The sequence below is a fragment of the Strongylocentrotus purpuratus genome, unplaced genomic scaffold (genome assembly GCF_000002235.5).
Source record: "Strongylocentrotus purpuratus isolate Spur 01 unplaced genomic scaffold, Spur_5.0 spur5_scaffold_6, whole genome shotgun sequence".
Taxonomy (NCBI): Eukaryota; Metazoa; Echinodermata; class Echinoidea; order Camarodonta; family Strongylocentrotidae; genus Strongylocentrotus; species Strongylocentrotus purpuratus.
The window spans coordinates 12363725-12468996 of record NW_022145612.1 but is presented as its reverse complement, the minus strand read 5'-3'; the positions used below and the strand labels follow the sequence as shown (position 1 = coordinate 12468996).

The following is a 105272-nucleotide window of genomic DNA, read 5'->3' as shown; positions in this document are numbered from 1 at the left end:
GTTTGGGGCTAAATGCTTGATTTCATGCAATACATTTCACATTCAGATCTGACATTCAAGTTGTCATATCTGGAACACATCCTTATTTCAGTAAAGAATTATTGTGCTTTGGGCATAAATGAATTATTAGACGTGTCATATTTCATGTTCTGTCTAATGAGGCATCACTACAAACTCAGTCTGGACCCCCCCCCCCCCCCCTCTCCCAAATAAAATAGTCTCAATAATTCAGGTAGCTGTATATAGCCATTAACTAGGCAGCAACATCTTTGTCAACCTGATAAAATTCAACGAGTAGATCATTATTGGGTAATAAGTGCCCATCCTTATTACTTCCCTGCTCACTTTCATAAAACATCTTTGCTGTTAGCTACATCCTCTCTGGCCTGACATTTAAAGATGGTTCATAAATCATTTGCAGCTCAATAGATTAGTTGCTGCGTGATGTTTTGAATGCGGTATAAGCTCTTCGCATCTAATTCAGTCAATACAGGACTTTAGCTTGGGGAATACATTTCAGAACATATTACACGCGCTTGTAGTTTTAAAAATACATTTCATTTAATTAAACATTACATTTTCAAGAATCTCTTAATAATCTATTAAATTACATTTTAATCTAGATTGAAAATAGCCTACAACATGCATGTCCACCTCAAATGGGTAACCGGTATGGCTAAGAAGGAACTCATCATTTCCCTTAGACAGAATCTAATACCCTTTTACACTGCTCCTAAATTTAGTTTGCTTCTGAAATACATGTACACGGTTCGCGCTTGTTTCCATAATCATTCAAGTTTATCACAAAATTGCACATGTATGTATTATGTGCCTATTTTCCTAATCTGATGCAATCTTTTTTTAAATGCAAATGACCTTAATTACCAAATACTAATCACCTTTGGGTAATACCTAGGTCGACATAACAGGGGAGTGGGGGGGGGGGGTGTCATCTCCTAAACTATGAAGAGCAGTAAAACACATGATTTTTTCTTGGTTTCAAAGAACTGACCACCTCTGATAAATTAGTATGAGTTTTACAAGACCGCTTGTTTGCTTTTTTCACCACTGTACAAGGAATGGCAAAGGACTTGCTTGAAATATCGTCTTAGGCTTGACAACCTTGATATACATGTAAAGACTTGGTTACATTAAGATGAGAAATATCAAATGAATTAAGTGATAATTAAAGACTTCCACTGCAAGGTCAATGATGTACATGTCAGATCATATTTGCGGAGGAAATCCTACAAGCAAATTTTCATAGTGATTATCATTTAATTCATCTTTCCTCCTACTCTGGCTCATATTGGTCTACATGTAGATTAATAAATTGATACTAGGAGGATTTATAGGATACAACATGTTCACCCAGAGGTCAGGGGTCAAAATGCAGTTATGAAGTGAAGGCTCTTGGCTTTTACTTTTCCTTCAATGCACGGGAGACAAATACCTATCATTCATCTGAAATTAATTTATAACACACATTATGGCAAGATTTCTGATGAATTTTTCTAAAACTAATTAGTAATTGAATCCTTCAAATTGAAACTTCAAATGTGGACCCACACTACACTTTACTCTTGTTCTTATCCCCATCAAAAACCCAGACGCAAACCTATCCCTGAAATAGAGCCTCAAGTTTCAACCTCCATCATTTATCTTTCCCACCCATCCCTACTAGACTCCACACTTTCTCCTTCTGTCCTCACACTCTCCTCCTAAATCCCCATCTTTCGTTCTTGATTTTCTCTTTCCCAGTCTGTCATTGAAATAGTTCTACAAGGTGATGACATCGTCCCATTCAGACCCCAGAAAGTGACACAGGAATGTAGCTCTTCCTTCTTCTATGAGCCACAGAAGAGAAAGACAAAGAGACTTTTAGTTCAAGTCCATCATCATTGTTGAAAGTCTGACGATGGCTATTAAAGGTGATTTCCTCTTTCAATGAGAAGTAGCAACCCTTGTAGCTTAAAATTTGTAAATAGCAGGTAAAATCATGCCTACATGTAGGTGAACTGCTTAACGACTGCACAGCAGCTGCACTGTAAATGTTTCAGATTGCAGGAATTTAGGGGACTAAGCTGAGCGTCAATCCCTCTTTCTTCAATTTTTTTAAACTTCAAACACTTCATCATTTGAACTTCATCTCTCTGAGTTATTCCCATTGAGTTATTCCCATTTCTTTTTTCTCCAGGATTCAATTTCTAGGCAAACACCTACTGACCTGCTTGTGTGGACATGTACGCACTGACCGCCAGATAACCTTTTACAAGGAGAGCGAGCGAGAGCGGACTACCTTGCCATCTCGCTCAATGCATCTTTCCCCAAGTGCATGTTGTATCAGGGTCAGGTCAAGTGCCACCAATGCAAAAAATGACTGAGGCTCAACTATCTAAATGTAGGCCTACATACATGTATGCAATGCGAGGTAGAATTTTAGGATGAAATATCTGACATGACATGACATGACATGACATACTACACTATTAATGCGCTGTCATCATTCTAGTACTTTGGATTCTCTTTGTGGATTTTACAATAATCACATCAAATTCAATTTCCTTAAAAAGTTTGGTGTGCAGCTGATTTTATATTCAGCATTCACAAACTTTTGTTCATCGCTTTCATCCATGTCGTACCTGAATTTAATTTTTAAAATTATTCAAAATGTGTCAATTGTAAGAATTTCAATTACTATTATAGTATGCAAGTAGGATGTTTCATACTAATGCAAAACATTCTTGAATCAGTAGCAAAATATAAATAGGAGCACTTTATATGTAAGTACCCTGTGGGTCAAGAAAGCCGAGACAAAGTTTATCACCTTTGTGGTAACCGAGAAGAAATCACATAGCAATCTTGTTAACCCTTCCTGAAATAAGAAGTCTCCCTGGATTCCAAAAACTAGGTCAGAATGCTAAATACCACCTCAAAGTGACGGGATATCTAGGCCAAATTCTACATTGAAAATCTCAACAGAGAATGATGCCATGCTTTATCTCACCTAATGTTTTTGTTTTCAAATTTCTATATTATACTTTACATGTAGAAGTATTTTTAAAATTCTCCCCTAAAACTGAATTCTTTGAAACAGTTTTTCTTAGCATGTTGACAATGATGTCTGAACTATCTTGCACTGGGGTCTACAGGAAACTGTGAGATAAAACAATTCAACACAATCAACAGGTGAAGGAATGATATAAAAAGTTGTTTTCTTTAAAGTAATTTTCTATACCCACATTTACACTGCCCAAAATTATGAAAAGAGGAATTTAATTACCATTTCTTTAGCAACTTGGTCAGGTTCATCTTTATTCAAATCAATCTCAAACTGGAGAGCTTCATTGTCTCTGTGCCTCTCTCTTCTCTTCTTGGGGTCTTCCACACGCAGCTGGAGCTGTATCTGATCTTTGTTGTCATCATGGACGATGTCCACGCGGAAAGCAGTATCCTCAAAGAATGTGTGCTTCAGAAGCTCCTGGATAAGATACCTGGAAAGGAGACATAATAAAGAGGAGACCATTAATTAGTCATGTGACCTTCAGCATTGAAATTAAAATATAGGCAAGGTGGTAGCCATAGCTAGCTGCGACGAAGTTATTTTTGTGCCAACAATTCACAAGAAATTGGCTTGGAGTGGTCTGAAAAAGATTGCACCACTATGCAAAGGAAAAGAGAATCTATTAACAGCTTATTTCACTTGGTATGCAGAAATATATACTTCTCAGTAGATCCAGTTACAAAATATCTCTTCAGTAGACACACTGGAAATGACAGAAAATATGAAAGAATAGGAAATAGACGGTGAAAAAACAACATAAAATTTATATTAAGAAGTTCAAAATCATAGTGATATCAAGCAAAATGTCTACAACACGTTAAGAACTTGAGCCTTGAGCACAGTGAAACAAATCTATTGAACAAAATGGACAAGGAAGCAAAACCTGCATCAAAACAAAGTATTTGTAGAGAAGTTCAAAGTATGTTTCACCATAGGTTACTGTTACTGATCACAATTAAGATTTTAGTCAATATCAGATGATTGTAAAATTTTATTAACAAGCTCAAATAGAACTTAAATCAAACCAAATATCAAGTAAAATTACACTTTTGAAGTCAATTCATATTCTTTCCTGACAACACATAGGAACGAAAATGACCAAATATCTTGGACTCGCCCAATTATAGTTTAGATATTAGATTGTGCATGCGATGGATGTGCATCAATCTTAAATGAGCCCCATGAATCCTGTCGAGACTAGAGGAGTTAATGATTGGATGACCATAAGCAGGTGTCTCTTGGAATGGAGATCATCACTTACTCTTCTACTTTCACAAAGCTGTGATATTAATAATTCAGAGAGATGAGCTCCCATAAATCTTGTCCTTGGGGAAAGGAAAGAATGGACAGGAGGCTGGGAATAAGGAAGCTAATCAAACTACTACATTTTCATTGCAGACATGGGATTCTTTTATATGTCCAGTAACTCACTTTCACCCTGGGAATATTTGTACACAAAGATTGTCTAGTCTGTTCACCTATTGATCATCTTTGTTAATATTTTAAGAATACATGACAAACTAAAATAATCACAATTCTGTACAGTCTTCATGTCATTGCGTTAATCGAAACAAATTCAATCAAATTCAAAATTTAAAACAAATTAGTTACTAAAGGTTCAAATTGGAGAATAAATTCAGGTGTATCAATAAAACTGTAAAAACTGTACATACATGTACATGTACATAGAGTAACATTGAACAGTATACACTGTCCATGATTTAGCAACTCATCTGTCTATCTTATAAAACCCCACTTGAAAGTTGATGCTGCCAAAAGATATGTGGGGAGAAAGAATAATCTTACTTTCTTCTTGAAGTTTCTTTTCTTTTTCTTCTTTCTTGCTTATTCCTTTTTTTAAAGTAATAATTCAATTCAAACTTTCTATAAATTGGAGCAGGTAGGTGACTAAATTACAAGTGCGGAGACCAGGAAGCATTAACAAATTTGTGGCCACAAATGGAATTAGTTCGTCAGTTTTTCCACAAACTTTCCATTAACATTAATGGCTAGTACTGTACATGTAACTAGTAAGTCTGAACATAATGTACCACGCGCACTATTTCACCACAAGTTATCACCACAAGTTATCACAATAGAGATAAGCCTGCACAGGAAAGGGGGGGGGGGAGGGGGGAATCAAGTAGATTGTGGTTTATTTCCGGAAAATAAACACATCCAGTCAATGGATGTGTGCCAATGTACATATGATGATAAAGAGTAGAACTACATGCAAGCCTACACATTGTGTCATATACTATATTTGGAAACAGCATTATCAACACTTGTGAAAACATACAAACCTGTTCTTTGTATTTCTGTTTTATAAAACATGTACAGTAATTCGTAATAAATGTATCCCACTCACATCCCACATTTTGTCATGTGTAAAGGATGGCTTTCACTTAAGAAATTGATTAATGGTTTCATGATTATTATTTTGCGCAATTGTCACTAAAAAAACATAAATAGAGAGCTGGCACAACTTTTGTAAAGGTAAAGGCATGAAAAGACTTCATATGCATGCACTAAAGCATAAACATTCATGATGTGTTTAAATTTTAGTTTTATTCTGGGATTCTCCTTCGAAAATACCGAAAAATATTGTATACACATCATTACTTTAGGAGGTATTCACAATCAGAGAAGGATTAATGTGTCTCATTGAATGCAAAGGACTGCATGAATGGAGCACAGAGAGATTCTTTTCTTATGATAAACATGGCAAGGTATGTGCATCATCAGTTACCTAGGAAACATACATGAGTTCTAGGGCGTTTTTAGAAATGTCTTTCTTGACTCCTCTAGTCTGAAAGAATATCAAAAGATGTGAACTTTGCTTTCAAATGAATAGTAAGTCAATATCCTGGTCTGAGCAATACACATCAATGAAAGAGGATAAATGCCTTATAAAGATTTCCTTCTTTTCTATAAATGTCATTGCTGTTCTTGCAAAAGAACAGGGTTTCCATATTTCAAAGATGACATAATCTATCAATAGTCGGGAAAGCACGATAAATTCCATTTCAAGTAGCCTTGCAATACCTCAATACAGATAATCTAGCAGATTTCTCATTTCTGTTTAATCTGCATTTCTTGGAATATCTTCTCATATTGTTAACAAACATTATTAAATTGAAACACCAAAAGACATTTTTAATCTCCTTCACTAACTTCGCATTTACACAAAAAATACAAATAATAAAGTAGTGTTGTTGATACCATGTACATGTAATTTATGACATTTATGATCCACATTTCTCAAAATGAACAGGACACACTCTTTTTAATATCTACATGTATATATGAGACGAAAGTGCAAACCTGTACAAGAATCACATAAAGAATGCAAAGAAAACATACAAGTGTAATTTGCATCAAGAGCAACCTTTCGGAGCGTAAGAATATCCAAATGTTGCCTCTAGGGGACAGTCCAATGACTACTTCATGAAAACTGTGACCACTGACATAGTGTATAAGATGCATAATCGAACTCCTGGTGCCATCAAAATTGAAAATTGTTACCCGTCATATCAGAATAGGTAGGTCAGAATAGAGACCTATGTTTCAAAATTGGATCAAATAAAAGGGAAAACTAGTTTTTCTCCTTTCATTCTAAGTAACTACAAGTTAACTAAAAAGAAGGGGGCTACTCCAGGAACACACAAGAGTGCTTCTTTAAACATACAGATTTAAAATAGTTAAGTAATTCTTTGAAGATCAATAAAATGTTGCATTTATTCAGGAATGCAATGACGAAGTATTTATTATATTTATATTTAATTTTTTTTTTATTTAAAGAAAACACATAATATCAAACCAACTGGAAATCAATGCAGACGAGGATAGGGAAAGCTCTATCTTAAATGGAATCATCTGCAAGACGGGTGCATATTAAAGCAGAGAAGTTGGGAAGACGGATCACGTTTAATGATGAGCTCAGGATGGGATGTATCGCCTCCCACTCTCTCTCTCTCTCTCTCTCTCTCTCTCTCTTATTCTCTTTTTCTCTCCAAAATGAACAGACTGCGGCATGTAGACTGCATTGATTGCCCAAATGCATGTGACCTGCATTGCCAAAATGCATTGCCTCTCATCCATAACTTGGCCTGACACCTTCTCCATTCTCTCTGACACTTTGCTTCATGCCATCTGCAATTTGCATTATTGAATGTGCTGCAGACATTGGTACATGTGAGAATCTATCATGAATCAAATGAATCAAATCAGATTTCTATTTTCCAACCATCCCAAGACATGAGGAAACAATATTCTTCATAAGTATAAACATCATTTTGTTTCTCAACATAGTAAACACTTATAGTAATACAAACATTACCCATGCCTGTATATTGCATGCAAAAATATTTCTCCTCATGATCATTTACACTTTCCGAGATGAATTAACGAGCTTCAACGCTCCCAACAAAAATAATTGGAATGAATAAAAGATGCAATAGTGCAGATCGCATATGGTATATGGGCCCCCAGAATGTTGCTCTTGTAGAAATGTCCATAATAAATGCATGAGGCAGACCTGGGTTATAAATCAAAGCTAGGCTTGCTTTCATGAAATAAATTTGCGGGGACCAGTCTGCCGTGCAGCTGAAGTGAAAGGGGTCATGTCAGTGTCTTCACTCAACAAGAGACTGTGAGGTGACGCCTCTCTCATTTCGAGAGAAGGAAGGATCATAGGTAAACCACATCTCAAATGAGGATCTCACGTGATTTTTTTTTTAAGCTGGGATCTGACCTTCGTGGGGCTTCTTCATGCCATTAATAAACTGGACTGATCTAAGACTCATTTTCCTTCTATAACTAATAAGCAATTTAAGCTTACTTTGAAATATATTCTTCCTCAATGTTTATATAGTGCATAGTGAAGCTTTGATTAATTACGGGTGACATAAACATAATTTCTGATATCATTGAATAATGAAAGATAAAAACATGTTTGTTTGTTTTTTCATTTAATGTACAGTGTAAGCAATTGTGTGAATGACAAGGAAATAACCCTAATGGTAAGAAGAAAAAAAAGTTAATTCATTCAATGCAATGATACTCCAATTATTGTCTACTGGTATTATTATACAGGGTCTCTTTAACCACATTGAGTTGACCTAGCTGTACCATCTGATAGCCTCCCCGCCACTGAATAATGGTCATACTCTCACGCTTGGTGTTCATGACATATTCTGCAACATAAAACCAACCCAGACAAAAGGTAGATGCATCATTTGGCAGGCCAGGGCAATTGGAATGTCTATAGAGTGACAAAGACCCCACCACAATGATCTTTCATCTGTGTCCAGAGTATCACCGCTTGATGATAAAATCTATAATATTGAAGGTATTGAGGGTATTCTCATTCGTGGGGTGTATTAATAGCAGGGTCATGAGGATTGTAATCATGGATGGATGGATGGTTGGGGAGGGGGGGGGGACTTAACTCTTGGCACTGTGGGAGACACTTCAGTATAATTGCACCTTACTTGTTCAAGTCCATATCATTCTCCTGCTTATTTCATGCCTGAACAATTCATAGCCCTCCATGAATTAATATTGTAATATGATCAGCACAACAGCCTTCATCCAATTGTGTTGTGTATCAGAGCTGAATTGAACTTAGCGGTACAACATTTAGGGGGCTTCCGCTTACAATCCATTATGTGGCAGATATTAACAGCAAGATTGAAGATTTTTCTTTTTAAAGTATACCAAGTGAAATATCTCTTTAAATATTAAATTTGCAGATTATTGGGGTCATTTTCTATCTGTGATGTGCATTATCCAACCATACAAAAAAATGGGCATCTTTCATCCAACCCAGAAATTTATATCACCCCCCCCCCCCTCTCTACATAGATAATATTGATTTTTGAACAACTCTGCTACCTGGATTTTCACTTGAAAACGTTGAACAGTAGTTTTAAGCTATAAACCATTTAATTGAGGTTTATATGGAGGTTATTGTTAATAATACTACTACATGCATCCATACAAATCTCCTCTTGGGGCAGACAATGTGTTAGATTGTTGGAGTGAGTCAGTCCAAGAATGCCTCTATCTCTTCTATTCATCTCAAGGTCTTTGTGAGAAGTAAACAATTCATTAAGTCAATAAGTCTACACCTCAGCTCACAGGAACCATCCAAAACAATCACAAAACAATAACCACAACATACAGACCACTATGCACTTATGCAGGTACATGTAGAAATAATGCCTGTTGGATTCAATTGTACATGTTTAGGCCCACACGTCTACTTCTATTTTTCTGGAAGTCTTTGATCGATGTTAGAAAAGACATAAACTATTTTCTGTGCAAATAATTGAAAAATTTGAAAGTAGTGATAGAGCCTGTCAGATAAATGTACTGTTTTCTGAGTATTTTATAAATGTTGGAAAATACATTAGAAACTACAAATATCACATGTGGCATACTGTGAATATTAATTTGTAAAATATTTGTTCAGTAGATGTAGGCCTACATAAAATTATAGAGAAAAGGTGTGACAGCTTTGTCAGAATCAAACCTATGTACAAATTCAGGTTTTATTTAAAAGGAATGCTCCACCTATAAATGCTTTGAATTAGGGCTGCGACGACTAGTTGAATGGTCGAGTACTCGCACTGTTGACAACTACTCGAGTACGATTTCTCGTAAAAAAATTCCCGATCACCTGGCACTGTCCAGGCCGACGCTTACCCGTGCCAGCGAGAGCGCCGGGCGCTGGCATGGTACCGTCTGTAAAAATGTTTCCCAGCTCAATCACAGTCAAACTCACCACTCAGAAACTGGGACCAAATGTCCGGATTTCTGTTTGGACTTGGAGGAAAATGGATTATTCTGCCATTTTGGGTTGTTAAAACAGCATTGCTAACTGTTATTATTATTATTAAATCGGCGCCTTCAACTGCAACTCAAAGTAAAACTGAGTTTTCCGAGACGGACCTGGGAGACTGCTCCCGTGGTATGGTGGTGGCAAAAAAATAATAAAAAAACATAAAGAACAAAAAATAATAATTAAAAAAAACAAAAAACATGGCGTCCAAATATTCAAGTATTCGCTTGTAAGCCTGGGAGTGTACTCGGCTACCTCATTACACGGTTGTGCACAGCCTTACTTTGAATCTTTCTGCATGATATCCCTTTAATTGTCAATAAGTGCACTCTATATTAAATGTACGTGTCTACTTAACTATCAAATGATATTCTGCATTTTGCACTGCATTCAACACGATACATTTTGTTCTGGGCACTTTCTACCAACATTTTGTGGGGGAACATTTCAAGTTAATTATTTCCGTATCCATGGCTATCTAAATGGAGTCCCAAGGTAAAGTCAGTAAATTAGTAATTATGCTCTACTCTATCTCCAATTATAAGTCTGGTGTGGCAGTAACTTGCTGAAGAGAGAGAGAGACTAGAAATAATTGACTTTACACCCACATCATACTAACAAAAATATAACCACCATGTACATCAAATGACCTTGAATGCTAAAAGGGCAATTTCATTTCACACACAGAGTGATATTTTTTAAACTAACAACTGCATCAGTGCACAGAAGTGAATGTGACACAAATTGGGCACTGTATGTGACAGAATAATAATTATAAATAAGTACATGAAGTGAGTCAGGCCCATACAATATACAGTGTAGGGTAATTTGAAAACCGGTAGGCCTACTTTTCAAAGAATACTGTAAAAGTAGAAATATTTGTGGAACATTAATTTTTGCGGATTTCGCACTAGAACTCACAAAAAATATGAGCATTATTTTGTCTGCGTGTTTTGGATGAGCTAAACTGCGTGCAACGCGAATTTAAGAACCAGCGAATATGTTTGGGGTCGCTCAGCGCGAAAAATAATCATGCGGAAAATAACAGCGTTTTAATACAGTAGAGCGTTATTTACTTCATTTTACATGTAGAATATCACTTTGCAACACTTCCAAAAACAAATGTGACATAACATGTGGTTTTCTGCAAAATTTCATTTCTTTTGTGCATTGATTGCAGTAAGGACATTGATTTCTCTTGTGATGAGAGGGGGGACGTTAAGGGATTTGCCGTCAAACAGTCGTCAATAACCAATGTGTTTGGCATACAACCAGCAGGATTATCAGATAGACTGTGTTGTCAAATAAGCTGGACAAGGCACACTAGAGTAGGATGCTACTTTTGTATTTCAATTTTTTTAAATTTGTTTATTAATATTTATATATACATGTATAATTAAATTTGAATGACAACACCCCGGGTTTTTAAATTAAAGTTCCCATTATGCTTGGTCTTTGGGTGGTCCAATTTCTTTTTCAATAGGAGGTTAATGACTCATAACAGAAACTACAGATTGCTGGAAATGAGCAGTAACATTTTTAACATAGTATGTTGACTAGATATTATCATGTTTTGTAGCTCTTGACTGATTTATAGCAGACTTTGTTCAAGTTCTATCAAATGGGGACTTTCCCTGAAGTCTTTGGTTATAATCTAACAAGGCTGCTTACTGGTCAGTTTTAATTACGGGGCAAATTGAATATTATGGGTTTTCCTGCAGCATTTTCAGATGATGAGTACGAAGGGGAAACCCTGCTTAGATTCTTCACTGATTGTATGCAAATGCAATAAGACATGTAGATGTATTAATAACTTACATGAGTATGATATACATATTTTCATCAGGAGAGTTGTTTTGCTACAACATCTCTGGACTCATCTCTTAGATATCAACGCCTCTTTGAGAGTGATATATTCCCTGTCGGAAACTGGACAGGAAGGTCGGAAAGGGGATTTATAGGGCAATCTTGACTTGGCCCATTGATACTGCCTACAAACAACCCTTGAACGAGCATGCAGCCCATCGCTGGCAATTGCAGCAGACAGTTTATTAAGACATTTCCTAATTAGCTGGTCCTTTCCTGCCTAATTTGAGCTACCATATTGGAAAGATACTTGTAGAAATGCCATAAACATGGAAGGGGTTTGTGAATCTTCCGTTATGGTCTTGAGGGAGATCGGGAGGGGCAAGTTGTCTGCATGAGACGTAATGACCTTACAAAGTCACCTTGTCATGGGAACTTCTATACTGTCAGACCCTTGTTTTAATAAGTTGACTCACAAGATCCAGTAATTTTACAAGGCAATATTCTGGCTTCTTCTTTAAATGGGTAGATCTTCCATTGAAAAGTGTGATTAGGGATTAACTTTCAAGAAATAAAATCCTCATGAAAAGTGTATTTTTTTTCTTCAGTTTTAGCACCAATGCATGGACATGTATGCTTGTTAAATTGCCAATATTCTCAGTTGCAATGACAAATATTCTTTACAACCAAAACAAACATGCAATAATCAGATTCACATAAGAATAAACAAAATTCATATCCAGATCATATTGGTAATTCATCAGATTGCTGGCAACAATGATCATGCTTGGTTTACGGTAGCATTTCTGCTTCTCAGCCTAAAACCTGAAGAAAAGCAATTTGTTAGGCCTTGTAATTTCATTCTATAGATTGCGTGTACAGAAGTAATTACACTTTCACTCTTCATTTTGATTTCAACATTTTTTTGAAGTTTCCACTTCCCTGAACTTTCATGTTCGGACGTATACTTTGTAGATCCACATTCATATTAGTATCAGAATCATAGTACATTGACATGATAGGTGACATCGTAAGAAATATTCTTAGAGCTTATTTAGTTTCGATTTTCATGAACAATGTATGCATGTTAACCCGAACTTAACCTGATTCGATTTGTCACAGATGCAGTTACCAAGTAACAAACCCTGCTGTTTTTCAGGGGAATATTACATGTCACTTGAGTGACTTCACACAGCAATATCAGTGGGCTCTGTAACATCCCTAGCTTAGAGTTAACATCTTCCTGACAAACAAAAGCTTACTCATATTCTTAACCTGCCTTTCTATGTTCCAATATATTGTATTTCAATACACAATAATGTGAATTTTATGTTCTTTTTTAATTACAACAAGGCCAACTCATACAGAAAACCTTTAACAAGAAAGCTCCCTTCTTTATTCTCTCATGTAAACATTTCCACATTCTCCCTTTTTTCTCTCTCTCTTTCTTTTTTTTCTCTATTTCTTTTTTGGTTATCTCTTTCTTTTCTCTCTCTCTCTCTTTCTCACACACACATACACACTCAAACAGACTCCCCAATCCGATCTTTGAAGTGTGTAGAATGTTTCAAGCAAGCGTTTTCGACCCTTCATTGCAGTAATCTACTGAACAAAGACCAATGTTTGATTCTGAAATGAATGGTCTGCTCCTCCCACACATCTTTCCATTATGATAAAGAGTTTCTGAGAATCATACACAATATTCCTCTGGATATCAATGGAGCATTCCTTTAGGTTACTGACTCAAATGACCTGGACTGGAGTCCATGATTCTACATCTGTTCAGTGCTCTCTGTATTAAACCACTGAGGGTGCCAAGATACAAACCACAGGGTTCATTAAATCTCTTTGCACTCGCCTAGTTACTCATAGTTTCTTGCTGGCAGAGTAACGAGGCTCGGAAGTGTTCTTACATTATCAAGCTATGAGCCACCCACAGACTGTAAGACAACATGAACTTTGCAATGTCTCCGAGCCATTTCATGTGAACGTGTTGTAGACCAGCAAATGTACAAGTCCACTATGTGTGTACAGTACATTAAAAATTCATTGCAAGTATAAGTAAATGGCTTGATGATTTGATGGCTGAAATAAGAAAGGTTCGTTTTCCAAAATCAAATTAACATAACTTATATGTATTGAAATAATATAAGGTTCAAAGTAATTGTATAGCCTACATGTATAGGACAAGAGAGGCAGAGAGTATGTGTATGTGTGGTCTGGTAAAATAGCATGTAAGATCCCTACACAGCTTCATATTTTTTAAAGGAACTGCATAGGGATCATACATTAAAAACAGTTTGGAAAACATGTATTCCTATGTTTGCATGAATATCTTAACATGGCAAGGCATAAAGCTGTAAATACACGTTGGCATGGTCTCCTTGACTGATGTGTTGGGTTACACCTGTGTATGGTTGGTTGGATATATTATATATTTCATATCTATAAATACTCCTGCACATAATCCAAACAGACTGACATCTTGACACGACACCACTGTGATTGATACAGTGATGTGGGTCAACATGGGGTTAACAAGGGGTCATGTCAAAATCATCTGTTATCCAGTTTTTCAAGATTCAATTTGCACTTGCCATCCTCCATAATGACTATCATGTAACTGACTGAAGGGGATACCTGTCTACAAGCATCAACATGTAAGAGATGATGGATCTCACAGCAATAGTTTTGTGTCTTGGTTGGAGACTGTTTCCTCTTGTCATTGGATACATGCACATGTACTTGTCCTCCAGGCAAAGACTGTTAACACAACACCGATGGTGGTAGAGAAATAGTCTTAACACAGGCTTTAATGGGCAGTGAGAGACGTCCTTGCCAGTAACTTTAAACAAAGTGATGGTAAGAAGAAACACTGCTGACAGATATGACGTACATGTAGCATGTTACACCATGTACACAATCAAAACAAACAATATCTATCCCCTACTTTTGTTATCATTTCTATTCGGGCCGGGTCAAAATGGATTATGGCTGCTTTACGTGAATGTACGCATTAGATAGATGGCAGTGCCTTTCAGCCTTTTTATTCTTCTCTCTAAACACTTCATAATGGCGGCCATTTCTTAAAATTGTAATAAAGAAACTTCCCAACTGCTTAAATAAGCATCCATGTAAAGAATGAAATATACAGGAGCTGCATATCTAAAACTTTGCCACCCGCCTCTTCCTTCCTCTACTCTAGCTTTCTTTGGAACACACCTGCCATAGAACCTTCCCAAGTTATTCTGTCTTTTTTTCTCTATAAAAATGCTAATGTGGCAATTACAGGATCATCTAATTATAATCGGGATTTGACATGTCACAAAACCCACCCTCAGTTTTTGCATTCTAAGAAAACATGTGATCAAGAATCACAGGAAATACTACTTGTCCTGTGGAGATATTCATGACATGAAAATTGTTAATGTTTACATCCTTTTTTCGAGGTTGATTATAACCGTAAATTTGTTTGATCCTTGTTCTTAATGTATTAGCCGGAAGAGGGTATTGACCACTTGCCAATATTTACTTTTAATCACACTGCCTCAACTTTGCAAAGTTTGGGACATACGTGTACCCATTACTATAAACTCACCACAGAGAGAGAGAGAGAGAAAGAGAGAGAAAAGAGAAAGAGAGAGAAAGAGAGAGAGAGAGAGAGAGAGAGAGAAAGAGAGGGAGAGAGAGAGAGAAAGAGAGAGAGAAAGAGAGAGGGAGAGAAAGACAAAAACATAAAGACGAAAAGAGAGAGAGAGAAATGGGGGTACAAATTAAGGCTGTGCACAACAGTGTAATGAGGTACCCGAGTAAACTCCCAGGCTTACAAGCGAATACTCGAATATTCGGACGCCATGTTTTTTTTGAATTTTTTTTAAATTGTTTTGAATTTTTAGATTTTTAAATTTTTTTCTTTTTTTGCCACCACCATACCTCTGGTGCAGTATCCCAGTATCACCGAAAACGCATGCAGTTTTACTTCGAGTTGCAGTTGAAGGCGCCGATTTAATAATAATAATAACAGTGAACAATGCTGTTTTAAAAACCAAAGATGGCAGAATAATCCATTGTCCCCCGAGTCTAAACAAAAATCTGGACATTTGGTCCCAGTTTCTGAGTGGTGAGTTTGACAGTGTTTGAGTTGAGAAACATTTTTACTGATGGTACCATGCCAGCGGCCGCCGCTCTCTCTGGCACGGGTAAGGGTTTTTTTTTTTTCTTACCCGAGTAGTTGTCAACCATGCGGGTACTCGAGCATTCGACTACTCGTCACAGCCTTAGTACAAATCGATGAGAGGTATCAAACAGAGCCATAATTATTTGGGTGAAAATTACATGTAGTACCAATAACAGCATCAATGCATGGTATTGACAATAAGTCCTGAAGTTATCCATGTCCTAGTTCTCCTCACATATTACACTTTTTCACCTGTCTGCATGTGAAATCCTGCTTAGTACATTCACACACATACCCCAAAATGTGTTTATCATTACATTATAAAATTTACAGACTTGTGGAAATGAGCTCACACATGCAGCATGCAAATTGTTTTAATGCACTGATGGAAAAATACTGAGAGATAAAATCCAGCAGCGTAGCTACATTGTACATTGTATCTGTATGCAACTAACCATAGGAAGTTGGCAATCACGATTTCTCAACACCCATCCTCTTGCACGGATATCCGAGTATTTATTAACCCTTGCATCCACATTTTGGTGAAACTAATCAAATCTTTGTCACATGGTGAAAGGGGAGGACTGGAATTTACCCTATAGATATTTCACGTTCATGAAAATGAAGGTTTATGTATTTCTTAATACAGTAATTACAGTAGAAAATTGGGAATGGATTGCAAATAAAATCAATTGATTTGGGTAAACTAAACACAAGAACACTTCTAATGTTCTAATGTTTACAGACAGAAAAGGGAAACAGTCAATGATAAATATTGCAGAATTAAGCAAACTGAGTGCAACATTTGAAAAAACTGACATCATTAGGAAAAAGAATCTGCTGGATCCATTTCTTAATGACAGTAAAGATAGCACCACTTTATTAATTGATAATTAGCTCCTTCTAAGACTTGAAACAAACATGAACAGACAATATCTTTTGTTGCCTAATGCCGGTAATTAATGCTTCAGATTATTAATGTTCAATTAATGTAGAAGGTAACATTATCTCAATTTGTCTAAACCTGCTAATGGTTTAATCAGCTAGTTCCTGGTGAAACATAATCTCTTTCTCATTTGTTTTTGTTTTTTCTTTAAAAGTACAATGGTATCGTGTTATCCCAATAAGTGTTGTTTGAGGGAAACATGTTTGTACCGATAGCACAAGGGGGGGGGGGGTTAAAAGTCACTTGATAATTTCTATTTCCTTTTAACTTTTAATGCAGGTTAGGATTTACCCATATATCAAAACCGCATACAAAAAAGGAGACTTAGATCATATTACAAACTGGTTCCAACCCAAAATTTGACAGGATTGTTATTAAGTGATCATACATGAAATTTACATTTTCAACTGGCCGAATTAACATGCCAAGAACGTGCACATTTTAGATTTCGCAGATATGTCACGTTCCATTCTGAAATTGCTTTCAAGAGAAGCTGAAGCTTTTTGCTTGGTTTTGAGGTAAGCTATTTCCAACCATTCACCTCATGATAGAGCTAAGATTGTTAACATCTCTTCCGTTTCTTTTTGCTAGCAGCAAATCCAATAATATCTACTACTGATTTACTGTTTGACAGCCCTTTCGCAAATCTTACATTCCAATCATAAAAGACGTATCCAAATTTCTACTTTGAAAAAGATACATACCACTTTCAAACCTTGTATATTTGACAATGAAATTAATCGTCATAGCTAAGATATTCCCCCCAAAAGTATTGAAATACAAATGCAAAGGAAATGTAAATAATGATATTGCAAGCTCCTAAGCACTGGGAGAGAGTTGCATATTTGAAATTCCATGACTTGGCAGGTATGAAAGTACCCTGCTGAAAATCACTAAGCGTATTATAGTCTAATAGCAACACTCAAATTAGAATCATGAAGCATCGCAATATGATGACCTACATCAGCAGGAATAAACAAGATATTTTCCACATGACTGCAACAACAGCGAATCGGCAAGAGGAAATAATACAAATTTGTATTTTTAGGATCAACTGTAGTATCAAAAGAGATTTCAGGCATTACACAGTGGACAGAATCCAAGGGGCAAAAGCCGCAAAACAATCCTCAGTTCATGATTATTTTATTTTTATGCTGATACATGTACATGTATCAATCTTTGGCATACACCATTCTTGAGAATTTGTGATGACTAAATATATACTCTTTCGACTATCAGCAGAAAAATGTTGTCAGTTTTTAGTTTGTTCCCAGTTCTGTTTATTCCCAGAAATACTCACAGTGGGGTGAATCTGTACTATTATGTAGTTACCTATTAAAGTTCTAATTTGTAAGATTTGTTACCTAAAACTTCTGAGGATGGTTTATGCGGCTTTTGCCCCTTGGATTCTGTCCATTGTGTTAATGCACCTTCATGCTAGATGAGCATGTCGTTAATTATAACTACAACTGTTAATAGACCATGATGCGTGAGACATGTCACTTCATCCATGTTGATTTATCATTGGCCTACACTGTAGACAGCAAGAGATTTACCATCAAGCTATAATTATAACGGTTTCATATGAAACTTAATTAGTCCCTCGGTTAATGCTATGCTTTTAACATACATTCTCTGTAGACTTCTCGATGCAATTTAACCCTATTTCAGGAACAAAAGAAAGATTAACTGTAGCCTTTCTTAAGGTTCAACAGCAAATTTGTTTAACCTTTCTACATGTAAACACAAGCAGTGGTGCAATGTACTGAGGAGAATGTAGAAAATGTGTCAATTGCGCTTAAGTGTAATAAAAATGAACAGGATTGAACAAATATATGACATTATTCATGGTGGAAGTATGGAAGGATTTAATCTTGACCCGATATCTACTTTAATGTTCAATATAAATTTTTGTAGACATTACAACATCAAGTTCAAAAACAAAAGATGAACTGATAAATATCTCAACCACTGACAAGCGATGCTTTAGTCATTAGCGCCTGCAAGAAGTATCACATGCGGGGATTGATTGAATAATCCTGGCTGGATTCCAAAACTTTGGCTCGACCTGAGGCGATAAAAGAGGGCAAGCGAGGGAAGAGGAAACCATGCAAGGTGAGGACCCGAGGAGAGAACAAAGTGACAAGAATGGTGATGAGCAAAACTTGAACTGGGCAAGAGATAGCCCCATATCCTCTCTAGTCTAAGCTATGATGAGAGCCTAGTCTGGTTACGATGCCCAAATTCAGGGCCTGACAATGATAGGAAACCAGTCCACATGAGCCCTCTAACCCCAAACCTTAAAACAGACAGTGCATGCAAAATACAGCCCATAGAAATTGGATCCCTGCAAAAAAATCAGAGAGGATGGCTGCATATAAACTGACAACTACAGGGTCTCCACTCCTAACCTGGCAAATTGCACTCTTTAGACAAATTTATTTTCATTTGCTAAAAACGAAGTTACTGTTGCAAAAAAAAATGAACAAGAATAATTAGTCTGCAGACAAGAATGGAAAATTCAAAAAGATTGTAGAGTAGGCGTAACTCATCCATATCTATCAAACATTCATCTTAACTGAAATTCATGACATTTACTAGTCAAAGGAATTGGCTGAATTCCTTCCTTCGAGCACCTAGAATAATGATTTTGAACAAACCTTTTTTTTCTTCAAACGTTCATTTGTGAAATATCAGCATAATCTACATGTAAACAATCTGGACTCAAAGTTGCAACTTCAGATATTGTGATCAATATATATACGTTTCATTTATTTTACATCTGAAAATGAAACCAAAAAAAAGAGAGACTTTGTTTTCAAAGTATGGAAACATATCAGATTTCTCAACTAGATCACAATCACTTTTATTTTTGTTGTACCATAAAGATGTCTCCTAATTAGATCTGACAGGAAATGGGAAGAAGTTATAAATGTCAAATGCTTTTGAATACTACACCCTGAGCCAAGGAATCAGAGAAAGAGAGTTCATCGGAATGACAAACTCATAATTAAAGGTTAATGCACTCACTAAAATATATTTATATAAAGTTTTGATAAACAGCACTGCCTGTTTTTTCCCACAAAAAAAAGAGAGACAAAATATTTGCAATTGTCAACCAAACATTGAAAGCAATCATGCTCAACTTTTTTGTAATATCTCTATTTTTTAATTCCAAACAACACCAGAAAGAAACTTATAGGCCCTAATTAACAAAGGAGGTTTAAATTTAACCCATGGTTTAGATCTTCAATAACATAACCTGTGGTCTAAAATTAGCCCAAAATAAGCGTGACACAGTCAGAGGTCCAATATTAAACGCACGCAAGGCAAGGTACGCTAAATTTGCGCTTATTTTAAACCATGGGTTATGTAAATGCAGGTTTAAACCATGGGATAAATTTTAACCTCCTTTGTGAATTCAGGCCATAGAGAAACAGAAAAACCAGAAGAAAAAAATTCTCCTTTATTCTGTTTTCAAGACGGATATCAAAACAGATTACATCTATCCCCAGATACATTACCAAAAGGAAGGAAGAGTACCCAACACACATGTATCCAAATCCAAGTCAAGGAAATTGTTTCTACAGTGTTCTTTTATAAATCGCAACAACAACAACAAAAATGAGAGGAAATATACTGTTGGTCAAGGTCATGGACAAGATGGAAATTGTTTTTCACGGTGCGCCTTCCCCAATTGACAAAACTGCATGTTTTGATGAAGATGTGTGCCTTTAAGATGAATTGTTTTTTCCTCCCTATTTCCTCACTGTTATGCCAAAAGGAAACTTGGCAAAATTATAAATGATTGTGTATCTGATTGAAACTGACATTGTATTATCTTGTAATACAAGCAAATAACTTAATCAGATAAAGGTCAAAGTATTTCACACATAGTTACATTCTTTTGATAATTAACAGATTTGGGAGCTATATTACAATAATCCCCTAGCCTTGTCTTCAGACTAAGTGAGTTTTCATCCCTCTACAAAATAAAATTACCCCAAATTTGCATAGGAGTAAGGAGACTATGCCCTATAATTCACAAGAGGGGAGGGGAAGGAGTTAAGAAAATAATATTCTACATTCTGAAGACTCAGTTACTACCTATTTTCAATGAAAGCAAGGGGACAAGATATTGTACATACTCAAAAATAATATAACTCATTTCAATGATAAAGAAGGAAACAAATCATAGCACATGGAAGCCAGGCTACAATTTACTATGGAATGTTGCACATATGGTGTTCTTTCCTGGGAAAGCATCAAATGGAATTCACCACAATATTAACAATCAATCAAATCAGCAGAAAAGTGTGTCATAGGTACCTGTATCATTGTTTTTATGCACAGAAACGTGAATTCATGTAAATCTACATATTTGGAAAACACCAACAGATAAAAACATTCGGAAAGAAGAGAAACTCATAAAGTTGTTACACACATATTCAAAAATACTGCACTGAAATAATACTGAAACATTTTAATAACATCTCAGTCATACAAATGCAAAAAAACATGTGATGCAATGTTTATTCATCCTGATTTATTGATAATGAATTATGGATACATACCTCTCTGTGTTGTTTGTTTTGGTGCAGCCATCAATGATTTCTTTGATCTTGTTGTCATTGACTTTTTCAAAGCTTTGTGGTTTCACTCCCTGCAGCAAAAAGAAACAAAATCATTTTTTTTTAATAGACATGTACAGCACTTTTCTTTTCAACAAAAAATCAACATATATATCTTGATTTAAATTACATTTGTACAAGTTAAATGCAAAAAAGATTCTGGACCTTCTTCTTACCTACGAAGACATCCAAATCATGAAGGATCACCCTCTCCTACATTGTACATGTAGGTTTCAATGAAGGATAATGACTCATTGGTCAAGTATACATCAATGGACAATATTCCCTGGGGCCCTAATCCTTTCTAATACTTAGGATCCTAAAATATCATTAACCTGGCTCCATAAAAGATGACCTAGCAGCGAGGGTGTTCCTCATGGAATTTCAATTTGTCAACTAATACAACTAACTACGTACTCGTACATCATAACATCTAAACAAATCTTTAATATATTCCTACAAAACATGGTGAAATTTTACAACCAATTCATATAACCGTGTAAAAATCAAAGAATAAACAAATTCTCACCTACAGCCCACTGCTTCCACCCACGCTATTTACACGATAAGATTTTAAATGTACTTTTACCCTAAATTTAGACTGAAAATAAAAGCAATTCATAATAAATTCAATCTATAAGAAAGGTTATGTACGTTAGAGAAAAAATAATCATCACCTTGATCACGCAGCTTTCATCTAAACTAGATGTATAAGCACAATAAGATATTTAATTGAATTTCTACCCTTGATTTAGAATGAAATAAATATGAAGTTCATTACAAGCACAGAGAATAGTCATCACTTGGCCTGGAATAATTGATTGAAAATACATTACAAATGCATTAAAGCGAACCAGACAATTAGATTAGAGTCTGCAGTCTCCATCTGCATGGCCAAGGAAGATGCTTGTGCTTACCGTATGCAGTTCAATTTCACTTTATTAGATCCAGACGGAAATGTGAGTAGACAAGCCAGTTCCCCCTGGCCCTGTTTTTCTATTACTGGCCATCTATCCATCCCAAACCCCCACCCCTCCTGATATGCTGCCTTTCTTCCCACAAATGACCTTCTACATACACCTCTCTAATTCAAACAGAATTACATCACATCTTCACAAAATGAATGTTCTCACATCTATAAGTATTATCTAATTTTGTTGTGCTCTACTGTCTCTACATAATTTTTTGCATTTCATACATTAAAAAAAAAAACCAATATCAAAGTTAAGCTATTAAATAGTTTGTATTTTAAGCGAATTTTTCTATGAACCTGTGCTCCCTCTAAAACATGATCATGCAATTTGAGTTGCTTATAAATCTCCAATCTGAAGGACTCAGGCAATCATGTTCTTGTCCCGTATTCTGTTGCAGTCATTTCAAGTGTTATATTGCAGCTATTTTTGTTCCTGCACCAATATTGTGCCAAAAATAAACACAATACCCTACTAGTTATAACCTCAGACAAAAATAAAATCTTCACCCCTCGATAATTCTGCCACCTGATTATCTTACAAGGACTATCAAAATTCACAGTCATGCACATAAAATGTTCAGGGATTAAACAATGTTTTCATCAAACAGAAGTCAAAATAACACCATTGAAATCTACAGTTGCAGTGTATAAACCCACAGACAAGTGACAAGCTATTGCAAGCTGGGATATATGGGAGATAAAGATTAAATAAAAAGCAAAACCATGTTCAATGATTTAAATTGGAATCATTTGCCCTTATAGACAATGAAGTACATTATACAGTGTATGTGCAGTAGTGTATGGATAGTTCCTTGTGAAGTGACTATCATAATGAAAAAGAATTATCCCTCACATTTTTCAATTCAAGGGATCTTAAAGCTTTTGGGTGATTATAAATATGATTTTAAGTCAATTCCTTGAAATCCAATAAAACCATATTGAGAATTAACGCGGCTCTGCATTTATGGACTACAAATTTTCCAAACCAAATCAAACTGTAGTCAGCCACTTGAAAAACTACTTCAAGTTTGTCTCAATAGCAGATGTCTACATGTAGAATGCATCTCTAGAACACCGATCTCAAAAGTGTCATTGTAAAGTCTGAACATGCAGACTATTCACAGCCGTCATAGACTCTCAGGTCCCATGTTGTCATTTACCGAAATGATCTTCATATCTAGCAGGGCACCGTGAGTAAGATCATAAACAACTTGCAATGCAATCAAGCATGCATGTAAAGTACTACTTGAAACCTATGAACTAAGGCCTACTTGTCCAGTCCAGTGTGCTGAGCTTACGTCACATTTCAAATCATGAGGTGACTGCCTGATCCCTTCCCTTATTACCCAATCACCTTGCTCGTTTACTACAATGCCAATGGATGAACAACTCAAGCATCATTGATGATACTTGATAGATGTATAAATGTACATACTGATCATCATAGCATACATCTACATGTAGTATCTTCATAATTCTCACAACATGACATTGCATCTATTTGTCTATACATGTATATGAATCCCTACAAATGAAAAGTGAAAAACATTTCAAGAAGGTGAAAAAGATCAGAATACAATATGTACAAATACTAGAGAGTCAGAGTGAAGACAATCCACCAAGACATATAACTATATGAATAAACCATAGGGACAGTATGGATGAAATGAATGATAGATGGATTAATTTATGATGACAAGTTATTTCAAGCATGATCTCAACATACTATGAATCATTTACACTAGTGAGGGTTCATCCTGTCTATCTGAAATGTGGTTTAGGTGGACCCATGAGGTAATGTAATTTGATGTGCTTGCTAAAATGTAGTGGAGTGTCGATCAGCACTTCTTTCCCCACTGTCTGGCGAATGCATTACAACATCATGACATATTGTTCTACAGCATTGGATTTTAGACTGCTGAGTAGATTTGATCAACAAAACAGCAAATAACTATTTCACTGCCTGTACAGCTATTCTATTATTGGAATGAAAAGTGAAATTACTCAGTTGTACATATTTGGTTTGATCCTAATATAAATAATGTGTGATATGGCACTTCCTCTATGTCCAAATTTGTTGCTTTTGAGACGGTCAATTCAACTCTGAATGACAGATCAAGGTGTTATCTGTTACTTGGAACAGGAACTAGCTATCTTGTCACAAATGCCATCCATTGCGCAGTTCCTTTAATCAACTTCCTGTGACCAAACAAAAGCCAAGACCACAAGAGGAACTGGCTTTGATGATGGCACAGATGACAGAATCTCATAGGTATTGATGAGGCCCCACAAACCTACATTCACATAGCAGACCTGTTCAACACTGTGATACTGACTCCTATGTGAACTAGATTCCATGGTGAGCCATGTCCGATGACAGATGCCACATTAAACTCACAAAGAAACCTTTGATTACTCATCACAGCAGAAACATCAAAGAGATACATAAAGCTAAGGTGCACATCCGGCTATGAAGGTACATTAACAACTATTCAACCACATTGCTTTGTGTGGAGACTCAGGATATCATTAGTGAATTATCCAGCTGGAAAATGAGCTATATGTATGTTTATCTATTTCTCACATAATAATCCATGAATCGATGACAAAACTCTGTGTGAACACTACTGACAGAATCATTTCATAAATTATAAAGAGGAATAACCAAGAGAAAAATTAATTGACATTCACAAAAGTACTAATTACACAATCAAAGGCATTTCAGCAAATTGATATTCAATCTTACCGTGGTAACTCTTCGGTAGATCTGTGCAGCATTGGAGCACTCTGCGTACGGATACTCGGATGTGGCCATCTCCAGCAAGCACATGCCAAACGCATACACATCGACAGCCTCGTCATAGTGCTCCTCGTACATCTCCGGAGCCATAAACTCGGGTGTACCTTGAATGCAAACAGGAGGGAGGGAGGAGTAGAGTTTGAAAACAAACTTTCTAACCTGTTCAAGGGAGAGAAGGGGGAAAAACACCACGGCAAACGAAGATAATCTGTTAGTTATGGTCTTGAAGGGCTCATGTCGGCTTGCTTCAAATGTAAAGGAAACCTGGTAAAAATATTTCAATGAGTATATAAGATAAAAAGAAAATGTACCTAAACATGAAAGTCAAGATCCCATATTCACAGAACAATTCACATATAACTGCAGTACAAATTTGATCAACTATAAGGGAATAAAGTTGAGTCTCACCTCCAAACTGTCTGTCAAAAAAACCTGAATAGAAATTTACTCTAAATTTATAAGGAGAATGTTGAAATAAGATGTATAAACAATGTTAGTACACATAGTGAATCACAAAGCAACTTTTTTTTCCCTTAACAAAACCGCATGAACACTCCTAAACTGAGTTATGGAGAAAAGACAAACAATGTAAACGTTTCCCAGATGTATAGAACACAACAATGAAAATTCCAATTTAACAAACAAGCAAATGAAAGATACATTTTTTTCATTATCCCCATAGAATAGTAATATAAGTAAATACTATTCAATAGCTAAAGTTTAGAACCATTAATAACCATTTTCTGTCACATTGTGGAAATCTAGAAACAAAGTTTTCTTTTTTTTTTCTTTTCTTTTCTTTGTTAAATATGCTTACTGAAACAACATGGATCTAACTTGTCAGTGTACTCTATGGTCGCTCATTAGTTTTAAGCAATATGGTTTCTATTTCCATCAAAGTTTTGATTTTTAAAAACTCAAGTCATGTTCAAATCATGTAACATATCAAATTTCACAATGATTCTTGACTTACCTATTACACTTTTGGCAAAGGAGCTCTTTTTGAGGGTGGCCAGACCCAGATCACCAATCTTGACAGCACCAGAAGTGCCTGTGATGAAGATGTTGTCACATTTGAGATCACGGTGTATGATGGGAGGTTGTCTTGTATGGAGGAAGTGCAGGCCCTTCAGGATCTGACGGCACCAGCTTCGCAGCACACGGTTCTTCACGCCCTTGAAGCGTTTGAGATATCTAAAGGTATGCAAGAAACAAAAGGTGCTCAGAGGTACAGCACTGATACTGCTTTACTGACCCTTAGATGAAAGGGATGAAGATTTGCAACTTCATTGGCAGTGTCTTGCATTGTCTATTTTTTTCTCCGTGTTTTACAACGGTATGCGACTACGCAATATAGATAAGACTGCTAACATTTTACCGTAAATACCATGTATTCCCGAAATGATGTAAAATTATGCACATCCCATAAGATTTGCATCAAAAGCAATCTAATTCAATCAGCCAAAATGGGTCATACATAAATAATTTAGTATCACTAATAAATATACATTTGGTATTATTCAGGCTTCTTAATGACAACTCTGATTTGCGCTTACGTTTTCAAGGTTCCAGATGTCATAAGTTCGGTGACAAGTACTATATGTTTCTTTCCTCTGGGGCTGACTTCTTCCCAGTAGTCATAGAAGCTAACAATATTTGGATGACTGAGTCCCTTCAGCATCTCGGCCTCTTCTTTGAATCTCTGCCGCTCAGAACGACTCAGCTTGCGCTCCTACAGAGGTTGGTTGGAATCAAAGAAGTTTAATTAAATTGTGAGTTCAAACAGTATATTCATGTACTTGATTGAACAAAACTATTGATAAGACTTCTCTTTATACAAAGACAGTTCATACATGTACATGTATATTACATAATTAATTTAACTAATGATGTTCTTATTATTCAATAAACATTTACTTCCTTCTTATAATCAAAATGAACATGCATGTACATGTACCTTGAAATATAAAACCCTAAAAAAAGTTTGGACACTCAAGTTGGATCGATTAGCGCTTTTATCATGACAAAATCATTATTTTGATTATTATCAATAGACAGTGTGATAATTCCTTTTTAAAATGACTGAAAAATAATAAATCGGGTATCATTTTTAAAAGGAATAAATTCACTACATACAGTGTAATAATACTAAACATTGCAATGATTATGCCATGACAAGAGAGATGCAATCGATCTGTACTTGAGTTTCCAAAAAAAATTGAGGGGTTTATTTACAGTGTAGGAAGGAGACAAATTAAAAGGGCCGTCACAGAAGTGCATCAATTCAAAAGTATTAGTTATATTGTCTGGGACTAGACTACCATTTATATTTTCAACCATAAGATTGATCCTACAATACATGTACATGTAGTCAAGTGGTAAACCAAGGACATTTGGTATTGACACACAATGGTAAACATGTACAATGCAAGTGACAAAACTGAGTCACCTACCTAAACCTAATTAATTCTAAAACATGAAAATTACTTTCTAACCCAGAATGCTATTGATTTCAGATGTACCATAATGGCAAGGAAAAAACAATTCCCAAATCATGAATGCAAAATAAAAATGTACCGTCGCATACACTGAACTGTAACTGTAAGCAACGTGTAGCCTACAATGTACATGAACATATTGCATGTACCTGAATAAATTGTATGCAATTTGTACAAGTAAATGAGCATGCTTAGTTAGGAAATTGACATAAAAAAAGCAAAATTGATCAAGGCTGCAAATTGTATTGCAGATGTACATTTATACATGTACATGTAAGTAAGCCGATATTTAGGTGAATATGCATCAATCTGCCTCAAATCAGTACCGATGAGACGTATTATACATGTACATGTACCACTTTTTAATCTGTATGGACACAAAACATGACTGTTCCAGATGGTAATGTATTTGAACTGCTTATGGCTCTTCAGCAGAATCTCAGTTCAAGAGAAACACCAAGATGTTTTCCCCATATGGCACAGAGATGTAATCAATCCCTGCCTGCATGATGCTGACAACGTTTAAGTTTCAGGACATTGGTATTGGTCAGAGACTTTGTGAGACTTATGCTTGGAGCATGTCATTGGTTGAAAATGTTCAAGAATGACAGTTTGGATTTATCTGTCTAGCTGTTTTGAATAAACAAGTACATGTAGTTCACTATTTTAGATCTGTATGCATGCATTCCAGTGCATACAGTTATTTCTTACTTTTGTCAATGCAAAAATGACCCCCACCATAAGGGGGAAAGGGGGGAAGGGGAGGGGGGAACGGTAAATAAGCTTGATGAAAAATCACGTCAATTTAGTCCATTGTCCACAGTTGGGAAAATTGAGAAAGTGCTGTCAAAGTGCATGCACAAGTTACTATGTACAAACACTGTACCTGTACAGTACCACAATGTTTAACTGTACATTTACATTTTAAATGGTACAGTATGTTTTACAAAATATAGTCTCAAAGCTGGTGTAATCAGGGAGATTAGAGATTTTATCCATATCACACCCTGATGTAATACAACGTTGACAAGATCAGTGTGTACATGTACATGTACATGTACTGTATAATGTACTGTAATGTATTCTTGTGAATAGACAGCATTCATTTTTTTTTAGATAAATATGATCTACATGTACATGTAGGCCTACATGTATATCCACTTCATAGAATTTTGTTCACTTCCCATTTGAATCAAAAAGCTATTTTACATTTATGTTCAGTACATTAAACACACTACATGTACAGTGTACACTGTAATTAATATGTACATGTGGGCTGTACATGTATACACATGCACTATTACATGTAGCCTTCATGTAGCCATACTGTACATGACAAGGACATGTATGAATGTATCCATGTACTTGTACGTACAAAAACATACTGGTAATACACATACCGGTACTAAGTATAAATGCAAACACAATTCAATGGCATTTGTCTAGTGGCAAAACACAATCAAATTGGTAATTTCAGTCATTTTTTATAATTAACTTTTAAAATCTTAGCCATAAACAATGAATACTACAGGCCTTCACATGTTTGTATGGGTCATATTTTTACTGAATTCTCTCCAACTCAACCCTTACAGTTACTTCAATAGTTTATAAAGTATGATCAACTGCGCTCCCTCATTATTCCGACTCTGGCAACCACTGGACTCTCTCGATATCCAAATACCTATTCATCAAGCCTACAGTACATAGAATGTAAGGTTCCTGATAAGCCTATTGAATATGATCACATGTAATTCTTTAATGTTCTACTTACATGTACATGTACAGTACATGTAAATGTATATTAAGTTCAGTTTATAAAACCAAATAAAAACAGGAATACTGTGTAAGTTTAAATTATTTGTTCCCTTCTGGAATCATCTTAACTAGATCGGGATCAATGTATCTTTAGCACTATTTAGGAAACGATCGTAAAAATCTCTGAAGACTTAAATTATCTGGCAAATTGCAAGAAAAAGTATTCCAATGACAATACACAATAACTTTATTTTAAGCAGTGGACCATTTACCGCCTACAAACATACTGTTTATTGTAAGTTTGTTCAACAAAGCATGTGATTCCCTCCACTGGTCCTCTTTGAACAGAGAGCTATGCAAACTTACAATAATCTCCACTAATCTCATTGGAATGTGCCAGAATTGTTTAGAAGTGGAAATAAAAAAGTGACTTCATAATAGAATTTATATTCTTCCCACAAGTGCGATAAAAATATATGTAGCACCCATGAATCATACTAAAATTCACATCATTCACAAGTATTCCTGGTGAGTACATCTTTGTTATAAATGGCAAATTAGAGGATCAAGGATTATACCTTTGATATAAAATAACAAATAAACACACCAAAAAAAATCTGCATTATTTTGAAAGTTTAGAAGTACTACATTCTTTTTGACATGTTGCCTATATATGAAAATACATAAAATCATTCTAACATGTTCTGCATACAGTAGTCTCCCATTCAATACACAAGTGTAAACAGCCTTTACAATACAAAGTCAACTGTACAATGTATACTACCAGCGCCATGTTGCTTGTGTCATTTTGTCAGTACTAAATAGTACAAAACATGACAGTTCTAAAAAACTAATTTGTTTAAGTTGTAAAAGGTAATCTGAGTTCTGCGAATGGCAGATATTTTTACAGAATCAAAACAAAATTTTAAATGAATATTCAAGACTACAACAAGACTACAAATATTTAAAAAAAGATGCTTGTCAAATTTCAAATCATTATAATACAAAGTGTTTATTAGCTACACTGTAAGCAAAGGAGAATTGGGCTATGATGTAAAAGTCCCAACATATATAAAAAGAAATCTGAATTGCACTTTTCATTAAACATAATTTCTACTAAGTGTTTGTTTATTTGACATTTCAGAACTGGTAAAAACCCTCTTCTCAAGGATGCAACTCAATTTCAAGAACTCAAAAGTAACTTTCAATCACACTACTGCGGTGTTGCCTTTACTCAAATCACATGTTCTTTATACACAGTAAAATGAACATTAGAAGTTTGTCCCTAATTAACACTAACAAAATAAGTAAGAGGCAAATAGAACACACTACGTGTAATGTATAATGCATACAAGATAAAACTAAGTATTCTTTAAAGCATATACACAGTGTTCATGTATAATAACGTTTTAAAAATAACAGAATTAATGACAAATTAGTCCTGTTACTTTTGTAGAAGACTGATATTAACAAACAAGAAGAAAGGTAAATTAAAAGGTATATGTATGTACATACCTGCAATTCACACCATGCCACTGCAACTCCAGTCTCTGTATCCAACCCTCTGAACACAGTCTTGAAGGAACCTTGTCCTACTGCTACATCATACTTCATGAAGCGGCCATCAGCAGACTTAGCAATGGCTTTTTCTTCCACTGCTTCTGGTTCTGCTTCCTCAGTTTCTATTAGGAGACGTCTTTCAGAATCATGCATTTCATGTATCTGTAAAGGCTCAACCTTCTCTTCTTTGTGTACCTCTATGTGACCATTTTCAGTGATATCCTTTACAGGAGCCATAATTACAACTGACTTTTGTTTCTTTCCATTTCCGGAAGCTATTCTACCCCTTTCTGGCTTCATATTACTGTCTTTTCTGGCGCTCTTCAGAGCAGTTCCATTTGGATGTGAATTTGCTAAGTGAACAGATGTATCAGGCACTTTTTCTTTTAATAGTTCTTTATCACCGATGCTATCTAATCTACTGCTATATCCAGTGGTGCTACTTTCATCACTGATTACTGTGTGTTTTGTATCAGCTGCACTTTCAGAGTTTTCTGTAACCTTGTCGTTGTGGAAGGACTCAACATTCACATCAGTATCAGAAAAGTTAGGAGATCTGCGATTAGAAATCACGACGCTGTTTCCCATACTGGACTCGCCATTTACACCCGAGTGACTCGCATCGGCAGCTTCTGCCTCCTCTGTCTGTGTGTCACCAGACTTGCCTTTGCTGCCTTGCTTAGTCACACTCTCACTGCTATGACTCTTTAGTGGGACGTCCGTGTCTCTTTCCTCCAACGACGCAACTCCGTTTGACAGCGAGCTGCCGCTGTTGTGGCTCTCTGACTTACTCATTGTGATTGGTAACTAAGTTCACCCAAACACAACCGTTACATTAGTCCCAAGCAGGGCTCAGGACAAAGTTACTCACTTGAGAGAATCAAATGTGAGCTAGCCTAGGCTTTAGGTACAAAAACTGGATAAAAATCCAGTTTTATGGACTACCTGGACACTATAGTGTTCCAAATGATACCCCTTTCACTGCCTATTGCACACTTGCACAAGTAGCAAATTGGCTTGCTGCCAGATGCAGCACACTGTTCAATTGGTATTTCCATTGTGTATTCCTCCATGATGAAAAATTGTTGTCCACTTCCCTTGCATTGCAGGATAGGTGGCTGAACAATCTACAAGTACTACAGGTCTACTGTGTTAGTTGGTAAGAGCTGGTCAAGTCAAGCCTGGGAGCCCTCAGTCATTCACTCGACACTTTGTGGAGTGAGAACTGATTCTCCGTCTTTAGTAGATCTTAAGTTATTTTCTTGGTATGATTTTCGTTCCGATTCTGCAAAAAAAAAGAAAAGTGACATCATTTAATTTAAATTTAACAAAGGGTCAAAAGATGAATGAGAGAAGACTTAGGGTCTAACTTGTTTATTTCTTAAGATATCGATCATCGCAAAGGGAACACTGCCGATAAAAATACATAATTATTAGTAGACTAGAGTCTACACAACATAGATCTAATTCTAAATTTGGAAGTCTCAAATTTCTGATCACTGTCCCTCCTTTTGAATCACAAAAAAGACATTTTTTTTCACACCAGTTTAATATTATAATATTAATCTAGCCTAATTTACCATCACAGACAGACACAGTCAACAAATGAACAATGAATGAATCAAAATGTCAAATGAATTGTCTGAGTGAGTGAATAAACAATTGTTTTAAAAATCTTTCTGAGATCTAGATCAAGTCAATCATTACAGAAATTACAAATTGAATGAGTTGGTGAAATTTTATGGTAGAATCTACATGATTTTTTTAAAGTTCGAGTCTACGTTACCGCTTCTGAAGTTTAATCACTTGCGTGGTCTGTGCAAAACCTTCCCATCTTCAATGCATAATTTGCATTGCTTCTCTACGCGATGTCTTTCTTGTGTGGGTTGCATCCATTCGACATGTTCAATGAAACAAGTTGGTGTAAAGTCACACTTCCATATCCATTGCCCAGTAAGTGATCCAGAAGTTCCGAATTTCCTGAATTATTATGAAATGGCTGTCCTATTGAAACTCAAGGCAATTCATGCAAAGTGGGGTACACCAACGTTGCTTACAACCCCTTGCCTTGTGGACACACTTCGGTCATGTTTTGCGTAGGCCCTCCATTTTCCCTATACTTATTACATATTCGATACCGATTCTACACGTTATACGTTATTTTGTATATACGTTAAAGTTGTACGTTAACCGAAGACTATCCACAACGCGGATGGATTATTTGATAGGTCATTTATTTCAAAACAGATATATCTAACATTGGCCTTGTCAGAGAAAATAGCATATCACGAAATAAGCAAAGTATTACATTCAGTTCCGACAGAAAATAAATATTCTCTGATTCTCCAGAACTTATGGATATGGAAAACACTCGATGACCTACTTTATTTCTCTGCGCAATAGTCTGTTCACCTTTCTAACATAAGTGGGCAGGTGTCGATCGCATCTCGTTTGTACTTTGACAATTTTGGGGGCCGTGTGAGGGGGCCTCCTACGGACCAGTGCCCTGACTAACAGTCCCATTTAAATTATATACTTTTTTTTATCACATCATTAGCCCCGGCTAGATCTCCGTTATTGCTATTTCTCTTTCTCCTCATTTTGAAGGCCAGTATGAGAAATTCTTATGTGTATAAAAACTTAATCCTCCACCTCCCCTTCTATCACCTCATCTCCTCCAGCTCAAGAATGGCATCATAATCGCTCCTCCTCTCTCTCTCTCTCATTTTCTTCCACTCCTCCTCCTGCCTTAGATAAATTAAGGCCTATTAGTTATATAATTATGTGTTGACTTGTGAGTCCCACACGCCTTCATTCTTCATTAGCCGTTATATTTTCCTCCTTTTTTTTTCTTTCTTTCTGTATTTCTTTTTCTTTTTTTTCTGTAAATTTTACTATTTTATTTATTTATTTCTACATTTCTTTCATTGTCAGTCTTTTTCTTTAAGTTCTTCTTCCTCCACTTCTTCTTCTGCTTCTTCTTTTGATATGAAATATTTATGATTGATATGATATTTTTAAGACATGGGCATATAATAAGTGCATTTTTGACGATGGTTTGCTAATGTTTTTTGCCCGGATCAGCTCTTCAATTTCTAAATCATTATGCACTCTCGGATCGCTCACGTGAAACATTATTTTTTAACACTCTATGTTTGTATTGGAAATTACATATTCGGGCATTCCCTGAATCCCTGCCCGAACTATGATGTGGTGGCCAGTGCCCAAATATCGGAACTTTAGAAGTTCCTTGGAGCTACAGCCCCAAGCCCTGCGCTTCGGCCTAATTATGTATCTTTCAAGACATTATTCATATTCAATAATCTGTAGTTAATTTTGCATCATTCCCAATTTGCCATTATCATTTCTATAGTACACATTTATTCCTTATACAGGTAGCCTTTGTTTTCGAAGGGTATTCTAAATTTGTGTAGCATGGTCGTTTTCTGTGTCTTTTTGTAATAGAAATTCGAGCTAAGATTGGAAAATAAGAGCAGTTAAATATGGTAATATAAAAAGGCGAAAATAATACCATCCCCTCCAAATTCCAATTGTTTGTTTTTATTCTTTCCCCGAAGGTCTTATTGAAAAGGCTCGGTTATAGTGTGTTCTTGACCTGCAGAACAACAGACATAGCATTTGTCAAAACAGGGATACATTTGACGACATCAAAACAATATACTAGCAGTATGTGATCGATGTTTACCGTGTCACGTTGGCATAGCGTGTGCCCTGAGGTGAGGGGGCGGGGGCACTAGGTGGACGTTCTTTAATTCAACATGGTTTATTAAAATAAAACAACCAAACTCCTTATTTTGCCCCCCCCCCTTATCTCTATCTCTCTCTACCTCTTTCTCTTTCTCTTTTCTCTATAATCTCTTTCCTTTTATCCATTTCGCCTTGAAGGCCTTTATCTCTTTATCATTATAATACCAATTCGACCGTGTCCGCAGACCCAACCCTTATGCAATGGTGTAAAATGGTTTATCGAACTTATATACGATCTGAATGATTTGATTTGACTTCCATTTTATTTCCGAAGACATTTCCTACGGGAGGGGAGGGGCGTCCGCTGGCCTCACTTTATCGCGATTAGATGCGCCACTGATTGTCAAAAGGAAGAGAGAATAAAGCATTTTATACGACCATAACGATGAAGAAAATGTCAAGAAAGGGGGTATACTTGTAAAATGTTTATTTTGATAGATTTGGGCACTAGGTTGTTCCTACTCGCGAGGGAAGAATACACATAGTGAAAATTAAAATTTTCTCAATAAATATTATTAGATGAGCAAAATACGCTATTAGGCCTTTGCCCACTCATGCCCACTCATGTTTCATACGAAAACCACACCCACCCCCTCCTCTATGAGGGCCAACTTTCCTTCCTCGGTACAAGGCACAAAGCATGATGTCATTTTCTATTTTTAACACGTTTATTGCTACGACGTAGATGACGCTATAACTCCAAAATCGTCCCCAATCCTGAACTGGCTAGATCCACTTAGCAGGCAAGCACTTTGTGATCTGAACCGGACACGACTTGTTCGACAGCCTTTTTTTTCTTCATAGTTCTGGTGCTGAAACATATTGGTTAATTAAGTCAAGATTACAAGCTGGCAGGGGTGGCGATTTCTATTCATGATCGGAGGGACGAAATGTGAGATTTTCTACAATATTTACCTGTACAATTTGAAGGATATTATGCGACGGAACGTAGCGACCGAGCTAGAAGATTTTTTTTTACATTTGTATAAGTCTAAACGCAGCACTTTTGGGCCTAAAAGTGTGTTGCAGTCTTTTTTGTCATCAGTATTTGGGACGATCCCCCTGAAAAATTGAGGTGGGGGTGGGGAACGTGTCCACCCGCAATCGCCGCCCCTACAAGCTGTTGCATATTTTATCGAGATATCGATATAATCAAGATAGGCCTGTTCAACTTCAAGTGCCAAATTATCGATACTATTTTTGCAATTATGAATATTGACACGCTTACAAAGACTTTAGACAATTTTTAACGCAGTCAAGGGCAATATGGACATCTAGGTTACAGTATATTCCAGTGGAAAAAGAAGATGGCTTACTAAAGTCTTTTTAATTTTAAAATGTTATTTTTTCAGCCAGCTAAACATTGTTAAATAGACATATCAGCTACGATCGATTCTATGTTTCTCTATGAATAATACGGTCAAACCTGCCTTAGTGACCACCCGTCTACAAAGACCACACTCTTGGTTTACCTTGAAATATGTTTCTCACTGAAACGTGTACTAAAGGAACCTGTCTACCAAGACCTCTTTTTGTGTTTCCATTGGGCGGTCGCTATAGGCAGGTTTAACTGTATATTGATGACTATTCTACTGTTTACCATGGAAAAGGTTAGCCGATAACTAAAGTGATAAAATAAAAGCAGCAAAACATAACAGTGTTTCGCGAAAGAGGTTTACGGTACACCATGTGTAAAGTCCTAGAAGGACTAAGGAAAGTGGATAGAAATAGAAGTGAAATGGAAAGGCGAGAAAGTGGAGGTTGGAAGGAAGAGTATCTTTCGGAAGTGAGTATAGTCCTGAAAAGGACTGTAAACCAGAAAGTTGTAGACAGGATGAGAGGTTTGAGTAGAAGACTGGATTGAGATGGAGAGTTGAGTAGATGAGAGAAGCTGGCTTGAGTCGGCGAGTAGAGTTGCAGAGCAGGAGCAGGAGAGTAGACTCGACGTTTCGGACAGGTTGACTGTCCGTCTTCAGGACGTTTCACTCCTTTTTACTGAAAACAAAATTATAATCGAAGCTAGAGACCTCCCGATCCTGATCCAGGGATAAAAAAAAAAAACATTGTGGTAATGGAAACAATGTCTATATCCCACATAATTATGCCGCTATGTGTGATCCTTCTTCACCATTTTCGCTCACTCTTATATTTCTTCTTTATTATCATTTGTTATGTATATATATATATATATACACACACTGTTGCTCAAAATGTTGGAATATCTTAGTTTTACCCCCAATTTATGGAATTATTTTAAAAATAATTAAAAAATAATAGATCTAGATAATAGTATACATTCTTAGATTTTATTGAATAATAATTTGCCAATGTGTGTTTTGCGGGACTGCTAAAGCATGTGTATGCTACTATGCTTATCAACTAGGGGACCTACGCCCTCAAGTCATAAATGACAGTAATGAGGATTAATGCCCCACAAAATGGCACTAATATAGCACATCGACACGGTTTTGATCCTTGGGCCTCACAGTGACGAGGCCATTGCTTTGTCACTGAACCATGACTGTACGCATGCAGCGGGGGCTAGGGTAGGGGGCAGTTTCCATCTGATCTTTCTAGATGGATAGGCCTGTTCGTTACATCCTCTCCTCAGCCCAGCCCCCCCCCCCCCGGCCCCCCCCCCCCAAAAAAAGAAACCACCCTCTCTCTCTCTCTCTCTCTCTCTCTCTCTCTCTCTCTCTCTCTCTCTCTCTCTCAAATGGGCGAGCCATGCTCCTAATAGTTTCACCGAATCGGGAATATTGATGTTGCCACAAGATGGGGCTATTTAAAAAAAAAAGTTGTGGTAACCAAAGACTTTTATATATGCCCCAAATTTTAATCAATATGTCACCTATCTATCCCTTGAGTCACAGGCCCATAATTTCCTGTCTTCAGCTCTTCTAGCCCAAATGACACGCCCATCCACTGCTTGATGTTATCAGTCCGTGCTTTAGTTGGTATGCCCCCTCCTTCTTTTCCAATTTCTCCTTTCAAGATGGTGTTTGCCAAGCTATTTTTCCATCTAGTTACATGCCCAAACCATGTTCCTTGATAATCAAGTTGATATCCACTCAAATTATGCCCTTCCCCGCCAACGCCCTCGATTATAGCTCCGTTTGTTTAAAAATGTTCCAGTCCAGGCCTATCAAAACAATGGTTCGAATTAGTGTGAGAAAATTTAGTCAGGTCGAGGAAAAGGAGGAAAGGGACTCGGAAAGGGTGGTGCCAAACGTCATCGCAAGGTTCAGTGCCCCAAATTCCCACATTTTTGGCCACTGTTTTTTTTGTTTTCAATGATATTTTATTTTCTTCATTGCTTTTCACAAACAATAACAAAATCAATACATAAAGTAATCTGCATGTTAATATTATTATATAGAATATGATTTTACATTCACATCTAAATAATACAAATGAAATTTTACTATTTACATCAAATAAAGCATGAAACATGCATGCATGAAGAAGGCATGAACATAAAAAGACATTTAAGAGAAGAAAAAAAGAAGAAGAAAAAAAAAAAGAAAAAAAAAAATACTTACATATACACACATACACACACGTGCACAGACACCCACACAAACACCCACTTAAAACATGCCTACATTTTGTGGGAATCTCGACCATTATATCAGCCATGTCCATTTCATTGCTTCTATTCGCCTTCCTTATTTTATTTATTCTGCACGAAGCTATTCTAAATTGTCCCACTTTCTAAAATGATATGTGAGTGTACCTCGGTCCCCAGCTAATTTCTTCTCCTCCTTTCTATTTTCTAATAATCTTTTCTTAATCTCCAAATAAGTTGGTGGTTTTTGTCTATTTTTACTATCTATAAAATTAATATCATATATTTTATCAAAATTATGATATGATTTAATAACTGTTCCTTCCCTATGTTAAACTCAACTATCCCTACATGGATACCTTTCCAATTTATATTTGTAATTTCTACTAAATTAAATGAATTCCCACACTCTTCCCAAATTGGTTTAATTTTCTCACAAAGACAAAATAAATGCTCGTAAGTTTCCTCATATTTACCACAAAAAGAACATAAATTACTATTAACCATTTTAAATTTATATAAATGTAATTTGGTATATATAATATTATAAAGCATTTTAAATTGAAATTCTCTAAGCTTACTATTCAATGTGCACTTTCTAAGTCTTAAAAATATTAATTGTATATCTTTTCCATGAATATTATAAGTCTGTTCTAAATGTCGTTCTGCATATGATTTTTCTACTTTCTTATTTAATAAAAAAGCGTATATAATTTTTGAGGTTATTTGATCTAACATATATACCTTTTCAAACATAATAATATCCATATCCAATTCCCTATCTATATTTGAGTGAGTATTTTTATTTAAAAATTGTTTCCATGAAGACGGGATGCCAAGAAAAATACGTTGTATTTTACTAATTTCTAAACTATTTAAACCTTTTCTTTGAAATTCCTCATTAGATTTTATATTACCTTCCTTATCAACAATATGATGCAACTTATAAACATTTTTGTTAAATAATCCCTCATCGAAATGAACATGACCATCGATAAAAACAAATCTATTATTATAGATAATCTCATTCCTCCTAGAAACACTTTCCTTTAACAAAAATATTCTCGTAGCCATCCAAACATCCAGCATGTCTCTATAAAATGCTGGTAATACTAATTCAGATATACCTACGGTTGCATTATTATAAAATATCAAAATTCCTCCAGCATCTTTAGTTAAATAATTAAAATATTGTTTCCATCCCATGTTTGCATCCCCCGTTAAAAGTCTTTTTACCCACATAATCCTCTGCACTAAAATAAATAAATGAAAGTCCGTTAATCTTAGTCCACCTCTACAATAATCCAAGAACATTACATTTCGCTTAATCTTATCTTTTCCTTTCCACAAAAATTCAAAAACCAGTTTATCCAAATCTTTAAATACCCAATTTGGTACTGGTGTCAGCGCCGATACATAAATCAATTTTGACAAAATAAACGTTTTTATCAATTGAATTTTCCCCATTAAAGTTAAATCTCTTTGTTTCCACCAAGACAACAACTTTTTTATTTTACTCAAAATTTCCTTATAATTTGTCCTTTCCTGAACTTCAACATCTAAAGAAAAATATATACCCAAAATCTTGACCATTTGTACTACTTTACCAAATGGAAGAGCAATATTTTCATTTTGAGAAGGGCCTAACAATAATATAAAAGTTTTTTCTTTATTAATTTTTAATCCAGAATTTCTAGCAAAATTTTCAAACAGTTTTTTTTTGTCCCAGAAAGAAACCACACGTAGAGGGCGTTGTTAACTTTCGAAATGGCGCTCAAGGAATCAGAAGCTGCAAAAATAGCACAGGATTCGGGGTAATTATTTAACTTTTAACATCATAATAAATGTTATGAAATACTTTGCCCACTATGATCATTTGTATTCCTACCATTATCTGTAATATAACGTGGTGTCTTTTTAATTTTAATCTTAAAAATTGACATGTTTACGGACTGTTCTTTTTCCTATTCACAGGATTCTTACAGTCCCACTCGTTGGTTGTATTGTGGGTCTTTATCGGTATCGTAGCCTTTATTTAATTTAAATTTTAATTTGACACAGACTCTATCAAACCGGTTAAAATTAGTGTTCGATATGTATAGGGCCTTTTCGTGAAATAAGCCACTGGTATTTGAATGTGTACACACACACGTGCCTGCATAATCTAGGTCTAGGCCTAGCCCTAGACTGTGGATGTTGAATCTTGATTGAGGTGAAACTGAACTTTCTGAAGTCAAAATTGAAATTGAATTAGATCTGGAGTCTAAGACATTTTCTTATCATTTAATATCGGCTTCAATTGGAGGCAAAACGCGAACATAATTAGTTTAACCCTTGGGTCTTTCCTTCCCGTAAAACTGAATGTGGGTGTGCTGGTGGATCACTAGACTACAATATTATGATTCGTGCAGTGGGTTCTTAAGGACAAGGTGGTGGCTCTAGACACATAGATTATGTAGGTCTAGATCTAGTAGTTTTCTGATCGCACACCAGGTTTTGTGTGCTAAAAGTAAAACCCTTCCCATAGACATTGCACACATCCCTATGCAGTCTAGAAAATCATGCATGTGCATTGCAAAATTGGTCAACTTTGAAAAAATAAATTTAGATTCAAACCTTTATCTGTTGTGATCCTGAAGGTGATACTCAATAAATGAGGTATCATATGAAAGGGCAGATTAATCCCCATATTTTCAAAGGGGGTCATTTCAGATTTCTAAAAATATCTTGTCAAAACAACGATTTAAATGTTGTTTCCATGGCAACTCGGGAGATTTCCCACTTTTGAGAATTGACCTCCCGAGGGATAATTAGTTCAAGTCATAAGGAATATTTTGATGTTCTTTTTTTTTTTTCGCTAGCCCCAAGGGATCACATACGATTTAAGTTTGAAAATACCCTTCCCCCACTTTTTGCATATCACCTAATGCATTAGAATGCAGCTATTTAGCAAAAAATGATAGCTCGGCATGAACCACTTTTTTGTCCATTCTGACCAAAATGCTGTATTGCAGAGTTTTTGAGGGGCTGTATCTTTTGATAGAAACATCGGTCAGTCTTGAAATTTGAAATCTGATTACATTTTTTATTCAAATATCCAACAACAATGGTGAAAAACGATCCCAAATTGAAAATTGAAAAATCGTTCAGACACCTACTGAAGTACACACAGGGCCTCAATTGGCCATTTAACTTCCTATCCGAGAATTTTGCCACTTTTTTCTGATGATTTTTCCACTTCACCTTTAAAGTCAACAACCGCTTGTTCTGTAAGCTCATATTCACAAGTTTTTACACCGTTATGCTTTCAATCCTCGCTCTTTTAGTGTGAAATTTTCCTTTTCACTTGGTATGAATTGATTTTAATAGATTTTAATTTTAAGTTTTTTTGTAGAATATAATAATCAATGATCAAAATGTAATTTCTCAAAACTTAATTACATCTTACTTCTTTATTTTGTTTATTCATTTATTTTTTAATCACAAACAGATCTCGATCTTCAGAATCAAGTGATGAAGCCATTGGGTTGTGTAAAATAAGTCCTCTGACATCCTCAAGTTTTAAGGGGAAAACTGAACCCAAGCTCGAGGATAAAAATGGCAATAAAAATGATGATGATGATGAAGATGATGAAGATGAGCTAGTCATCGATGAGGGAAAATCACCTCCTAAAGAACATCATGAAGACAAGAAGGAGAAGCCAGAGTACAAAAGACAGGTATCAACGCCCTTGAAGAAGAGGAAAGTGTCGCTTGCAGAGGAAGAACCGGTACCTACGCCCGCTCCTGCTGAAGATGAGACACTGGATGTAGAAGAGGAGCCCACGATAGATCCCATTACATTTGGCCTACCCACAGGATGGACGCGGAAGATCACAGAAAGAATGTCTGGGGCATCTGCTGGAAAATTTGATGTGTACCTCACCAGGTAAATGGGACATCTCAAATTGGTATTTTGACACGTGTTCCTGCAATATTCGCTCCACAATCAGTTTTCTTCACTGGTAATGGAATATGTAACTTCAACCCTCAGGTTAACACCTTACAGTACCTAACCCTAACCCTAACCCTATACCCTGGGCAAAGTAAGCCCTGAAGCGTATGTCAAGTCACCCGATATCATGAGCTTTAAAAGAATTTCATTCAAACTTTTAGTGAAACTGGTATTCTAAGCCACAGCACAATTGAGGAATCTTGTTCAATTTTCTGGCTTGTTTACTCTGTTTTAAAATATATAGCAAAGTAGATTATTTAAATTTTCTTGGAAATTTGGAAGTCATTGCACCATATCTGTTTATATACAAACTTGATGATACATGTATATGGACTGGTTCTAGGACAATTACCCCCCCCCCCCCAGAAAAAAAACGTGGACAATTACCCCCCCCCCCCCCCCCCCCTTCCTGGAAAATTAAAATTACCCCCCTGTTTATTACAGGGAAAGTCCACCCTGATAATAAGTTGGTTTTGATAAAAGCAGAGTTTTTTGAGGGAGGGGGGTAATTGTCCTTGGGGTGTGGTTGTCCTTGGGGGGATTTTTCTGGAGGGGGGGGGGGGGAGGGGTGGATTGTCCAGGGGGTAATTTTCCTGATACGATATGGAAAATGCCAATGCCTTACTTGTATTTTTTTGGTTGAGTGTTCAAATCACTTGTCTTAGATAATTCCTATGACTCTAACCCTATAACCTGGGCAAAGTAAGCCCTGAAGCATATGTCAGGTCACCCTGATATCATGAGCTTTAAAAGAATTTCATTCAAACTTTTAGTGAAACTGGTATTCTAAGCCACAGCACAATTGAGGAATCTTGTTAAATCTTCTGGCTTGTTTACTCTGTAAAAAATATATAGCAAAATAGATTATTTAAATTTTCTTGGAAATTTGGAAGTCATTGCACCATGTCTGTTAATATACAAACTTGATGATACATGTATATGGACTGGTTCTAGGACAATTACCCCCCCCCCCCCCCCTCTCCTGGAAAATTAAAATTACCCCCCCCCCCCCTGTTTATTACAGGGAAAGTCCACCCTGATAATAAGTTGGTTTTGATAAAAGCAGAGTTTTTTTTTGAGGGGGGGGGGGGGGTAATTGTCCTGGGGGTGTGGTTGTCCTTGGGGGGATTTTTCTGGAGGGGGGGGGGGGGGAGGGGTGGATTGTCCAGGGGGTAATTTTCCTGATACGATATGGAAAATGCCAATGCCTTACTTGTATTTTTTTGGTTGAGTGTTCAAATCACTTGTCTTAGATAATTCCTATGACTCTAACCCTATAACCTGGGCAAAGTAAGCCCTGAAGCGTATGTCAGGTCACCCTGATATCATGAGCTTTAAAAGAATTTCATTCAAACTTTTAGTGAAACTGGTATTCTAAGCCACAGCACAATTGAGGAATCTTGTTAAATCTTCTGGCTTGTTTACTCTGTAAAAAATATATAGCAAAATAGATTATTTAAATTTTCTTGGAAATTTGGAAGTCATTGCACCATGTCTGTTAATATACAAACTTGATGATACATGTATATGGACTGGTTCTAGGACAATTACCCCCCCCCCCCCCCCCCCCCCCTCCTGGAAAATTAAAATTACCCCCCTGTTTATTACAGGGAAAGTCCACCCTGATAATAAGTTGGTTTTGATAAAAGCAGAGTTTTTTTGAGGGGGGGGGGGTAATTGTCCTGGGGGTGTGGTTGTCCTTGGGGGGATTTTTCTGGAGGGGGGGGGAGGGGTGGATTGTCCAGGGGGTAATTTTCCTGATACGATATGGAAAATGCCAATGCCTTACTTTGTATTTTTTTTGGTTGAGTGTTCAAATCACTTGTCTTAGATGATTCCTATGACTCTTTTATGGACAAATTTTCTCTTAAAGGCATTGTTTAACAATGTTAAATCTGAGATGCATTGCCCTACGTGTTATCAGTGTCTCTGACATGATGTGTAACATTTAGGCCCTTAAAAAATTGCGCTTCTAAATGATCATGAAGTGCCTCAAAAAAGTCAAAATCTTTGAGTGACCGGTTTTACCATACCGGTACACATTTTTTTCCAATAGACTTTAGTGTTACAAAAACTATTAGGAAGATGAAAAATGAAATTTTGATTTCCAATCATAAATATCTTGATAATCAGACAGGCGATCGGCTTGTAAAATTCATGGGATTCCTGACTAACCTAAAGGTTTATGATTATGATTATGATTGCAGCATGAGCTAAATCCAGGATTTTGTTTTAGAATCTGAGGCAATGTTACCGAGTCACTTTAACAGTAATGCCTGTACATGTGCTTCTGTAAAATTTGGCTGATATCCAACTGGTACAATGGGAATGAAACACTCAGGATGTGTCATTTGAACTTTCAACTTCAACTTTGACCTTTGTGAATATACCTAGGAGTCCTGGGATTCTATTTATCAATTTATTATCTTCCGTATTTCCAAATTCCAAGTAGAGGATTTTTAATTAAAAAGACATTCTTTATTGTCATCCAGATTGATATGTAGCCGGCACAACACATGTTATTTATTATTGAGCCATCACTGTGTGTGTTGCGCAGTATGGATATTGCACCATTCTTGGCAATATTTCCTGACTGTATGATGTCAGGAAGAGAGTGCTTAGCCGATGAATCATATAACTGGGAACCAAACGATACAACATGCCATAATGATGTGAGATACTCATATAGTGTATTCTTTCTTGTCACTGATGCATTTCATCCATATTATCTTGTGCAATTGTTTTTCAGCCCGGAGGGAAAGCGATTAAGGTCTATGAAGGAAGTGGCCGATCACCTTGAGAAAACAAATTCAACCTATACAAGCGCAGACTTTATTTTCAAACCTAAGAATCTCAAACCCAGTGCTATACCCGCTGCACTGAGAGTGCCAACTAAATCAGAAACGAGACCGGCCAAGCGTTCGCCTTCCAAGACACCTACAAAGCGACCGAGCTCAGCAGGTAAAAAAGAAATTGCAAAGAAAGCAAAAGTAGAAAAGGTTAAAGCAGTGAAAGAAAAGAAGAAGAGGAGCCCATCAAAAAGTGCCACGCTTCATAAACAGAAAGAGAAAAAGCTGCGGCTTGTGAGAAAACCACCTCCTGAAAAGGCAAGTGTGAAAGCGAGCAAGCAGCAGAAATTTCAGAGACTTCTTGTGAAGATAAACTTCCAGCAGAAAGGTGTTGAGGATAGTGATTTGGACAGTGAAGAGGAGGAAGAGGAAGATTCTTTTGACGAAGGGAGCGAACCAGAGGAGGAGGAGGAAGAGATGGAGGAGAGCCCAAAGACAACACCCAAAAAGAGTCCTAGAGGTTCGAGAAGTAGTCTTTCTGATTGAAAATAGGAGGTGGATATTTTGCACTTTGCTTAGTAATTGAATGTCCTTTCTAAAACCAAAATATAATTTATAAATTTTAAGATTCCAAAAATGAAATATTTGCCTTTATAAAAAATTAATATTCTTGCTTGCAATTCCACTTTAAACATGGAATTATTGACTCTATGTGTTATGAATTTCACTCAGTGCAAATTAACCATCTTCAATTTCTAGAATTTCATGAGCATTTTGACAATTTGAATATGTACCTTTTTAAATATTTCTTGTTGATGCTTTGAAAATGCTTACATGCAATTTCTCAGGAAAATCAAATGAGCGTAAGGTTTCGTAAAAATTCAGTAGCACAAAAATTTAACTGTGAGGTTGAAATGTATGAATGTTATTATGTTGTATTTGTTCATTCATTGAAATCAAGGCATTCAGTTGTATATTCATAGAAATAGGAGAGATAAAAATCAATAAAAAATAAAAATGCAGAGATTTTCTGAATTGAATCTTGTATTTCGTAATGGTTTTTAAACTCTGACTAATGAATGTTTCCTACAGAAAATAAGGTCTTACCATTTTCCCCTTTTATTCTTTTCTGATAGGAAAAAATCAGTTGGCACAAAACAATTTGTCATTTACAATATGTTGCAATATAGATGCAATGCAGTAGCATTTAAAATAGATTGTCTTAATCATGTTTATTCTTTTTAGCTGGGGATACAAAATTTTCAATAACCCCTCGGTCTACAACATGGTATTTCACATTTTCTTGCGTTCTTCTCTGAACATTACACATGATAGCATTTAATAATATTAAAGAACAGTTCAAAAGTTAAGACAAATTATGTTATTTGCACAGCAATCCCAAGATTAACCAATTTCAAATTTGACACAGAAATTTACATAGAATCATGGATACCTAAAACTGCCAATTTGTGTCTACAGAGCATTTAAACTTGTCCACGTCATTTTTACTAAATCAAAAGCAAGTTTGAAATAATTATCAAAAACATGAATACAAACATGGAAATTAATATTTCACCAAATTATGTCCCAAAACACATGAAGCATATATGCCAATACCACATATTTAGGTAGCATATATGAATATATTCAAATTATTTCCTAAGTTTTCAACAAAATAGCCTATACAGAATTCTCTTCTTATTTGAGGGCAATTTGAGGGCAATTAGCACAGATCTTATAGTATGGATTCGTCACAAGTACTTCTACCAAAATGTATCCCACGGATCCCCAGTCTGATGACAAGTTGAAAATAGCCTAAAACAAACAATTGTTATTTGTGTGTGTGTAGATTTCCCTTTTGACCATACCCATACACGTATTGACTTGTCCTAAAGACTTTTCAGATTTTGTGTTTTTTATAAAAAAATAAAAATCAGACAAGTCATTGGTTACTCTCTGTGCAAAGCTGCCTGCGTATGCTTTTAGTTTCAAGAAACATCCATGCAAGCATCAGTAATAAATGTCTATTCCATGCGATTACAGTTTGTTATGAAAATTAACATCTTTTCCCGAAACATAATAAGATAACATACCAGGGTAATTTTCAGAAGCAAAAGGAGAATTCTGGACAGAAATTTAAAAGTAGGAGATGAAGAGGAATGGCAGGACCATCGCTGCATTAAAAATTGTACATTGTTTCACTAGTTGTAAACTAGATCTTGCCTGAGAGATGATACTTTTATCTTAAATTTTCATAGAAAGTGTAAGATAATACGTTTCTAACGATTGAGAAAGGGCAAGTTTGTAAAAAGAATAGGTTGACGGTATTAGGACTGTGTGTCCATAGTTAGAAATTGTGGTCTGTATACAAAGAAATTGTTCACAATGTGTGGGTAAACGAAAGGGCGTTTTAAGTGGTTATTATAAAGTTTTAGGAAATGTGGAATAGGAGGAAAAGATAGATATTAATTCTAAACTGAAACTGGTATTTAAAATGAGCCTGGAAGTGTAATATATTTATTAGATTAAGTAGAGGAGACTTTGGTGATTGAACTGTGTTTTCATCCTGGTTGAAAGGCATGGTGATTGCTTGACTTGTTACCCTTATGATTTGACACCCTTTTCTTCCAACACCCTGTAGTTTCTAGTCTTCAACACACTTTGGTTTTAACAGTTTGTACATGGAGATGTATGTATCAGTATGGGATAGTTTTTGTTGAGACCAGCTCTTAAGGCAATTGTTTTTTCATCTTTTGTTAGCCTGTGTGCTTACTGTAGTAGCCTACTGTATGTCATAAACATACAATAGGTGTGTAGGACGTAGGGATGCTAGGACATAGAAGTATGGGATTAGGAGGTCATTGGAATTTATGAGCATTGGATTAATGACAAAGGTGAGTTCTGGTAAAAAAAAGAAAATGAATACTCACAGAATCAAACGAAACTTACACTGAATGTTCAAGATTACAAATACATGTCATTTGTTAAACAATTTTGGTAGAAAATGTACACTGGCTGAGTAATGAGCATAGAAAGATTAGTAGTTCAAGGTTAGTAGCCCAGACACCATTTGTGTAGTCCCATATACATCTTTCTGTGTAGGCCTACAGTGCTTGTTACTTTACCAAGACTGGGCCAAATTTATTATGATTTTGATGACTCCAGAACTTTGCAGTACACACCAATACTTACATGATCTACTTTTTCTGATTCATTCCACACCTTTTCTTTCACAATGCAATCGGATGACCAGAACTCACCTTTATCTTTAAATGTAACATCATGCACACAGTGAATGAGCCAATTTTTATATTGTATTCTTTTCAGTTATTAGTATCCAAATTTGTTGTAGAAAACTGCATGTTTGTATGATTTTGAATCATTTTTTGTTAAAAGAATTATTTAATGATATTTATAACCCTTAATCTTCAAGTGTCACTTACATGGAGCAGTATAGAACAGCAAGAACAGGATGACATTTTTTTTTCTTTCTTCAAAATCAGAAATTTGAAGACAATTACCTGAGTTTATGTAATATGACAAAATACTCATGGTTTTAGCTTCAGATTTTTTCTGTGTCAGAATTTCAAAATAAAAGTTTTAAAATGTTTAGTTCTGCAAAGTAGAATACTTCAAATATTTAGGAGAAGAAAAAAAATGAATTATAGACTTAAGAGCAAACCTTTATCAGAGATTTTGTCCAAAAAGTCTTGAGTAATTGATTGCATGCTTTTCCCTTATTGATAATGTATGTTTCAGTTCTGCCTTTGGACTGAATGACTATATACTGTGTAAGTAATGTTAATAGATGTATACATGGAGTATTTTTGATAAAGGAGATGTAACATTAATGTTACTTTATCACGCACTTGACGTGGTTTTGATCGAAATCAGTTTCACATTGACCATAACCTAGTCTTTCCTTTATAGTTTGCATGTGTACTTCAAATCTGTTTACTTCATTATTGGCACGAGTGCATGGTGATGGGTATGTACACTCATTTCAAATCACTATGTGTATTGCCTTCAATTCACAGAGAAATTCTTTGATAGAGGAGGGAGGGAGTGGTGTGGATTTTATGCTTTATATTGAATTGTATATATGTAGGAAATGTCTTTCTGAGGTTGGTTTCCAGAATGAGGAGTAGAGAAGAAGTGAAATGTTTTAGAGATTACCAACAAGACCAGAGCACATGTGGCAACTATGATTCTAACCACTTTATAAATGATACAAGTTACCTGAGCCTTATGGGAAGCAAAGTTGATTCTAATTACTTCAATGAATAGGCAGTCTCACTGAGCAAGAATCAGCTAGCTGTAGTGGTAGGGTAGGTATAATAATTTTTTTAAATAAATATGTGGATTGTATTGTATCAAAGGAGTGAAGGGTGTGTACAAGTACTTGTACTTGGACAAAAAAATGATAATGTATGATTCATATAGGAGCAGACAGCACTTGGTGTGCATAATATAGCTGGTCACTTTAAAATTATTGGGTATCTCAGAAAAGAAGTATGTATGGACATGTGATACTGTTTGAATTTTTATTAAAAGGAATATATTTTTCAATTCTTTAATACCATTACTTGTAAAGTTGTTTGTAAATACTGGATAATTTAATATCTTTTATCAAAGTGGTGGGGTTTGTTTTTCATGAGCATTTACAAACTGAAGTTATATAATTCTAGCTATCTGTTAGATCTGTCAATATCTTACTGATTATCTGAATGTACCTGTATGCACATGAATATTGAACGTCACCATTCCTGACTATTTTTCTGTTTAATTTAGACATGGATGAAATTTCAAAAAGGATTTACATCTATTTTTTTGTGCACCATTGCAATCATATAAGATTGTGTTGTTTTATTCAATTAAAATTTCATACAGATTTTGTACTTCCAAATGGATGTTTATTGTATATTCTTTTTGAGTGATTTTGTGTGAAAAGACAAATTCTGTATTTTTTTACATCAAAAATTGTGGACCTTGTACCCCATATAATATAATTTATTCATTCAAGGAAACTGATTATTTACAGCTTCCGGACAGGTATCATTTTAAGTGATACTATTACTGACAAAATTATATAAATGCAAAGAAAAAATCCTGATGTTTGTGAAATATAAAATAGTATGATGAATAATAATTTGAAATGATCAGCAAAATTATAATACCGGTACACATGTAGTCAATCAAATAATATTGTTTTTAAAATGTGATAACACTGAAATAAAAAGCATGTCATAAACATGGATTTATGGAGCAAAAGATGGGCCTTGCCCTGTCTTTGATGTTCATAATTTAAATATATATACATTTAAAAAATTGAAAAATGTGTTCACTAAAATTTATCGCCACCCTTCACTCCTTTCCACCGTCCTCGGCTAGCCAAATGATCGGGGCTAACTCGGCTCAAAGACAACTCGGCCCAGCTGCAAATTTTTTTTTGTCATTTTACCCTAAACCTAACCCTAAACCTGCAAAAACAAAAACTGACCGTTTTTGCAGCTGGGCCGAGTTGTCTTTGAGCCGAGTTAGCCCGACTCTCTATGGATGGATCTAACATCTGCATGTCAATACAGGAAGTGGTTTGCTGTTACAGTCGATCCCCGTTGTAATAAACCCATTTAACCTACAGTAACTAAATTTTATCATGATAAGCAATTTTACACTTTCATGCATTTTATTAGTAAACTAAACTGGTTTTTCTTGTCTAGGAAATACTGCAAACAAAAAAGTTGCTACCTGCATTGTTGTAATGAGACGATTTTTGTGGTCTAAGCACTTATAATATTATTATGAGGTTTAACTCTATTTGCATGTTTAAATACGGGAATTTTCTGTTATAGTGCAACATCGTACTAATTTAAAACGAGGTAATTCTGCTTCGTACTGTTTTGTGTGTTGCTCTTCTTTTTGAGCACCGATGAGTTACCTTGATATAACGAGGTTTCAATAATAATGGAAGTCAAAGCAAAATAGCAAAAGAGAGAGCCTCCGCCCGGGCTCGAACCGGGGACCTTCTGCGTGTAAAGCAGACGTGATAACCACTACACTACAAAGACGTTCATGCAAGCGGAGGGCCTTTTATTGTTCCTAACACAAAAACTAGCGACTTTGCCTATGGTTACGGTATTTACCAAAGAGATACCAGCTGTTGGTATTACGAGATTCCACTGTAGTGTATTCAGTGGTGGTCATTGACACATCTTTTTTCCTTTCCTTTTTTTTTAGGGGGGGGGGGGGGTGATACGTACCCCGGAGAGGGGGAGGAGGGCCTGGGGACAGTGCCTCTAAATTTCATCATTTTATTGGAAATTTTGTTCTTAAAAACTCATGGCTGGATTCTCACCTGCAGGAAAGGGAGATCTAAAGTTGTTCAAATTAATGGATGCCGAACAAGGTGACTTCGTGGCAGCATCCCCAAAGTACTCCTATGGCAATAAATATACTTTTTTGTTTTACTTTCTTTAAAATTCATGAAGAAATTTGACTTAACTCGATAGGAAGCATTCCTAAGGGAAAGGGGGATATGAAATTGTTCTGAAGTGCTACTGATCGACTCCTGCAGAGGGAGAAGCCTTGGGAGTAGCCCCCCCACCCTAAAGGTCCCCTGGATTACATGTTTTACTTCTCAAAAATGAAAGGCCGGATTTTGGCAAGGCAAGGGTGATCTATATTATTGTGTTCAAAAGGAGTACGTAATCCCAAAGGGGCCTGGGGCAACGCCCCCAAAGTTCCTCAGCGGGCAGTAATTTGACAATTTCTTCTTCTCGAAAACCCATGGCTGTATTCCAACCAAAATGTGTATGAATTACCCATGCAGGAAAGGGAGATCTATAGTTGTTCAAATGGGGTATATGCCCCCATGGGGGCTTGGAGTAGCCTCCATCTAAATAGCAATGCGAGCAAACTTTTAAAAATGCGCGCACGCGCGAATCTTGAAAAATGTCGAAAGATGTTTTTTATTAATTTGCATCAAGGATACCTCTTTTAAATAGCTGGCTATCCTCTAAAATGTTCGCGAGGTACATGTCGAAAATGAATGCAAGAACCCCCATGCACACCCCTTCTCCCCCCCCCCCCAAAAAAAAAATATATATATATATATATAAATAAATAAATAAATAAAATAATGATAATGAATAAATACAAAATAAGATGAAATAATAAATAAAAATAAAAATAAAAATAAATAAAAAATAAATAGAAAAATTAAAAAAAATCCCCTATAATACCACTCCTGCTCTTAAGGAGAACCAATCATTCAGATTTTACTGCATACAAAAGTTACCACTTTCAATTAGTTTCATTTTCAATCGTGGATAGTCATAATGAATCATCTGGTAAACCATAAAGCTTATCTGCCGTAGTTTACAGGAGGGATTAGACTGCCCTGCAAGGTCATTGGACAGGTGGTTATCTCATCAACTCAGCTCTCAGTTAACATAAGAAAAAGAGGATCATGGGGACCAATGGTCACCGATTAGGCATTGTTTGTTATATAGAGGGCGCAAGTAGCTACAAGTAGTGCAGTGGGCCTTTAAAGTAAACATGCATTCTCCACAATCAATGAGAAAAATGAACATCACCTGGTAATTTTTTTCTTCTATTTATCCTCTTTCGAGGGACTTTATTATTTTGTTCATATCATAAAATAACAGCTATTTACAACAGCTGTGTATAATAGCAATAGTTTTTCTTGATGATGAAAACAAAATTAACTTCCTGAAGTGACATGAAAGAAAATCGAATAATGGATGCCATTTTTTGTTTGGGGGATGCCATTGGTTGAACGTTATATCCCTTTTATAGATCGCAAAAGATTTACAAGAAGTGAAATCCTATACCATATTGTATTGCCAATATCATTTTTTTATCACGATTGTATATTTCGATATTTTGAAAGTCCCTTCAATCGTCTTGGATAATCTTATGAGAATAAGGTTTTGTTCATTTCAGACCATAATCAATTGTAACTATTGTCAGATTCGGCAAATAACACGGGGAGTATAATAGTTTACGAATATTGACTGCTTTGAGGGGCACGGTTAAAACTATTGCCCAAGGTGATCTCGGAACTGAACTTTACAGTGTGTTCCTGATTCTCAAGTCAATATTTGTTTTGACCAATATCGCAATCAACTTTGCAGTCAATATTGCAGTTTTGATCAATTAGAAGCCTATATAATCTTCATTATGCGGTATATAATTATATCACAGCGTAGCATGGGATATTATAACAAAATTCCATTGCATAACTGATTTCTTTATTTCTATATTATTTTCTATTCTGCACATTTACAGCTCAGAAGACTGAAAACGCTTCTCACCGTGTCACCCGTTCCCGCTCTGCACGATCAGGTACATCGACGGCGAACTCCACCACGACGACCTCCACCACAAGGAAGAGCCCGTACTTCGGTAGAAAGAAGGTCGTGCTACCGTCACCAAACCCTAGCAAATCGTCTACCTCCTCGCAATGGACCCCGCCTCGATCACCATACAACCTGGTCCAGGAAAGCTTGTTCCACGATCCGTGGAAACATCTCGTAGCTACCATCTTCCTCAACAGAACCAAAGGTAATAACTTCTTCAGCTGGGGGCGGATCCAGGATTGTCGGAAAGCTAAGAGGGGAAAGGGTCGGGGAGAGTGGGTGGGGGCGATTTATTTTACTTAAAATAGAACTAATGAATTGACTTAATTTTCAGTGGCGTATTTAGAATTGATAAACACGCCTCGGAATCCTCAGACAGGGAAATGTGTGTCTCGGGGCAACCCGCTGTCGTAAACTCTCTGTAAAGTTTCGTTTTTTTTTCTTTCCTCGGCGTTTAAACAGGTAGGGGGCATACGCCGGCTCCTTTACGCTGAATAACGCAACTGTGAGTCTTTTGTATATTAAATCAGCAAATCGTACAATGATTGAAATGATGTACGGGGTTGGGCTTCAAATTAATGATATTTCATTTAACATTGCTTTTGATTTTTTTGTTTACCACGTTATTTTATAGCATGCATTCGTTGTGAATCTAATTGTAAAAAAAAAACGTTATTCTATGTTTTATCTGCAGGATCGAAAGCCATCCCTGTTCTCTGGCAGTTCTTTCAAACTTGGGACACACCAGAGAAGACTCGATCAGCTGACTGGCAGTCGATCGCTGATCTAATCCAACCACTAGGCCTTCATACCAAGCGCGCAAAGATGCTCATTCAATTTTCTGGTAAGTATGAGCAAGAACTTAGGGGGAGAGAAATAGAGAGAGATCGAAAGAGAGAGAGAGGGGGGAGGCGAGAAGGCGAGAGGAGGGAGAAAGAGAGAGAGGGAGAGAGAGAGTTCTACTATTTTATTTACTGCGTGAAGATGTTTATGTTTGGTGAGAATATTATCTAAAAATTGATACCATTGTTACCATAACGCACTTTTAACTTTTATCCCATTTTTCTTAATAACAATATGTAACTATTTGACAAAAATCCGCTTGAACTTCTTAATTAGTTCATTAAAAATTGTTGCCACAATGGCTAGTTATATTCTTGAAAATAATAGCGAAACCAGGATGTGGCTGTCTATGTGTTCGCCATCCTGCTCATAAGTATACGTTGCATTATTCAGTGGCGGGTGGTGGGGGGAGGGGCACGTGGGACATGTGCCCCCGGCCAAAACCTGCCAAATTAAATGCTTGTGCCTCCCTCCTGATCAAAAACTCTCCCCTACTTTTTCTATGTTTGATTTACAGATATTTTTATACGTAAGTACGATTCTTTGTGATGATTTTTGTCATGTCAGGGATTTAAAAAGTACTTCCTGCCGTCCATGTATTCCTGAATCCGCCACTGAATACTACATCTAGAAGTTTCGTTCTTAGAAAACGAATAAATGGACACACTATTTACCTCAATGTAAACATAAATTAGAGAAGTAGATAGTTTTTTGAAATGTCAATTTTATTATATCCATGTATAAAATGTTGGGGTTTTTTTTCGATAGGAAAATCAAATCTACGTTTTCCGATAACATGCTTTGATAATTTTCTCGTTTAACAAATGGTTTGAACTATATATCATTCTTTTCACAGATGAGTTTCTAACGAAAGATTGGACCTATCCTATCGAGTTGTCCGGCATTGGGAAATATGGCAACGACTCCTATAGAATCTTCTGCGTCAATGAATGGAAAGAGGTATAACTTTTTTGTCCTTTCTTGAAAATTTCCTCCCCTTGTTCACTTTCTCTCTCATGTCAATAAAATTCTATTCATCTCGTTCTCTCTCTCTCTCTCTCTCTCTCCCTCTTTTTCTCTTTCCAACTCCTCGCCATCTCTTTTTTATTATATTTTTGTCTTAGACCGATCTCTTTTTTTATCCTCATTTTTTCTCTCGTTCTATTTCCGATATTTTATGCTTAAATATCCCATCTTTATTTCATGGAACGCCATGCAGGAGTGTCAAGTCTGACAGACATGAGCGCTGTACAAGAACCCACTATTATTAATAATATTGTTATTATTCGTGTTCAGTGTTTTAAGTCAAACTATTGTCATTTTTTAAAAACAAAATGTTGAAGACATGTGCATCATCTTCATAACATCGTTTTTAAAAATTTTGATTCTTTTGTTTGTTTGTTGTTTGGTAGGTCAAACCACAGGATCACATGCTCAACAAGTACCATGACTGGCTATGGGAGAACCACGAAAGACTAGGACTATGACGTCATCTTTCTATATGAGCGTCAGATTGTCTTTGATTGTTATATTTAGATTTCGCTTGACACACAATTATATGTGATCTGGTACTATATATTGGAATTATTATTATATTTGTATAATCCTGTATGTATATACCCTGTACTGTGTCTCCTCGAAACTGAAGCATTTCATTGCTATGTTTCTTGATCTTACTAAATGTGTAATAAGCACCATTTTACGTCGATAAAGTTGTGCTCAAACTATACGGATGGCATAGATTTTCTCCACGCTGTATTTGTATTGAAACGGTTGGTATCTTTTCTCTGAATCATTCTAAATATATAATCATAATTATGCATGGAAACTTATTGAGGCTACATTCGAGGCTGTTCATGTATGAAGATAATCGTTAAGTCATCAAGTGTGACTTTACGAATGGTTAAATATCTGAGTCTGCTTTTCTCTTCATGTAGATAGTGATAATGATTCGTCTTTCAGAGATAAAAGTGTTGAAGCAGCGAAAATTGAACACGAATGGACGAATTTGATTTAGCTTTTTAAATGTTTGACAGGAATTGTTTGATAAGAATGGTATACGAATCATGACTGTGGTGTGCTTACTTTTCAAGAGAAGGAACAAACTTTCTACATATATATACTCATATCTTGTATTCCTATATATTATAACTCATATAATATAAATTAATGAAATACAAACTATTTCAGAGGAATCATGAATGCCAAAGGTATTTATAGATAATCATTCTGTTTCTGTAATCCTTTAAAAATTAATCTGTGTAAATAATTTTTCGCATATCAAGATTTTACGGTATAATACATTAATTCTACCTCATAAAATCACACAATATTGAGAGAGAGGTTATTTTCACGCATCATCACTGCTCATATTAATTTTCATTGTGCCCATCCTTGCGTAGACTAAACTAATCTCATCCATCTAAATTTAGACATAAATATAGAAAAACGTGTAATACATGAAATGCGTTTTAAAATGTCCATTATACCAGTGAATTGGACACCGATCGTTGAAATTTAAATTTGTATATACATTTAAATAAACATATTGTAGATCATGTACTTGTATCGTGAATATGGTGAACAATAAATAATTTCGTTAATACAAGGAACTGTCTAAGCAGTTTGCGTAGTTTGTAAATCAGTATAAATATTATGTACATAATGTTCTCAGGTGTTTAATGCAATGCACAGTGGCTAAGAGAGCATCCCTCCCCCCCCCCCCCTCCCCCTCTCCATGGCAAGAAAAGAGCAAGGATGAATTAGAATGGGTGAAAGAACGGTACACGACGTAGCGTGACGTCAGAAGAAAGGGGCCCTCTCCAAGATTCATCTGGACAGGTCATTCCCCCTCCTCCATTCTCGAATATTAAATTTACATCTTAGTGCTCCGCATAGAAACTTTGGAAAGAACCAGGCCCCACACTATGAGTAGCCTATCCACCATCGTCTATGGCCTTCTTCGAAACAGAAGAGCCATTGTGCACTTTGGCAATTTCGATCTTGATATTGAATCTGAAATCGACGGGTTCTCCTTCAAACCATAAAGGGCTTCCTGGCTTGTGTGATTCATTTATCTTCCTCTATGGCCAACAGTCTATCCACCTTGCCCAAATTATTCTTAAATCGTAGCATCTTATGTGTGGATCTCCTAGGCGTCCCAAGTAACGTCGGTTCGCCCATATCTTCAAGTTTCTGCATCGCTTCTGACTGAGCCGTTTTCAGATTAATGATATCGTCCCCAGACGAACATCGAGTCTTGCTCTTGATGACCGCATCCTCGATTAAACGACTCGTCAAGTTCTTGTCCCGTTTGCTTGAATTAGTCTCGGATTTAATAGCGGGTAGAGGTTTTGGTTTTTGCATTGCCCTTTCGTTCAAAGTTTGTTTCCTTGTGTCGCGATGCTGCAACGCCATTTGTTTACCAATCATCTTTTTCGCTCTTGTGGTCTGCAGCCGATAATTCGACAAAATGTCGTTACCTCTATGGGGCTGACCGAGTGGATCAGGGAGATTTTGATCACTTGGTAATCGACGAGTCTGAGGCTCATCAATCTTTGAGGAAGTCCTCGAAGCACTAGATCCTTGAGAATCATCCTGTATAGAAGGGGTACTTTCAATTGTCGGCCGTGGTTTTAATTGGTTCTTTAGCTTTGCATGACTTCTTAAGCGTTGTTGACCGTTGGCGTCAGTTTCTTTAATGTCGGCGACCACGACAATTGGTTTATTGGTGCTTTCTTTCGCTTTGTGTTTGGACATCGTACCCAAAATTTTCCTATGAATAAAAGAGAGTTCATAAAAATAATATTACATGTACTGTCAAATACATGAATAGCTGTTATGTAATGTTATGATAGTGAAATTTCAAAAACACAACTCAACGTAACCGGCGAGGTAGAGTGTATCACCTGCATATTTTGTGGATGTGCTAATTAAGCAGTTGTTCCATACTTTCTTCCTCTTCTTTCCGTCTTTATTTCCATTCATAAAGTATCAGTCGTGTTGATTTATCATCTTCTCGTATAAAAGGACTGTTTGATAATATTCACAAAGAGGGACTTGAGCATGATGCCTCTACGAACACAGTGACACAATTCGTGCTTTTAGCTGCATTATTATGATGACCGAAAGCACCCGGTAACCAATATGATGGGTGCCGAAAAAATGGCACAATGCTCGATGGATAATACAGAACATAATCTGGATGTAAATGTTATGTTAGCGTCCTTGGAAAATATGAGATTTATCGGGATCATGCTTTTGTCATATTTGTCTAAATGACACAGAACTTGAGTGATACTGACATGACGAAAAAAGAACTCCTAAAACAACTTACTTGATATGTGAACTGTGGCGTAGTGCATACGGAACATGGCGAGACTTCAGGTTCCTATATCAAACAAAGTTCAAGAACAACAACAGAAATCAGATTAGACAGAAAAAACGAATAATTCAATACAGACAATATGGAATTTGAAGAAGAAAAAAAAACTTTCACAGCTCAGTGAAAACGAATTCTTTTAATCAAATTATGGAAATGCAAGCACTACTTTAAACAAACAGAACTTTGTTATTCCTAGCTCATTTTTCCTGAATGAGGTGTCATAATATGAAAGGGCAGAAACTCAACTTTCTAGAAATGTGATTTTCTCTTTGAAATTCAGATACCGCCCGCCAAACGACTTTTCGGCTTCCTCTCTTCAAATTGATTTTAATCACTCATGCGTGAAATATGCATTATTATGAGTTGCATCAAATGAAAGAGGAGGATCTAAGCTTTCCAAATATGTGTCATTTATCAATTATAATTGTGACTAAGTTATAATAAAACATCGATAATTATCGGGACGCACTGTATAGCTTATTATCAGTTCATTCACTCACTTATGTTTTCAAATTTTATGCGCTTATATTAGGTATATACAGGGCGTACACTCTTATTTCCACGGAGTCAAATTTTACTCTAAATGGCGTCAGCTGGGAGTCAACTCTATTCCTAGTTAAAGTGACACGGATTCCGAATCAATTTGACTCGGAATGTGTGGCATTAGCTGAGAATTGACTCAATTCAGAGTCAAGATGACTCCTTTTCCGTGTCACTTTAACTAGGAATAGAGTTGACTCCCAGCTGACGCCATTCAGAGTGAAATTTGACTCCGTGGAAATAAGATATATCATAATAAAGGATATTGAAGTTTAATGACGATTTATATGAAAACTACTGATTTCATAATCAAGCATTTTATGTCTGTTGTAAAGGACCACCGTGTGAAAGTTGCACTGTGACAAGTTAGCATTCACAGATAAATTCTAAAGATTAGTGCTTGTGTCAGCCCAGACATATTGAAATGCTGAACAATGAGTGGATTATGTGTCTAAGAAGGAAATGTTATCAAACTTGGCACAGTGCACCTTTCACATGGTGGACAGCAATGCTTTGTTATTCAGTCAACTGTGACAGTAGTAGTATGATCGGGGTGTCATTAACAAGAGGACATTCTGTCCTTTACAACAGACATAAAATGCTTGATTATGAAATCAGTAGTTTTCATATAAATCGTCATTAAACTTCAATATCCTTTATTATGATACGCCCTGTATACTGTCAACCATCACCATGTCATATCACATTTTGAATACAAACACTATATCATGATTACAATCTGCATCAATATCATACAATTAATTTTGTTAATGGAAGTCGTAAATAATGAATAAGTCTAACCTGCTTAATTATTTTTTTTATCACACGTACATGACGTTTACGCCAGGCGCGTACGCAGGGGGGGGGGGGGGGGTTTGGGGGGTTAAACCCCCCCCTTTGGAAATTTTTTGTGTGTAAACCCCCCTAAAAAAAACCTAAAACCCCCCCCCCCCCCCCCCCCTTTTGGATTTTTTTTTTTTTTTTTTTTTTTTTTTTTTTAATTATTAAAAAAAAAAAAAAAAAAAAATTATTCCCATGGCCGACCTAAAAAAGGTGACCTTACCCCCCCCCCCAACGGAGCAAAATGTCGAATTTCCAAATTTCGAGACCAAAAAAAAAAAAAAAGTGTCCTCTTACCCCCCCCCCCCCCCCCCCCCCCCCCCCCCCCCCCCCCCCCCCCCCCCCCCGCTTATTCAGCGGTCGGCTGAGTCGTTGCGATTTTTTTGGGACCAAAAAAAAAAAAAATTTGTCCTCTTACCCCCCCCCCCCCGCTTATTCAGCGGCTGGCTGAGTCGTTGCGAAATTTTCGGACCGATTTATAAATGTTAAAACCCCCCCCCTTGAAAAAATCCTGCGTACGCGCCTGGTTTACGCTATATCTTTTCCCCGTTTTCATTCAGGTATTGTACATGTATTATATTTCATGATAATTCAAATACAATATTGTAGAGGAAATAAAAAGAATGTTTGCTTAATTGAATTGAAAAAATAGTATTAAACGTTATTTTTGCTAATGAATTGTAATACTGTGGTATCAAAATCCTTTCTAATGTCTATTCAAAATTTAATTTTTCATTTTTAACAAAAAAGGTCATTTATTCAAGATAACTAGAGGCGTCGATCCATCTACAGGACGGGGGCAGAGGGCAACAATATGCCCCCTCCCCAATGACAACCCCGGTGACCACATCTATCTTCATAACAAGTCAGCTCACATACCCGATGGGTAAGATGCTCGAGCCCAGTTCTAGGTTATCCACTTTCCTCTGCAAGACTCTTTTGATGAGCTCACTCATAGGGATGGGATCGGCGCCCTTGATGTCGGATTGCGTACGATCTGAGACAACTCCGCCGGAGGAGGGCAACATGTCTGGCTGCCTGTAATGGGGGAAGATAGCAAGGTTGGAACTTGGAACATAATGAAACATAAAACACCTTTCTATAGACTTTCAACAAGTCAAACATTATAGGCCATTTGAAAAGCCTCGTGCGTCACCTTTGGAAATTGCGCGAATGTTGTAATGAGACAAACATTTAATCCAATTTCTATAGGCAAAACAACAAGTTATTCGAATTGCCCTCGACTTGATCTCTCGAAAGTCTCAGCGATCACTCTATTATAGGAATGTGGAAATCCATATAAAAAGAAGATGGGTACAGGTTTATAAAGGTAGTCAGCGACGTTTGTGTGGGTCCCAAAATTGAGGAGGCATCGTCACGTTTGGGGGGGGGGGGTGTCTTAATTTCTAAATGTCGATGGATAAAATCAAAAAGGTCACTGGTAAGGGTTTTTTTTTCCCTTTCCTTTCTATTTTTTTTCGTTCTTCCCCCTTTTCGCCATTCTATTAGGAGCACGCGTCCCAGTATTAATATTTTGATTGGAAGATGGATAATTATGTTAAACGTAGGCCAGCCTAATTGAACATCACTTTCTCTAATCTATTAACCGAATCGGTATGATAAAGATGAATAAGTTTACCACGAAATACGATTTACTGACGAAGGTAATATAGACATAATTATAATTTTCTACCATTGAATACTGATATGCACACTGTTGCGCATTAGCATAAGAGCAGTTTGATTCCATGATGTTGTCTCTATGGTAACCTACCAATGCATGTAGTTAGTACCCAGAAGATCCCCCGGCGTCACGGTTATAGATGATGCCTTATTCATCATGCCTCCCGACAGACTGGTATCACGTTTTCCATCACGAAATGTGTACCGTCGCCGGGCTTGAAGCATTGTAGATGAGGTTCCATGTCCTTTCATAACAATTTTTTAAAAGAGATAATATATTTGATGAGTCACACATAAAGATGTCTTATTCTATTGTATTACTTTAAAAAAAGAAAAGAGTGAATTTCACTCGTTTTCTCACTCCCCCGAGAGTTCCTTAAGTGATCACTTGTTTAAGAGTGAATACCGATTTATCGAGTGCTTTTATTATATCGAGTAATTTGCACTCTATTTTCACTATACATTTTTACTCTCAAGATGAGTCACATCTGTTATCACTCGATTTTTTTTATTTTTTTTTATTTTGGGGGAGTAACCTTTCGAAGTTTCATGGCAATTCGATAGCGCTACATATACCAACAAAACAATTTCACATTCTTATCAGTCACAAAACTCAAATGACAGAAGAACTATATACGAAATATCTCGATACGCTTCTACTCATAACAATACATCAGGAAAATGATGCTATACAGTTTAAATTAATGTAAACATAACAAAATATGTGCAGGGATTATTTAGAGATTAATTCAACTGCCCAATGAAATGTTTCCCGTCACTTGTGTCACGTTGCCAACAAGGGGGGGGGGGGGTGGGATGGATAATGTACAAACTGTCTCACCTTCTCCCCGCTGTCGCATTCGACTTCGGAGCTGCTCCTGGGCCTTATCACGCTGTAAGAAACAGAGAGATGGAATCACTCATGATCAAAGGGTAGAAAGTAATATATGATTTGATTTGATCGTCCATACCGGTGCTGAATTTATGTTTGGCTATAATTCGTAGTATATATCAACATAGAGGGCCTTCATAATGTTGCATAATAATTATGTCAATGTAATGGTAATAATGATAACGTTGCATAATAATAATAACGTTCAATTTGTATAGCAATAATGATAATTAATACACATCATAAAAGATTATAATTTTCTCTGTGCTTTAACCATCGTTACATCTATACTGTCTTTACCTTGCGTTTCTGTATCATCATTGTAGTCGTCATTCTTTCTTCAGGACTGTAGTGCTATCCTAATTGTTATGAAGACAAAGAATAACAAATGTAGGATTATCAATGAGATTGGTAACGATATAACATAAATGTATGTCATATATATTTTATTACTTATAAAGCCTTTAGCTGTATATGGGAATATATTGGCCTACACTTGCATATTCTACATCATACTGCTATACAGCTCAGTTAATTCTTCGCCACTTATAGTATAGGCCTAATAACCATTAACTCTGCATAATCATAATGCTTATTATTTGAGCCATAATCTTCATGATAATGTTTAAATTTGTATTGTAGTATGCACTCACTCAATACCATGCACATAATGATGTCGACATGAAACAACATGGAGTTAACCTATAGTATGGACGAACACATACATGCAAACTATATAATCAAGTATGATTTTATGAGTACCTGTATAATATACCTGTATACTTCCTGTACTCGTCAAACATCCATCTTGAGGCTACATCATATAGTTTCGGAATGTCTTCCTTCTTTCGATGAACCAAAAGTCGAATGATACATAATTAATTTCTCATTTGAACAGACTATAAGTGAGCGAGAAACTTGTTGATAATCCATAGTTGAAGTTATAGCTTACACCAGAATATCATCACAAGGTGCTATATAAATACACCTTCGTGCGTTACGCCATCTTGTCATTTTGGGCGAAGATACTGAAACAAAAATGAACAAGACTTCTCGAAATACTTAAACCATTGTCAATTGCAAAGTTTATATAAGCGTCAACTCCATTGTGTGACTCCTGTCTGAACGGCTCCTTACAGTCTGAATCCCTGCATGCCGAGGAAAATCAACAAAAACTATAACTATCCTGTGGGCCAATAATGACAAGCAAAATGACATCTTGTTTGTCCTGTCCCGCCCCACGCCATTACTCTGGTATTCCTTAAGACGTCTTTATACGGGTCTTTTTGTTTTGTAGTCTGGTATAATTATCGATTTTCAGAGAGGAGGATCTCATGTATATGGGTTGTGGCTATACATACATGTACGAATTACACCCTTTTGTTTGCGAAACCGACCCTCTGCCAATTTACATACAGAGGGAGTATCGACCCGTTTTGTTATGGACGGTCGAATCATGGAAAAGATTATCGTCATTATTAGATGTGTTATATCACATGAAGATTTAGAGTAGATTGTGATCTCAGTTTAATTGGTAATATTCTCCACGGTTGGCGTTGAAGCAAACCTCTAAATATAACATTATAACGGAAAATAAAACATTTTAACGTCAGTTTTCATGAAAACATTGATAATTCCTAACACATAACAATATCATACTCATTTCAAACTCCAGAATAAACCCTATTTAACAAAATTAAATAACATGTATTATATGACAGAAATTGAGAAAGAAAGAGAGCAATAGAGTAGTAGTTAAAGGTGGAGGTGATAATATGGGAAAGCAAGACAGGCACATACAGAGAGAGGGGAGAGAGAAGGAGAGAGAGAGAGAGAGAGAGAGATAAAGAAAGAGAGAAATAGGGAAAGGAGCAAGAAAGAAAGAGATGATAAAACCATTTAATTTTAGAACCCTTGATCTAAAAGCGCGACTGGCCGGGTTACAACTAAAAAACAGTGAGGTAAATTTGCGTTTGATTTAGGGGACTTGAGTTTAATTTATCCTTTTAAGCGAGAAACCTACTGATTTAAAAGCTCTTAAATAGGAAAATGAAATGTATTATTATTATTGTCATTATTGTTGTTAGGGTTATAATTATTGATACATTTCTTCACTTACTCATCACCATGTATATATGGCCAATAATCACTTGCTACTAACTGTTGACCACTTAGTTTTGCAAAGAAATTCTGGTTCCCGCCCCATCATCATTATGTTTACTGGCACCCCTTACCTATGCCAGAGTGACCCTAGGTATTTTCATCGAAAGTCTGAGTACCTCGAAGACTGGTAAGATGGCATTATAAAAAGGGTATAGGGTAATGTCGGTTCGTATTAGTTTATAGGGGGGGGGGGGGTATTTGGAGCTATATAGCGAGTAAATTAGAATTTAAATGTTTTGTAGAAATCAGGAAAAAGAAGTGAATAAAGGTATAAATAGCTGACATAAATAGATATAATTTCTTTTATACTTTTATGTGAACAAAAGGATATACTTATAAATTCTTCGATTAAAAACAACTATATATTAATAAAATCTACCACCTTGTCATTTTCTTTATTGTTATAAAATAATTATAGTAATATTTATAACGATGATGATAATAATAATAACGATACCAAAAAATACAAATAATAACAACAACAACAATAATAGTAATAATTATTATAATAATGTAGTATAGTTGTAGCAGTATAATCAGTAGTAGTAGAAGTAGTAGTGGTGGTAGTTGTACTGATAGAAATAGTATGAATAGTAGTAGAAGTAGTAGTAGTAATAGTAGTAGTTGTAGTATGTAGTCAGGGGCGGCGATTCTTTTCATGACCGGGGGGGGGGGGGCGAAATGGGAGGGACGAGGGGGCATAGTGAACGAGAGAGGCGAAAATGATGGAAGTGACTGTCCCCCTCACAGGTTTTTGAAGTTTTGTTGTATTAAAATGTTCTAAAATGTACATTCCTTTGCAAAACTACAGTGTAAAAACAAGCAATATACTTTTTTTCACACTACATTGCCGGTAATTAGTGTGCCTTCCGAAGGGTTGTAAACTTGTAAATATTTAGTAGGTCAATATTAGTAAGTAGGGAGCTTGCAGTGGGCATGGATGGGATTTCAGAATGTGAGTGAAACATTAAAATGGGAAATTTTGAAAATGGCCGGATATATAATTTCCAAAGGGAATAGCAAATCGATCAATTTAGTCAAGAAACGTTGTTTTAAAGCTAAATTAATATCTCGACCTTGGGAGGGAGCTATACAACATGAAGACTTTATTATTTACAATTTCATCACTTTAGACTCGATTTCAACCGCGACAACGATCACTGAATATTGTAGGATCGAATCAGTGCTTCCAATAAGTTCAATTGAACCAAATTCATGACCCCATATTATACCAAAACATTGTATTACCTTTAGATTAGGTCATGTAATGAAGGAACTTGACTTAATGTAAGATGTACACCCATTTCCCCTTAGGCGACAATACTTATATAACAGTACTAGGCAGGAAGGGTCTGCTTAAAAGAGCAAGCGAAATATTCATTTTTGTATATAGCACTGATCTGTTTCTAGTATGCTTACAAGGTTAAGAGTTATACTGAGTATAACTCTTAACCTTGTAAGCATACAGTGTAAACTGTGCTTACCTGATACTAATGGAATACACATTTTCTACAATATTAACTAAGGATATTATGCGAGGGAGAGAAGCGACCGAGCGAAACTGATATTTTTGCATTTTGATTAGTCTATTAAAAGCTGCACTCTTGGGCCTTCCAGAGCCTAGAAGTGTGTTGAAGTCTTTAGTCAGTATTTGCTATACATTTTTTTGTTTCAATTTTTTCGGGAGAGGGGGGACGACCCCCTATAAAAAATCGAGGGGGGACGTATCCCCCCGCCCCTCCCCCTCCCCCGGATAACCACCCTTGGTAGTAGTAGTAGTAGTAGACATGCATGGTAGTATTAGTAGCAGCAGTAGTAGCGTCAGTGGTAGTGCTAGTAAGTATAGTAGTAGTAATTGGATATCCCCTTCCGCAAGAAGTGGAGGGTACCTCTCTCACCCCACCCCATAGCCCCCACCCTGCCAGTACCTGCGTTCACATATTTACGTGATTACCCCCCCCCCCCCCCCCCCCCCCCCCCCCCGTGTATGTTCATCGTTGTGAACGAACAACAGACAGAGCGAACTCTGTAAAAGTTTGTTCACCTTCACGGCATACGCTGATTTATTAGTCTGATAGGGGAGTCCGTAAATGATTTTGAAAACAACGAGATAGTAATTTTACTACATAAATGAATATATATACATTTAATATACTCTTTATTTATTTATTTAAATTATGATTTTACAGTCTTATTATCGAGTATAACACAAATCATTCGCAATGTAAATGTAAATATACATTTAATTTTACGTATGAATTTCAGACTAGAATAGAGAAAGTTTGTTGGCCTTTCGTCTGGCTCTCTCCGATGCAATATGCGTGCACCGTATACCAACGTACGAAGCCACCGTACCGTGTTGTTTCATTTTGTATTTACAATGGTTTCTCTCGCTCTGGATACATGTTTAATAATAATAGCGTTGAGATGATCTGAAGAAAGAGTGCAAGTTCTTTTCTGACAGTTTATTTTTCATTGTTCTAAGGCAGTCCTCAAGAAAGAGTTCTAGCCCGTCTTTTCAATAATTTAGCGGGTTTGCGGAGAAATGGAGCATGTGAATTCAACTTCAAGCAGGAATGAGGAATCGAGTTCTGCCGATCTGCAGGCGACGTTTGACATCGAAAGGAAATCTTGTGATGTGCGACTCTCCTCCCAGTCGATAACGTGGTGGGAGGCATCCTCCACACTTGGAATGCATCACCAACTCCGTGAGTCGTTGGATTGCATCCGTAAAGTGCCATAGACTCTAGCTAATTATAAAATAAAATATATTATAATTTAGCCTAGAAATCTACCCCTGTTTTACATTTATGTTCGTGTTTTCATTTGAAGATTGAGAAATCATTTCTACTCTTTCAGGCCCTAGAATTTTGTGTCCTCTTTTCATGCTTTTGGTGTTGAGTTTTTTTTTGTGTGAGATGTTTTTTAATTAAATTTCAGTATTTGTGGTGCCATGCAACGGTATGAGGAGGCATTGCAAAGAAATGTTAAATTATAGTTCAAATTAGATGTACATATGTAAATGTAGTCTAATTCATTTTGTATGTTATGTGTATTGTGTAGTCAGATTTATAATATGTAATCAGTGGCTAGCTATGTCACACGTGTATGCCTAAACTGCTATAGCCATAGGGATTGAAGCATTGGCAAGGCCAAGGAGCCACATCCCCACCTCCTGGAAAAAGGGAGAGGACAAATGACAAGAAAAGCAGTTGGTACTTAGTAGGACCCCCTTCCCCTCCAGTCGACAATGGGGTAACTAATTCACATTTAAATGAGTAAGACCGGTGCCCTCCCTCGCCCCCCCCCCCCCCCCTCACCCCCTCCCCCCCCCCCCCCCCTGCCAGATGCTCATCACCCAGTGCCCCCTTCAAAGGTTCACCTGTGATACACAATTGCTTTGGTTATTAATGAGCTACCTGTGAACATTAATGTTCTCTTCTATGATCAATATTGCAGACAACCACCAATGCATCCAGCTGAATCGCATCGTTGGGGTTCGTCTGAAGGGACCAGAGAAGCCTTCTTCACCTGATGGAAACCACATGATGACCCTGTCTCAAATGGGTCAACTCTTTCAGGTCTTTACACCATCAACCCATCACCCTTTATTCAGCTTTACAGGTAAAAAAATAAAAGCTGGAATTTGTTATAATATTGATTTAATTTTTATGCTTGTTTTTAATGACAAACATGCATGATTACCTTATAATTCATATGTCAACAAAATATGCTGTTGTAACATTGAATGGAAGCTGGGAGAGTTTTGATAAATGATCTGATTAAAAAAAAACTTATATTTGCTTGAGATGTTGAATCATTTCATGTCTATAACATATGTTTAATCCAATGTAATATGTGAAACATTGATTAGGGAATGTAGCAATCTTCATTCTTTAGTACCGGTATAAGTATCATATATTGCTTAAACAATGATATACAATGTGAAGTGATTTTAAAAAAAAAGTAAATTAAGGCTTGTCAGCAATGAGGGTATGAAAAAGAACTTAAAAACATGACTTGTTTATTCTTTGTAATCTAATGAAAGCTTTGATCTAAAACTGTACTGATTTCATTCCTCTCCTCCCTCATAGTGTATGTCGGTAGGAACAGTCGACAAACGAAGTGGAAAGTCCAAGCTGTCACATTTTCTTCGCATGATCAAGAGCTCTGTATGATGTGGGTTGATAGAATAAAGACAGCTCTACAACAAGGTGAGAAAATAGAGAAATGGTTCATTTTTATATTGTCAGCCCCTAGGAATCTATTCTATTCCTCAAGGAGAGATTTTTCATCAAGAGTGACATTCAAAGAAGATCTTTTCAAGGACCTAAATGCTAATATGACTTAGAGTGTATTGTTTAACTTGAGAGTTAGTTTAATGAAAACACAAATCCTTGAAAAGAGATTTGTGTTTGCATTTCTTTATGACCAACGATCACAAATAAACTCTTTGAAGAGTAAAGAAATAAGTCACGATTGAAAAAGATCAATTGAAATTGCAATTGATGATGATCATGCTGTTTTAGATAGGGTTTTCTAAGTTGAATAGTAATACAATATATCTGCTCCAAATTACACAAAGCATTTAAATAAATTTGAAATGAAAAATGGGTTTGGTGTTGCTATTGGCTGCAAATTTTAACATTAACATTGTATAGCACTAGTGTGTAATTGGATTGAAAATTTACCCTACTTAGAGTAAGAGTGTAATAATATGAATGTTTTTTATGTGATTAAGTTATTAGTATTTGGGTAAGTATGAATGGGAAACATGGGTTGTAAATTTATAAGATACATGTAGTTGCTGCAATGCAGCTGTATCAGATTAATCATTCCTGACATTTGCACATGTAAACACTCTGTTGCAAATGAGAACAATGACAAGAGCAGAGAATTTTTAATCAGGTGTTGAATGCTTCCAAACAGCTCTGAATAAAAAGAACAGAAAAACAACGACCCCCCCAAAACCCAATAAAATATCAACTATGAGAAGATACCCCTTTTCATATTTTCTGTTTTGTTTGTGTGTGTGTGTGTGTGTGTGTGTGTGTGTGTGTAAAGAAGCTCCTGAAAAGAAAAAAAACGCATCTATTGTTTAATTGAAGTTATAAGAAGGATACAGTTTGTTCCACCACAATTAACATAAGTTGATCTACATTGAGAAAGGTGTAGAATTAAATCAGTTTGAGAATGACTAACACTTGATATATGAAAACTTCAAATCTACACGGGGAGGTAATTATGCAAAATACCAGCCTTAACATGCAAGACTGAACATGTTTCTGCTTCAATGCAAGTGAGATGCACAAGAGTTTGCCATAAATACCGTTCATTATAACCATACAATATGAATATGTGTGTACCATTTTCATAATGCACATATTTGTATGCACTTGTGAACAGAGCATATAGTCAGAAAAGTGTAGTGTGTATAATATTGTATTAGAATCTATTTTGTAAAGTGTACTATTGTAGTGGGCTTTGTAAATTTCTGAAATGTTGTATACAAAATCTCACTTGTAGTTTTATTGCTTCTTTTGTACTTTGTATTGTTTTATCTTAATTTATTCCTGTTTAATAACTTTTTGTTTGTTCTCACCTCACATTGTGAGAGAGTTCAGCACAAAAATTTGAAATATTTATTTAAGTTCTAGATTGCATTGGAAGGCAATCAAATAAACATGAAGAAATAGCAAATAAAAATTGTCATGGAAACATTCTAAATCCTGACTAAGATTCAGACAGTTCATGGTTGACTACAGATTAACAGATTTTCCAAATTAATTAATATGTCCAAAAAATTAAGTACAAAAATGTGTTTCACCTTGGATGAGAATTTGTATTTTGTGATAAAACTGTAACTAGTTCTGGGCAATTTTCTTGTCGGCATAGGGCCAAACAGGCTAACATCTTCCCTTGCCAAGATTATGATGGTTCATTAATTCCTCTTTCCACATGTACATGTAGTTTTTGTTTCATGAAATTCAATTTTTGTCATAAGCAAAGATAAAGATATACTGGAAGAAAATTATAGATTACAATTATAGATAGTTCATCATCATTATTATTAAAGTCAGCATTTTCCCTCTTATGATAGGTTAATGACTTTTTGCAATCAAAATCTAAATAGGCCAACAGACTTGAAAATGATTTATATATTGTCAACACTTCATATTTTGCCATTAAGTTGGAAATGCAAGCATACACACTTTGAATTAATCGTCATTTTCTTCTCTTATATTTGGGGAATAGGGATTCGGGATTCAATTTGATTAATGTGTATTTGTCTACTTACATGTACATGTATGTGAATGTCAGGGGAAAAAAATGATTGTTTAAAAATAACTAGTGACTCATTGAAATGAAGGAAACATAGCGTTTGATGTGATATGTTTGATTTGACTCCCGATTATAGGTCATGGCAGACCAAAGAGATTACATGTGATAGTGAATCCATACGGGGGTAAAGGAAAAGGACAGTCAGTCTACGACATTAAGGTAGCGCCTCTATTCCACCTAGCAGATATTGAGACCAGTATGACAAGTGAGTCACCAATGACACCAAATACATTCATTCTTGTTCACCCTACTGTCAAAAAAGTCTTTATATCTACAGTGCACTCTTCTCCCTCTTTCTCTCTCCCCCCCCCCCTCTTTCTCTCTCTCCCAACCCCCCTCTCTCTCTCACTCTCTCTCTCTCTCTCTCTCTCTGTCAGCATACAAGTTTGTATTAGATCATTATGAATAATTATTATGTGTTTTTTATAGATAACCGATGGAGTATGATTTTATTTTGGTATAATTTACATTTTACAAAGTATTGGACTGAGTAAAGCATTATTTTAAAAAGATAAGATTCTACTTCAACTGGAATATAAAAGGATTTCTTATGAATTATGTAATACACGTCAGCCTCTTTGGGTCAGATGATAGATCTTTCCTATGATGTTAGTGTGGTGTTAAAATAACACAGATGATTCCAAAGGCACATGATTTAAGTTGCTTTTTATGAAAAAGATCTTGTTCACAGAATTCCTTTAATTTACAGATATAATTCAATCTGTATTTTCAATTTTACAGTCACAGAAGGCCCTGATCATGCAAAGTCACTCATGCAGATGATGGACCTCACTGGAATTGATGGGTAAGATTAAAAATCTTGGCTTCTAAGCGTCTTCTTTTTTACTTTTTCTTGTACTTACCAGTGTAACCTGTATAAAAGGCTTCTTAGAGGAGTAAAGAAAAGTGGTCTTTACATCATTGAGAATCACAATTCAAGGAATCTGAATATGTGGTGTTTCTAAACAGGTAGTTTCTAGAGCTGGTTTCAGTGTATCTTTCTCTTTTTTTTCTCCCTTTCTGCCTTGGTGCCTCTTACTCTCTCAGCTTTGTTTTGTACTTTATGCAGTATAAGGTGTGGTTTCTGCTACTAGATAGAATTCCAGTAGGGAGGAAGAGGAAGAGAGAGAGAGAGAGATAGTGTCTATTTAGATGAAGGATTACATTTATAAGCATTTCTATAGAAATAGGAATGTTAGTATAACCACTATATAAATACACTGCAGGAACATTTGTTGAGACGTAGCATGAGTCTGAATTCAATTCACTACCATATCCCCACAGCTTGCTTACGTAGATCTGTGATGAAATGCTTAAAATGCATGAAATGTGACATATTTGGCACCGAAAACACTGAATCATTTGGTTATAACCACTTCCTTGTATTTTTTTTCTCTACTCTCAGGAAAAGGAAATAACTTGCTACTTATTTTTATCTTACAATCATTGTAGGTTTGTGTTGTACACATTCAACGTTTTCATGACAACCTCCAGAACGTTATAAACAGCCCCACTCCATTAGACCATAACGATGGCTTGTGTGTATTGTCATATCTAAACTGAGTTTGAACTCGCTCGTAAAAAGATCTTACACTCCATATTTTTTTCTAAACCCATCGTTAAAAAATGTATGTGGGCACACCTGTGCTTATTGAATGTGTAATTTAATATATAAGCCTAAATGAAAATGGACACCAATAAAAGTGCAGCAAAGTCATTTAGTCACAGTTAGGTGTAAGAAAGATTGTATAATGTCCACTTTGCAATTTTCATATCAATTTTCATATCAATTTAAGTATGCTTTGGCGTGCATTTTACTCTAGATGAATACATTCATATTTGGATAATGATTGATAATACAAATTGAAAATAAATTGACACTTCATAATGAGTAACATATTCATGTGCATGTATATTGACAAAACAATTTACTTAATAATGGGATGTCAATGTCTAAATAATTACTGATAACACAGGTCTGCTCAGTTCACAATAGAGTGACGTACCATGTTATTCCTAAAAGTTTGAGGGTTCAAGGAACTATCATCAGTCACCCGGCCTGAATAAATTAATGTCTTATCTCTGAATTAAAGGCATGGTGAACTTGTGTTCAATTTGTTTTACATGGTGTATGTTCTAATGGGAAGCTGCGATTTTTATGACCAAGTTTTTTCATATTGTTAGGCCTACACATTTGATGAAATCTTTTTTTTTATGCAAACAATTGTCATGGGAGAAATGGAAATTTTAAGAAAACATTAGCTACATATAACTAGTTATTAAACCTAAATGGTGCATGCTTTTCATTGGGAATTAGTGTTTTATGATCAGGTGTTTCATATTCAATATTGTACGCTTACTACATGTACATAACCTATATTTGTATACATTTGATGAATTTTTTTTTTTTTTCTTCATCAAACTTTTATGAAGGAAATGGACTTTTCAATGCAATGATATCTCATAATAAAAAAGTTTTATTTTCTTAAAAGAATATACAAGAATGGGAGATAGGTTTATGTACCTTTAAGTTCTGGCCAAAGTAGGTGTTCCCAGAACAACACAGGTTGATCAAATATTGATACTGCTGCTTCCTTCCCAATTTGCAGGGCCAATGATGCCAAGTTGTTCTTTAACTACGATTGTTATCAAGTTCGGCCTTGAATGAACTAGTTTCTTGTAGAAATGCTTTTGTGGATATAAAAATTCTATTAAAAAATCAATTAAAAAGTGAATATATCTGATATGATCGAGTGCCAGCATTTCATGTTGATATGAAATGACAAAGTATTATAATTGAAAGAGAAATGTAAAAGGTGCTGTTGTATACACAGAAACATATTGAGATATTGAAAGTTTGAAACTGAAAGCTCTCATTTTATATCTGCCTTGAAATTTCCCAGCCAATGTTAGATTCCATGAACAAGAGAAAGAATTAAGCAAATACATGAACAGTACATTTCTATAGTGATTTGAATAAAACACTTGAGACTGATGATGTTTTTCCTGCTTGACATTGCTATTAAATATTAAGTTGCACATTTCATCATGGATTTTCATATCGTTATTGATACAGAAATAAAAGAGGAGTATTATCCAAAGGTCAATATTAACAGTAATTCAGTAAATATAGTCCCATCCATCAAAGTACTCATGAGTTGAATTTATTGGCACAAGGTTCATTTCTATAATTTGAATGTTTGTAAATATCTTAAGCACACCTGGTGAAGGCTCAGTATAAAGTTAAGTTTTATTTCCATATTGATATTTCCTTTTGGATGTTTGTAAGTAAGTTAATATCCTGCATCTACACCTGTACATGAACATGGTGACTCCCCCCCCCCCCCCCCCCAATTGCTCCGGGGTTTTATTTTGTCAAAGATACAGGTTTAGAGTTGGTGTTGAAATAGAGTTTTATGTCACATCTAGAGTTAGGGTTACATGTAGGTACCGGTAAAGTGTTTGTACCAGGATTGAAGATGGGAATTCTGTTCAAAGATATTGACTGCAGAACAATTGTAACCATAGCATTTTTTTCTAGAGTCCTGTATACAATATGCAAAATTCCTATATTATTATGATTATATTGTATCAATGTACAATGAATATTGTTTGTGTGGTAGTCCTAAAGGCTTTAGTAAGTCTCTATCTTTCATTTCTTACGACAGCATTGTACTTTTTGATGGAAATACATTTTCTGTCAATATAATTATGTGACCTACATGTATGTGATCAGTGCTCTGATAAAGGCTTTCTCTGTCTTTTCATTTCTCTTGAGAGCTATGTCCATGTATCTGCTGTTGCTGACACATTTTCAGTGATTATTGTTCATGTGACATTATGATCAATGCCCTTGTCATTTCTCAAGTCTAGTTTTTGTTATGTGTCGGTGGAAATATAGTTTCAATATATATTGTGTTTGATGCTCTTATAAAGGGTGATCGCTATCTTTTCATTTCTCAATCTAGTATTGTATCTGTTGGTGGAGATGGTACCTTTGCTGATATTGTGAATGGATTACTAATAAGAACCCAGCAAGAGGAAGGTATAGACCCTAACAACCCAGCATCTGTACCGGTACCTCTAGGCCTCAGAGTAGGCATTATACCAGCAGGTGAGAACAAGAATCAGGGGAAATTCGAGTCCCCATTATTATCATCATCATATAGTTATTAAGCCTTCTCAGGAAGGGAATATATAAGGGCTATGATCAAGAAGACTGTTCTCATTTTCATCTTCAAATTGGTATTAAAAGTTTTAACTTTATTGCTACATTGTTCTGAGCGAATGTTACGTCACTGTAAACAGTATCCATGGGAATGAGCTATGTGGAGAACTGCCAATTTTGTTTGAAAAACTGTGATATTGAACCTCTCTTAAGGATTTAAAAGCATATACCGGTATTCCTTTTTAAAATTCCTGGAATAAAAAGGAATGTGGTAATATGGTTATGCAGCTAGTATGGACACAAGGTATGCAGAAAAAATAATTGTCCATTCTTTTTATGCATCTGGTATAATGTTACGGCTCTGAATCAAAAGATGCTGAGTAGGCCAAACCACAAAATGTGCAATATTGGTCTTTAAAGGGTATTAACAGAGACCACATGGCAGGTGCAGCAACTTTTTTGCTTTCTTCATTTGGAGGTGGTTATAGTTGTTCTTTTTTGTATGCATTGTATGGTACGTTATCAATTAGTTATTTTGAGAGGCATTCAGTGAATCACTCAGTTGGCCCACCAGAGGTCTCCCTGAGAGTCTGCTGCATCAGCACGTTCAACAAATCCATTAAATGTCTTTTGACTCCAGTGTTTACCTTTTGTAGTGTTTATGCGTTAACACATTATTGTGATAAATATGTTTCAATAGAAAAATGGATGAACATGAGAATGATTCGTGTACACTTTATGTGTGCATATCTTGTTTATGATTTTATGGATACCCTATCAATATGAAGAAAATGGAATGGGGTATTTTTTGTCTATGATTTTGAATGCTTTATACATGTACATGCAAGGTATACTGGTATTTCACAATTGAAACGATCATTAACATGGAATTTTGTTTAATGTCAATGTACTTTATCTTATCTTTATCTTGATCTTATTTCAGATTCCATGTGCAATAGGTTTATATTTGTTTAGAATTTGCTAGATCACCTAAATTTAGGAACTCATAGCTATAAAACAATAAATATATTTGCTTATTAATGACACCTTGATTGGTCTTGTTGAGTGGACCTTTTCTTCAATTGCTGTTTATATAGTGTTAGATTATGATCAACTTAAGAGGTAAAGTACACAAACTAAACCTTTGATCCTTCCTTTGTTATCCTTTCAATGCTCTACTTCGAATGCAAATAAACAATGGACCTTGCTCTTGTGAGCTACATTGTTTTGAGAAACAAAACAAAATAAAGAATTTGTGTTCATTCTATTTTCTGTTCTTCTTTGTTTCTCCATCTTTTAACAGGTTCCACAGATGTAATGGCCTATGATACCACTGGAGTGAATGACCCTGTCACATCTGCAATACAAATCATTTTAGGTATGGGAATACAAATTTTGATTATATTTTGGCAGTTTGAACTTGTGATTCAATCAGCAAGAACATGCTGTATTTATTTTGGCTTCATGTTGAACTCTTTTTAAGTGCTTTTTATGTTTTTCTTTGCGGAAATAGATCTGGCTTGAGCAAAACTTGTTTGCATTTTTATTTACTTCCTTGTTCGACACAAATATATGTTTTTGCCAGATAGATGGCAGTCTGTGCAAAGCTTTCGTTGTCACATTACTGGTGGAGGAATCAATGCACATGAACAAAATGGACAAAACTCTTAAATTTGCAGAATATTTCCTGCCAATTATTGTGATGATTGTATTGTATGACTATGAAATTAATTTGAATGCAATCTTTTTTAAATATTTCTTGGAGGATATATACTGTAGACAAGATGATAAAGTTCTTACCTTAAATTTTCAAAAAAGTGAGAATTTGTTTTATGTCATGTCTAACATAAAATGAGAACATTGATGGCCATCCTTGTACAGTTCACTTGAAGCCATTGATGTAGACATGCATTAGATGGGTTTATCAGAGCATTATATTGGTTCTTTATAGTTACAAAACTATGAAGAATAAAAATAGAAAATTTTGAGTTACAAGGTGTCATCCACAGTGACAATCTATTTTTTGATTACCTTGAACTAAAGGAACTTTTTGAACTTTGTACTGTTAGCTTTCCTCACCCCATCTCTCTCTCTCTCTCTCTCTAACTCTCTCTTTCTCTTTCTGTCTCTCTCCTCTCTCCCTACCTCCTTCCCTCTCCTCATCTCTGTATCTTGCTCTACTCTCTCTGTTATCCCCCCTCTCTCTCTCTCTTTATCTCTCTGTCTCCCATTTTTTTAAAATGATGTATTTGTCTTCCTCACTCTCTCTTCCCACCCCCCTTCTTTCTCTCTCTCTCTCTCTCTCTCTCTCTCTTTAACATGTAAAAGTGAACCAAAATTTATGTAAAGCCACATAGCTTTTTCATTTCTTGGCGAATTCCATATTCTCCAAAAGAGATATAAAGAGCATTTCTATTCCTTTTTGATCATTGAATTGATTTTTCAATTCGTTTTTCAGTTTTCGAAAAATTGCAAAAAAGACAAGATGAACAATATACTAGTTAAGTACGTACATCTATATAAAAAAACGTTTTTCTCTCTGAAACTAAAACTTATCTGTAATTGTAATAAAAGTAGTGCAGTAAGAATTGATGGTGCTCCGGACAAAGAATATACCCTAAATAAATAAAAATGATCATTTTTTTCCCTGAAATTATGCAAGAAAATATTTTTAATTAATTTTTTACATATTAAATATTTGTTTTGGACGAATAGCACATCTATAAAATTTGTCATTGTGGAACAAAATTTAGGTTTTAGTTTCCTTCATAATTTCAAATTTTTCGATGAAGATTATAAATGAATGTTATTAATTGATTATTTAACAACTATTTTTCGTTTTTTGTTGAAATAAAAGGAAATTTAGCATTGAAAACTTAAATATTTCATGGTGAAATTTAAGGCATCTCTAGAGAATGTGTATGAATGAATGGGAGATTGTCATTGTGAACCAGCTTTCGGGTCAATTCATACACCTAGTTTGACCATATATTTGTTTTATTTTTGTTCAAATGCTATTCTGAAATATCAAACAGATGTTAGATTTTGCTTTTATAGGATTTTAGAACTATATTTTCCCACTTTTATAAGTTAAAAATCTGTTTGGAAAAAGGGTTATTTCTAATGTGTTAAAAATACGCCCTCTTTTGGTCGAAAGTGATAAACTACGTGTAAACATATATGGGGCTCTAAAGCGAGTACATGTGTCACGATTCTGATCCCAGTCGGAGTGAAACAGTGTGTCTAATCTCTCACAAAATCATGAAAACACATCGGAAGTCGGTGGCCATCATTTTATTTATTCATCGTATTCGACTTCAAGCTCTGATCAACAATTTTGGTAAGAAATTTGTAAATGATGGATAAGATCTCCGTCTTTTCTGTGATGTTTGTGTTGTGAATATTACGTAGATCTAATCAGCAAGCTCCCCAGAACTCTGGCAGGGGGAAGCTGCTGTTCCGAAGAGAGTACGCGAGCACATAATTCTTACTTTACCCTCGGCCGTTTGTTTGATAAACGGGTTGTTTATCCGGACATTCAGGCTGAGAACAGTTGATATCAAACAGTAATTGAGTAAATTACTCGGCTTAACTTTAGGATTTATGTACATAGACCCAGAGTTAGGGTTAGGGTTAATTAGGGACTTAGGGTTAGGTTAGGGTTAGGTTAGGGTTAGGGTTAGAGTTAGGGTTAGGGTTAGAGTTAGAGTTAGGGTTTGAATTAGGTTTAGCGTTAGACCAAATAACAAAAGTGAAGTGTTTCTCGTCCCTGCCAGCCTCCTTTTTGCCCGCTGCCTCCTTTTGTTTACTATTTACTATTTAGTTGAAATATACAACCCCCCCCCCCCCCCCAAAAAAAAGAAGGGTTGCGATGATGTTCCAATAGCTTCTAGAGTCTATTCTAAGGTGATACAAATCATTTGTTTTGTCATACATGGCATCAGTATACTCACATAGCACCATATATGTGAATTAGATAGACTTGGAAAGCTATAATTAGTACGGCAGCCATCTTTTTCCGGACGAGAAACACGTTATTTTTGTTATTTGTCCTTATAAGAAACAGAATTCTTCAGATTTAGCGTTGGGTAACCTAAGATTTCTCTTCATTTAATACAGAGGCCATATTAAGCGAGCCCTCCCCTGGCCCCTCACACATTCCGCATGGCTACGCCCCAGCATATTTCCCATCTCTTTCTCGACTATAAAAAGTCAGACTGAAATTACTTATTTTCCCTTTATCTAATACAGAGCCTGCATTATGCGAGCCTCCATTATGCGAGCCTCCCCCTTTTCCCTGTGGCTAATCATATTTGCTTACTCTATCTAGTCTATTGATAGTTCCGACTGAAATTAAAGATTTGTTTCTCTTTATTATACATGACCTGTATTAGGTGAGCTCCAGATCCCCCCTTCCTTTGCCCCGTGGCTACGCCCATTATATTTCCCTACTCTTTCTCAACTATGATACGTCTGACTGAAATTACTTTACTTTATACAGAGCCTGTATTAGGCAACCCCCCCCCCCCCCCTTCAACCTTGGGTTATGACAAACACGTTTCCCTACTCTTTCTCAACTATGATACGTCTCACTGAAATTATAGTTTTGTTTTCTCTTTATTTAATATAGAGCCTGTATTAGGTGAGCCCCCCTCCCCTTTACCCCCTGGCTATGCAAATCACATTTACTTACTCTTTCTCGCCTATGAGAGTTCAGACTAATTTAAAGATATTTATTCATTTCATATTATACAGGGCCTCTATTAGGTGAGCCATTTATACTTGCTCGACTATGACAGTTCCAACTAAAATTAAAGATTTGTATTCTCTTTATTTAATACAGAGCCTGTATTAGGGGAACATCCCCCCCCCCCATACCCTATTTAATACAGAGGCTGAATTAAGCGAGCCCTCCCCCCCCCCCCCCCACCCATTCCCCGTGGCTACGCCAATCACATTTCCCAACTCTTTCTCGACCATAAAAAGTCAGACTGAAATTACTTTGTTTTCTCTTTATTTTATACATGACCTTCATAGGTGAGCCCCCCCCCCCCCCATCCCCCTTCACCCCGTCGCTACGCCAATCACATTTCCCTACTCGTTCTCAAATATGATACGTCCGACTAAAATTATAGTTTTGTTTTCTCTTTATTTAATACAGAGTCTGTATTAAGTGAGCTCTCCCGCTCCCCATACCCCTTGGCTACGCCAATCACTTTTTCTCTCTCCTACTCGAATATGTGAGTTCCAACTAAAATAAAAGATACATGTATGTATTCTCTTTATTTAATACACAGCCTATATTAGGGGAACCCTTCCTCCCCCCCCCCCCCATTCCCCATGTAATACAGAACCTGAATTAAGCAAGCCCCCCGCCCCCCCCCCCCTCCCCACCCATTCCCCAGAGCTACGCCAATCATATTTCCCTACTCTTTCTCAAATATGATACGACCGACTAAAATTAAAGATTTGTATTCTCTTTATTTAATACAGAACCTGTATTAGGGGAACCCTTCCTCCCCCCCCCCCCCATTCCCCATGTAATACAGAACCTGAATTAAGGAAGCCGTTTACTTACTTTTTCTCGACTATGAGAGTTCCAACAAATTTAAAGATATTTATTCCTTTTATATAATACAGGGCCTCTTTTAGGTGAGCCACCCCCCCCCCCCCCCCCCCCTTCACCCCCTGGCTATGCAAATCGCATTTATTTACTCTTTATCGACTATGAGAGTTCCAACTAATTTAAAGATATTTATTCCTCTCATATTATACAGGGCCTCTTTTAGGTGAGCCACCCCCCCCCCTTACCCCCTGGCTATGCAAATCACATTTTTTAAAACTCTTTCTCGACTATGAGAGTTCCAACTAAAATTAAAGATTTGTATTATTTTATTTAATATAGAGCCTGTTTTAAGTGAGCCCTCCCCCTCCCCATTCCCGCTTGCCTGCGCCAATCACATTTACTTACTCTTTATCGACTGTTATAGTTCTGACTGAAATTAAATATTTGTTTTCTCTATTTTATACAGAGTCTGTATTGAGCAAGCCCTCCCGCCCCCTAACCCCCCTTTACCCCCTGGCTACGCCAATCACAGTTACTTACTCTTTCTTGCCTATGAGAGTTCAGACTAATTTAAAGATGTTCGTAAAAAACAGGGAATCTATTAGGTGAGCCCCCCCCCCCCTTTACCCGTTGGCTATGCAAATCGCCTTTACTTACTCTTTCTCGACTATGAGAGTTCAAACTAAAATTAAAGATTTGTATTCTTTTAATATAATACAGGGCCTCTTTTAGGTTAGCCCCCCCCCCCCCCCTTCACCCCTGGCTATGCAAATCGCATTTATTTACTCTTTATCGACTATGAGAGTTCCAACTAATTTAAAGATATTTATTCCTCTCATATTATACAGGGCCTCTTTCAGGTGAGCCACCCCCCCCCCCCCCCCCTTCACCCCCTGGCTATGCAAATCGCATTTATTTACTCTTTATCGACTATGAGAGTTCCAACTAATTTAAAGATATTTATTCCTCTCATATTATACAGGGCCTCTTTTAGGTGAGCCACCCCCCCCCCCCTTACCCCCTGGCTATGCAAATCACATTTTTTAAAACTCTTTCTCGACTATGAGAGTTCCAACTAAAATTAAAGATTTGTATTATTTTATTTAATATAGAGCCTGTTTTAAGTGAGCCCTCCCCCTCCCCATTCCCGCTTGCCTGCGCCAATCACATTTACTTACTCTTTATCGACTGTTATAGTTCTGACTGAAATTAAATATTTGTTTTCTCTATTTTATACAGAGTCTGTTTTGAGCAAGCCCTCCCGCCCCCTAACCCCCCTTTACCCCCTGGCTACGCCAATCACAGTTACTTACTCTTTCTTGCCTATGAGAGTTCAGACTAATTTAAAGATGTTCGTAAAAAACAGGGAATCTATTAGGTGAGCCCCCCCCCCCCCCCTTTACCCGTTGGCTATGCAAATCGCCTTTACTTACTCTTTCTCGACTATGAGAGTTCAAACTTAAATTAAAGATTTGTATTCTTTTAATATAATACAGGGCCTCTTTTAGGTTAGCCCCCCCCCCCCCCCCCTTCACCCCCTGGCTATGCAAATCGCATTTATTTACTCTTTATCGACTATGAGAGTTCCAACTAATTTAAAGATATTTATTCCTCTCATATTATACAGGGCCTCTTTCAGGTGAGCCACCCCCCCCCCCTTACCCCCTGGCTATGCAAATCACATTTTTTTTTTAAAACTCTTTCTCGACTATGAGAGTTCCAACTAAAATTAAAGATTTGTATTCTTTTATTTAATATAGAGCCTGTTTTAAGCGAGCCCCCCTCCCCTTACCACCTGTCTACACTCTACACCAATCACATTTACTTACTCTTTCTCGACTATGAGGGTTCCAACAAATTTAAAGATATTTATTCCTTTAATATAATACAGGGCCTCTTTTACATGTAGGTGAGCCAACCCCTCCCCCCTTCCCCCCCCCCCTTTCCCCATTCCCGTTTAGCTACGCCAATCACATTTACTTACTCTTTCTCGACTAAGAGAGTTCCGACTAATTTAAAGATATTTATTCCTTTAATATAATACAGGGCCTCTTTTAGGTGAGCCCCCCCCCCCCCTCCTTTACCCCCTGGCTATGCACATCGCATATATTTACTCTTTCTCGACTATGAGAGTTCCAACTAAAATTAAAGTTTGTATTCTCTTTATTTAATATAGAGCCTGTTTTAAGTGAGCCCTCCCCCTCCTCATTCCCGCTTGACTGTGCCAATCACATTAACTTACTCTTTCTCGACTGTTATAGTTCTGACTGAAATTAAATATTTGTTTTCTCTATTTTATACAGAGTCTGTATTGAGCGAGCCCTCCCGCCCCCCCCCCCCTCTCCCTTCTCGCTTGGCTACGCCAATCACGTTTACTTACTCTTTCTTGCCTATGAGAGTTCAGACTAATTTAAAGATGTTCGTAAAAAACAGGGAATCTATTAGGTGAGCCCCCCCCCCCCTTTACCCGTTGGCTTTGCAAATCGCCTTTACTTACTCTTTCTCGACTATGAGAGTTCAAACTAAAATTAAAGATTTGTATTCTTTTAATATAATACAGGGCCTCTTTTAGGTTAGCCCCCCCCCCCCCCTTCACCCCTGGCTATGCAAATCGCATTTATTTACTCTTTATCGACTATGAGAGTTCCAACTAATTTAAAGATATTTATTCCTCTCATATTATACAGGGCCTCTTTCAGGTGAGCCACCCCCCCCCCCCCCCCTTCACCCCCTGGCTATGCAAATCGCATTTATTTACTCTTTATCGACTATGAGAGTTCCAACTAATTTAAAGATATTTATTCCTCTCATATTATACAGGACCTCTTTTAGGTGAGCCACCCCCCCCCCCCCTTACCCCCTGGCTATGCAAATCACATTTTTTAAAACTCTTTCTCGACTATGAGAGTTCCAACTAAAATTAAAGATTTGTATTATTTTATTTAATATAGAGCCTGTTTTAAGTGAGCCCTCCCCCTCCCCATTCCCGCTTGCCTGCGCCAATCACATTTACTTACTCTTTATCGACTGTTATAGTTCTGACTGAAATTAAATATTTGTTTTCTCTATTTTATACAGAGTCTGTATTGAGCAAGCCCTCCCGCCCCCTAACCCCCCTTTACCCCCTGGCTACGCCAATCACAGTTACTTACTCTTTCTTGCCTATGAGAGTTCAGACTAATTTAAAGATGTTCGTAAAAAACAGGGAATCTATTAGGTGAGCCCCCCCCCCCCCCCCCTTTACCCGTTGGCTATGCAAATCGCCTTTACTTACTCTTTCTCGACTATGAGAGTTCAAACTTAAATTAAAGATTTGTATTCTTTTAATATAATACAGGGCCTCTTTTAGGTTAGCCCCCCCCCCCCCCCTTCACCCCCTGGCTATGCAAATCGCATTTATTTACTCTTTATCGACTATGAGAGTTCCAACTAATTTAAAGATATTTATTCCTCTCATATTATACAGGGCCTCTTTCAGGTGAGCCACCCCCCCCCCCTTACCCCCTGGCTATGCAAATCACATTTTTTTTTTAAAACTCTTTCTCGACTATGAGAGTTCCAACTAAAATTAAAGATTTGTATTCTTTTATTTAATATAGAGCCTGTTTTAAGCGAGCCCCCCTCCCCTTACCACCTGTCTACACTCTACACCAATCACATTTACTTACTCTTTCTCGACTATGAGGGTTCCAACAAATTTAAAGATATTTATTCCTTTAATATAATACAGGGCCTCTTTTACATGTAGGTGAGCCAACCCCTCCCCCCTTCCCCCCCCCCCCCTTTCCCCATTCCCGTTTAGCTACGCCAATCACATTTACTTACTCTTTCTCGACTAAGAGAGTTCCGACTAATTTAAAGATATTTATTCCTTTAATATAATACAGGGCCTCTTTTAGGTGAGCCCCCCCCCCCCCCCCTCCTTTACCCCCTGGCTATGCACATCGCATATATTTACTCTTTCTCGACTATGAGAGTTCCAACTAAAATTAAAGTTTGTATTCTCTTTATTTAATATAGAGCCTGTTTTAAGTGAGCCCTCCCCCTCCTCATTCCCGCTTGACTGTGCCAATCACATTAACTTACTCTTTCTCGACTGTTATAGTTCTGACTGAAATTAAATATTTGTTTTCTCTATTTTATACAGAGTCTGTATTGAGCGAGCCCTCCCGCCCCCCCCCCTCTCCCTTCTCGCTTGGCTACGCCAATCACGTTTACTTACTCTTTCTTGCCTATGAGAGTTCAGACTAATTTAAAGATGTTCGTAAAAAACAGGGAATCTATTAGGTGAGCCCCCCCCCCCCCCCCTTTACCCGTTGGCTTTGCAAATCGCCTTTACTTACTCTTTCTCGACTATGAGAGTTCAAACTAAAATTAAAGATTTGTATTCTTTTAATATAATACAGGGCCTCTTTTAGGTTAGCCCCCCCCCCCCCCTTCACCCCTGGCTATGCAAATCGCATTTATTTACTCTTTATCGACTATGAGAGTTCCAACTAATTTAAAGATATTTATTCCTCTCATATTATACAGGGCCTCTTTCAGGTGAGCCACCCCCCCCCCCTTCACCCCCTGGCTATGCAAATCGCATTTATTTACTCTTTATCGACTATGAGAGTTCCAACTAATTTAAAGATATTTATTCCTCTCATATTATACAGGGCCTCTTTTAGGTGAGCCACCCCCCCCCCCCCCCTTACCCCCTGGCTATGCAAATCACATTTTTTAAAACTCTTTCTCGACTATGAGAGTTCCAACTAAAATTAAAGATTTGTATTATTTTATTTAATATAGAGCCTGTTTTAAGTGAGCCCTCCCCCTCCCCATTCCCGCTTGCCTGCGCCAATCACATTTACTTACTCTTTATCGACTGTTATAGTTCTGACTGAAATTAAATATTTGTTTTCTCTATTTTATACAGAGTCTGTATTGAGCAAGCCCTCCCGCCCCCTAACCCCCCTTTACCCCCTGGCTACGCCAATCACAGTTACTTACTCTTTCTTGCCTATGAGAGTTCAGACTAATTTAAAGATGTTCGTAAAAAACAGGGAATCTATTAGGTGAGCCCCCCCCCCCCCCCCCCTTTACCCGTTGGCTATGCAAATCGCCTTTACTTACTCTTTCTCGACTATGAGAGTTCAAACTTAAATTAAAGATTTGTATTCTTTTAATATAATACAGGGCCTCTTTTAGGTTAGCCCCCCCCCCCCCCCTTCACCCCCTGGCTATGCAAATCGCATTTATTTACTCTTTATCGACTATGAGAGTTCCAACTAATTTAAAGATATTTATTCCTCTCATATTATACAGGGCCTCTTTCAGGTGAGCCACCCCCCCCCCCCCCTTACCCCCTGGCTATGCAAATCACATTTTTTTTTTAAAACTCTTTCTCGACTATGAGAGTTCCAACTAAAATTAAAGATTTGTATTCTTTTATTTAATATAGAGCCTGTTTTAAGCGAGCCCCCCTCCCCTTACCACCTGTCTACACTCTACACCAATCACATTTACTTACTCTTTCTCGACTATGAGGGTTCCAACAAATTTAAAGATATTTATTCCTTTAATATAATACAGGGCCTCTTTTACATGTAGGTGAGCCAACCCCCCCCCCCCTTCCCCCCCCCCTTTCCCCATTCCCGTTTAGCTACGCCAATCACATTTACTTACTCTTTCTCGACTAAGAGAGTTCCGACTAATTTAAAGATATTTATTCCTTTAATATAATACAGGGCCTCTTTTAGGTGAGCCCCCCCCCCCCCTCCTTTACCCCCTGGCTATGCACATCGCATATATTTACTCTTTCTCGACTATGAGAGTTCCAACTAAAATTAAAGTTTGTATTCTCTTTATTTAATATAGAGCCTGTTTTAAGTGAGCCCTCCCCCTCCTCATTCCCGCTTGACTGTGCCAATCACATTAACTTACTCTTTCTCGACTGTTATAGTTCTGACTGAAATTAAATATTTGTTTTCTCTATTTTATACAGAGTCTGTATTGAGCGAGCCCTCCCGCCCCCCCCCCTCTCCCTTCTCGCTTGCTACGCCAATCACGTTTACTTACTCTTTCTTGCCTATGAGAGTTCAGACTAATTTAAAGATGTTCGTAAAAAACAGGGAATCTATTAGGTGAGCCCCCCCCCCCCCCTTTACCCGTTGGCTTTGCAAATCGCCTTTACTTACTCTTTCTCGACTATGAGAGTTCAAACTAAAATTAAAGATTTGTATTCTTTTAATATAATACAGGGCCTCTTTTAGGTTAGCCCCCCCCCCCCCCCCTTCACCCCTGGCTATGCAAATCGCATTTATTTACTCTTTATCGACTATGAGAGTTCCAACTAATTTAAAGATATTTATTCCTCTCATATTATACAGGGCCTCTTTCAGGTGAGCCACCCCCCCCCCCCCCCCTTCACCCCCTGGCTATGCAAATCGCATTTATTTACTCTTTATCGACTATGAGAGTTCCAACTATTTAAAGATATTTATTCCTCTCATATTATACAGGGCCTCTTTTAGGTGAGCCACCCCCCCCCCCCCTTACCCCCTGGCTATGCAAATCACATTTTTTAAAACTCTTTCTCGACTATGAGAGTTCCAACTAAAATTAAAGATTTGTATTATTTTATTTAATATAGAGCCTGTTTTAAGTGAGCCCCCCCCTCCCCATTCCCGCTTGCCTGCGCCAATCACATTTACTTACTCTTTATCGACTGTTATAGTTCTGACTGAAATTAAATATTTGTTTTCTCTATTTTATACAGAGTCTGTATTGAGCAAGCCCTCCCGCCCCCTAACCCCCCTTTACCCCCTGGCTACGCCAATCACAGTTACTTACTCTTTCTTGCCTATGAGAGTTCAGACTAATTTAAAGATGTTCGTAAAAAACAGGGAATCTATTAGGTGAGCCCCCCCCCCCCCCTTTACCCGTTGGCTATGCAAATCGCCTTTACTTACTCTTTCTCGACTATGAGAGTTCAAACTTAAATTAAAGATTTGTATTCTTTTAATATAATACAGGCCTCTTTTAGGTTAGCCCCCCCCCCCCCCCTTCACCCCCTGGCTATGCAAATCGCATTTATTTACTCTTTATCGACTATGAGAGTTCCAACTAATTTAAAGATATTTATTCCTCTCATATTATACAGGGCCTCTTTCAGGTGAGCCACCCCCCCCCCCTTACCCCCTGGCTATGCAAATCACATTTTTTTTTTTAAACTCTTTCTCGACTATGAGAGTTCCAACTAAAATTAAAGATTTGTATTTTATTTAATATAGAGCCTGTTTTAAGCGAGCCCCCCTCCCCTTACCACCTGTCTACACTCTACACCAATCACATTTACTTACTCTTTCTCGACTATGAGGGTTCCAACAAATTTAAAGATATTTTTCCTTTAATATAATACAGGGCCTCTTTTACATGTAGGTGAGCCAACCCCCCCCCCTTCCCCCCCCCCCCCCTTTCCCCATTCCCGTTTAGCTACGCCAATCACATTTACTTACTCTTTCTCGACTAAGAGAGTTCCGACTAATTTAAAGATATTTATTCCTTTAATATAATACAGGGCCTCTTTTAGGTGAGCCCCCCCCCCCCCCTCCTTTACCCCCTGGCTATGCACATCGCATATATTTACTCTTTCTCGACTATGAGAGTTCCAACTAAAATTAAAGTTTGTATTCTCTTTATTTAATATAGAGCCTGTTTTAAGTGAGCCCTCCCCCTCCTCATTCCCGCTTGACTGTGCCAATCACATTAACTTACTCTTTCTCGACTGTTATAGTTCTGACTGAAATTAAATATTTGTTTTCTCTATTTTATACAGAGTCTGTATTGAGCGAGCCCTCCCGCCCCCCCCCCCCCTCTCCCTTCTCGCTTGGCTACGCCAATCACGTTTACTTACTCTTTCTTGCCTATGAGAGTTCAGACTAATTTAAAAGATGTTCGTAAAAACAGGGATCTATTAGGTGAGCCCCCCCCCCCCCCCCCCCTTTACCCGTTGGCTATGCAAATCGCCTTTACTTACTCTTTCTCGACTATGAGAGTTCAACTAAAATTAAAGATTTGTATTCTTTTAATATAATACAGGGCCTCTTTTAGGTTAGCCCCCCCCCCCCCCCCTTCACCCCTGGCTATGCAAATCGCATTTATTTACTCTTTATCGACTATGAGAGTTCCAACTAATTTAAAGATATTTATTCCTCTCATATTATACAGGGCCTCTTTCAGGTGAGCCACCCCCCCCCCCCCTTCACCCCCTGGCTATGCAAATCGCATTTATTTACTCTTTATCGACTATGAGAGTTCCAACTAATTTAAAGATATTTATTCCTCTCATATTATACAGGGCCTCTTTTAGGTGAGCCACCCCCCCCCCCCTTACCCCCTGGCTATGCAAATCACATTTTTTAAAACTCTTTCTCGACTATGAGAGTTCCAACTAAAATTAAAGATTTGTATTATTTTATTTAATATAGAGCCTGTTTTAAGCGAGCCCCCCTCCCCTTACCACCTGTCTACACTCTACGCCAATCACATTTACTTACTCTTTCTCGACTATGAGGGTTCCAACAAATTAAAGATATTTATTCCTTTAATATAATACAGGGCCTCTTTTACATGTAGGTGAGCCAACCCCCCCCCCCCCTTCCCCCCCCCCCTTTCCCCATTCCCGTTTAGCTACGCCAATCACATTTACTTACTCTTTCTCGACTAAGAGAGTTCCGACTAATTTAAAGATATTTATTCCTTTAATATAATACAGGGCCTCTTTTAGGTGAGCCCCCCCCCCCTCCTTTACCCCCTGGCTATGCACATCGCATATATTTACTCTTTCTCGACTATGAGAGTTCCAACTAAAATTAAAGTTTGTATTCTCTTTATTTAATATAGAGCCTGTTTTAAGTGAGCCCTCCCCCTCCTCATTCCCGCTTGACTGTGCCAATCACATTAACTTACTCTTTCTCGACTGTTATAGTTCTGACTGAAATTAAATATTTGTTCTCTCTATTTTATACAGAGTCTGTATTGAGCGAGCCCTCCCGCCCCCTAACCCCCCTTTACCCCCTGGCTACGCCAATCACATTTACTTACTCTTTCTCGACTATGAGGGTTCCAACAATTTAAAGATATTTATTCCTTTTATATAATACAGGGCCTCTTTTAGGTGAGCCACCCCCCCCCCCCCCCCTTCATCCCCTGGCTATGCAAATCGCATTTATTTACTCTTTATCGACTATGAGAGTTCAAACTAATTTAAAGATATTTATTCCTCTCATATTATACAGGGCCTCTTTTAGGTGAGCCCCCCCCCCCCCCCTTCACCCCCTGGCTATGCAAATCGCATTTATTTACTCTTTATCGACTATGAGAGTTCAAACTAATTTAAAGATATTTATTCCTTTCATATTATACAGGGCCTCTTTTAGGTGAGCCCACCCCCCCCCCCTTACCCCCTGGCTATGCAAATCGCATTTATTTACTCTTTATCGACTATGAGAGTTCAAACTAATTTAAAGATATTTATTCCTTTCATATTATACAGGGCCTCTTTCAGGTGAGCCCCCTCTCCCTTACCACCTGGCTACCCCAATCACATTTACAATACTCTTTCTCAACTCTTTATTTCTGGTCATTGTCAAGCCTGTAATCAAATTACTTTTCTTTTCAAAATAAATAATCAATCAATGCTTCAAATGTAATGAACTTCTACATTTTTTATTGAAATAATTCAGTTCATACTATTCATGTACAGTGTACATAGCAATTAAAATATTGTTATTAACTGTATTCAAAACAATATTTAACAGAAGTAAACTTCATAACTTTTGTTTACATGTATACTAATTGTCAAGCTCAGAAATGTGCATTTAATGGAATCCATTGTACATTCACATTAACTTATATTCAATCGCATTACTATTAAAAATAATTATTATACAATTCAGAATTGAGTATTACACATAGTGTTTGCTTTGCCTCTAGCAAAACATATATCACAATTAAAATACAGTTTTATATTGTCATCATAGTGTAGACTATTCTTTACCATTAGATACCATAAACCTTGAAGCCCTCTAACATGAAACATATCCGATGTCACTTAAAGGGATTTGGTAACATTGTTAATATGAGTGAAAATTGTGCTAAGGTAATGACTTCAATGATAATCTGAAAGTTTGAATAAAAATGGACCATTATTAATGATAAAAATGGGAAAAACTGATCTAATCGATTCCTGAATTCTCCAAACTATATTATCATAATTCATTTTAACTTCAGGTGAATTTAAATCGTCACAAAGCAATGAATTGGCTCTAGATATGCCATTCCAAACATTTAGGTGTTGAAATATTTTTAAAAGCTTGTTTTATGTCTTATTTTCATGGAAAAAACGTTTGGGAAATTAAAAAATTGGTTGGGAGAATTTACTGTTAGAGGGTGTCACACAGTGACGCCTTCAAGAAGAAAACCATAAATATCTTGGTGGTTTGAGAATTTTTAAAGCATTTTTTGCATGTTAGAGGGTTAGTACGGTAAGAGGAATATAATTAGTAACATTTCATACAAAAATTACGCAGTTTTTTCATCTACCTTCAACAATGTTACCGGTTCACTTTAAATAAGAAAATGACTACAAGAGTTGTTTATAGCTTTCTCATTTGACATGTTGATGATTGCAATGCTCTCTTTTCACTCTGCCATAAACTCAACCAAATTTGAAGCATCCAACATTCTCTGTTTGTCTCGTTTTTGAACTCCCTCTCAAATATTAAAGGCAGGCTTTACTACTTCAGCCAGAAGGGATTAGACCACCCAGCGACCCAGCGAGGTCACTGTGACAGGTGGCTATCTCATTAACTCAGCTCTCATTTAACATAATAAAAAGAGGATCATGAGTGACCAACAGGCACCGATTGGGGAAGTTTTCTATATAGAGGGAAGTAGCTACAAGTAGGACAGTGTGCCTTTAAAGGAATTATACTGGTTGTCTTGCTCATGCTCTAGTAGACTTCAAAATCCTTGTTCTAAATTTTAATTGCCTGAAGAGATTACCAGCGTGTCCACACACAAAACAATTTATCCTGAAACTCTATAACGAAACGTGGTATAAAGAATCATCGTATAAATTTCAGGGTGTCCACACGCAAGAAACGTCGTATAAAGAATCATTGTATAAATTCCAGGATGTCCACACACAGAAGAAAGTATAATCCTGAAACTCAAAGCAAAATGTCGTATAGGTACGCAGTTTGCTACTGCAATCATGAAATGGAAGCGGAAATGAGAGGTCAGGTCTCCTTTCGCTCGAGGTCATGTTAAGCCCCGCCCAGTTATACCGTTCTAGTTCGACTAGTTATACTAGTTACGTCCACACACATCACATTCCGTGATTAGGCGTGATTCTTTGTACGTCGTATAACGAAACGCATGTTTTGGCATCGTTTTTGTTATACGACCTTTTGTTATACGACGTTTAGTAATAGTAAGCGTCCACACACACAATTTCATCGTATAGCTATTTCGAAACGGTATAACTAATCACGCCTAAAATTTGTGTGTGGACACGGGGAATATGTAGCTCTTGTTTAATTAATTAATTACCCGATATACACAAAATAGAAACGTAATCTTCCCAGAAGTATGTTCTTGTTACAAGGGTGAACAGAATATTCTGTGGATTTAGATCATTTTAAGCTGGATGAACAGTATTAATGAATATTTATCATTATATCTCAAACTTCCTCCTTTCTGGCCCAATGATCCTGTAGTATTTTCCTCATTTCATCCTTCTTCATTTCTCAGTTTCATTAGTTATTTGGCAAACCCAATTTGGGAGGACATTGCCCTCTGACTTATGCCAGGCACTGCCACCCCTATATATTTATCAACAAGTGTCAGCTTAATGGCGTAATGGCCCTGGACACTGCAGTTATCACCAGTGACCCACCCTTACTTCTCAGAATTGGTATAGAACTCTCTTTGTTTTAATCCTGCCTCCCAAGAAGGATGAAAACAACATCTTCTCTCTAAACTCTCTCCATCACTACACTTCTCGAAGTTCTTCATCAAAGCAACACGTCAATTTGAGAACGTCATCATAATTTGGTTCCAGCATACACTTGGAGCAAATCTATTTCAATTCTATCTCCTGCATTTCATTTTGGAGAATGTAATTTCTCTGCCATTCACCCAGAGAACCATCCTTAATTCGCTTGTGCTAGCCAAGTTTATTTTTTTTTGTGATATCATCTGTGGTGATTTTGTGGTGAGTGCCTTGGAAATTGTGCAATATTTGGAATAGTTGTATATATGATTGGAGGATTCATTGCTGAGTGTCTCAATACGCATTAAGTCGGTAAGTGGTGATTGGTTTTTGTAATCATTTTATCTGCTCAGCGACCGTTCCCGCTTCACTGGTGACCCCGACGTGATTTAAACCCGACCAACGTGCTGAGTAGCAGACATCCTTCATCAAAATTGTTTCAATTATTGTCTCCTTTCCTTCATATTTCTACTGGCAACTTCAATAGTCATCATGCCTAATGACGATCACACCCATTGGTCTGTTGTGTCAGCAGGTGGTGATTGTTGCACTCCCAAATTCTCTGCCAAAAATTTCATTTAAATTCTGCTTTTTAATGCTTGTTTTGTGTAATCACATGATTAGCTAACTGCCAATATCCTTGTGAACACATTAAATCAATTTTAATTGACAATTCTGGGTTGTCATCGTGAAAATCTGCAAAAATCTGCAGATTTCAATCTAGCTTCTCAACTTTCCACAGTAAGCAAATGGATTTACCAGCCCTGCATACTACCTCTTGTGTTGGTAACTGACATCCACAAGCCAACTTCTGCAAGTCTTCTGCAAGTATTGATTTCATTTCCTTCTTCGCTTGTATGATGTTCATGAGAGTGATGGCAAGTCTGAGAGCATAATTGATCTTGACTTGAAGTGAGAAGCTGTTATAAATTTGACTTAAAGCTGGTTTTTTAGACTAGACTGAGATTGCTACAATAGTACTTAGTAAATAGTAGTACAAAAGTAGTCCAACTTCATGTATCTTGGTCAGTAACAATGTATATTATCGACTTGCATTGTACATTGTACATTTATATGCAACATCATATCATTCTACATCTAGCATGGGTAGACATATTCCTCCAGCCATGATCTCATCATGGAAACATCCTGTCATCATGGTCTTCTTGATTATTGCTAGCACAGGCTTACTGATAATTAAGCCATTCTTTCAGCAGGATATTCATCATGAGCATGAATTTCGCTCATTGGATACCTCTCTCTGCCCTCAAGCAGACGTGCACCTTGTATGCAAATCAAGCACATTGCTACTTCTTCAAGCATTTCAGATATAAAGAAATTCAACCAGTGTGCTGAATCTTCGCTCTGCTAGTCACCTCGCTATTCTACTACTCTTAAGCGGCCAAGTTGAGCGAAACCCGGGGCCAATAGACACATTCCCATGTGCTATTTGTAATGCGAATGTCACGGACAACGACCAAGCCCTTCTCTGTGATAACTGCAACATGTGCCATATTACATGCAATGGTATTTCTGAGCAATCATATGAAGTCCTTGCCAGACTCAACAGGTTCTTGTGGGTCTGCTGCAGATGTCACAGCATAAATGCAGAAACAGCAGCTTCCCTCAGCAGCAATGCCAGCCTCTCCACAAGCAATCGGTTTGAGTAATTAAGCATCAGCGACACAACTGATGATGCTCAATATCATTGTCAGACGTCAACACCAACTTCAACGTCATCTTGTCATGCATTGAGGCTACCACCACGCCCTCACTTCTCACCATCTAAAAACCGCAGGAAGATCCTGAAGGGTGTCATTATCGATTGCAATGGTCTTAAAAGTTCTGCAAAGTACTCTCAATTCCAAGCAATGATTAGTCATCACAAGCCAGATGTGATCCTTGGTTGCGAATCTAAGCTTGACGAGACATCCCCTACTTACAGCGTATTTCCAATAGAAATTACACAGTATTCCGGAAAGATCGAAACGACCGTGGGGGTGGTGTCTTTGTAGCAGTGCATGAGTCTCTCATCTTAACCAACTGTCCGGAGTTCGACTCAAATAGTGAAATCATCTGGTGTAACTTACAATTCACCAACGCAAAGCCACTATTTATAGCAAGCTTTTACTGTCCCCCAAGTAACGGAAAGCAAGACCTTGAGGAACTCCAACTCTCCATCGCTAAGTTTATGTCTAAACACAGAAGAAGTCACCCTAATATCATCATTGGAGGAGATTTCAATCTTCCAGACATCGACTGGGAATCCTGCTCACTGACCAATCCAAACCATGCAAGCATCCATCAACTTTTGCTTGACACCTTATTGGAATTCTCACTGACACAACTGGTAAGGGATGTAACCCGTCCTGCGTCTAGTAACATCCTGGATCTTCTTTTGATGTCCAACCCTGGCCTCATTACAGATGTATCCATTCATCCTGGCATATCAGACCACAACATTGTGTCCTTCGTCTTTTCAGGAAATCCGAAAACAGCCCGTGCCCCTCCCAGGAAGATCTACCAATTCCACCAAGCAGACCACCAGATCATTAAAGAAACTGTTGAAAAGTTTTCAATCGATTTCTTCCTTTCATCTCCAGAGCTCCAAACTGTAGATGAGAATTGGAACAGGATATCTGCGTTCCTCAAGAAGTGTATGGAGGATCTGATACCATCAAAGATGAGCAAATCCCGGCGACACCTTCCGTGGATCACCACCGACCTCAAACGAAAAATGAGGAAGCGTGATAGGCTCTTTAAGAAAGCCCGTAAAAACCCCAGTACGTCAAAATGGAAGGCTTTCAGACAGCATGGCAACGTGGTAGCGAAACTAGTTCACCAAGCACACCACGATTACGTGAACAACATCATAGGGAACAGTCTGCAAGGGAATCCCAAGACCTTTTGGTCCTATGTCAAGCAGTGTCGGACTGAGAATATGGAAATCCCATCGCTTAGATCTGACAAAGGCATCCACACGACCAACAAAGACAAAGCAGAGTGTCTCAACTCTTTCTTCCACTCGGTATTCACCAACCAACATGTAGCTGCCAACAACATCCTGGTAGATGACCAACATGGATTTCGGCAGAAACTTTCCACCACCACACAACTCATCTCTGCTACCCAGGATTGGGCACACACCTTACAATGCAGAGGCCAAACAGATGTCATCTTCCTTGACTTCCAGAAAGCTTTCGACCGAGTACCTCATCGCCACTTGCAGACCAAGCTCGAGCATTATGGCATAAGAGGAGACACATTACATTGGACTATGTCGCTACTTTCCAACAGGCAGCAAGCAGTTGTTGTCAAGGGCTCCCGGTCATCTTGGATGCCTGTTACCTCTGGGGTACCTCAAGGTTCAGTGATCGGACCAGTCCTCTTTTTGCTGTACATCAACGACATCACTGCAAATATCCAGTCCAAGATGCGCCTTTTTGCTGATGATAGTGTGATTTACAGAAATTCACACTAAGAATGACACCTCCATCCTTCAGCAAGACCTTCAAACCTTGTCTGACTGGTCCGATTAATGTCAAGAAGTGCGCCTCCCTTACCATCACGAGGAAAAGAACACCAATACAGCATGACTACCGGATTTCCAACGAGATAATACCCAGGATAGACAAGTACAAGTATCTCGGGGCAGGTCAACAACCAATCAACCCCGAGTTAGAAAATTCTGACCAGCCATCACGGATAGTGACATCAATAATTTGGCGATTCATGACTAATTCAATAACAGAGTTGATCTAGGGATGAAATATAGACATGAATAAAAAAGAAAGCTATACCTATACACTTGATACATGTCTAAAGAACATTTTTGCATCCAGTCATGAAGCTTGATTATGAGATAAACCTTTTTACACTAGCTGAATACTATTGGTATGTTTTATCCCACTAGACAGGGTAGAACTTTCAATAAAGAATATCCATCATCTATATCCATACTCTAATTATTGTCTACCTCTAAGTGGGGCTAACAGCTGAGAGTTAGGCCTGTCATTGTACCCACTGGTGATGCAAAATTTGGCGATTTCCCCAAAAGAACGTTTAACTTAATTGAGATGAAGAAACCTGATCCAGATGAAAAAATCATAGATACAAAACTAATAAAATTGTTGCTTGAAAAGCGAATGCCTGGCCTTGTCTTGGAACTTCCTGAAGGTAACTGTAGCATGAATGCTTTTCATTTCCCTGTACACCAAAGCAATCTGCAATTTGAAACAGAATAATGTAATTTTAGTTGAAAACAATACGCTTATTATAATATGTTATATTATTATATTTTATCCAATGGCCAATTGCCTTCTCCAAGTTTCAGAAGAATATCCTTTAGCTTTTTTCCAATCATGTTGGATATGTTTATCCAATTTTGTGATAGTTATTGTTACATGAAATATGAGAAGTAATAAATCATTTTTTGTTATTTGTTCATATTTCATGAAAGTTATCAATATTGGTACAAATAATGATAAATAATTCTGCTGATGATTCTTATTCAATATTCACTTAGAAATGCTGATTATATTCAGAGGTTAATGGGCCACCCTGCCTTTAAATAATGTCCCAACCTCAAGTTTTTATCAAATCAAATTGCGTAATGCAGGCGAGGCCGCGGAGAGCGTCTCCCTTGTTTATTATTATTATTATTGTTATAATCATAATGATGATTAATCTTTTCTTTTGGGAAAATTTATAATTGATATTGAAGATGAAAAGATAATTATGATAAGTTCTGCAAAATCATATGACTCTAAACTCGAACTGATTTCATGTAAATACAGTGTATATCAGATTAAAGGAAACCTAACACCAAGATATAACTTCAGTTATTCTAACAGATTTATTGTATTTTTTGCCCATTAATCTACAAAGTGTATGAGAAAGGCATTAAGCAAGAAAAAAGTACAGTTTCTCAGCACGACATGGGCATCGCCATTTTCTTGATAACGTGACATATTATGCGAAGTCATTTATCAAGTAAATGTATTCAAATTTAGGGATGCTTCCTTCCCAGGTGTGTGTGGCGATGTTAGTCCTTATGTTAAATCGCTCATGTTAGAACTGAAATATTAAATCCTGCAACAAATTGTATACAAAATGTACTCACGATTTCATGGTATGGCTTAGGGTGGGCCGAGGTTTTGTTTTTGGCAAATGCTTTCTTCGCTTTTTGTAGCATCATTGCTTCATCTTCTGATGATAGTAGCTTTGTCTAAAATGATAGATACAACAAAGAAGAAATGTATTGATGGTGAAGGGTGATAAATTATGTAGCTAATTGTAATTACAACAATTGTCATTTCCACACATTAAGAACACACTAGTTTTGCAAGACTTTCATATTTACAGGAAAGATGGCCTAACATGCAGATCAATGCAGAGCTATTATTACTATTCCATGTTATTTCATTTCAAATATAATGATGCATTTCTATTTTAAAACCAACCTTTCTACTGGTTTCCAGTTGGGACGGTAGCCAGTCAGTATCTGCCTCCAAATTTCGTTTGACTCCTCTCGAAGGCTTTGCCGGCTTCGTCTGTTTTTCTTTGTCATTCTGCATTAGAATAAAGTCAATTATAATCAACATATCCAACAATACTGCAGTAATGCCTTGACATTTCTTGAGTTTGATTTTTGTGGATCAAACCCATTTTCATAAAAACCTTACAAAAGTAGTTGCAAACTAGTCCCTACATGTAGTAGCCAATTACAATCCCTAGTTACCAACTGTGGAGTAGCCAACTAACTTGTTGGAAAGAACATTGGTCTGAAAGGTTCATATTTCTTTGTTCAGCACAAGTAGTCTTTTATATCTAGTTGCCAATTAGTAAATGGTTGATTAACAAAAATAAAGACAAAGAAGCTGAATATTACAATAAATCTATTTCCAAGTCTATTGAATGAGGGAATTTGTATTGCAGTGACAAACAAACCTTTTCAGTCTGGCTACTGCTAATGTCTGTACCTTCATCCTCCTCCTCGTCCTGCATTAAATTTAAGGAAAAAATGTCAGTATGCTTATTTTTTAAAATTATATATAAAATATACATGTATATATAGATAAGAAAATTGCATTCTTATTTCAACATTGATTTCAGAGCCCCACTTTGAAGAAGCATGCATTCAGCGATGTAATTATGTCATGAATATTTCATCCTTCTATTACAGATTACAAGATTTAAGTTCAGCTGCACCCTCATCTAGGTATTAGAGCAGCCATTCAAATTGGAGTACCTACCTGAGAATGACTATGTCAATGGACATTGTTTAGCAACGAGCAGTCATCCATTTCATGGTGCTCCAGAAGAAGGAGTTAAAGGATATCAAAGAGCAGCTGGTGACAACATTAGGAAACCATGATCTTGCCTTCTCCACACTCTTAAAGGAGTTGAGGAACACTCTTCAAAAAATGGTCGGGAGAGCATCTATGATGATGACCCAAAAAGGACAAGGTAATAACCAGTAGGGATACGGCACTAAATTATTTCTTCAAATTATTCCATTTAGGGTCCTGTATTTTTCCAGGGAGAGGTACGGTTTTATTCATATATCTAGAACATCCATTGCACGAAAATGCATATATTAGTAATTTAAAAAAAAAATACTTGCCTCTTTCCACATTTGGGAAATTGCCTGGCTGGCCCTTCTTGCGGAATCCATATCCTGGGTGGCAGTATAGTACTTCTTTGCAGTACTTGTAGAGTGCTTCATGAACTCTGCCACCTCACAAGCTGCTTCCGCAGACAACTTCCTCTGTGCCTATATTTTTTATTTGAAAACAGAAATCACCCATTACCTTAATTGAAGTAAATATTTTATAACAAAATATTAATCACCACCCCCCCCCCCCCCCCCCCCCCCCCCCCCCCCCCGTCCCCTTTCCCAGTCTGTTTGCTAATTGAAATATTGTGATTCTCACATTTGCTCTACGTCTTGGAAACGGCGGCCGTTGGCCCCCAAAGTCGAGAGATACCTGCGGCGGCCTCCACAAATTCAAAATATGAAATGCGGCTACCCTAACATATGTGACCGTTGGAATTCTGCGGCGGCCCTATAATTGCTATTGGCTGTAGATATTATAGATCCCACGGCCGCGGCGGCAAATGTGACCTATTGGCATGACATGTAGTATGCTTTTTGCAGCCAACATCAAATTCTGTAGTTCTTTGCAGGAAATATGATATGTCACCTATGTCCCATGCAAAGAAAACCTGATTACTTTCTAGACTTTGCTGTGAGACACTATTGAGTGACCAAATTAAACTAATTGAATATATCTTTGCGCAGCACAAAATTTGATTAAACGAGTGCGCTTGCTAAATTAGATTAAGACAACTAACAGTCATTATTCATCCACACAAAGACATTTTCAATCCCTTTTGTTTTGAGAAAAGTTCAAAATTAGTATTAACTTTCAAATGCCGTTGGAATTTAACCTTTTCATGTTTTTTTAGCCTGCCTGGGTAAACCTTTTTTTTTTTTAGCATTTAAACATCAATAATAAATATAATCTATGATTCATTTAGAGGAGGATCAAATGAGACACAATGGAGCGGAAGAAAACATACAGAGAAGATAATTGTTATGAAACCTCCATTGTTGAACATGCACCACAGGAAACATGTTTTCCTCCTCCCCCCCCCCCCCCCCCCTCCCCCCCTCCATATGTTTAATCAGTACATGTTTCATGTACATGAAAGTATCCATTGACTCCTATTTGTTAATGGTCTTACATATTATCCCTGTTGTTATAAAAAGTACATGTAGGCATTTTATTAAATGGGCATTGCCTCTGAACAATGTTCTCTAATAATTTATTAATTACATGTATTGATGTTCCTATCTTGTTGTCATGTTGTAGACATTTCATGGTTGGTCTTTCAACTACAACAATTTAATATTTGTTGTCCTAAGAAAACCAAAATTAAATTTGATTTAATTTAATATTGCATTTACGTAAGTGGCGGCAGTTTTACGGATGTTTGTAGGCAGAAACTTTCCAGGGAGATTGTACGACTCCCAAATCCTGGACATGATCTGTCCAGGATTTGAGAGTCGTCCTCCTGTTTTTTTCCATCAAATATGGCTCGTTGGGGTCGGTTGTCATGGTCGCCTTATACCCTGGCGTAAAATCTCTCATTTTGGAGTACGACTCCACCAGGGTACTCCCATATTGGTCCAGCAGAAGGACAGCATCCCCATAGGTTGTTTTCGTCTTGTGGTCTTCCACCTGTTGTAAATCATAAATTCAATCATCAAAAATTAATTTCATGTTATTGTCATCTTCTACAGTGCAAAGCATATTGAGTGGTTTGGATTCATCTTAAATGAAGATTGCATCATATCAGTCAGTCTAATAAAGTAGCATTAAAATATTGGAATTTTTCTGTTTAAGACATTGCCTATTATGATTAAGCTGTGGTTACTAAGCTGGCCTATTCCATGGAAAGTGTTCACCTTCCAAAAGTCATAAAATGAGCAATATCTTCAAAAATACATATATTTGCGTCACAATGGTAATTATGGTAATTTGCCGGGGGAGGGTGCATGCGCACTCGCGAAGGAAACCAGCGCATGCGCACGTGGAATCCGGTAGGGGCGGTCAATAGGGTGATAGTAATTATACAAAGCAATCTTTCATCAACTCATCGTTAGCTCAATCGGTAAGGACAGCGTGTTACTAATAGAACCTTGGAGTTGCCGTGAGGGTTCAAATCTCGGTTTATTTAGTTTTTTACCCTTATAAATAGTGAGGCAAAGCAATAAATAATCAAAGTCTGATTGTTTGTGACCTCCTTGCATGCGTCAAGTATAACAGTTCGTATGTGAGCATGCGCTAGGTATAAAAGTTCGTAGAAAAAAAAAGGTCGCGTCCAGGAACCAAGTATATGTTTTTTCTATTTTTTTTTTTTTTTAATGTGGCAACAAATTTGGTAAAAAAGAACAGATTACATGAATAAGCTGAAACCAGAGTGACTGACAGGCAAACAAAAATTGTTTGTAATTGCTACAAAAAAAGCATAATGATGTACCTTAGGCTGATATGAATTGCAATAATATTGGCTGTCTTTTGTTTGGGGATATCAAAATATGCCCTTAAAAGGACCAGTCTTACGACTTAGGGCATTATGAGGAATATATTATGATATCCCCCTCAATGCCATCCGATATTATGTATAATTACTAACTTTAATTCTTTCAGATATAAGTATTTTATTTAGTTGCTGCCTGTAAAATAGGTGGTCATGAAGAGCCCTGCATCTCTGGACCAAGAATCTTATGGTAGATTTAAAGATAAAGCTTGCCCATTATAGGAAGACTATTTGCATGATTTGTGAAAGTCACCCATCTCTTAATAGAAATTTATGTACTCTGACTATTTTTAATACATGTAGAAAGGAAAAATAATGACAGATGATGTCAATTAAATATTTGTACAGTCATGTCACAAGTTAAATATATAAATACAAGCATTTTGGGGAACTAAAGAATAAAATAATATGTAATTTGTTAATACCAAGAATTCTCTCTTGCCATCTCGCCCTTTACTGGCTGCCACCTCATTGGTTTTGAGGGTGGCACATAGCCCCCCTCGTCCGGCATTTTGACATTCGAGTTCCACTATGAGCGTCCCTCACTGCCTTGATGACTGCCCATGAAACTTCTCCTTCGTTGAATTTGTCTGTGTGAAATTAATCAAACAGCTGATTATTGAAATCATATAGTAAATCAAATTTAAATTGAAATAGGAAGTTTTCCTTGATATTGTGTATGAAGGTTCCAATTTCTTGGTTGTTGATGAAGAATTACGACTAATCAATGAAGGTACTTAGAAAATTCAGGATGAATGTATAATTGAAAGATTACTGCATGAGACCATAATTATATAAATGTATATATTTTTGTTGTTCTTCTTTATTACAGAACAAGTGGATGAGGGGCTTGCAAGATATGTCATGAGGCCATCTCATTTGTCTGATTTTCTTAATTCCAGTCTGGTATCAAGGTTGACCTTAAAGCTGTAGAAATATGATTCTTGAGGAGAATACAGAAAATATCATGGAGTGACAGATTGTCAAATGAGGAAGAGCTTGTGGTGTGTTGATAGATCCCTTCAAAACCTCCTAAGATAGAGACAACTTCATTTGGCACAGACAATAGGATATTGACTGGGAAAATTTGGGGGAGAAGAAGCATAAGGAGGCAGCGTATCAAATAAATTCATCAGTTGACTGGTAACAGTACTACCAGTTTATTAATATAACCAGAGATACAAGTAGATAGAGTGTCATGATTACCAGTGCAATTGTCAGCACAGTGCAGTTGTATGAGAAGATAGTGAATGGCCCATTGCTTGGAAGATGAGATTAAATGAGTAGTTAAATGGAGCAACGAAAAATCAATTATTACTGATCTAATGTGAAACTTTTGAAAGAGTTACAAATTGTAGTTATTCTTATTCATTATGTAAATACATGATATGTGTATGTTGCGTGCACAGACAAGCAATCTAGAGTTCAGCAATGTAACACCAATCAGGGTAAACATTACTCTTAGTAAAACAAAAATATATATCTTGATAATCTTGTGAGCAGTTGTGTGAGAGGATGATCAGTCAGTCAAATAGAATTGTCATATTTCATAATAGTAACTTGCCAATTCTGGGGACTATTAATGTGTTAAGTCGCAGACCTTTAACGTTGGTCCCTCCTTATTCTACTTATTTCATATGGATTTATTTAATGTGTGTTTTGCTTTATCTTTGAAATGCTTTGTATACGTATACAAATGCTTTGTATATTTAAATGTTTGCATGTTTTTTTAAAAGTAAAGAATGAATAAAGACCGAACAGAAATAGTAGAATTATTTGACTTTTAGATTAAATAATAAGATATAGAGTGTTTACCGATGGCATTTTCTGCTTCCTGCTTCAGGCTTCCCCTGAATCTCTGTACGTCGGTAGCTGGGAGTATTGATCTATTATCAATCAAAGAGAAAATATATTAATTACAGGACGTTGCATTTCATATACATTTAACTAATATACTCTACTTGAATCTATTTGTCACCATTCAATATTTGTAATGATTATCTATATAAGGCTTCCAAGTGGTACAATAAATCAGTGTATTTAATATCTTTAGCGCAGTACCCGGATGACTGATCAATATTGCTTACGTATTGCTCTGTCATCCGGGGAACTTCAACTGTCGATTCAATATCGCTTGATTATCAAATTTTGTTATTTCGCTAGTCAGCCTGATATAGATAATAATAATAAATATTGTATGGCTCTGTTTTCGTGTGATACAAGAATAAGAATATATTGCTTTCGCTATGACAATATATTCTTGTATCACACTCAAAGCCATCCAATATTATATACGTATTCCATTGGATTCCTGGTACTTTATTAATTCATAACTGGGTATAATAAGTCGAATACATATTTCTTTTTGTGAAGTGGTATGACTTAAAAAAATGAGCTTCCCAAGAACATTTTTATAATTAAAAATTAAAATTTTAAAATTATAATAACGTACCTTCAAATAGCATATGACGCATTTACACCTTTCAAAATATTCTTTGTAACTCCGTAGTAAATAATTATTTGAACTCTCTCAAGATATTGTTTTTGTTGTGCATGTAATTGATCCAATATAAATTTGTATTGAGATGAAGGGGATGAACAAGCAGAATCTAAAAGACATGCTGATCTTATTGCCTGTCATATCTCCTTGTTATTACAATCAGCAGATGTAATATAATATTAGAGGGAACCGTTTACCTTTAATCATTTTCTTGTTGGCCATCTCCCGCTTTTTGATGTCCGGTCGAAGGCCGGACATAAAGGTGCTTACCCTTAAGAGGGTTCTCGTAACATCCTCTGCCCTTCCAAACTGGCCGGTATATCCGGCCTCCGACAAAATGTAGTTGCCAAACTTCTTTAGTGTATCGAGATACTTATGCCTTGTTTTTGGCATATTCGTCTCTTTCAATCTTTGAACGATGCTGTTTGAAAATAAATGTATGAAATACAAGTATGTATTGAATATGCAAGTAAATTATACAGGGTTAACAAATTATTTTGTACTTATGAATGTTATTTCATTTCCTATTTTTAACTTTAATCTGAAATGAAAGATGCTGTTAAAGTACATGTGTAATATAATTTGCGAGAATTATAGTTCTTGGAAAAAACGGTGGGGGGGGGGGGAGAAAATGTTATGTTTACTA

At 36.7% G+C, this 105272-nt stretch overlaps 4 protein-coding genes and 1 non-coding gene across 6 annotated transcripts; 2 read left to right on the top strand and 3 right to left on the bottom strand.

The window, feature by feature from the left end:
• Positions 1–3244: 3244 nt before the first annotated feature.
• On the bottom strand, positions 3245–33198 carry LOC578600 (serine/threonine-protein kinase WNK3). Its single transcript, XM_011683842.2, has 7 exons — positions 32841–33198; positions 31010–32339; positions 26798–26973; positions 26215–26435; positions 25188–25345; positions 21412–21500; positions 3245–3494 (listed from the first exon to the last, which is right to left on the bottom strand). Exons 2-7 carry the CDS (start codon positions 31847–31849, stop codon positions 3260–3262), a joined length of 1719 nt encoding a protein of 572 aa, XP_011682144.1. The 5' UTR covers positions 31850–32339; positions 32841–33198; the 3' UTR covers positions 3245–3259.
• Positions 33199–40110: 6912 nt separating this feature from the next.
• LOC578658 (methyl-CpG-binding domain protein 4) lies at positions 40111–56853 on the top strand. Its single transcript, XM_778815.5, has 7 exons — positions 40111–40204; positions 41881–42318; positions 45134–45693; positions 53484–53759; positions 54249–54398; positions 55254–55357; positions 55810–56853. Exons 1-7 carry the CDS (start codon positions 40158–40160, stop codon positions 55882–55884), a joined length of 1650 nt encoding a protein of 549 aa, XP_783908.3. The 5' UTR covers positions 40111–40157; the 3' UTR covers positions 55885–56853.
• Positions 51169–51241, bottom strand: TRNAV-UAC. The gene has a single exon. It is a non-coding gene; the product is annotated as a tRNA-Val (tRNA).
• Positions 56854–57150: 297 nt separating the features above from the next.
• On the bottom strand, positions 57151–64106 carry LOC105445798. 2 transcript variants are annotated; one of them, XM_031000449.1, is made up of 7 exons: positions 63512–64106; positions 63037–63095; positions 62686–62737; positions 61936–62089; positions 61041–61199; positions 58734–58787; positions 57151–58172 (listed from the first exon to the last, which is right to left on the bottom strand). In XM_031000449.1, exons 2-7 carry the CDS (start codon positions 63067–63069, stop codon positions 57467–57469), a joined length of 1158 nt encoding a protein of 385 aa, XP_030856309.1. In that variant the 5' UTR covers positions 63070–63095; positions 63512–64106; the 3' UTR covers positions 57151–57466. The 2 variants fall into 2 exon arrangements, with proteins under 2 accessions (XP_030856309.1, XP_030856310.1); XM_031000450.1 differs by having other exon boundaries at positions 63520–64106.
• Positions 64107–67319: 3213 nt separating this feature from the next.
• LOC115919524 (ceramide kinase-like) lies at positions 67320–77011 on the top strand. Its single transcript, XM_030973576.1, has 7 exons — positions 67320–67607; positions 68359–68523; positions 68994–69113; positions 71318–71446; positions 71983–72046; positions 75210–75355; positions 76713–77011. Exons 1-7 carry the CDS (start codon positions 67445–67447, stop codon positions 76889–76891), a joined length of 966 nt encoding a protein of 321 aa, XP_030829436.1. The 5' UTR covers positions 67320–67444; the 3' UTR covers positions 76892–77011.
• Positions 77012–105272: the final 28261 nt, after the last annotated feature.

Excerpts from the sequence above, each read along its gene's own strand:
- LOC578600 (XM_011683842.2), bottom strand. The coding sequence starts at position 31,849 with ATGAGTAAGTCAGAGAGCCACAACAGCGGCAGCTCGCTGTCAAACGGA. Across the intron at positions 26,974-31,009 it reads TGGCATGGTGTGAATTGCAG|GAGCGCAAGCTGAGTCGTTC; the intron begins GTATGTACATAC and ends CAACCTCTGTAG. Across the intron at positions 21,501-25,187 it reads TCTACCGAAGAGTTACCACG|GGAGTGAAACCACAAAGCTT; the intron begins GTAAGATTGAAT and ends TTTTTGCTGCAG.
- LOC578658 (XM_778815.5), top strand. The coding sequence starts at position 40,158 with ATGGCGCTCAAGGAATCAGAAGCTGCAAAAATAGCACAGGATTCGGG. Across the intron at positions 45,694-53,483 it reads ACCCAAAAAGAGTCCTAGAG|CTCAGAAGACTGAAAACGCT; the intron begins GTTCGAGAAGTA and ends GCACATTTACAG. Across the intron at positions 54,399-55,253 it reads GATGCTCATTCAATTTTCTG|ATGAGTTTCTAACGAAAGAT; the intron begins GTAAGTATGAGC and ends TTCTTTTCACAG.
- LOC105445798 (XM_031000449.1), bottom strand. The coding sequence starts at position 63,069 with ATGACGACTACAATGATGATACAGAAACGCAAG. Across the intron at positions 62,738-63,036 it reads TGATGATACAGAAACGCAAG|CGTGATAAGGCCCAGGAGCA; the intron begins GTAAAGACAGTA and ends TGTTTCTTACAG. Across the intron at positions 61,200-61,935 it reads GGTACTAACTACATGCATTG|GCAGCCAGACATGTTGCCCT; the intron begins GTAGGTTACCAT and ends CCCCCATTACAG.
- LOC115919524 (XM_030973576.1), top strand. The coding sequence starts at position 67,445 with ATGGAGCATGTGAATTCAACTTCAAGCAGGAATGAGGAATCGAGTTCT. Across the intron at positions 69,114-71,317 it reads AAAGACAGCTCTACAACAAG|GTCATGGCAGACCAAAGAGA; the intron begins GTGAGAAAATAG and ends TCCCGATTATAG. Across the intron at positions 75,356-76,712 it reads AGTAGGCATTATACCAGCAG|GTTCCACAGATGTAATGGCC; the intron begins GTGAGAACAAGA and ends ATCTTTTAACAG.